Consider the following 144,179-nt stretch of genomic DNA (forward strand, 5'->3'; position numbering starts at 1 on the left):
AGCCGACTCACAGGTGAAGTGTCGCCTCACCTGGAAGGACTGTTTGGGGCCCTGAATGGTCTCTGTCCGCCAGAGAAAGCAGGATCTCCCAGTGGCCTCACATTTTAATTCCACATCCCATTTCCATTCTGACATGTCATCCACGGCCTCCTCTACTGTAAAGATGAAGCCACACTCAGGTTGGAGGAACAACACCTTAAATTCTGTCTGGGTAGCCTCCAACCTGATGGAATGGACATCGACTTCTCTAACTTCCGCTAATGCCCCACCTCCCCCTCGTACCTCATCTGTTATTTATTTTTATACACACATTCTTTCTCTCACTCTGCTTTTTCTCCCTCTGTCCCTCTGACTATACCCCTTACCCATCCTCTGGTTCCCCCTACCCTTTGTCTTTCTCCCCGGACCTCCTGTCCCATGATCCTCTCGTATCCTCTTTGCCAATCATCTGTCCAGCTCTTGGCTCCATCCCTCCCCCTCCTGTCTTCTCTTATCATCTTGGATCTCCCCCTCCCCCTCCCACTTTCAAATCTCTTACTAACTCTTCCTTCAGTTAGTCCTGACGAAGGGTCTCGGCCTGAAACATCGACCGTACCTCTTCCTAGAGATGCTGCCTGGCCTGCTGCGTTCACCAGCAACTTTGATGTGTGTTGCTTGAATTTCCAGCATCTGCAGAATTCCTGTTGTTTGCGTCCATAAACTCCTTCTCTTATGCAGTGTTAGGCTCCTCCCAACTGTTAAATTGAAACATTTCTCACAGGCTATTGTCAGAATCCATTGGATAGAAAGCCATCTTGCCTGGAGCCTAACTTATATTTGGTTCCAGTGTCTCAATCTGCCCTCATTTTGAGTCGTGGAAATTGCCCAGTACCCAATTACTGGCTTCATGAAGGCCTCTGTGTATCCCGAAGATCCTGAGGAAAGTAGCTGTGCCAGATTACTGGATTATCAGAGGAGGCATAGAAACTGGGAAGCCAACTTCAACAATATTGTTAGCAAAGGAATATCACTTCCCTGGTGCAAAGATGAAAGGATTTATTTCTGGACTCAGAGATAAGTGATTTAGACAAAGCATGATGCACAATTTATATTTTTACACGATTTGACTGTAAAATAATAATGCAAATTTAATGATGAAGCAAAGTAAGTTTGGCTTGTGATCAAAGTCCCACTGTTAAACTGACTAATTGGTGTCACAGACAAGACCTGATTTTACCTTCTCTGTGCTGCAGAGCATGATTCAAGATCACATTTAAACTCTTAGCTTTATCCTTCATTTGAAGATCTATTGCCTGGTTTCACTAAACACTATCAGACAGACTTCCTTCAGACTCCTTGGTTCACTCAGCTGTCCCCATCCATCCCTCCAATTCCCCAGGCACTTTTCCCTGTGACTGAAGGAGATGCAACACCTGTCTCTATTCCTCCTCCCTACCATCCAGTGCCCTAAACCACGTGAGGCATACACTCACATATATTTCCTCTGTATTGCATCTAGTGTTCCCGATGTGGTCTTCTCTCTATTGGTAAGAATGGATGCAAACTGGGTGACTGCTTTGTTAAGCGCCTGCGTCCATCCACTGTGGCCTCCTGGAGCTTCCAGCTGATGGCCATTTTAATTCCCCTCCCTATTCCCACACCAATCTGCTTGCTTCCATTACCTCTATAGCCAGGATGAGGCTAAACAAAACCAGATGAACAGCACCTCATGTTCTGCCTGGATAGTCTACAGTCAGACAGCATGAACATTTCTGGTAAACTGCTCCCTCGCCATCCCGTTCCCTTCTCGTCCTGATCTACCACTTCATCCTACACTCACCCAGCACGCTATCACCCTGTTTCTTTCTTCGCCTGCACCCATTCCATGTCTATCACCCGCACACTGGCCCCCATCTGCCCACCACATCCTTTACTTGATTCCATGCTCCACCTTCCTCTCCTGTCAGAGTCCATTACCTGCAGCCCTTTGTTGCCTCCACCAATCAGCTCCCAGCTTCTGTTGATATTACTGCTCTTCGCTCCTCCATCTGCCTATCACCCAATCTCACCTGGATCCACCTATCAGTGGCCAGCTCTTGCTACTTGCTCTTTATACTGGCCGTCTCCCCTCTGTCCTTCAGACCAGATGGAGGGTCCTGATCTGAGATGACAACTATCCATTTCCCTCCAAAGACCTCTTAACTTCCTCGACATTTTGCTTGTTGATCCATTAGCTCGATAAAGGTCCCACTGTATCTTCCCAGTTTATTCAATGTTCTACAAATCAATCATTAGATTTCCTTTGCTATCTCATTTATTCATTTTGATAATTTCATTTAACCTGATAAGACTAGGAATCAGAGGAAGTGCTTCAGATGTGGCTAATGAGCTCAGGAATGAGGGGATGCTACTTGGTTTTTATAAAAACAGGAAATAGAAACCAGGATTCAACAGAAAAAAAAGCTCCGAGAAAAGTTAAGGTGAAGGTCAGTACGATGACACAGCAGTTAGTGCTGCCACCTCACAGTTCCAAAGATCCAGGTTCAATCCTAGTGTATGGAGTTTACATGTTCTCCTTGTATCTACATGGATTTCTGATGGATGCTAAGGTTTCTTCCCAAATTACAAAAACTTGCTGGTTTGTAGATTAATTGATGACAGTAAATTATGTCTAGTCATAGAGATGAAAGAACACTACAGGCCTTTCAGTCCATCTAGTCTGTTCCAAACTATTAATTTGTAGAGTTCAATCAACCTGCACCTGGGCCATAGCCCTCCATATCCTGCCCATCCATGTACATATCCAAATTTCTCTTAAATGTGCACCACAGCAACACAATGGTTAGTGTGAAGCTATTGCAGCTCGGGGCATTCTAGAGCTCAGGGCTCAATTCTGGCTCCATCCTGTAAGGAGTCTCTCTCTATATCCTTCCCATGGAATGTGTGGGTTTCCCCAGTTGCTCTGGTTTTCCCCCCCCCACCCCCCCACCCCCCCACAGTCCAATGACGTGACAGGTAGGTTAATGGGTCATTGTAAATGGACCTGTGATAAAGTTAGGGTTAATTGGGGATGTGGAATTGCTGGGATAGCATGGCTCAGAGGGCCAGAAGGGCCTACTCCATGCTATCACTAGGTCAATAAATTTAAAAAATGTTGATATTGAATCCACATTCACCTCTTCTGCTGGCAGCTCCTTCTGCACTGTTGCTACCCTCCAAGTGAAGAAATTCCCCCACATGCTCCCCTTAAACATTTCACCTTTCACTTCTTATTGTAGTCTCACCCAGCTTCAGTGGAAAATTCCTGCTTTCATTTACCCTATTTATATCCCTCATAATTTCTACGCCTTTATCAAATCTCCCCTCATTCTCCTACACTCTGGGGAATAAAATCCTAACCTACTCAGCCTTTCCCGATAACTCAGTCCCTCAAGTCCTGGCAACATCTGTGAAAATCTTCACTGTAGTCTTTCAGTTTTGATATCTTTCCTGCATGTAGGTGACCGGAACTGCATACAATACTCCAAACTAGGCCTCACTAACATCTAATACAACTTTAACATAACAACTCCTGGACTCAATATTCTGATGTATGAAGAAAGCTCTCTTTATAACCCTACCTACCTGTGATACCACCTTCAAGGAATTATGGATCTGAATTCCCATATCCCTCTGTTCTACCACACTCTTCAGTGCCCTACCATTCACTGTGTAAGTCCTACACTGGTTTGTCCTCTCAAAGTACACCTTACACTTGTCTGCATCAAATTCCATCTGTCAATTTTCAGCCCATTTTTCCAGCTGGTCCAGATCCCACTGCAAGCTTTGATTGTCTTCCTCACTGTCCACGACTCCCCCAACCTTGGTGTCATCTGCAAACTTGCTGATCCTGTTTATCACATTATTATCAAGGTCATTAATATACATGTCTTTCAAAATATTCACTCTCCTTGGAAGTTTTCATGTTTTATTGGTTTACAACATTGAATCACAGTGGACTTAATTTGACTTTTTGACACTGATCAACAGAAAAGTCTCTTTTGTGTCAAAGTGAAAACCAATTTCTACAAATCGGTTTAAATTATTAAACACAAAATGATTGATTGCATACTCACTCTCTTCAAGTCAGTATTTAGTAGATGCATCTTTGGCAGCAATTACAGTCTTGAGTCTGTGTGGACAGCTTTGCACATCTGGACACTGCAATTTTTCACCATTCTTCTTCATAAAACTCTGCTCTGTCAGATTGCATGGGGATCGTGAGTGAACAACCCTTTTCAAGTCCAGCCACAAATTCTCAATTGGGTTGAAATCTGAACTCTGACTTGGCTACTCCAGGACATTAACTTTATTATTTTTAAGCCATTCCTGTGTAGCTTTGGCTTTATGCTTGGGTTCATTGTCTTACTGGAAAACAATTCTTCCCCCAAGTCACAACTCTCTTGCAGACTGCATCATGTTTTCCTCTAGGATTTCCCTGTATTTTGCTGTAGTCATTTTACCCTCTACCTTCACAATCCTTCCAGGGCCTGCTGCAGTGAAGTATCCCCACAGCATGATGCAGCCACCACCATGCTTCACAGTAGGGATGGTGTGCTTTTGGTGGTGTGTGTCGTTTGGCCTGTGCCAAACATAACATTTAGCCTAATGGCCAAAAAGCTCAATTTTGGCTTAATCAACCCATAGAACCTTTTTCCAGCTGACTTCAAAGTCTCCCACATGCCTCTAGCAAACTCTAGCTGAGATTTCATGTGAGTTATTTTTCCCAATGGTGGCTTTCTCTTTGCCACTCTCCCATAAGGCTGCAACTGGTGAAGCACCCAGGCAACAATTGTTGTATACACAGTCTCTCCCATCTCAGCCACTGAAGCTTCTAACTCCTCCAGAAGTCTCTTGGTGGCCTCCCTCACTAGTCCCCTTCTTGCACAGTCACTCAGTTTTTGAGGACAGCCTGCTCTAGGCAGATTTACAGCTGTGCCATATTCTTGACTTAACTGTATTCCAAGGAATATTCAGTGACTTGGAAATTTTCCTGTATCCATTGCTTGACTTGTGCTTTTATAAAACCTTTTCACAGAGTTGCTTGGAATGTTCTTTTGTCTTCATGGTGTAGTTTTTGCCAGGATACTGACTCACCAGCAGTTAGACCTTCCAGATACAGGTGTATTTTTACTACAGTCAATTGAAACACCTTGACTGCACACAGGTGATCTCCATTTAACTAATGATGTGACTTCTAAAACCAAATGGCTACACCAGTGATGATTTGGTGTTTCATATTAAAGGGTTGAATATTTATGCAATCAATTATCTTGTGTTTTATATTTGTAATTAATTTATATCACTTTATAGAGACCTTTTTTCACTTTGACACAAGAGTCTTTTTCTGTTGATCAGTGTCAAAAAAGCCAAATTAAATCCATTGTGATTCAATGTTGCAAGACAATAAAACATGAAAACTTCCTGGGGGGGTGGGGGGGGGAATGAATACTTTTTATAGGCACTGCAGATGAGAAATAACAACTACACAGCACCACTCTCTGTGGCACACAACTAGTCGCAGGCCTCCAGTCAGTGAGCCAACCATTCATTACCACACTCTGTCTTCCTCACGAATCTAATAATGAATCCAGTTTACTACCTCAACCCAAATGTCAAGTGACTGAACCATCTGAATTTTTTTCTACAGTTGCTCATTGGGACACTCCATATGCCACAGATCGTTTGGAGCCAATAGACAATAGACAATAGGTGCAGGAGTAGGCCATTCAGCCCTTTGAGCCAGCACCACCATTCACTGTGATCATGGCTGATCATCCACAATCAGTACCCTGTTCCTGCCTTCTCCCCATATCCCTTCACTCCGCTATCTATAAGAGCTCTAACTCTTTTTTGAAAGAATCCAGAGAATTGGCCTTTAGAGCATTCCACAACCACAACCCTCTGTGTGAAAAAACCCTCTGAGCCATTGGATTGTGTTTAGTGAGAGTGTCATTTGAAAAAAAAGAATGGATAGATGGGACAATCAGTGTGACACAGATTGCTTGGAACTGTTGTGCCTAGTGGGAGTGAGATTTGAAATAAGCGAGTGGGGCCAGTTGGCATATTCTGTGTGCTATGAAATTGGGCACTTGGCATTCTTTCATTAAAAAGAAGTTAGGTTTAAGCGGAATGGCCTTTGTTAGAGTGAGCCAGTTTTAGAGTGGGGAGCTTAAGGCTTTGGCTTAAAGAGGCTTCAGTGAGGAGAGGTAGAGGTTGGAGGTAATTGTAAGGAAAACATGAGAAACATGAAAATAGTGCAACTTTCTCCAATGATAGACATTGATTTAGTATGTTCAAAATAAATTTAAATACCATTTGTCTGTTTTTGGTTATAATTTACTTAAGAATCAAAGCAGATACAACATAAGAACGGAAGGATCCTTCTGAGCCGGTTGATCACTGACACACTGATGACTGAAATGTCTTGATCTATGCGCTCCATAATCCAAGAACTTTCACACCTGGTGAGCTATCCAGAAGGAAGTTAAGGAATCCCATACTCTGTTTAACCACTCAGAATTGGTTTGTTAACAAAAATAAATTATGATGTGTCTCAAAGAAAAGTTAATGACCTCAGGACACAACCAGGAGATCAATATGACTCAGTCCAAATGCAAGTAAAAGCCTCTGCAAAATCTTGTGGCATTCCATCAGTTACAGCTAATCAGAAAATCACCCACAGTATTTATTCTCACTTGTTGTTTTCAGTCCATTAACCAAAATGTTATTGTGTTAATATATTATCCCTATTTAGATGATCCCTTTTTCTTTATATCAGGCTTTCAAATACTTCCTGAGAATCCAGATATATAACATTGGGTGGCTTGCCCTGATTCACCTGTTAGCTACACCTTCAAAATCTGTACTGGGATTGTCAAAAGTATTTTCCTTGCACAAAACACGCTGAACCATTCTAATTATGCTGTATTTCCCAACATCTGATACTGTGTCATTTAATTAATTTTAACTTTTTCCCATCACTCACTATCAGCTAACTAATTTATGGTTCCATTTACTCTGTCCATTTTTTTGGGGCAGCAAAGCTAAACACTCTAGTACTGAATATGTTACTGTGGAGGTGGACAGAAATCTGTCACTGTGTAACACTTGGTTATAGGACAGTTGGGGCAGGGGATTATATAACAGCGGTATAACGGGGTATAATGCCTTCACAGGACAACTATAGGACGGGGCTGATGGCTGTACAAGACTGGAGTACAGTGCTGATGAGTACATTTCTGGAGAGCATTGGTTTTAGGGAACCTGGTGTTGCTAGATTGAAGGTTAAAGTACATTGTTGAGCAGTATTACTATGGTAAGAAAACTGTTTTCCCAATAGATCTTATACTGAAACAATAAACAACCTGTAACATGAATACTCCAGCTAAAAGTATAGTTTCAAATTTTATGTTAATTGAGGGTGAGCTGTAGCCCATTTTAGCGTGGTTGCCATGGAAATTGTTGTCAAGCACCCTCCTTTGTGAAATATGCATCATTTCTGGAGGAAGTGTGAACAATACTGTTATCATACTCTGTTTGAGACTCGTTCCTCAAATAAGATGTGATGGGAAACAAAAAGTCTCATTTTCTTTACCAGTCTGTAAAGACTATTAAACATCTGCGCAGAATTAGGCATTCGGCATATTGAGCCTGCTCTGCTATTTGATTATGGCCGATTTTTTTTTTGCCTTCTCAACCCCATTCTCGTCTTCTCCCCTTAACTTTTCACGCCCTTACTAATCATGAACAGATCAAACTCTGCTTTAAATATACCCAGTGGCTTGGCCTCCACAGCCATTTGTGGCAATGAATTCCACAGATTCACCACTCTATGGCTAAATAAATTCTTCCTTACCTCTGTTCTAAAGGAACATCCTTCTAGTCTGAGGTTATGCCCTTTGGCCATAGACTCCTCCTCCATGTCCACTCTATACATGCATTTCAATATTCAGTAAGTTTCAATGAGTTCTACCCTTATTCTCTGAACTCTAGTAAGTATAGATCCAGAACCATCAAACACTCCTCATATGTTAACTCTTTCATTCCTGGGATTATCCTCATAAACAACCTCTGGACCTTCTCCAATGTCAGAACATCTTCACTTAGATATGTGGCCCGAATAATGATGATTTAGTGATATCCATAAGATGTGAGAATCCATCTTTAAAAATCCATCGGCCCCGTACTGAGCAGAATAGTTAACATTGGCATTATACTTCCTTCATCCTTGTTTCATTGGGAAAGGAAATGGTATAAAGAACACAATAATAAAATAAAAACAGTAAATGCATGAGATAGCTTATACTGTACACATAGATTTATTTTATGTACATAAAGTGACACTAGTTTCAGGAATGCCTGTAGATAAGGTGATTCTGACAGGAAATGATAATGTGGTGGATGGGGGTTGTGGTGGGGTGGGTTATTGGGTGCAGGTGTTGATCAGTCTCCCCTCCCCTCCTCCGACCTTTCAAATCTACTCCTCAGCTTTTTTTCTACATTCCGCCTGAAACATCGACTGTTTACTCTTTTCCATAGATGCTGCCTGGCCTGCTGAGTTCCTCCAGCATTTTGTTTGTGTTGCTCGGATTTCCAGCATCTGCAGATTTTCTCTTGTTTGTGTTGATCTGTCTTACTGCTCGGAGATTGTAACTCTTTTTGAGTCTGCTGGGTCTGGTGTGGATGCTACATAGCCTCCTCCCTGATGGGAATGGGACAAACAGTCCATGAGCAGCAGACTGGGTAGATCCTTCAGGATATTGCTTGCATTTTTCTGGCACCTTTCTGTATGTACTGTATGTCCTTGATGGCAGGTAGGCTGGTGTCAGTGACGCGTTGGGCAATTTTGACTACCAATTTTAGAGCCTTCCTGTTCGCCACAGTGCATTTTCTGTACCGTGCAGTGATGCAGCTTGTCAGGATGCCCTCTACTGTGCACCTGTAGAAAGATGTGAGTATTGATGTGCAGAATGTAGAGGCATTGGTGAGCTTTCTGACTGTGTAGGTTGTGCAAGATGTTTGCTCCCAGGAGTTTACATCTGCTCGCAGTTTCCACTGCTGTGCTGCTGATGTAGAGAGGAGTGTGAAAGGTGCTAGCTTTCCTGAAGTTGATAACAATCTTCTTTGTCTTGTAGACAAATGAATCAATTGTTTTAAAGTTATAGTTTGGATATAAAAGGACGCAGCCTGTTTCCCAATGGTTGGGAGTCTAAAACTAGAGGGCACAGGTTTAAGGTGAGAGGGGGAAAGATTTGAAAGGGACTTGGGGTGCAACTTTTTCACACATAGGGTGGTGGATGTATGGAATGAGCTACCAAAGGAAGCTATTGAGATGATACAATACATTTAGATAAGTACCTGGATAGGAAAGGTTCAGAGAAAAATGGGCCCAACGTAGGCAAGTGGGACTAGCTTGGATGGACAGCTTGGTTGGCATGGACGAGTTGGGCTGAGGGTCTGTTTCTGTGCTGTGTAATTTTTATTTACTTCCTGTTCTCCCGCTGGCATCTGGGGCAGCAATGAAGGTCCTCCATCACTAGCGGTGTTCGGGCTTCCTTCATCACACCAGTAGCATCCTCTCATTTTTTACCACTGTCAGTCATGCAAGTCCTGGGTAGAGACTCAGGAATACTGTTACACTCAGATGTAGAAGGATTCTTCATTGCTGTTTCCTTAACAATTTGTTTTACCAGTCAGGATTGTTAGTACTGAGCTGGATGTGCTGTGTAAATCTATAAATTTAATGAGGCCACTGAGATACTTATTTTGTTTTCTTTCTACAGTTTTTCCCCCATCTGGTCACAAGAGCAGGTTAAGGTTGTTAACAAGACGGCAGTATCAATGGTCAGACTCCTGGATTATGAAAGACAGGGTTAAATTTGAGCCTGCGTTCTAAATCCAGCTCTTCGACCATGGGTGGCATCCCAACAGCACTGAGTCATGTTGTTCAGGAACAAATATGCTTGGAGCTTTTGCTTGTGAGAAGATTGTTGCATCACTGTTACCATGGTAACTGGGAGGCGGCGCAGTCTTCCATAACCACAGAGGCAGGAGAGACTGGTGATTGGATGGAACTGGCATGACGGCATGGTGCAATGTATTGGTACCTCCAGCAGGTGGTGTTGGCCACTGTGGTTCCAGATGTGCTGTTTATATTTTCCAGCCTGTAACTAAGACAGGAGTATTTGTGGTTTGTGATCATTTTGTGATGTGTCGGGTATTTCAGGTGCCAGTGTGGGAAAACTGGCCCGAATCTTACCCTGAAAGTGGCAGGTAATATTCTGTGTTACTCTTTGTGGTCTGGCCTCTATGTTTCTGGTGTTCATTGTCTGAGTTAGTCTTTTACTTGTCATCTAATCATGGACTATGTGTTTATGCTGAGGAAGCTGATGATCAAAGCTGTCATTCCACCATGATGTCAGATAGTTTCTAATCGATCATTACACAAGCAAAGACCATGCAGGAACAGTGAGCAACACACAAACTTAACAGACACAGAAAGCTCCAGTGGAGGAAAGGCAGAGGGGATTCCAAATGGAGGACAATTAGATATGAAATAATTATTGAACGCGGCTGTTATTGAAGACAATAATAAACATCAAAAGGATTTTGATTGCTACTCAGAAAGGAATTATGTGAAAATAAATGTTTAATGACCGGGAAATGAAGCTGAAGTGGAAATCTAAATGATCCTCGGAACAGCTTATCCTTGTCATGCTCAATGGGCTAGGTGCCTTCCTTTGTGCAGTATGATTGTTTGAAAGTAAGGAGCATCATGTCCATCACACAGACAGAGTACTAATTAGTAAATCTTCCTTTACTGCTGCCTGCTTGGATTATAGCTGGTTTATAGAACTTGCCCTTTGTCTAATCACTGACTTGCATAGACGACCCCGCCGATGAGACCGTTTGTGCAGGGCACATCCCATTGAGCTGAGGAAAACAAAACACCTCTCTCCTACCTCCTCACCCCAACATCTCCTACTCCCACCATCGTAATGAAAAACCAGTAAAATCCAAATGATTTTCTCTCAGTTTATTGACTATGACTGGGAATTAAACTGAGAAGTGCATCAGCCATTGTCAATCAGTTTAATTCCCATTCAGGGAGTGTCAGTGGGACTGATTGCCATGAGCAGAAATGGAATTAATCACGGATGGGTACATGATTAATCAAAGCCGGGAATGGGTTAACTATGGATGGTATTGTGATTGTTTGCAGTTGGAAGTGAATTAATTAAACACAGTTGGGAATAGAATTAACCAAGGCTGTGATTGGAATAGGAATCACCATGCCACGGACTGGGATTGACTACGTCTGAGAATGGGATGATTATCGCTACTTATGGGTTTGGTTATGGCTGAGAATTGGTTATGACTGGAAACTGAATGATTGATTGTGGTCTTGAATAGGATTGACTATGCTATGAATATGACTTTTAACCATAACTGGGAATGGCATATTTTGGTCATACATGGCAATAGGGTTGACCATGACAGTGATGAGCTGATTGGCCAAGCTTTGGAAGGGGCAGTGTGATATGGGTTGGTTTCAGTTCAATGACTGCTGGCTCCTGTGTATAGAAATAGTCAAAAATTGTTTGCACTCAACATTAAATCATCTGACCTTCAGTTTAATATTTTATGATGTGTCTTATATCTAAAGGTCTCCCACTTTTACTCCACTCCTTGAAATTCCCCGCTCTTTCCATTTCAGGCTGTTAATGGCGAGCTGGTCGAATGACAGCCGGGACTGTAGTCATCACTGGAGGAATATTGGCTACGATTATCCTTCTCTGTATAATAATCGTGTTGTGTTATTGCCGCCTGCAGGTCAGTGTCAGAGAAACTTACTAAGCCAAAGTACAGCCATAAGACCATAAGATATAGGAGCAGAATTAGACCATTCAGCCCATCAAGTCTGCTCTGCCATTCCATCATGGCTGATCCTGGATCCCACTCAACCCCATACCAATGCCTTCTCGCTATATCCTTTGATGCCCTGACCAGTCAGTAAACTATCAACTTCCGCTTTAAATATACCCATGAACTTGGCCTTCATAGTCTGCGGCAGAGCATTCCACAGATTCACTACTCTCTAGCTAAAATAAATTCCTCCTTACCTCTGTTCTAAAAGGTTGCCATCTTAAAAGTGTTTTTGATTTAGGGTAAATGTCAGGCGAAGTTTACCCTCTGCAAGGAGCAGTGTTTATGGGAATGATACACACACTGGAAAATCTGGAACTGTAACTTAAAATGTTTTCCTAAGTGTGAGTAAATCCTGCCCCTAAGAATCTTCTCCAGGAATTTCCTACCACTAAGGCTCACTGCTCTCTGATTTCCTTGTCCCCATCGCTGGTCCAACTGATCCATGTCATCAGAGAAGAGTTGCAGCAGTCAAAAGGAAAAAGAATATACTCAATCTCTTCCCTGCACCCCACCTTGTTAAGCATTCAGTGCTCTGTAAATTTTACTGTTTGTGTTTTTATTTAGTATTATTGCTGTAAGCGAGAGGAATGGGATGGAGATGAGGAGGAGCCTGATTTTGCAGTCCACCCACATTTGCCGGCTGCCTACTACAACTACAGTGCTGGAAATGGATTTCACTTTGGCTCTGTAGCTTACCCCCAAGATCACTTCCAGTCCAGACCTTTCTGTTCCAACTGCAAGCCACTCTTCTATGTACATCAGATTGAAGAGATTCGGAATGGGGGTGAGAACATGAGCTACACCTCTGTCAGTGAGGAGGATTTAGAAATGCTGACGAATCCCCAGGAACTGCCCTTAGGCAGGGCCAAGATGGCCAGAGACATTTTTAGTAGAAGTCGGAGTATCAGCACTGATGTGTAAAGAGGTTTGTTATTTATGGTTTTTCTACCACAGCTGCTTTATAGAACAAAATTAGACCATTAGTTTGTACATTTCATGAGAAAATGGATGGAAACAATGAATGCAACTCCAAAAGTATCAGTAAGATTCTTGCAATCCCAAACAAGAAAGAACCAATTACTCACATTACAAAAAGAATCATCCAGATATAAAAAAATGTAATTTAAACAAAAAGTTATTGATGTATTTATATATTTATTTTCTAATGAAGGAGATTCATTTGATGAAGTGTGAATTTTGAAACTGATAAATGGACTGGATAAATTGCGGTGATTTTTCTTATTACTTTTGATGGCTGCTAATCTTGTTATATGTTATTCAGTACGTCTGATCTAATTATGTGACAGGAGGTAGTACATGGCTGATGATGTATTTGTGACACTGATTAATTCAACATTGTATAGGAACATTATTGTTCAAGGCACATAAATAAACCAGAAAATTTGTAAATCAAAAGTACATTACCATTCAGCACTTTATCAGTGATAGATTCATAATAAATTCACTTGTTCTCTTAGTTTACAATCTCTCTGCAGGAATTTGAAAGAAATTTTGTTGGGGAAATCTGGAAAAGGAGCAGTAATAGCAAGAAGGCATTCTGCAAAATAACAAGAAAATTACTGTCTAGTTCAAATTTAAACTTATTTTTATTTATATGTACACCTGAAATAATTTGGCCACTCAGGGTTCTCTTCACACTAGTGCAAGGAAATTATAGACATTCAGCTGCCTCTGTCAATCTAAGTTTCAGTGCCCAAAGGGAATATTTCCACTGGTGTTGAGTGGTTTTAGTATATATTGCAATAGAAGCTGGAACATTGGAACCTGATGTCCATGTGTGTTAAAATGGATTTTTCCACTGAGTCACAGTATACTGCTATAAGCAATGTGTAAGAAGGTAGGAACTGTGTTCCATGATATTTTATTCAGGATATTAGCTGGACCTGCCACTGCCTAGGCATCATATGTGTGCATGCCATTCTGCGTCCTCCTCTCAGCTCTTGTGTGTAAATCATGTGGCTGTCTAAATTCCACTATTATATTTGCTTCCATCACACACACAAAACCATGCTGACTATTCCTGATCAGGTCCTGACTATCCAAGTGATGGTAGATCTTGTCCCTCAGGATTCCTTCTAGTAACTTCACTGCAACTGAAGTCAGGATCATCGACCTGTAATTCCCTTCCTGTCTTTTTTTGAACACTAGTCACCCTCCACTCTTCTGGAACTTTGCCAGTGGCTAATATTGAAGCAACCATCTATACTAGAGCTTCTGTTCTCTGGCTTTCCATAAGGTGTAGGGATGCACTTGGTCAGGCACTGGAGATTTGCCCACTTTAAAGCCCTTCAAGGCTGCAAATACTTTCTTTCTCATAATTCTATGCTCTAAGACTTCACTACCTAGTACTCTCCTTTCTTCAACATCCTTGATAATCTCAGTAAATACAGGAGAAATAGATATTAAAAACCTCAATCATCTCCTGTGGCTCTACACACAAGTGGTCCTGATGGTCTTTAAGAGGACCTAATCTCTCCATAGACATCTTTTTACTCTTAATTGAATTTAAGAACCTCTTGGGATTATTGTTAAACCTGCCAGTCAAATCCATATCATACCCTCTTTTTGTCATCCTGATTTCTCTCATAAGCAGGGTCTAAATCTTCTATATTAATTGAAGGATTCATTCCTACCCAACTGCCAAAATGTGATGTATGTTTCCTTTTTTTTTTCCCTTACTAGAGCCTCAATACTGTATCTCTCATTAGCCAGGGTTCCCTGAACTTGGTGCTACCCTTCACCCGAACAGGAATATGCTCCCTTGGACTCTTGATATGGCCCTCCAACTTGCTGTTCCTTTTCCTTTAAATAGAGTCTCCTACTTGACTCCAGATGGATCCTGCCTAATGCCTTCAAAGTTGGCCCTGTCCAGCTCAGGACTGTGGACTTAGGGTCATAGAGCACTTCTAGTCCATGCCAAACTATTATTCTGCCTAGACCATCAACCTGCATCTGGAACATAGCCTTCCATACCCCTCCCATCCATGTACTTATCCAAATTTCTCTTAACTGTTGAAATCAAACTTGTACCTGGCTCTTTTGCTGGCAGCTCCATCTTTTCCCTAACTATTTTAAAACTAATAGATTCATGGTCATTGGACCCAAAGTGATGCTCCCTCAACTGCCATTTCAATTACTTAGCCCACATTGTTCCCCAAAAGGAGGCCCAGTATCCTCTGGCGCCAGATATAATGTATGTATGTGCCTGAGGAAGGGAAATGCATTTGTTTGGGAAAAACCCTAATCCTCAAGCAATTGATATGGGCATGCAATATGAAGTGTACGCCATGTGGGACAGCTATCAAGAAGAGAATCTGATGCTTTCAATGATCTCAACAATGTATTGAGGGCACTAAACTTAATATGGGAAGTACACCTATATCTCCAGGGTTTCAATCCTAGCATTAATCTCCATTACAACCTCCTCTGTTAACTAACTTGGATCTAGGGAACTTGACTACAATGAGATGACCTCTCTCCTCCTTATCTACCAAAGAGTCCAGCTGTGATGAAAAAGGATGACCTCCCTTTTAACTTGTTCTGAACTTAATAAACATGTGAAATTGTGAAAAGAGCATTTATCTTTAAGAGGTGCAGTACTACTTTGATTTGAACTACTGCTAGCCACTTATAGAATTGCACCTTGTGGATACATGCTAACTATAGTTTGTAATGGGTAGATGCTGAAATCAGGATAACGAGGTGAGAGAATAAATCTTATATGCTTTCTGCACCGAGTTAAGCAGGTTTGGGTAAATGCATTGTAATTCCTGCAAACATTTTCCAAACTTCTCTTCAACATGACCAAGTTGGAACAATGCAATATTCATATTGCCATGAATACCAGGCAATAAGTGATAGAGGAAAGGCAGGAGCGATGATTTTATTTCTGACTTTTGTAGTGTCTTAGTTGAAAGTATTTATTCTGAAATGATAATGACTGCAAGGTGTCTAAAATATCGCAGAAATTTAAAATTTTTACCCTATGGTCAAAGGAGCCATCTTTTACCCTAGGGTTAAGATACTTATGCTCAAACTATTTTTGGCAAAGAGGGTCATTGATTCCTAATAGAAATTATTAACAGCAATTATACTCTACCATCTACAAAAAGCAAGTCTTAATTAATGAAGGTGTGCAGGTTAGAATGTTCTGATTACTTCCATAAAATGTTGCATCAAAGTACATATAACTCATAATTATAGATGATCAGAATTGCATTAGAGCAAATCTTATTGTTAGCATTTTTGAGCTTAATGAATCAATTCAATACAATAGTGTGCATGTATATAAGGAAGAAGAAAAGAGATAATGGAATTGATAAAGAGTCAAGAGGTTCAGATATAGGAAGAGAGGTTTTCTCATGGCAGAAAAATGAATGAATGAGAATACAGTTGGGTGTTGTCAATGCACATAAAAATTGCTCACCCATGGCAAAAAGGAAAAATTATGCATTTTTCACAATCTCAGGGACACCCCTTGGAAGACAATTTAGTCACTTTAGAAACTAGGTTTAAGTCAACAAAATCTTCACATTAAATTAATAGTTTTGAATTTTGTACAGATTTCTTTAGAACTTCTAGCACTGTAGATTTATGTTATTCTGGTAAAATGTTTGTCATTAAGCAACACAGAAACTTTTCAACTCTGATAATGGAGGATCACTGAAATACCTGAAAATAAACCACTGTGCCAACAGAACGACCTTGGCTTCTACCCTATCAAAGATTTGTTCTCTCCATCCCTCCTTGGAGTTTAAAAAAATGTGTTTTCTTACTTTTCCAGTTTTGAAGGATCTTAGACCTGAAATGTAAACTGTCTTTCTCCACAGTCAGTGTCTGATTTGCCAAGTATTTCCAGCATGTGCAGTGTCTATAATGCTTTCAATCAAGAGTGCAGTAATTTGGTTTGAGATTCGGAAAGTTTATACCAACGAATTTTCTAAAGGACAAAAATGAGGGCACTGATTTACAAGGCAATGGAGGTGTGGATAAAGTTTCATTAGTAGAGAAACTGAAGGTGGGTAAGGCTGGTTGGACAATAAAGACAAAGAATACGATCTTGGTAATTGTCTTGTAAGGGAGTGGGAAGTTTGTGGCTGCACATCATAACAAGCTGTGCAAACAGCACATGAAATTGATTGAATGGGATGGAGGTGGAGTGGGGCCATGTAAACTGAATAGATCTTTTGCATTTTTGATGTCGGGGAAGCAATACTTACTGACAGAATCAACCTGGAGCCAAGGGTGGAGAAGGAGCAGAGTTTGGTCAGCAGGTCAGGCAGCATTTACGGAAATGATTAGATAGTTGACGTTTTGGGCTGAGACTCTTCCTCAGGACTAAAAAAAGATCTCGGCCCAAAATGTCGACTGTTTATTCATTTCCACAGATGCTGCCTGACCTGCTAAGTTCTTCCAGCATTTTATGTGTGTTGCTTTGGATCTCCAGCATCTGAAGCCTTTGTGTTTGGAGTTTGGTTTTGTCAACATGTTTCTTTGGCTGGATTTGAATGTGACTTCTGTTCAAAATGTATGCAGGCCAAACATTATTTCAATCCAATTGGACTATTTACCAATTCATGGCCCAATTTTCAGATTTCCAGGAATCTTCATAAATTCAAAGACTGTGATTCTATCTCAGGGATAGGTGACTTTTAGTGGATATTATATATCTGTTTCTGGATACTGTTAAATCAGTTCAAAACAGAGAGATATCCATACCTCATCTCTGAATTATAATAGAAATTGTAGGAAATGAATGATAAAACACTTAATAGACAAAACATTTTATTTTATTATTACATTTCATGATGTACTGGTTTTAAAATATATACACTGTACATACAATATCGCAATTTTCTTTTTTCCAGTTTCCCTAACTCCAAGTGGCCCGGATAAATATTTTGCACTGGGTTAAAACTTAAGTCTTTAACAGTGTATCTGATTCATAAAATGCATCTGGGAAAAAAGGAAATCACTTCGTCATTAATAATAATTATAAAATTACAGATTACAAGCTATTAAATATAAGCATACTTGCAACAGTCAGCCTGGGTTTTCTGGCACAGGAATACGAGTTAAAACAGTAAAAGAATATTATTTTCTTTATAAAAAGATGTTTGCACAATATCAGTAATAAGAAAATGAAAATGAAACAACTGGGAACTTTCAGGTGATAAATCAAGATATATTTTGTTACCTATAATCACAAGGAGGAAGGGGACACCTTGGAATATTTACTTTTGCATGCATGTTGACAGCAAAATATTTTCTAGATGATTTTTACTGCCATAATCTATACCTCACATGACAATCTGTACCTGGCAGTTATACTGGGTTCCTTATAAAAAGTATTTTGTAGGTTTTAGAACACTTCATCTGTGAAAAGTAAGAGGAACTAAATAAATAGGTATCCGTTAGTCTCGTGAGACCATGGATTTGCGCCTTGGAAGGTTTCCAGGGCGCAGGCCTGGGCAAGGTTGTATGGAAGACCGGCAGTTGCCCATGCTGCAAGTCTCCCCTCTCCATGCCACCGATGTTGTCCAAGGGAAGGGCACTAAGGCCGATACAGCTTGGCACTGGTGTCGTCGCAGAGCAATGTGTGGTTAAGTGCCTTGCTCAAGGACACACACGCTGCCTCAGCTGAGGCTCAAACTAGCGACCTTCAAATCACTAGACCAACGCCTTAACCACTTGGCCACGTGCCAACGTAAATATTATTACTAAAGATCGTAAAACAGGTGTGGTAGCTGGACAAACAAGTTCATTCTATTTTTGATTGAAAGTTTATACAATATCAGGGGTGAAAGTTCTGAGAACAGCATCAGCAGTTTCACGAGTTGCTGAAATGTTAAGTGCTGCTACAACACAGATATTTATGGTACTGCCTCGAATCTAAAACTCATTGACAACAGTGGATATCAAAAGGATTCCAGAAAGAAGCAGAAACCTAAGTATTGAATTAACAGTAATCCCGAAGACTGAATGTTACAGGTGGTATAGGGAAAAGTTGACTAAAGCTGAGGGGCTGAACTGACTGAGGCAAAGGCAATGCATTGAGGATAGGAGTACCTTAGTGATCGGCACCTCTGATACTGGATGCCTTGTCTGTCCTTTTGGGAGCTATGCTCCATTACTATGTGAAAAATATTTGTAATCAGCGTATTAAAGACACATACTGTATGAAAATATCAAGGTTAAAACATTATCTATTCTATCATTTAGCATGTAATACAGAATCACATTAAATTAATAAGGAATTATCATTGTGCTAGCTCATCTTGCATGATAACTTGCAGAGCTAATACCATTGTTCCACAACCATGTCTTGGTGTTCAATAGCACGAGTTGGAATGGCCTTGTATTATAATAATTTATAAGATACTGTGAATGGATAATGCTAGCTTTATCATTTTACTGATACGTAGATATATATGGTGGTGTGGACTTTGGGGACTATCTGCTTTATGTATCCAGGAAACCTGACAGTTTCACAGAGTTCTTGTGCAGCTTGATGGCATTGCAATAATCAAGTAAGGGCTCCTGATAGAAAAAGAACACTAAATCCTTGTAATATAACTAATTTCACCAGACACATCATTCTTTTGTTCACATGTTGAAAGATACAATTATTCTGGCGTCTGTACTATGAATTAGCAGTTCTACAAGACCTGCAGCATGCCTTACTGTAATACCAGTGAGAGCACAGATTGACTTTTATTGCCAGCACACAGTTAGTCCCAAGTTGATCTTGACAACTGTCATCTGTGGAACAATAATTGTGATAGTCAGTATCTTAAGGAGCTGTCAACTTGTCTTAAGTGAAATAAAAATAATACAGTTTTAATCCTTGTGCTGGTGTGTTGAAATCCGATCTTTTGGTCATCAACCTGAAGGGTCAAATTCAGAGCCCAGTTCTGAGACTAAGATTGCACAAACTGCCAGTCAAGATGCTGATGGATTCACAATACTGAACAGAAATAACACAGGAAACAACAAGATCACTAAAGATGGTTTAGTCATATTTTTGGTGGCATGCAACAACACAACAACTCAAGGTTATTTTGATGACACCACTCTCTCCCAAGCCTAAGCATTAAGCAGTACAAGAGCACCATTACCTTCAAATTCCCCTCCAAGAGACACAGCAATGTGACTAAAACAAAATTCACTATAGCTCGATCTATTGGGTTATTTTCGAGCAAAATACACAAAATGCTGAAGGAACGTTGACTGTTTATTCCTCTCCTTAAATGCCGCTCAACCTGCTGAGTTCTTTCAGTATTTTGTGTGTGTTGCTCTGGACTTCCAACATCTGCAGAATCTCCTGTGTTTATGGATTAATCTCAAACAGTTTACATGACATCCCTGTAGAACTATTTTAAAACTCAGGAACTATAGGCATAATCTGCTATCAGCTTCTCAGAAATTAAAGATGTACAATTCAAGTGACTCTGTTATTGCGGACAATTTGAGAATAAATTAAGACAAGCATTTTGCATTGCTATACAATAAAGGGCTGTAGATAATGAAAGTTACTGTCATGAAGCCACATTGTGAATAAGACGATATGTAGGAATGAGAATTAAAAAGCAGATTGCCACACCAATGTATATTCCCAAATTCAGTTGGTATGTGAGCATGAGTCTAATTTGAGGTAATTATTATAAATGTTCTTCTGGGTGTAAGAGGTCAGGAGAATGTTTCCCTATAGTGCTATGGACTGGACAAGTTGCTGACACCCATTGCATTGAAGGTACAAGTGAGCATGTGGATAAATACATGGCTGTAGTGTGGACATGAGCACTGCACTGAGCTTGTTGATCTGATGCTATTGCTATTAGCAGCCCATATCTTGGCCTGGTACTGAGGGAATGCTGCATAACATTGGCACATTTGGGGGCATGATGAATTAACAGGTCCCCAGTAGTTCTATCCCCCAGCTTTTCCCAATTTGCAATGGTGCATCTTACCTCCAACGGGCTCCCCACTGTAATGGAGCAAATCTACAGGACATCTAAGAAACTGTTTAACCTGTGTTACCTCCTCTTCAGAATCAGTCATTTGAATTTCAGTCACTGAGCTACAGTACACAGACAATACTCACGTATGCTTGTTTTCAACTTTGAAGTCAGGTTTTAAATGTAAACATACAATACAAATTAATTGTTAAATGTGTCAAAAGCACAGCACAATAGAATTTACTGTATGCACTATTACCTGGGGGCTGGGTAGGACAGGGCTGGAGATCACAGCTTTGTTGTGCAACTGGTTTCAAAAGAGGATCACATCCTCGGACAATTTCTTTTCCCTGATAACATTTTACATCGCGCATTCTAATTCCAACACCGCAGGTTTTAGTGCACTGTAGAAAAGTGACAAAATATATTGTTAAATAAACGAGTGCAGCAAGAAATCTAAAATCAAAGTTTATGACATATTTTAGATACCTATGTACCTACATTATTTAGCAAGTAATTAAGAACATGAAAAATAAGAAATGTAGTCAACTAATTTTGACAAAAGGCTGAACCAAATCAATATAAAGGACTCAAGATCCTGGTGGGGAAATAGCTTACAAATCTCCTGAAAGTAGTGATAGAACACAAGAACATAAGAAAGCAGGAAAAGGAGAAAGAAGACCACTTGGCCCCTCAAGGCTGCCTCAGCATTCAATATAAGTGTAGCTCATGCCTCATCTCCTCTGTGTCAATTCCTCAGAGCTCTCAATTCCCTGATCTATCAGAGATGTTCTACTTTCTCTAGAAATATCCTCAATGATTTAGCCACAGACCTCTAGATAACAAAATTCCAGAAATTAACCACCTTCTAGAAGATTTCCTATTTACTTCAGTTTTAAAAGATCCCCTTAATCTTCTATGTCCATTAGTAGAAACAGAACATAGAATGACAAAAGAGAGCATTACCTATCTCAGAATATTAAATGTTTCAATAAGATTAGCCCTCTTCAAAACCCAATGATAACTTTTCAGCTGCTCATGATGGGAATGCTATAAGAATTTACAAATCAGGATAGTAAGGAGCAGAAGCAGATGGAGGATGTTGAAATATTAGTGAACTAAGAAAAGTAAAAGTTATAAAAAGAGGACTAAAAACAGTTTAGATGTTCAGGACCAGATAACTTCCGTTCTAAGGTATTAAAGGAACCGATCGGGAAATGTGCTGGAAAATTGTCCCTTCAGACTGGAAAATTTCAGCCTCTGATCTGGGCCGACATTTACGTGCCGGGTGGCACCTAATTAATTAGCATATTTATTTTGGCTTTTTTCTTAAAGATGTGCCAAGTGCGTCCTGGCTACCGCTGCATTCTCTGCGGCAATGTATCGGTCCGCGGCCCGGGGGTTGGGGTGGTGGGACACTGGGGTGTCATCTCATCGTTGTCTGTTTCCATCAGGGCAGGCGGGTCATCTTCTATGTCTGCCTGCCTCAATGTCAAAGGTTAAGGTTTGTCATCTGCTGTGGCTGATGTGGAAGGCTTGAAAGATGACAGTATGCTTGACTGCTTAGCCTTGCGCATTTTTCTATCATACAGTTCTTTGTAAGCACTCAAACCATCCTGAAAATATGCCCTAAAACGACGTACCCTTTCAAAATTAAAGTCATACTTTTCTGTAATAATTGCAGCGAAAATCTTACGCAGTTCCTTCACGTTCAGTTCCTGGACGACTTCATTTTCAGTCCGTTCACTACTGCATTCGGTTTCGATTGTTATCCTTTCCTCTTCCAATTGCATCAGCTCTTCATCTGTCAGTTCTTGGTCATGGGATGCCAAAACCTCTTCAACATCATCTTCGTCACCTTCCACAACCCAAACTCACTTTGTCCTTGCTTTGTTTACCACGATCGAAACGCTTAATTATGTTTAGTTTTACACTAAGTGTAACATCCTTAGCTCTTTAGGCTTTTCCGATACCTTAGAACTCATCTTGCTAACGGCTGCTCACAGGCACGTGTTTAAGCAATGCTGGCTAGAATGCAGTTCCGGGGGAGGAGCTTGGCTGCTCGGGGTGCACACTGCCCTTTTTCATAACAGTGAAAACACCTTCTGTTGGCGAAAACAGGTAACTAATGTAGGTCTTTCGTAACAGCAAGGTTTCGTAAAGCAAACGTTCGAAAAGCGGGGGACACCTGTATTTGTAATTAACCTTGGCAGGGACCTCTGGTTTTGCTAAAATGGAAGACCGTATTGCCAACTTTTAACATTCAGGTTTGATTCATTATATAAATGTGAGCAAGAGGTAACAAAGAGATAGATAGAAATGAGCGGGCAATACACAGGTCAGTGGAGTTCAATGCAGAAAATTTGAGATAATTAACCTTGGGTTTAAGGGTGTCAAAAAGTGCTTTTAATGATCTGATAGTAGGATATGGGAGCGAAAAGGGTCCTAGTACAAAAAAAATCACTAAAAGCTAGAAGATAGGAACAGAATAAATAAAAGGTACGTTGAGGGAAAGTTGAGCTTTAGATGCAATCAGGAAGGATATACAGTCTAAGTTCAATGGAATTCTTGGAGTTAAGATAAACTGTGAGGAACTGAACTTTTATTCCCTTGAGTTTAATGAACTTTTCCTTGAAGTTAATTAGTCTACAGGTAATCCAATTGATGTTTTAAAGTAATAAAAAGTCATTTGGTAAAGGTGAGAAATCCAGAACAAAGGCTACAATCACATGATGAGAGCTCAGCAATATACACATAAAATTAGGAAGCACTTCTTTACATAAATATTCATGTCATTCTGGAATTATCTTTACTTCAAAGGCTGAAAGTTTTGAAACTGCTTTCAAATTTGGTTGTTAAATCACATTATTTAAGGAAAACAAAAAGATGATAAGAGTTGAAATACTATCAGGTGTGAGCTATTTGAATGGTATCTTAAAAAATACATCAATTTCAGTGATAATGTTCTTGGATACTATTTCTGACTTTTGCACTTTCCCCCCCATGAAAGTGATGGTTTCCTGCACTCTGCTTCAGTTTCCTCTCACATTCTCAAGATATGCTGTTGGTTAATTTGCCAGTAAAGGAGCTAAAGAAATGTTGATGGGTATGCAAGAGAAACAAGAATTGAAGGGGGACTGAAGAGATTGTTTCACTGGGAGCCAGCATGGACATAATGCCCTGAATGGTTTTCTTTGCATTGTTATATATAAATAAGTAACATTTAATGTGAATGATAATTTAAAAGGTGTACTTGCTCATCAAAATTCTCTTTTATAGAAAATAAATTATTTTCTGGAATTTCTTAAAACTTCTTAATTTCTTTTTGAACACGGGCATCCTGAAATCAAGCTTTTCTGCTTGCTTTGCAACTTCAATTAACTTGCTTCAATTAGCAAACATTTCAGCGCAACTCCAAAGAAAACAGAAAAAGTTCAACAGGATTCCCAACCTAGAAACATAATTTCCCAGGGGCCAGTCTGTTTCAAAGGCTGATTAAAGCTGCACTGATCATGTTGTATAGCATTCCGCTTAGCTGACACCAGACTGAGTGACAGAAGCATTCAAATTATTTTGGCCTGAGGAGGGAAAACCCATAAACATAGTTTCTGGTCACTATCCAACCTTAATTAAGGCAGATCAGGCTCATTTGTGAAGTACTAATGGATGAATTATTTGAGTAAGCTGTGTACATACATCTATTGATGCTTCTAGACACATCTTCAGTGATGTTCCTGGAATCATCGGGTGTTTCGGGTCTTTCAACATCATACAACCTCCTCCAGGTGACCCAGCCAGGGCTGATCAGACCCCAGCTTGTGTCCAGATGGCTAGCTACTTATGACTCCATGGCTCCCCTCTTTTGAGCCACAGCCATCTTGAGGCCCTCTCTGCCGCATCGGTGGTACCGCGGATGGCTCTCCTCTTCCTCTCTCCCTCGATGCCCAAAATGCTGAAGGCTCTAACTAAAGAATGGGCTATGAATCCCCTACAACCAACCTCCACTGAGAGACACCTCACTCTCCATCCAGCCTGCTGAAGTTGCCGACCAGTCCTGCGTACTTGGAGAGCTTCCTTTCAAAGGCCTCCTCCAAGCTATCTTCCCATGGGACTGTCAGCTCCAGCAGCACCACTTGCTTAGTCGACTCAGACACTAGGACAATGTCTGGTCGCAGGTTGGTGGCTGCGATATGGTTGGGGAACTTCAGCTGCCCTTTGAGGTCCACCAACAGCTGCCAGTCCATTGCAGAGGTCAGAATGCCTGCAGATGTCCTTTTGGCAGGTATTGGCTGCTTCCCAGCTCTGACAAAGGCAATGGTCTGCTTGGAGGGTCGGGACCACTTCGCCCACTCAACTCCTGCACTGACGGCTTCAGCAATGGTCTTCAGGACCTGGTCATGCCTCCACCTGTACCGTCCCTCACCAAGTGCCCTTGCACAGCCGCTGAGGATGTGCTCCAGGGTTCCTCGCTTGGAGCACAGTGGGCACGCAGATGACTCTGCCTTGCCCCATGTGTGCAGGTTTGATGGGCTTTGAAGCACATCGTACACTGCCTGGATGAGATGCTCAAACAAAGCATTATCACTTCAACAAATCATCAGGCAGTGTTAGTCATGGGGCAAGAGGACAATGTTATCATAAAAGATAATATAAATAAAAGAGAGTTAAGAATGGATATAGGACTGCTAGAAAATTAGGCAGGAGAAATAATAACTGGGGGGGGGGGAACAAGATGGCAGATGAAGTAAATTAGCATTTAGCATCAGTCTTCGCTGTGGAAGACACTAACAGTGTGCCAGCTGTTGAAGGGTATGAGGGAAGAGAAGTGAGTGCAGTTACTATTACAAGGGGGGAGCTCAGAAAGCTAAAGACCTCAGGGTACACAAGTCACCCGGGCCAGATGAACTGCACCCTAGGGTTCTGAAAGAGGTAGCGGTGGAGATTGTGGAGGCATTAGTAATGATCTTTCAAAAATCACTGGTCTCTGCACAGAGGAATGGAAAATTGCAAATATCACTCCACTCTTTAAGAAAGGAGGAAGGAAGCAGAAAGGAAATTATAGACCAGTTAGCCTGACATCAGCGGTTGGGAAGATGTTGGATTCAATTGTTGAGGATGAGATTATGGAGTACTTTGTGACGTAGGACAAGATAGGACAAAGTCAGCATGGTTTCCTTAAAGGAAAGTCTTGCCTCACAAACCTGTTGGAATTGTTTGAAGAGATTACGTGTAGGATAGATAAAGGGGGTGCAGTGGAAGTTGTATATTTGGACTTTCAGAAGGCCTTTGACAAGGTGCCACACATGAGGCTGCTTACCAAGTTAAGAGTACATGGTGTTACAGGAAAGTTACTAATATGGTTAGAGCATTGGCTTATTGGTAGGAGGCAGCGAGTGAGAATGAAAGGATCCTTTTTCTGATTAGCTGCCAGTGACTAGTGGTGATCCACAGGGGTTGGTGTTGGGACCACTTCTTTTTATGCTGTACATCAATGATTTAGATGATGGAATAGATGGCTTGTTGCTAAGTTTGCAAATGATACCAAGATTGGAGGAGCAGGTAACGTTGAGGAAACAGGTAGGCTGCAGAAGGACTTAAGACAGATTGGGAAAATGGGCAAGAAAATGGCAAATGAAATATAATTTTGGAAAATGCATGGTCATGCATTTTGTTAGAAGTAGTAAATGTGCAGACTATTTTCTAAATGGGGAGAAAATCCAAAAATCTGAGATGCAAAGGGTGTGCATTACACCCTAAATGTTAACTTGCAGGTAGAGTCAGTGGTGAGGAAGGCAAATGCAACGTTAGCATTCATTTCAAGAGGTCTAGGATATAAGAGTAGGGATGTGAAGCTGAGGCTTTTTAAAGTCAGGTCAAGTCACTTTTTATTGTCATTTCGACCATAACTGCTTTGTGGATGTAGCGTGTGGTGTAAATGTCTGTACTGGAGGGCAGAGAGACCCCGATGGCACTGGTGAGGCCTCACCTTGTGTATTGTGATAGTTCTGGGCTGCTCATCCTAGAAAAGATGTGCTGGCATTGGAGAGGATTCAGAGGAGGTTCATAAGGATGACTCTGGGAATGAAAGAGTTATCATACAAAGAACGTTTTATAGCTCTGGGTCTGTACTTGCTAGAATTTAGAAGGGTGAGGGGGATCTCACTGAAACGTTTTGAATGTTGAAAGGCCTAGACAGAGTAGATGTAGAAAGGATGCTTCCCATGGTAGGGGAGTCTAGGACAAAAGGACACGGCCTCAGGACAGAGGGACATCCATTTAAAACAGAGATGCGGAGAAATTTCTTTAGCCAGAGGGTGGTGAAATTGTGGAATTTGTTACTACAGGCAGCTGTGGAGGCCAGGTCATTGGGTGTATTTAAGGCAGAGCTTGATAGGTTCTTGATTGGACACAGTATCAAAGGTTACAGGGAGAAGGCTGGGGAGTGAGGCTGAGGAAGGGGAAAAAGAAGGATCAACCATGATTAAATGGCAGAGCAGACTCAATGGGCCAAACGACCTAATTCTACTCCTATGTTTTATGGTCCTTATCATGAAAACAACAATATTTTAACTTGAGAATTTGTCATAAGAGTAAAAGTTTGCGTTAAATATTTTATAAATGTATCATTTCTGGAAGCTGCTTCCTGTTAAAATGTTGCTGAAATGCTTTGACTTGATTTGGATCTAAAGCTTACACTGATTACCTCAGACCATGAAGTTGTAAACCATTTGAAACATGGTCGCTCAAAGCACGTTGTTTCTTCAACTAACTTCTGAGCTGGATCACATTCCTCAGAATTGAAAGTTGTAACTTTTCCATTCACAATTCCCACACACAAAACAACTCTCTTTTTTGTCCCTCGGCCACATGTTGTATTACACTGTTGGAAGAAGATCAGATTGAAATCTTAATAGGTTTCAATAGATATATTTAACATCAGAGAAATGTATAGAATATACATCCTGAAGTTCTCTATCTTTGTAGGCATCCACAAAAACAGAGGAGTGCCCCAAAGAATGAATGTCAATTAAAATGTTAAAACCCCAAAGCCTGACATGCACCTGGCATTTCAGGAGTTAGATCTGTGCAATGATCATAGAATTGCTTCAATAATTTTCCAGACTGACTCCAGCTCAGGACACCAAAAAAGAACCATCAATTTATCGTTTTCATTGTGATTTCTAGCACAGTTCAACTGAGCTAAAGAATCAGTTGTACAGTGCTGAAATGGGCCTTATAGTTCTCAATGTTCATGCTGACCTTTATCCCCCCATTATACTAATCCTGTTTGCTTGTATTAGGTCTGTACCCTTTTATGGGCAGAGGCTGGAGGGGTGGTAGGTGAGGACAAGAGGAACCCTATCCCTGGTAGGGTACATGAGGATGGGGTGAGAGCAGACATACGTGAAATGGAAGAGATGCGGTTAAGGGCAGCATTGATGGTGGAGGAAGGGAGGCCCCTTTCTTTGAAAAAGGAGGACATCCCCTTCATTCTGTAATGAAAAGCCTCATCCTGAGAGCAGATACAGTGGAGACAGAAGAATTGAGAGAAGGGGGGATGGCATTTTTACAAGTAAGAAGGTGGGAAGAGGTATAGTCCGGGTAGCTGTGAGAGTCAGTGGGTTTATACTAGACATCAGTGAATAAGCTGTCTCTGGAAATAGAGACAGTGAGATCGAGAAAGGGGAGGGAGGTGTCAGGAATGGACCAGGTAAATCTGAGGGCAGGATGGAAGTTGGAGACAAAGTGGAGGAAGTTGACGAGTTCAACATGGGTGCAGGAAGCAGCAACAATGCAATTGTCGATATAGTGTAGGAGAAGTGTGGATGGTCACCAGTGTAGGCTTGGAACATAGACTGTTTCACCAGCTGACAAACAGGCAGGCATAGCTGGGACTCATGAAAGTGCCCATGGCTACATCATTTGTTTGAAGGAAGTGGGAGGAGCCAAAGGAGAATTATTTGGTGCAAGGGCAAGTTCCGCTAGGTGGAGGAGAGTGGTGGTGGAGGGGAAGTGGTTAGGTCTGGTGCTCAGAAAAAAAAATATGGAGATCTCTGAGGCTTTCCAGATGGGGGATGGAGTGTATAGGGACTAGACAACCATAGTAAAAATAAGATGATGGGGGCCAAGGAACCTGAAATCATTGAAAAGATCCAGAGCATATGAAGTGTCACGGATGTAGGTAGGAAGGGACTGAACAAGGGGGGATACAACAGAGTCAAAGTATGCAGATATGAATTCAGTGGGACAGGAACAAGCTGAAACAACGTGTCTACCTGGACAAGCGGGTTTATGGTTCTTGGGTAGGAAGTAGAAATGGGAGGCGCGGGGTGCGGGAACTATGAGGTTGGTGGCGCTGGATGGCAGATCCCCAGAATCAATAAGGTTGGTGATGATGTGGGAGACAATAGCCTGGTGTTTGTTAGTGGGGTCCTGTTTGAGGGGTAAGTAAGAGTAGGTGTCAGAGTTGGTGCTGGGCCTCAGCAAGGTAGAAGTCAGTATACCAGACTACTACAGCATCTCCCTTATCTGCGGGTATGATGGTGAAGTTATAGGGTTCATGTAGAGGGAGTGGAGAGTCGAGCATTCAGAAGGAGTGAGGTTGGAATTGGAGAGAGGAGTGTTGAAGTCTAGACGGTTGATGTTCCATCGGCAGTTGGCAATGAAGAGGTCCAGAGCAGGCAGAAGGCCAGGGTGAGGTGCCCAGGAAGAGGAGGAGGGTTGAAAATGGGAGGGGTCATTGGTGCGGGGTGGAGAGTCTTTGCCAAAGAAACAGGCTTGGAGACGGAGGTGGTGGAAGAAGAGGTCAGTGTCGTGGCAGGTGCCGAACTCACTGAGGTGTGGGCGCAGAGGTACAAAGGTGAGGGCCTTACTGAGAACAGAACGTTCTGCCTCAGAGGCGGGAAGGTGAAAACCTGGCATGGATGAGAGCTGGGATCGGCAGGGGGAAGAGGGTTTGTTGTGTCTGAGGAGAAGGGAGGTTTGGGGTATTCATGGATGGTGGGGTGAGAGGAAGATGGAGTGGGATCTGAGAGACACGGGATTGAAGAGTGGTGGTGGGGGAAGGAGAGATGGGGGTTCCAGCGGCAGCACGTGAAGACCCTCCCTGGAGATCAAGGCTGGAGTCAGAGGTGGAGGTTGTGCAATTGGCACTTTGGAGGTGTCCGAGATCATTGGAACCTGCCTTGATGGCGGTGGAGTCTGGATTTAGAATCTACTCTGGATCGTTAGAGCCGTTGAGGTCAGCAGCAAGGATCAAGGTCTGGAGATGTCTGCGCCTGCCAGCATTGGAGTCAGCAGGTTCTGTGCTTGCTAGACAGGATGATCCTTACAGGACGTGAGAAAGTCAAAGAACCTGTGATTGAAAGCATGGATCTGGCGGATGATAAAGTAGCGCAAGGTCCATTATAGTTGGTGGAGAGAGAATCCCAGAGTTGTGGAAGCGACTGGGATAGGGACACCAGTCAATAGAATGAGAGTACCTGGGGTCCTCAGAGGGTCAAAATTGAGAAGCTTGAAAACGAATCTGGAAACCGTGTGGTACATGCCGGTGGTGAAGACATGTTCCCAGAAAGGATACATGGCTGTAGTAAGGGGTCTAGGTAAGCACGTGGTGGAAGAGACGGACAGCAGCAGGGTTCACAGAGGGGGAGCAGTGAGAGAGGGTTTCAATGAACTCCCGAAGGGAAAATTTAAACTTCTTCAGGGCAGGCATCCCTGGAAGTAATCCAAAATCACAAACAAGAGAATATCTGCAGATTCTGGAAATCTGAGCAACACACACAAAATGCTGGAGGAACTCAGCAGGCCACGCTACATCTGTGGAAAAGAGTACAGTTGACATTTTGGGCCGAAACCCTTCAGCAGGACTGGAGAAAAAAAAAGCTGAGTAGATTTAAGAGGTGTGAGGAGAGGAGAAAGAAACAAGGTGGTAGATGAAACCTGAAGGGGGAGGGATGAAGTAAAGAGCTGGGAAGATGATTGGTGAAAGAGACAGAAGACCATGGAAGAAAGAAAAGGGGAGAGAAGCACTGGAGTTAGGTGATGAGCAGGCAAGGAGATAAGGTGAGAGGGAAGGGGGGGGTGGGAAATGGTGAAAGGGGTGGGGGGCATTACAGGAAGTTTGAGAAGTTGATGTTCATGCCATCAGGCTGGAGGCTACCCAAACAGAATACAAGGTGTTATTCATCCAACCTAAGTGTGGCATCATCACGACAGTGGAGGAGGCCATGGCTGGACATATTGGAATGGGTATGGGAAGTGGAATTAAAATGGATGGCCACCGTGAGATCCTGCTTTTTCTGGTAGGTGCTTGGAGAAGTGGTGTCCCAATCCTGATGCTCCTCCTCCCTTTTCTTTTTTCCATGGTCTTCTGTCTCTTTTGCCATCAACTGCCCAGTTCTTTACTTCATCCCTCCCCCTCCCAGTTTCATCTACCACCTTGTGTTTCTCTCTCTCTCCCCCCCATCTTTAAATCTACTCCTCAGCTTTTTTTCTCCAGTTGTGCCAAAAGGTATTGGCTGAAACATTGAAGGTACTCATTGCCATAGATGCTGCCTGGCCTGCTGAGTTCCTCCAGCATTTTGTGTGCGTTGCTCAGATTTCCAGCATCTACAGATTTTCTCTTGCTTGTGATTGAATTTGTAGAATTCTCTGCCCAGAGAAGCAATAGAGGTCAACTTATTAAATATACTTAAGACACAGATTTTTGCATAACAGGGGAATTAATGGTTATGGGGAAAAGGTGGAGCTGAGTCCACGGCTATATCAGCCATTATCTTATTGAATGGTGGAGCAAGGTTTGATGGCTTTCTCCTGCTCCTATTTCTTTAATTCTTATGTAAAAAGATTCTGACTATATACCCTATGTACACCTCTTATAATTTTATATATTTCTTTCTGGTCCTGCTCATCCTCCTTCACTCCTGAAAAATAAAATAACCATCATCTCCCCATATCTAAAGTCTGCCAATTCAAGCAACGTTTTGGTGAAACTTTTCTCCAGCAAAGCCACATCCTTCCTACATCTCAAAGGTTATTTCAGTGGATATAAAGCACTATAGCATTTACAGAAGTAGTGAAAGACCCTTTACTACGGCATTTGGATACCCATTACAATTCTTCACAATAGACACAAATGGCAATTTAATGGTTCCGAAAGAAATTACTATTGCACTCAAATAACATCTTTTTACAAGAAAGCAAAAGATTCGCTCGAAGTGAAAACCTGTTGTGAATTTATTTAATGATTGTAATTAGTGCATATTAAAACAATGTTTCATTAAAATAATTTATTCAATAATTTAACATTTCACATGTGGTCTATTGTCCTCTCCTTATCAGACTCCTTCTTCAGCCCTTTTATCTCTTCCACCTATCACTTTCTAACTTCTCACATCACTCCTTTTCATACCCCTCCCCTACCCACCTCCTTGCCCCTGTAACCTGGTTAGAGCACAGTTCTTGGCATGACCTCAAAATAAAGTACTAGTACATTTCTAAGTCCCAAATAGTGCAACAGTGCCTCAACTTCAGGTTAACAGTGAATTCCCAGCAACCAAGGTGGTCATTGGCTGTTGTTGAGCCTTTCAAATACACCTATTAGCTTGGACATCATTGATAAGAAATTGTTTACCAATGCTGCAATATGTCTGGAATTGGAACCCAGCAGTTAGTGACTGCATCTCTAGAATGAAGGCTAACTATTTCAGAGTCAGTTTTAACCTCAATCACCCAATTTATATTTCATGAATTCAACAACAGTACACAACCAAACCCTCTAATAACAATACCAACATATACAGTAATTCTACTAACTTGGTATCATGAAAATACACAGTAGAAAAAAATTGAAAATCATAGAAATTTAAATAAGAGACTTGTTTACACATGTTAAACAGAATGATAGCTTACACATAGAAAGGTAATGCAAACTATTTTTAAACTCACCCGTTCCCAATCCTGGGCCAGCCAATGCGGAGAGCAATCTTTGGCTCCACAGGGATGTATTGCATGTGGTTTTAACTGAGGGCTGCACTGAGATTCAGGCATGACTCTGCCTTCTGTGTTTCTGCAGTACACATGTCTTATCATTCTTCCCTGCCCACAAGGACCAGAGCACTGAATACATAGGAAAGAAATGATCAAAGCAACATCAATATACAGACTTCAAATGCCAAGTATGACTTCAAACTTGCACTTGAGAGCTAAACTGCACTGTTATAATTTCACAGGTAAGTACAGGTAATAAATCATAGCCTGTATTGTTAACATTAAAGTATCCTAAAGAATTTCATAATGTTAAATTGGCAAATAGACTGAAAAGCACGGTGGAACAGATACTGAAGCCACAAATTAAAGATCAGTTAAAAAGGCTAGCCAAAAAATTGGACGTGTTTACTTCAGAGCTGTGTGTCTCAGTAGTCATCCCAGAGTGGAACATGATTTCAGACACAGAATTGGACCATCCAAAAAGTTTGATCATAAACACAAGAGATTCTGCAGATGCTGTAAATCTTGAGCAACAGACAAAATGCTGGAGGAGCACAGCAATTCAGGCAGCATCTGTGGAGGGAACAAACAGGCGATGATTTGAAACAAAACACTTCATTATTATTGCCAGAATAAAAATGGAGGGGAGGAGATGAAGGGTCCTGTGTCCTGATAATGGGTCTTAGTACGAAATGCCAACTGTTTATTCCCCTCCATAGATGCTGCCTGAGTTGCTGAGATCCTACAACACTGTATGTTGGTATAGAAAATTGATCAACAACCTTTGTGCAAAACTTCCACATCAAATGATTTCATCCACCATGTTGTTACCTTTTTGGATATCTTACCAGCAAAATCTGTTCACTTTGTCTTTGATTCTCCAGGAGCAAACGTGCTTTCATAGTTTTAGACTGGGATCCTGCACAGTTGACTCCCATTACTTAAAGAATCTGCTGATAAAAGACTAAATACCCATTGCCTCACCACTGCTAACCCCAACCTGGATCAGTACAGGTTCTGATAGAAGAAAGGGATAGAAGCAGGAATAAGTTATTTGGCCTCATGTGCCTGCTCCACCATTCAATAAGAACTGAATGATTGAGAACAGATTTAATGTGCTGAAGGGTTGTTTCTGCACAGTGTCATTTTATAACCTGAAGTTCAGAGCAAAAACCCCAGAACCATAATTGTTGGGGAAATGTTTAACACCCTACCTGTACCTTTTAGGATATACAATTCTTAGATCTGAAAACCAGAGAAGTTAATCCTGCCACATTTTAGGGGAATTAATTTAATGGGAAAAAAATAATATACTAAACAAGGTGTCTTTGTCCCTTCTCATAATCAACATTTCCCCTTAACTAATTTTCTAAACATTTCAAATGAGAAACATAGGAACATCGAAAACCTACAGCATAATACAGGCCTTTTGGCCCACAAAGATGTGCCGAACATGTCCTTACCCTACAACTAACTAGGCCTACCCATAGCCCTCTATTTTTCTAAGCTCCATGTACCCATCCAGGAGTCTCTTAAAAGACCCTATCGTTTCCGCCTCCACCACCGCCACCCCATTCCATGCACTCACCACTCTCTGCGTAAAAAACTTACCCCTGACATCTCCTCTGTACCTGCTTCCAAGCACCTTAAAACCATGTCCTCTCATGTTAGCCATTTCAGCCTGGGAAAAAGCTTCTAACTATCCACAAGATCAATGCCTCTCATTATCTCGTACACCTTGATCATGTCGCCTCTCATCCTCCGTCACTCGAAGGAGAAAAGGCTGAGTTCATACAACCTGTTCTCATAAGGCATGTTCCTCAATCCAGGCAACATCCTTGTAAATCTCCTCTGCACCCTTTCTATGGTTTCCACGTCCTTCCTGTAGTGAGGCGACCAGAATTGAGCACAGTACTCCAAGTGGGGTCTGACCAGGGTCCTACATAGCTGCAACATTACCTCTCGGCTCTTAAACTCAATCCCACGGTTGATGAAGGCCAATGCACCATACGCCTCCTTAACTACAGAGTCAACCCGAGTAGCAGCTTTGAGTGTCCTATGGACTCGGACCCCAAGATTCCTCTGATCCTCCACACTGCCAAGAGTCTTACCATTAATGCTATATTCTGCTATCATATTTGACCTACCAAAATGAACTACCTCACACTTATCTGGGTTGAACTCCATCTGCCACTTCTCAGCCCAGTTTGGCATCCTATCAATGTCCCGATGTAACCTCTGCCAGCCCTCTACACTATCCACAACACCCACAACCTTTGTGTAATCAGCAAATTTACTAACCCATCCCTCCACTTCCTCATCCAGGTCATTTATAAAAATCATGAAGAGTAGGGGTCCCAGAACAGATCCCTGAGGCACACCACTGGTGACTGACCTCCATGCAGAATATGACCTGTCTACAACCACACAATCTTCTGTGGGCAAGCCAGTTCTGGATCCACAAAGCAATGTCCCCTTGGATCCCATGCCTCCTTACTTCTTACATTCTCAATAAGCCTTGCATGGGGTACCTTGTCAAATGCCTTGCTGAATTCCATATACACTACATTTACCGTTCTACCATCATCAATGTGTTTAGTCACATCCTCAAAAAATTGAATCAGGCTTGTAAGGCACGACCTGCCTTTGACAAAGCCATGCTGACTATTCCTAATCATATTATGCCTCTCCAAATGTTCATAAATCCTGCCTCTCAGGATCTTCTCCATCAACTTACCAACCACTGAAGTAAGACTCACTAGTCTATAATTTTCTGGGCTATCTCTATTCCCTTTCTTGAATAATGGAACAATATCCGCAACCCTCCAATCCTCGGGAACCTCTCCCGTCCTCATTGATGATGCAAAGGTCATCGCCAGAGGCTCAGCAATCTCTCTCGCTTCCCACAGTAGCCTGGGGTAAATCCCGTCTGGTCCCGGTGACTTATTCAACGATGCTTTCCAAAAGCTCCAGCACATCCTCTTCCTTAATATCTACATGCTCATGCTTTTCAGTCATCCCTACAATCTGTAAGTCATCCCTACAATCACCAAGATCCTTTTCCATAGTGAATACTGAAGCAAAGTATTCACTAAGTACCTCTGCTATCTCCTCAGGTTCCATACACACTTTTCCACTGTCACACTTGATTGGTCCTATTCTCTTGGGTCTTATCCTCCTGCTCTTCACATAACCCTCAAAAGTGCATGTGAAAGAACAGATGGTACTATTTTGAAGAAGAGCAGAGAATTATATCTATCATTCTTGTTAAAAATGTGTCCTTCAAAATCAGAGGCTCTTTCTTCATTATCACATTGCTGTTTGTGGGAGCTTGCAGTGTGCAAATTTGTTTATTTTATGAATTGTCACTACATCTCAAAAGTACTTCAGTGGATATAAAGTACTATGGCATTTACAGAGGTTGTGAAAGACCCTCTATCTCTTCTGGATATCCATTACAATTCTTCACAACAGCTGTAAATAGCAATTTAATGTTTCAGAAAGAAATTGCTATTGCACTCAAATTATAAGAAAGCAAAAGGATCACTTGAAATGAAAACCTATTGTGAACTTATTTAAGAATTAAAATAGATTGTTTTAATGCACACCTGTTACAATGTTGCATTAAAATAATTTATTCAATAATTTAACATTTCACACCTGGTCTATTGTCCTCTCCTTCTTCAGTCCTTTTAACTCTTCCACCTATCACTTTCTACTGCTTACATCATTCCCTTTCATACCCCTCCATCACCCACCTACTTTCCTCCTTAACTGGTCTCACATTTCACTTGCCAGCTTGTGCTCTGGCTCCTCCTTCTCAATTCTGGCTTCTGCTCCACTTCTTTCCAGTCCTGATAAAGGGCCTTGGCCTGAAATGTCAAGTGTTCATTTCCTTCTATGGATGATGCCCGATCTGATTGCAACACATATGTCCTTACAGCAATATTGTTGCCAACATGAATATGATTATTACTTACGTCATCACTGATGGATGAAATGGCTAGCATCTTGAAGGTACACTAAATGGACTACTTTTTTGTTGCCAACAGAATATCAGATGGATTCAATGAGCTGGAGTTCCAGAAAAAAATAAGTTATTTGTATTTCCTGCTTGTAAACTGATCAGTTCTCCTGGTTAAGTGGTCAGAACAGTTATTTCTTCTCCTGTTACAACCTGTACTCTTCATTTCTGCAGTTGGAAATATCTTTTATGTATCAAGATAAAATAAAGGAGCCCAAAAGTAAAAGTCGAAATTCTGCTGGATATAAAGTATAATCTACAGATCAAACCTGTTATGGAGTTGGACTTACTGGGCCCCAATCTGAAACAGTCCACTGTCGATCACAAGGGGGTCCAACACATTCTTTCTGTGCTGGTGGCTTTGTTTTTTCATCACACAACCATTCTTCATTTGAACATCTCACTTCTCTGGTCACAGCAATCCGTTCTGCACACTTTGCTGTACACTGAGAAAGAAAATACACTAGTTGTTTTAACCACAGTTTAGATATTTAATCGTTTCTTGCAACTGCTTTTCTATCTTGAGCTGTAACATCAAAAAGTAAAGGACTAAGTTGAAGCATCGATCCATTTTCTCTGTCAGAAAGTACTTTTTTTGCCATAGGAATGGGGAATCATCTCTCTACATTTGCCAGAGTCCAGGACCATAAACACCTTTGGCTGAAGGGAGGTTTCCTAGCTGAGTAATTAGGAATATAATAAGAATATTTTAGATTATTTTGCTATTTTCCGTTAAATATGTATGATATGCTGTCAAAAGAAAAATGCAGATATCTTACTCTCTACTTATAACAGCACATTAGCAAAAGTCACGGCTGATGAAAATGTCTCTACAATCTTTGGCATAAATAATGGAATCAGAGCAAGGACATGGATTCATACCATTACTGTTCAGTAATCTACGCTCAATGATGTCATCTTCCAAAATGACAACCTTACTATTCCAATTCAGTTTTGCACAAAGTACATTTTTGATTATCAGTAATGAAACTCAAAAACTGCAGAGCCCAGCTGTCTAAGACATCTTTTTAGACATATGAAGATATACAAAAAAACTATACTTTTTTTTGCAGGAGCTGTGCTATGGGGACATATTAACCACCAGTCTGAAGGAAACAGAAGGTTTCAGTTTGAATTTCAAGACTAATGATCATAATCAGTAATTAGTTGACAAGTTTGTACTCAAGGAAGTGTCCTTCATCACATTGTTATTTTGCTCTTTCAAAGATCAAAAGTTCAAAGTCAAAATAAATTTATTATCGAAGTACATATATGTCACCATATATAGAGCCCTGAGATTAATTTTCTTGTGGGCATTCACAGTAAACGCAAAGAAACACCATAGAGTCAACGAAAAAGCACACAAGACAAACAGCCAATATACAAAAGGCAACAAGCTATGCAAATACAAAATAAAAATAAATAAACATTGAGAGTATGAGATTAAGAATCCTAGAAAATGAGTCCATAGATTGTGGCAGCAGTTCAGTGCTGGGATGAATGAAACTTAATTAAGTTATCCCCTCTAGTTCAAGAGCCTGATGGCTGAAGGGTAATAACTGTTCCTGAACCTCCTTTCTGATGGCAGCAGTGAGAAGAGAGCATAACCTTTTATGTGCGCATGCGCCAGTCGTGCATGCAGCCTGTTACAGCCATTCCGATCAGTATTCTTACTTTTTTCTTCTAACTTTTTAACTTACGTTTTCTTTTTTCCCCCATGGTAACACATCAAAGCTGCACCCTCTCTAACATGCTGGTAGAGAGTGTTTTATTTGGGTTTTTAGCGCTGGAAATAGTTACATCCCGACATGTCTCATTAGCAGGACAGAAGCATGGTCGCATTGTTTATTCCAGGGACCAGCTGCTTGAGCTTATGCCAGCCGGTTTAGCAAGCAGTGCAGCGGACACCCCTGCTGAAATCTGAAGGAAAACACACAGAGGATGCAGAGGGGGATCACAAAGGCGAGGAAAGAGGACTGGGTCAAGACAACACAGACTTTTGGAGAAGAGGAGTTCAGTGGGTAATAAAATGGACGAGTTCACGGCGCTAGCCAGGTGTCACAGAACATTTCGGGAGTGCAGTGTTACGTGTTTCACTGGAACGGAGCTGCACGAGGACATACTCGATCAAAACTTTTCCATGGACGACTTCCAGACCGTTCGGGCTGACCGGAAGTGCACTGAGAGTGGTAAGCGTAAAGGAGTTGGGGACTTGCTGTTCTGGTTAACAGATAGTGCCATCTGGGTCATATTACGATCGAGGAATGTGTTTGTAGACCGGATATTGAACTTTTTACTGTTGGACTTCGGCCATATTCCATCAAGATACAACACTGGGCGGTACGGGAGGTCAATCCTGCCTGTGGCCATCGAACTTGCAGCTCCTCCCATGGAGGGTCAGACACCCTGAGCCAATAGACTGGTCCTGGACTTATTTTCCATCTGGCATAGTTTGCATTTTGTTGTTTGATTGTTTATGGTTTTTGTATTGCTATATTTATGCTCTATTCTTGGTTGGTGCGACTGTAATGAAACCCAATTTCCCTCGGGATCAATAAAGTATATCTATCTATCTATGACCTGGATGGTGGGGGTCCTTGATGATGCATCCTTCTTTCCTGTGACACTATTCCTTGTAGATGTGCTCAATAGTGGGGCCAGATTTAACTAAGAAATTAGGGGCATTGCCGTGCTTTTTTTGTAATGGTACTCATGTGCTGGGCCCAGAACAGATCCTCTAAAATGATAACATAGTTATAGTCATACTTTATTGATCCCAGGGGGAAATTGGTTTTCGTTACAGTTGCACCATAAATAATAAATAGTAATAGAACCATAAATAGTTAAATAGTAATATGTAAATTATGCCAGTAAATTATGAAATAAGTCCAGGACCAGCCTACTGGCTCAGGGTGTCTGACCCTCCAAGGGAGGAGTTGTAAAGTTTGATGGCCACAGGCAGGAATGACTTCCTATGATGCCCTGTGCTGCATCTTGGAGCAATGAGTCTCTGGCTGAATGTACTCCTGTGCCCACCCAGTACGTTATGTAGTGGATGGGAGACATTGACCAACACAGCATGCAACTTAGACAGCATCCTCTTTTCAGACACTGCCGTGAGAGTCCAGTTTCATCCCCACAACATCATTGGCCTTACGAATGAGTTTGTTGATTCTGTTGGTGTCTGCTACCCTCAGCCTGCTGCCCCAGCACACAACAGCAAACATGATCGCACTGGCCACCACAGACTCGTAGAACATCCTCAGCATCGTCCGGCGGATGTTAAAAGGACCTCAGTCTCCTCAGGAAATAGAGATGGCTCTGACCCTTCTTGTAGACAGCCTCAGTGTTCTTTGACCAGTCCAGTTTATTGTCAATTCGTATCCCCAGGTATTTGTAATCCTCCACCATGTCCACACTGACCCCCTGGATGGAAACAGGGGTCACCGGTACCTTAGCTCTCCTCAGCTCTACCACCAGCTCCTTAGTCTTTTTCACATTAAGCTGCAGATAATTCTGCTCACACCATGTGACAAAGTTTCCTACCATAGCCCTGTACTCAATCTCATCTCCCTTGCTGATGCATCCAACTATGGCAGAGTCATCCGAAAACTTCTGAAGATGACAAGACTCTGTGCAGTAGTTGAAGTCCGAGGTGTAAATGGTGAAGAGAAAGGGAGACATGACAGTTCCCTGTGGAGCCCCAGTGCTGCTGATCACTCTGTCGGACACATAGTGTTGCAAGCACACATACTGTGGTCTGCCAGTCAGGTAATCAAGAATCCATGATACCAGGGAAGCATCCACCTGCATCGCTGTCAGCTTCTCCCCCAGCAGAGCAGAGCGGATGGTGTTGAACGCACTGGAGAAGTCAAAAAACATGACCCTCACAGTGCTCGCTGGCTTGTCCATATGGGCGTAGACACGGTTTAGCAGGTAGACGATGGCATCCTCAACCCCTAGTCGGGGCTGGTAGGCGAAATGGAGGGGATCTAAGTGTGGCCTGACCATAGGCCGGAGCAGCACCAGAACAAGTCTCTCCAGGGTCTTCATGATGTGGGAGGTCAATGCCACCGGTCTGTAGTCATTGAGGCCGCTGGGGCGCGGCGTCTTCGGCCGAGGAATTTAAAGTTGCTGACTCTCTCCACCTTTGATGCCCATTGAGGACTGGCTCGTGGACTCTGGTTTCCTCCTCCTGTGGTCAATGATCAGCTCCTTAGTCTTGCTGACATTGAATAAGAGGTTGTTGTTGTGGCACCATTCAACCAGATTTTCAATCTCCCTCTTATTTGCCGATTCATCATCACCTTTGATTCAGTCAACAGTCGTGTTGTCAGCAAACTTCAATATGGGTTGCAACTGTGCTTAGCCTCACAGTTATAAATATAAAGCAAGTGTTTTGATAGTGATTGCAGAGGAGATATTGTTGCCACCAGAGCTGACTGAGGTCTGTAAGTGAGGAAATCAAGGATCCAATTGCAGAAGGAGGTATTGAGGCCTAGGTCTTAGAACTTATTGATTAGCTTTGAGGGGATGATAATGTTGAATGCAGAGCTGTAGTAAATGAAGAACATCTTGTGTATGCATATTAAGAGGCTAGATGTTTCAGGGTTGAGTGAAGAACCAATGAAATGGCATCTGCTATTGATCTGTTGTGACGGTAGGTAGATCCAGGCAGGAGTTGATATGTTTCATCACCAAGCTCTCAAAGCTTTTCATCACAGAGGGTGTAAGTGCTACTGGATAATAGTCACTGAGGAAGGCTACCATGTTCTTCTTGGGCACCAGTATAATTGAATCTGGTATAATTAATGCTCACTTTTCCAATGCCAATTACATTTTGGGGTATTTGACCAACTAAACCTGAGATGAAAGTGGAGAACTTTTGATTTCTATAGCCATGTCATACTGCTCTGTGAGCAGCTCTGGATATGTAACAAAATAATTTCTATAAATATCTGCAGCACTTTCCTTATTGGAACTCTCTTGGAATATCTGCAATAAGATGTTCCACATGTAGCTAAATTTAATTTTGACAGCGTTAATCAGTATTTCAGGCTAGAATTGTTTCATCATACTTTAATGGCATTAAAATAACACCGAGTCTACTGCTAACATTGTTTATAACGGTATCAACAGTGTGATTAAGATCATCTCTCATTTTTCTAACTCAAGGGAGCTTTGGTCCAACCTGTTCAATGTTTATATTGCCATTTTTTCATCCCAGGAATCGACCATGTGAATTTTCCCTGCACTAGATCCAATACAAGAATGACTTTCCTTAAACATGTAGATTATGCAGTACTCGTGCTGCAATGTTACCTAAGCTTTTCTAATTTTACACTCTACACCCCTTACAACAAGGGCTAACATTCCACTGGCCTCCCTATTGACTTGCCGCACCTGCACGCCAACTTTTTATGCTGCATGCAGTAGGACCGCCCACAACCTTGTGTTGAAACATTTTGTGGTCTCATTCCACTTAAATAATAATTTGATTTCTCATTCTTCCAAAATGAAGGACTGCAAAGGGCAGGTGCCAATTTTACTTTTACCAGCATTTCAGGACACTAATGTAGTCCCCATTAATATGTAATCGTGCATTTGTTTATGAAGTTATAAGCCAACGTATGAATTACTTCCCATTTGTCAACATCTATCCTAGATACATGATCAGTTTTAATCTTTTTCTGATTTTATTCTGCTCAGGATTTCTACATGGGAAAAGAAATCTCCCTTGATGTTGTCCATAATGCTTTCTATTTCAGTACCTAGCATATTATGGCTTGTGATGGGATACAGTATTATAATTGCCACAAAAAAGAGACGTATTCATACTTAAATAAGGGACCATCATGTTAACAAAGTTTAATATCTGCAGTTAATTTTACCTGTAAATCAGGTACAAAGATGTGACAAGTTAGTTGACTTTATCCATATACATGGTTAATAGTGATAAGAGTTATTTTATTTTACTTGGAGAAACAGCATAGTAATAGGTCCTACCAGCCCAATGAGCCTGCTCCACTCAGTTACCGGCTGTGATTGGGTGGTACAGACTCAATTGGCACCAATTAAGCTGTATGTCTTTGGAATGTGGGAGGAAACCGGAGCGCCCAGAGGAAATGTATCTGGTCACAGGGAAAACATACAAATTCCTTACAGTCAGTGGCGGAAATGAATCCGGGTAACTGGCACTATACCACCTTCAAATGCTTTCGAGATGAAACTTCAGATCAGTGTATGGTAAATCTAAAAAAAATTACTTTGTTTAACTGCATTTGCAAAATGATTCTATTGTTCTGAAGGGATAAATTAATACACATTAAGATTGTAATTTTATTTTTAGATCTAACTACTGAAATAAATACTGTCACCTATAAAATAAAATTCCTTAAATTAAAAGTTAATAATATCAACATATTTAAATAAGCCTTAAATTTCATCATTTTACATGATTGAAACAATTGTCACAATATTTGTAACTCTGGATAACAACTATAGCTCTGACAGTTGTGATCATGAACAATGAAGCTAATCTAAGATCAAAATGGGGTTTGGTTAAACGGGCCAGAGCCAATCAGACTCAGGCTTATTATCAAAGACATACAGTATGTTGTAAAACCAGATGTAGTTGAATTCAGATAAATCCAGTGTTTCGCATTTTAAAAGACATTTGGACAGGTATATGGAAATGGTTTTGTGGGCCTAATTGAACTATCTCAGTTAGACAACTTGGTTGGCATGGACAAATTGGGCTGAAAAGTGTGTTTCCATGTTGTATAGCTCTGTGACCATGTTAGATATTTGTTTAGAAAGAGCTGGTCCAACTCTATTGAAACTGACAAAAACTATTTATTTCAATCCCTGCTCTATCCAAACTTAATATATTCAAATCCCACTACTGTTGGTTCCAATACCCTAGCTCTATTTCTAAATCCTTTTCCTCTCCCATGCAGCTAGTCTTGTGTGGCTTGTGTCCTTCATTAATTGCTGCACAGCAAAGAATTGCCAGCTGCATTCAATTGACGTCTGTCCCATTTTAGAACTTCTTTTTGAGCGTAAACTAACCAAATGTTGCATCAACTGAGTGATTATTTAAGGGGACCTGATGTAACATCAGCCACGTAATGTAAGTTGCCGTAGACCTGTTACCCTTCTCTAGTGGAGGGACAGTCAACATGGAGTTGTCTAGCTTCATTTGTAGTGAGAACTAGGCCTTAAGCCTTGGGTTTACCTACTGCTGCACACCAGGTGAGAGGTGCGAAAGCACTATAGCGTGGTTGAGCACAGCTGAGGCGTGGCCTTGCCCGTTGGTGCTGCCCTCCCATATTTGAGCAGTGGAATGACAGGCTGGATTACGTGCACTTGTACACTGCCAGGAGACTGTACTATTGATTGCTGGACATTTTTGCTCAGGGTCTTGGGCTATACATGTTTTTTTTACATTTAGCAGTCAGTCCACACACATAAATAGATCCAGACCCATTTGTACTTTTGTTTCCTTTTCTGGTGTAATATGCTTCTTTGCTCGATATTTTGAATGTTGTTACTTGCTATTTTCGAATGTTTGTTTGCTATTTTGAATGTTTTGCACCTTGGTCCCCAGAGGAATGCTGTCTCATTCAGCAATACCTATGTATAGTTTGAATGATAATTAAACTTGATTTGATGGATCAAAAATAGGTTGAATTAAATTACTGGCATTGAATTGAGGGGGAAAAAAAATCAAGAAACTCAGGCTGATAGTCTCTTAAGAACCCTTGGAGATAATCTATGGTGTACATATAGTAAGTGGACTTCATCTAAGTAGATGAATTTAGAAGGATGAACGAGTTATATGTAAAAGCCTGAAGGAATTCCTACCTCTGACCATTCTGACATCTCCCACTGCGGGCCACAAGCTGGATTTTTGCAGATTTTACGTTCTGATGGCCTGAAGAGATCAGCAGATTCACACATTTCATTGTACACTGAGCTGTCAAATCCTGCAGAAATAATCTTCCAGCAACGGACTATTCGAAATTGGTATCCTTCTCCACAGGTTCGTGAACATTCACTCCAACTACTTGTCTCCCATCTGTAACAAGTTAATTATCAAAAGGAGAAACCATTATAAATATTCACAGCATTTACTCAGCTTAAAAAAACAATAGGGAGCAAAACATTATAGTATTGAAGACTTTAGAAGGTTAGCCATATAAAAACAAATCTTTGCATAACATCACAATCTCAAGCAGTATGTGGTTAAAAGATGGAATGAAAATGACAAGTCAGATATAATTCTTGAAATACTTGTACAGCATTACACAGAAGACAACTAAGGCCAATAATATCAGTATTTCAAAGAGAGATAGGCATTTAGAGATTTTTATTGAATAGTAAATATTTTTTTTAAAAACTCAAAGACCAATCAGTTTATTCAAATGTTCCTAAACTTCAACTTATAAAGTCAATATAATGAATGTGGCTTTTCATTACTATGGTTTTCTTCCACAATCACAAGATTCTCCTTTTGCATTCATTAAACAGGTTTGCCTTAATTTTTTTTTCTCCAGCAAATTGCTGGAGACCCAAGCATCACTCTTATTGATTCTTGGACTTGCTTTTGGTGTTACTTCTCATTTAACAGTCAGTCCAGACACATAAATAGATCTAGACTCACTTGTAATTTTGTTTCCTTTCCTGAAGTGTAATTGTTGAAGTGAGAGCATTAAACATGCTGAATTCCGAGTTCTCCAACTGAAGCTAAAGGCCTAGAAATTCTAAGCTTTGTATGTTTTTGCACATTGAAGACCTTGTTACATGTACATAATGCAATGGTAGCAAATAACCAGCACTTTATTCTGGCTCCTTCATTAATATTGATGCACATGTGCAATGGAGAGCCCAGGGCACACATCAGTAATGTTAAAACGCTAAGAAATACAGTACATCTTTTGATGAGTAGCCAGAATGATATTATACTTACAAGGCCTACTCTACTGAAACAGATCTTAACTGAAATGTTAAAGCTGAATTCAGTGTTTGAAAAGGGTGGGAGGAAAGTGGAGGATTCATCTTTACTGGCGTGCTGTCAAATCTGAACATCAACCTTATTCCACATCAGTTCTCATTTTAGTGTTCTTTTATAGTGATAATTCCTACCACTCCTGTCCCCTTATTGTAGAAGTCCTTGAGTGACTGCTAACCAACCACTGCAAGATCTTTTCTGAACCTCTGCATTTCTCTCCTGTAATTGTCAATCCAGTGATCCCCTTTTACGCCAGATCTTCTTCCCTTTCCATCAACTTTCTCCTGCTTTCACTCCTAAATGATTTCTACAATGAGCTTCTTTCCTGAATGGTAGAAGCTAGTGGACAATAGATCTTGAGTGGAAATTCAACATGTGAGACCTTTCATGTCATAAGCAACACCCGAGGTACTGTGTAGACTGAACTACTGCTGCCAGAGGAACTAATTATGTGGATCAAGATGCTCACACAACACTGATTTAATCAGGTCGAAGAACATGACAATTTCTGATTACCGTCCTTTGCAGCATTCATAAATGACGAATAAGAAAGTGAAAGGGTGGCTTAATTATTTTGCAGGTGACATGAAGGTTGGTGATGTTGTGGACAGTGTAGAAGAAAGTTGTGAGGGTTACAATGGGACATTGAGAGAACGCAGAGCTGGACTGACAAGTGGCTTATGAAGTTCAGGTCAGAAAGAGTTAATGGCAAGATTTTTTAGCTATGTGGAGGAACGGAGGGATCTTTGGGTTCACGTACCTAGATCCCTCAAAGTTTCTATGCAAGTTTGATAGGGTTATTAAGAAGTTGTATAGTGTGTTGGTCTTCATTAGCTGGGGATTAAGTTCAAGAGCCACAAGATAATGTTGCAGCTCTATAAAACCCTGGTTAGACCACACTTGGAATACTGTGTTCAATTTTAGTCACCTCATTTGAGGAAGCATGTGGAATCTTCAGGGAGGGTGCAGAGGAAATATACCATAATGCTGCTTGGATTGGAGAATAAGTCTTATGAGGATAGCCTGAGTGAGCTGGGGCTCTTCTCTTTTGAGAAAAGATGGATGACAGAAGACTTGATAGAACTGTATGTACAGGGTCTTTCTTTTGTTACATTTAAAATGGCGATTTTGTTATGTTAATCTGGGGAATGCGGATTTGTTGTGCTTTAACGCTGAAGAGAGTTTGCGCTAACAGTTTGTTTTATTTTAAAATGAGATAACAGGGTTCTATTAGCCAATGGGTGGTTATGTATCGTTTTGTTTTCGGATGCTATGCTGTATGATATGACTGTGGACTGAGTTTTGGCGGGGAGTCGGAGGACAGACGAGGAGGACGGCGGACGTGCAGAGAGGCTCCGGTCGATCACTCAGGGTGGTCCTGAGCCGTGAGTCGACGGAATTCGGGTGGTCGTCTGACGTCGAATTGAGCTCCAACGGTAGCGCGCGAAGAACTTGGACTTTGATTAGTGTTGGTGCCTTTTTTTTCCATTAATTTCCTCTCTGTATCAAATGCATATTAATGTCATAGAATTAGTAATATCTATAAAGTGTATGTGTTAAAATTTACTGGGTGTGCTGGCTGATGATTGATGTTTGTGATTGACTCGGGCGGCGACTGACCCTGAGGGGAGTGTTGAAGCAGGTGCTGGGCGGGATTTCCCCTAGACATACACGAGCCCATATAACGGAACGTTACAAGTGGGGGCTACCGTCCTGGATTTGGACTTTTCGGGCAAGTTGTACTTGTCGTTGCGGTAAGTGGTGTGAAGATGGATCAAGATAAGATTGTAAGGTGGTGTGAATTGGAGGAGGTACCGGTGAATCATGCGTGTGTGGTAAGCCGGGTTCATTATCGCATTTCGGTAGAGGTACTGGTACGAGGGTTGAGTTTGATTAAAGGTATCGGGCAGGTAGAACTTGTAGCTAGAAGGGGTGGGAAAGAACTGGAGGCTAGCTGGATGTTGATGCGGACGAGTGCCGACGTCATGACTTTAGAATTACCAGCGACAGTCCACGTCTAGGGGGAGGCGGGGCTGTGGGGTCTCCATACCCTCCCCGAGGACGCAAGTGGGGAGGTGCCGGAGGAGGAGGAGCTAGATGAGGCCCCCGGCCGGGTGCCCGTAGCAAGAGGTAGAGGTGTGGAGTGGGAAGGTTTGGCCAGGCCCCGCCCCCATGGGCTTGAGGAGACTGCCGAGTTAACGGCTGCCATTACCTCCCTGGCGAGAAGGGTTGAGGGGCCCCACCCGAAGCTGAGAATTTTCTCGGGAGCCAAGCCCCCCCCCGGGAAGGGGAGGATGACTATGATACCTGGGTTGAAGATACATCCCAATTGTTAGAGGTGTGGCCAGTTTCGGATGAGGAAAAGAGACAGCGATTGGTGGAAAGCTTAAGGGGCGGGGCAGCCCAGGTGGTCCGCGATCTGAGAGCCGCACGCCCCTTGGCTTCCCTATCGGAGTGTTTGGACGCTTTGGAGGAAGTGTTTGGACTGTCAGGGTGCATTTAGCGGAGTTTCAACGGATGGGGCAGAGAAGAGGGGAAAAGCTCTCAGACTATGCTTTCAGGCTGGAAGGAAAGCTTACAGGGTTGCTGCGACGAGGGATAGTGAGGGAGGACGAAGTGGCGGAGTTAAGGATGAGCCAGATATGTAGCGGTTCCCGGAAGGATAACAGGGTAGCTTGGAGTGTACGGCAGTCATTTAAGCGGAGCTCCCCTCCATCATTCGGACAATTGATCCGAGAGGTACGGGCTGAGGAGTGTGCTTTGGGCTGACCAGGGGGCTTGGACCCTCAGGGATGGTCTTCAGCGGTTCAGAAGGTGGTAGCCGGGGTGAGACTAGAGAAATCCAAGGGGTCCCCGGGGGCTCGTATCGGGAGGAGAGAGACGGCGAGTAGTGGGTGCTATAACAGTGGGAGAGAGGGGCATTTCCGTCGGGAATGTGAGTGGCTGGGGGCGTGCTACCGCTGTGGGGAAGCTGGCCACTTGTGGAAGGATTGTGAGAGACGAGATGCGCCGAGGGGGGAGGGCCCCCGGGCCACCAAGAAGGGAGAGGTGTCGGGAAACTTAGGAGAGGCTCAGTGAGGGAACGGATTGGAGTCTCGGGAGGAACACGTTCCCAGAAAACCGCTATGGGACCCCAGAAAGAACAAGCCCAAATTCCTGATGGACTGGTGGGACCCCGTTCCAGCGTGTCCCTACGGATAGAGGGAATCTTTGCGAAAGCCATCCTTGACACTGGGTCGCAGATTACCTTACTGTACCGGTCGTTCTACAACAAATATCTGAAGCATTTGGCAGTAACTCCGTTTAATGCATTGGAGATTTGGGGCATAAGTGATGGTGATTACCCGTACGATGGATACTTGTCAGTGAGATTGGAATTTTCAGAGGGAGATGTGGGAGTATCGGAAGCCTTTGAGACGCTGGTGTTGGTTTGTCCAGACCCGGTGGAGACCGGCGGTGCTGCCCTGTTGGTGGGGACTAACTCCCCTCTGGTGCGACGGCTCTTGGGAGCCTGTAAGAAGAAGGGGGGGGGGGGAAGAGAACTTTCTGGAAACCCTCTCGGTCCACCCCGTGTTCCGAGCAGTGTACGAAGGAGTGGGTGACCCCCAGGGGCTGGATCCTGAGTGCAAACGAGGGACGGTGTGGTGCACTCACCCAAGGCCTAAGGTGATACGGCCAGGGGAGGCGACATTAGTGATGGGGACCCCCAGATTCCCCGGATTACCGCCGGGCGAGGCCCTGCTAGTAGACGCCCCCGACGACCTGGAAAGGGAGTCCCGGTTCCCGGCTGGGGCGCTGGTGAGACCTGAATTGCAGAGGCCCTCAGCTGTACAGGCACGGTGGATGGGGGTGATGGTAAGGAACATAACGGAGAGGGAGATCACTTTTAAGTGTGGGATGCCCCTCGCGCACTTGTTCCCAGTGATGGTGATGTCCAGCGCCCCCGTGAAGCCCACTGGAGGAGAACTATTGGGAAACGGGGGGCAGCTGACCGAGGAGGCCTTTAATTTTGAAAACTCCCCTGTACCGCCGGCGTATAAGAGCAGGCTGGTGGAGAAGATGCTGAAGTTAGGGCATGTCTTTTCTCAGGGCGAGTTTGATGTAGGATGTTCCAAGAGCACTCGGCACACTATTCGGGTGACAAATGACACCCCGTTTAGGGAGAGGTCGCGGCGGTTGACCCCAGCAGATGTGGAAGATGTGCGGCAGTTGAAAGACGCAGGGATTATTGCGGAGTCCTGAAGCCCCTATGCATCCCCCATAGTGGTGGCAAGGAAGAAAAATGGGAAGGTACGCATGTGCGTGGACTATAGGACCCTGAACTGCCGCACTGTTCCCGACCAATATACGGTCTCGAGGGTGGAAGATGCCTTGGCCTGTCTGAGTGGTGCACAGTGGCTCAGTGTTTTGGATTTGCGGAGTGGGTATTACCAGATTCCGATGAGCGAGACTGATAAGGAGAAGACAGCCTTTATCTGCCCCCTGGGGTTTTTCCAGTTCGAACGAATGCCCCAAGGCATCTCGGGGGCCCCAGCCACCTTCCAGCGGCTCATGGAGCGGACAGTGGGGGACATGAACCTGCTGGAGGTATTGGTGTACCTGGATGACCTGATAGTGTTTGGATCTACGTTGGAGGAACATGAGGAGCGGCTGCTGAAGGTGCTGAGTCGGCTGAAGGAGGAAGGATTAAAACTTTCCCTGGATAAATGTCAGTTCTGCAAGACGTGAGTCAGTTAATCTCGCGAAATGGAGTGGCCACCGATCCGGATAAGATAGCCGCAGTCACCACCTGGCCGAGACCTCAGAAGGTGAGCGCCTTACGCTCGTTTTTGGGGTTTTGCAGATATTACTGGCGGTTCGTGAAAGGATATGCGAAAATGAGTCATCCATTGAACCAGCTGCTGTGTGGCTATCCACCTGCGGGGAGGAGGAGGAAGGGAGACCATGGGTCGGAGGTAGGAGGATACTTGTACTCGGGGGAGCCTTTTGGATTGAGGTGAGATGCTCAATGTGAGGAGGCGTTCCAATCTCTAAAAAGGGCGCTGATGCAGGCCCCAGTGTTGGCATTTGCTGATCCCCGGAAGCCATATGTTCTACACACTGATGCCAATCACGACGGTCTGGGGGCTGTTCTATACCAGGAACAGGGAAACGGCTTGAGGCCGGTAGCGTTTGTCAGTCGGAGTTTGTCGCCATCTGAGAGAAACTATCCCACTCACAAGCTGGAGTTCTTGGCGTTGAAATGGGCGGTGGCGGACAAGTTGAGTGACTACCTATATGGGGCCCAGTTTGAGGTGAGAACTGGTAACAACCCCCTCACTTATATCCTGACCTCGGCGAAGCTTATCGCTACTGGGCACCGGTGGTTAGCAGCCTTGTCTACCTATGAGTTCAGCCTGAAGTACCGCCCGGGGAGTCGGAACATCGATGCAGATGCCCTGTCTCGTCGGGCGCACGACGAGTCGGGCACGGCAGAGGAGTGGAAGAGTGTCCCTGCCCAGGGAGTAAAGGCCATGTGTCAAGTTGGGAGCGACGGGGAAGTAGGAGCACAGATGGGAACGGATCGGGCAGTAGATCAACTGGGGGCTGACGATGACGCGCTACCCACTGTTTACTGTAATGTGACTGCTCTGAGGAACAGGCAGCTGCCGGCGTTGAGTCCCCAGGAAGTAGAGGCGGCTCAGCGTGATGACCCAAGCATTGGCACTATCTGGTACGCGGTTAGCCAGGGTGATATGGGGCAGGTGGAGAAGGCGAAACATGCCTCCGTTCCTCTACTACTGAAGGAGTGGCCCCGGTTGAAGCTGAAGAACCACGTCCTGTACCGGGTCACGTCGCCTCCGGACCACCCCCGGCGCTGGCAGCTGGTCATGCCTGAGAAGTATCGGAAGGCTGTGCTCCAGGCTCTACATGATGATTCCGGGAACTTAGGGGTAGAGAAGACCTATGGATTAGTCAAGGACCGGTTTTACTGGCCCCGGATGAGGGGGGAGGTGGAAGAATACTGTAAGACCTGTAGCTGTTGCGTCAGGAGGAAGACCTTGCCTGTGCAGGCGGCTCCGTTATCCCACTTGCAGAGTGCGGGACCCATGGACCTGGTGTGTATGGATTTCCTGTCTATTGAGCCAGACACCAGCAATACCGCGAATGTCTTGGTCCTCACGGATCACTACACTAGATATGCGCAGGCTTTTCCTACTAAGGATCAGAAAGCGACTACAGTGGCGAAAGTGTTATGGGAGAAGTACTTCGGTCATTATGGCCTTCCCGGGCGGATCCACAGTGATCAGGGACGGGACTTCGACAGCAGGCTTATACATGAATTGCTGGACATGCTCGGCACCTTGGAGATTGGACAGAAGAGTAAGTGGAGTCAGCACATTGCCCATTTGGTTCATTGTTACAATTGTACTCGCAATGATGCTACGGGGTACTCGCCCTACTATCTGATGTTCGGATGGGAAGCGAGGTTGCCCATTGGTCTGTGTTTTGGGACTGAAGCGGGGCAAATACCTTCGAAGCCATGTCTGAAGTACGTGTCCGATATGAGGAGAGAGTTGAAAAGGGCGTACGAGTTGGCTGAGGTGGCAGCCACCAAGCAGAACCAGCGGAATAAAAGGAGGTATGATCAGAAGGTAAAGTTTGTCCAGCTATTGCCGGGAGACCGAGTCCTTATTCGGAATTTAGGACTACAGGGTAAGCACAAGTTGGCGGACCGTTGGGCAGCCACCCCCTATGTGGTGGAGAGTCAGATGCCGAACATCCCGGTTTACCGGGTGAGACCTGAGGACGGGCAGGGGCCTGTCAAGGTACTCCATCGGAAACAGCTGTTGCCTCTGGGTCGAGAGGTGAAGATGGACCCAGAGCCCAAATGGGAGTTTACTCCTATTACGAGGACTCTGCGAGGGCGCAGGGCGCGGGAAGAGCCCGCTGCAAAGAAAACGGGCCGGTCCCCACCTCGAGAAGGGATACGTCATCGGAAGATGATGAGTCGGACGTTTGGTACCTGCTTCCGTTCGCTGATTCCCCGGTGCCGGGAGAACAGACTCCTGGCCCTTCCATCACTGAGTCAGGGGAACCGAGGGAGGGTGTTGCAGAGCCGCTTGTATTACAGCCGGGATTGGGGGAGGAGAGGGTGGAGGCAGAACCCGAGCCAGAGGGCTCACAGGGGCAGAGGGATCCCGGTGAAGGGGAAGGTCCGACAGATAGGCCCGAGGGGTCAACTGGGGTGTCTGAACAGGGAGAGTCAGCAGAGGAAGTACAGAGGCCTCAGAGGAGTAGGCATCCCCCGGAAAGACCCACTTATATAGCGCCGGGAGAGCAGAGGGGTGATCTCTACTGCCCTGCAAAGTTATGTCACTGCTTTATGCGCCTGGGTTGGGTTTTGTGTTTTACAAGGAGCACTGGTGAACTCTGTTAACGTCATGAGGGCATGACTTTTTGTGGTGGGGGGAGAGTGTGCGGGGTCTTTCTTTTGTTACATTTAAAATGGCGATTTTGTTATGTTAATCTGGGGAATGCGGCTTTGTTGTGCTTTAACGCTGAAGAGAGTTTGCGCTAACAGTTAGTTTTATTTTAAAATGAGATAACAGGGTTCTATTAGCCAATGGGTGGTTATGTATCGTTTTGTTTTTGGATGCCATGCTGTATGATATGACTGTGGACTGAGTTTTGGCGGGGAGTCCGAGGACAGACGAGGAGGACGGCGGACATGCGGAGAGGCTCCGGTCGATCACTCAGGGTGGTCCCGAGCCGTGAGTCGACGGAATTCGGGTGGTCGTCTGACGTCGAATTGAGCTCCAACGGTAGCGCGCGAAGAACTTGGACTTTGATAAGTGTCGGCGCCTTTTTTTTCCATTACTTTCCTCTCTGTATCAAATGCATATTAATGTCATAGAATTAGTAATATCTATAAAGTGTATTTGTTAAAATTTACCGGGTGTGCTGGCTGATGATTGATGTTTGTGATTGATTCGGGCGGCGACTGACCCTGAGGGGAGTGTTGAAGCAGGTGCTGGGCGGGATTTCCCCTAGACATACACAAGCCCATATAACGGAACGTTACATGTACATAGTGACCAAAGGCATAGATTAAGTGGACAGCCAGAGATTTTTTCTCATGGCAAAATTGGCAAATACAAGGTGGCATAATTTTAAGGTGATTGGAGAAGTGGGATGTCAAAGGTAAAGTGTTTTTTCCCCTCACAGAGTGGTGAGTACATGGACATCTAAGAGACAGTTAAATAGGCATAAGGATGATAGAAAAGTAGAGTGCCAGGTCGGAGGGAAGGGTTAGATTGGTACTAGAGCAGGTTAAAAGGTTGGCATACCATCATGGGCTGAAGAGTCTGTTCTGTACTGTAAATGTTTTATGTTTTAATCCAGCTACCTTAAGTTTTAGGTTTTTCTCCCATATTGTAACGTAACTTTTCTTCTCAAATCACTGGCATGGTTTTTCTATGTGGGGCCCTTTGCCTAATTTTCCCCCAAACTTATCTTTTCCAACTTCAGAAGGCCAATCTTGTTGATTCTAGACAAGCAGCAATTGGTATCAAATGACATAATCAGAGACTGTGGGCAGGTCAGAACAGTCCAACCTATGAATCTCCTCTGGAAAACTTGGACAGCAAAACCAAGTTTGCAAAAGTTTGCATATTTGTCAAAGCTGTCAATGATTGTCAGTACTTCTGGATGTTACAGATATTCAAAAATCATTAGAAGTATTCTAATTCTTTTTAATAAAAAGTAAATCAAACAAAAACAGTTTGAGTGATTAGGGATATTAAACCAAACACCAATAATTAGATATAAACTACCTTATCCTTCACAGCCATAAGACCATCATTCAAATGAATGTGCTTGATGATCTTATGCCAGGTCTAACTGGCACAGGATCTGAGAGCATATTTTCCCGGGTGTGTGCTGGAGAATCTCAGCAAGCTCCTGCAACTGGTCTCTGAAGTTGAGCAACTAAATACAATGGGAAATTGCCAATATTGTTTGGTTAATTAAGTTTGAGACTTCTGCATTTGCTCAGGATTTCTAAAACTTGCCAGCACCTACTCTGAGAAATGACATACAAAGCTGCCAGCCAAAATCAGGGAATAATTGAATCTCTGCATTAACTTGCTAAGACATTCCATAGCCTAGTAAACATCTGAGACAACGCTTCTTAATTTTCCGTCAAAATGTTTCAGTTCTACTCTCCCTATATCCAAATCAGTTATAAATGCGAGACAAAATCTGCAGATGCTGGAAATCCAAGCAACACACAAAAAATGAAGGTGAAATTCAGTAGGTCAGGCAGCATCTATGGAAGAGAGTAAACAAAGTCCTGATGGAGGGTCTCGGCCTGAAATGTCAACTGTTTACTCTTTTCCATAGATACCGCCAGCATTTTGTGTGTGTTGCTCAGTTATAAATGCACCTGGAAAAAGGTTCTATCAAAGAGCCCCAAAACTGAATAAAGATCCAAATCTTATCAATCTAAAAACCATTTAGTCTCCTGTTTTGCCCTCCTGCTATCTGCCATTCTCTTTAATTGTATGCACTGTTAATTTTTCCATTGAGGCAGTATTTGATGCCTTTCAGCTTTAACCATATTTTGAGAATTTTTTTTCAATAACGGAATGTAGATGAATAACACAAAAAGAGAACAGATTTCTTACCTTGGTTGACATTCCCTTCCTACACAAAACTCATGAATTGGCTCCGGTCGAGTTGCAGAATCACAGAATGAATCTTCAACCTCAACACCATCGTAACGAATGCACACTGCAAATGAAGTGGTGACTCCTGCATACAACAGACAGAGTTTAAAAAGGAGCACAATATATATTTTATTTCAGCTCCATAGACAGGACTGCAAGCAGAGTAATTTGGTAGCAGATGATAATAATATTAGCCTCAGGCATCTGATGATTGCAAGCTAAATTAATTATACTATGTTTTGCTGCTCTTCTGAAGAATTAAATGAAACTAACATTATAAAATTATCAAAAAATAGAATCTGACATACAACGCTACGTCTGACTTCTCCATGTTGCTTCTCTCTGGCAATCCTGAATGAGATCACACTACTAAATTTGCTTTCCCAACCCTGCCCTCACATCCTGAAATAATTAGTTATCAAAAACTCAAAAGCTCAGCAGCCTTACAGGAAGTAGTTCACAGCTGCTGACCAAATGTCAATCCAGCAGAGCAATTGAAGACACAATGGTCAGAAATCTTAGCTTCCAATAAAAATTAGTTTGATTCTAACAACTCAGGTGGTGGGTTGACATCATTTGGTGATCCTTGGGACATCTAAATAGCTTACATAAAAATGGAAAATGGCAGATAATCTCAAATGTGAATGCTGTGTAAGAAATTTTAACAATCCACCACACTGTGCACAATTAATCTTTCCACTAGTATACTGCTAATGTGCATGAAGCAATACCAGCAGCAATGAAATGACTCTCATTACACAGAATATAAGAAAACAGATTACATTAGAAATGCAAGGAGAAAGCAAAAAAACTATTAAAATCAGTTGAGTCTAGATCTAAAGTGTCAAATACTTCAGTGCACACACTGAGAGGGTAGTTTCAGAAAGTGCTTAGGAGAAGATTATTTTCAACTTTGCAACCAACCCAATTGCTCCAAGAACTAACCAGCATACTGTACAAACATAAGTGCCCGCATTGCTCTTCAGGTCAAAGATGGGTCACTTCAGTCTCAGAAACCTTGCCTCATTATTCTTGTAGGGCATCTCTGCTGTCATGTACCATCTATAATACTTCATTGCATGGTGCTGCACTACGGAAAATCTCTTTTGGCAAACTACTAGTATTCACACGTCGAGTGGACATTTCAATGTATTACAAGGCTCCTAAAAGTGTTGGTGTTCATAGGAGGCATTCTCCGTCAATTTCTGCCATGAGTGCTATTCCTATTGTTAGATGATTCTCCTTTTTTAAATTAGAAGATCTCGTTTCTCATCTTATGAACATAACTTCTGTTCTGATCAACACACAGACACTTCTCTGATTGTAGGATTTTTACTGGCAATTAATTGTGATGGGGTGTGCTGAAACCATGAGGAGTGTGTTATGAGGGATCCCGATCTGAGTCTGTCTTCCTGAAATAAGTTTGACAGAGGATTGTGCAATGCGTTGCACTGCTTACAGGAAGCAATGGCACAAGGCATGATTCACACCGATGCTGTTAAAAATCTCACCAGAAATGAACTATGGGCATTGATCAATTGTTGCTGACAGTCAAAAACACACCTCTAAGATATGTGGAGTTAACACTGAAGAAGTAAATGTTTTAATAATGATTGATAATCTCAGAAATATGCATTAATATAATTTTTATACGTTCAATGGCAATTTTTTTCATATATTATGCAGATGAATGTGCGTCAGTTCAGGCAGTTTAAGATTGAAGGTGAAACATGGAAACTAATCATACCTATGGAAAATATCTCTGCCTGTAGAAATTTCATCAAGTGGTAGTTAGTAAATATCAAAAAGCAGCACGAGTAAAATAATTTGGATAATCACCATGTGAAAATACCTATATCTTGCTTCTTGTGTGCATGTACATTCAGCAGCCACTTTCTTAGGAACATCCTGCACCTGAAAAAATGGCCACTGAGTGTATCTTTGTGGTCTTTTGCTGCTGTAGCCCATCCACTTCAAGGTTCAATGTGTTGTGCATTTAGAGGTATTCTTCTGCAAGAGCACAATTGTAAAGTGTGGTCATTTAAAATACTGTCATTTTCCTGTCAGCTTGAACAAGCCTGGCCATTCTGCTCTGACCCTTCTCATTAGCAAGGCTAAGAACAACTGCTCATTGGATGCTTTATTTTTTGCATCATTCTCTGTAAACTTGAGACTGTTGTGCATCAAAATCCTAGGAGATCAGCAATTTCTGAGATACTCAAACCACCTTATCTGGCATGAGCAAGCGTTCCATGCGTGGTCAAAGTCATTTAGATCACATTTCTTTCCCATTTTGAAGTTTGATCATGTCTGCATGTTTTTATGCCTTGAGCTGCTTATTAGATATTTGCATTAACGAATGGTTATAAGTGTACCTAATAAACTGCCCACCAAAGTGTCTTTGTTAAGATGGTACTAAACAGCGACTCCTTTGCTTGCATCTTCGAAAACAGCTCTATTTCCATCTTTAATATCTTTATTTTTCCCTTTCAAGGTTCTTTTGAAGACCTAGACCTGGGGTTACACGCTAACTTCGGTTCTTTGCGGGAATGGGATCTGCTCTCAGAGTTTCACACCTGGCCATTATCTGACATGCCAAAGATGCGGTCCAAGAGCTTATCTAGTCTTTGGAGGCCAGGGATCTCATGGCTCCGGACATGGGCGGATCGAAGGTTGGTGTCCTGGCAGGAAAGCGACGCATTGGACTTTTAACATCATAAACCAGCAAATTGTTTGTTATGTCTCCCCTCTTGCTGTGAAACAGAGACATCTCTTTCTCCCTTATTAGGGAGAGAGAGAGAGAGCCTGTGTCATGTTGAATACCGGGTGAACGAGTAGTCTTTGGGGTACTACAAGTCTGTGTCTTTGCTGTATGCTTGAGTGCTTGGTGGTGGATGCTGATGCTTTTTTTTGTTGGTGGGGGGAGGGGGATCACTGCTTTGCTGCTGCTTATGCTTGGGAGGGAGGGGAGCTGGGGGGATCTTTGGGGTTCTAACATTTAACTGTCATTCATTCTTTGGGAGCACTCTGTTTTTGTGGATGGTTGCAAAGAAAAAGCATTTCAGGATGTATATTGTAAACATTTCTCTGACAAGTATACACAATTAATTTACATCTAGCAAGATCCTAAAAGCAGCAAGTTGTACTTTATTTTAGTAGTTAGTTGTGCTTCTTCCTTTAGTTCAATGTTCCAAAGAGCTACAAGTACATTAATGAAAATTTATCTTCCATATTAAGCACTGTTGAGATGAAAACTATTACAATCTAAAAACACATCAGAATGAGGTTAACTACATAGGATGCCTAACAGTCCATGAGATTTTTGAATAATTTTCAGATGTTCAGTATACACTCAATGGCCACTTTATTAAGTGTACTTATACACCTGCTGATTAATGCAAGTATCTAATCAACTAATCATGTAGCAGCAAATCAATGCATAAAAGCAGGCAGATATGGTCAAAAGGTTCTGTTTTGTTTAGACCAAACACAGAATGGAGAATAAATATGATCCAAGTGGCCTTGACTGTGGAATAATTGTGGAATAAGGTGTGGTTTGAGTTAAACTGGAGGTGGGGCAAAGTCAAGATGGTGCTAAACGGCGACTCCTTTGCTTGCATCTTCGGAAACAGCTCTATTTCCATCTTTAATATCTCTTTTTTCTTTTTAAGGATCTTTCGAAGACCCTGATCTGGAATTACACTCTCAGGGCCTCATAACCAGCCACTTTTTGATATCCCAAGGATGCAGCCTGAAGACGAGCACGCCTTCAGGGTTCTGGATTTTCGTGGCTCTGGAGACGGGCTGATTCTAGGCCGGTGCCCCTGACTGAAGCGCCATAGGAGAACACAGAACATCGGGAGCAGCAAGTTAGCTGCCTGGGGTTGTGTCCAGAGAGCTGTGCCCTTTTGGTGCTTACTGTTTGAGCGCAGACCTCGGAAAAAACAATGCAACAGACTTTTAACATCATAAATCAGCGAATTGTTTGTTATATCTCCCCTCTCGCTGTGAAATGGGGACATCACTTTTCCCCTTATTAGGAAGGGAGAGCCTGTGGTATGTTGAATTGTGCGGGGCCTATCAGTGGCGGCAACTAAGCTCGACGAACTAAATAAAAGTACCGAAGGGCTATGCGGAGCAGCCATTGTCGGGATGGCGAGTTGTCAGGTGTAGGCCAGTGGTGAGAGTAGAAGCAACAGGCTTTGGCTCATTCAGGCTTCGGCAAGGTAAGTGGGTAAGTGGACTTTGTTTTTTGTTTTTCTCTTTGCACTTTTTTTTTTTGGAGAGATAGAGAGCACGTCGGTAGGGTTAGTATTTTGCTCTGGGTGTTGGATGTGGGAGTCCTGGGAATCTTCCAGTCTCCCAGATAGCCACATCTGTGCCAGGTGCACTGAGATGCAGCTCCTGAGAGATTGTTTTAGGGATTTGGAGCTGCAGCTCGATGATCTACAGCTTATTAGGGAGAGTAACAGAAGATAGAGAGGAGCTACAGGGAATTAGTCACCCTGAGGCTACAGGAGTCAGATAAGTGGGTGACAGTCAGGGAAGCGAGGGAAAAAGCTCAGATGGTAGAGAGCACCCTTGTGGCCATCCCCCTCAGTAATCGTTATCTTGCTTTAGATACGGTTGAGGGGGATGACCTGACAGAGGACGACCACAGCGATTGGGTCTCTGGTACCGAGCCTGGTTCCCTAGTGCAGAAGGGAAAGAGGAAGATGAGGAATGTGGTAGTCATAGGGGATTCCATAGTGAAGGGAACAGACAGGAGACTCTGTCAGCCTGATAGAGATACCCGCATGGTGTGTTGCCTCCCAGGTGCCAGGGTATGGGATGTCTCGGATCAGGCGCAGAGTATTCTGAAGGGAGAGGGTGACCAGTCAGAAGTCTTGGTACACGTTGGTACCAATGACATAGGTAGAAAAAGGGAAGAGGTCTAGAAGAGAGAATTCAGTGAGTTAGGTAGGAAGCTTAAAAGCAGGACCACTAGGGTAGTACAAAAAGGATGGGTTACACCTGAACCCAAAGGAGTCCAAAATCAAGCGGGCATATTTAATTAAGCTGTTAGGAAGGGTTTAAATTGATTTGGCAGGGTGATGGGAACCGGAGTGACAGGGCTGAGGAAGAGGAAAACTGAAATAAATCAAAGATAGCATGCAAAGAGATTATAGAAAGAACAGGCAGAAGATGAGGCTTAATCAAAGCATGTGGCATGAGTTACAGGGCAATAGAGACGCGGTGCAGTTAAAACAGAAAGCAACAAATACTGGACTGAGAGTGTTGTATTTGAATGCATGTAACATAAGAAATAAAATGGATAATCTTGAAATTCAGCTACAAATTGGCAAGGATGACGTTGAAACTTGGCTAAACAATAGCTGCCATTGGGAGCTGAACGTCCAAGGATATACAGTGTATCAGAAAGATAGGTTAGTTGGCAGAGGGGGTGGTGTGGTTCTGTGTATAAGAAATAATATTAAATCATTAGAAAGATGACATAGGATTAGAAGGTGTATAGTCTCTATGAGTTGAGTTAAGAAATGGCAAGGGTAAAAGGACCCAAATGGCAGTTGTATATAGGCCTCCAAACAGCAGTCAGGATGTGAATTATAAATTACAGCGGGAGATAGAAAAGGCATTTCAGAAAGGCAATGTCATGATAATCGGTGGGGATTTTAACATGAAAGTGGATTGGGAAAACCAGTCCAGTACTGGACCTCAAGAGAGAGAATTTGTAGAATGTCTAAGGGATGGCTTTTTAGAACAGTTGAGCCCACTAGAGGATCAGCTGTGCTGGATTGGGTGATAAAAGAGCTTAAGGTTAAGGAACCCTTAGGGAACAGTGATCACAATATGATCAAGTTCACTTTGAAATTTGAGAGGGAAAAAAATAAAATCTAATGTGTCAGTATTTCAGTGAAATAAAGGAAATTACAAATGGCAAGAGAAGGGAACTGGCTGAAGTTGACTGGAAAGGGAAATTTGCAGGAAGGACAGCAGAGCAGCAATGGCTGGAGTTTCTGCGAAAAATGAGGGAAGTACAAGACAGATATACAGCTGACAAGTGAAGTCAGAGCCAAAGTAAAAGCAAAAGAGAGGGCATACAAGGAAGTCAGAGGTGGTGGGAAGATAGAGGATTGGGAAGCTTTTAAAAACTTGCAGAAGGAAACTAAGAAGGTCATTCGGAAGGAAAAGGTGAATTATGCGAGGAAGCTGGCGACTAATATCAAAGAAGATACTAAAAACTTCTTTAAGTATATAAAGGGTAAAACAGAGTCGAGGGTAGATATAGGACCAATACTAACCTGGGGATATTGTAACAGAAGATGCAGAGATGGCAGAGGAACTGAATGCATATTTTGCAATAGTCTTCACAGTGGAAGACGTCTGCAGAATACCAGACATTCAAGAGTATCAGGGAAGTGAGGTTTGCGCAGTGAAAATTACGACTGAGGTGGTGCTCAGGAAGCTTAATGGTCTGGGTTGGATAAATCTCTGGGACCTGATGGAAAGCACCCTCAGGTTCTGAAGGAAGTAGCTGGAGAGATCGCGGAGGCATTAACAATGATCTTTCAAGAATCGATAGATTCTGGCATTGTACCAAATGATTGGAAAATTGCAAATGTTACTCCGCCATTTAAGAAGGCTGGGAGGCAACAGAAAGGAAACTATAGACCTGTTAGCCTGACATCAGTGGTTGGGAAGTTGTTGGAATTGATTGTTAGGGATGAGATTACAGCGTACCTGGAGGCACATGACAAGATAGGCCAAAGCCAGCATGGTTTCCTGAAAGGAAGATCCTGCCTGACAAACCTACTGCGATTCTTTGTGGAAATTACAAGCAAGGTAGACAAAGGAAATGCAGTAGACGTGGTGTACTTGGATTTTCAGAAGGCCTTTGACAAGATGCTGCATATGAGGCTGCTTAGCGAGGTACGAGCCCATGGAATTACAGGGAAGTTACTAGCATGGGTGGAGCGTTAGCTGGTCGGCAGAAAACAGAAAGTGGGAATAAAGGGATCCTCTTCTGGCTGGCTGCCAGTTACCAGTGGAGTTCCACAGGGGTCAGTATTGGGACCGTTACTTTTTATGATGTATGTCAATGATTTGGACTACAGTATTAAGGGATTTGTGGCTAAATTTGCCGATGATACAAAGATAGGTGGAGGAGTGGGTAGTATTGAGGAAACAGAGCCTGTAGAGAGACTTAGATAGTTTAGGGGAATGGGCAAAGAAGTGGCAAATGAAATACAATGTTGGAAAGTGTACGGTCATGCACTTTGGTGGAAGAAATAAACGAGCAGACTATTATTTAGATGGGGAGAGAATTCAAAATGCAGAGATGCAAAGAGATTTGGGAGTCCTTGTGCAAAATACCTTAAAGGTTAACCTGCAGGTTGAGTCGGTTGTGAAGAAGGCAAATGCAATGTTGGCATTCATTTCTAGAGGTACAGAATATAAGAGCTGGGATGTGATGTTGAGGCTCTATAAAGCACTCATGAGACAACACTTGGAGTATCGTGTGCAGTTTTGGGCTCCTTCTTTTAGAAAGGATATACTGACATTGGAGAGGGTTCAGAGAAGATTTGTGAGAATGATTCCAGGAATGAGAGGGTTACCGTATGAAGAACGTCTGGCAGCTCTTGGGCTGTATACCCTGGAGTTCAGGAGAATGAGGGGGGATCTCAGAAACATTCCAAATGTTAAAAGGCCTGAACAGATTAGATATGGCAAAGTTATTTCCCATAGTAGGGCATTCTAGGACAAGGGGGCACAACTTCAGGATTGAGGGACATCCTTTTAGAACTCAGATGCGGAGAAATTACTTTAGTCAGAGGGTGGTAAATCTGTGGAAATTGTTGCCATGAGCGGCTGTGGAGGCCAAGACATTGGGTGTATTTAAGGCAGAGATAGACAAGTTCTTGATTAGCCAGAGCATCAAAGGGTATGGGGTGAAAGCAGGGGAGTGGGGATGACTGGATGAAGTGGATCAGCCCATGACTGAATGGCAGAGCAGACTCGATTGGCTGAATGGCCTACTTCTGCTCCTAATTCTGATAGAATTACAGGGGTGAACAAGTAGTTTTTGGGGTACTGCAAGTCTGTGTTTTATTAATGCTTTGCTGCACGCTTGAGTGCTTGGTGGAGGGTGCCGATGCTTTCTTTGCTGGTGGGGTCATTGATTTGCTGCTGCTTGTGCGTGGGAGGGGGAAGCTGGGGGCTTTGGGGTTTTAACATTTTAACTGTCATTCATTCCTTGGGGCATTACTTTGTTTTCAAGGATGTTTGGGAAGAAAAAGAATTTCTGGACCTATATTGTATACGTATCTGACATTAAATGTACCTATTGATTTTAGAAACTGCTGATCTCCTGGGATTATCACACATAAGAGTCTCTAGAGTTTACAGAGAATGGTGCAAAAAAAAAAACCCAAAAAACATCCAGTGAGTGGTAGTTCTGTGGGTGAAAATGCCTTGTTAATGAGAGAGGTCAGAGGAGAATGACCAGACAGGTTCAAGCTGACAGGAAAGTGACAGTAACTCAAACAGCTACACGTAACAAGAATGATGCGCAGAAGAACATCACTGAATGCACAACATGTTGAACCTTGAAGCGGGTAGGTTATAGCAGCAGAAGACCATGAACATTAGGAGATACCTAATAAAGTGGCCACTGAGTGCACAGTATATAAATGTAAATTATTCACAAATAACAATTCCTCATTACAATTATGCTGGTGTTTCAATACATCCAACATCATAATGACACTGAATGCAAATAGGCCACAATAATCTTATTACGAACAAACCCATTTTCAACACTGAGTAAAATTATGCAAAGATTTGATTTGACTTAATTGAAAGTTCCCTTCAGAACACAACTCATTGTGGAAATGTTGTTCCATTCAAACTGATCCAGCACATTGAGTAGTATATGAAGCTGGTGTGATAGAAAAGGGCTAAATTTTCTTTCTTTGGGGGTTTCACTGGTTAGATTTCAGAGTTTCACCTAAATTACCAGAACCTGTCAAATATTGGTTCATGCAAATAAAATGAATAAAGATTTCCATTTATATGCAACACACACAAAATGCTGCAGGAACTCAGCAGAGCAGGCAGAATCTATGGAGATGAATAAACAGTTGATGTTTCGGCCAAGATCCTTCTTTAGGACTTTCCATTTATAAGGTGCCTTTCATGACTTTAGAACATTCCAAACAACTCACAGCTACAAATTTCCTTTTTAGTTTCCTTGGATGGCCACCACTATTTTGACTGAACTCCCACTAAAAATCAAGCTTCCTCTGCTCACTGGAAAAATCTGTTGATTCCCAATTCCTAATTATGTACTTGAGATTGAACTGCAACTGGCTGACTCAAGAACTTCTCATGCTAAGTCTGGCACCAAGTGGTGAAATACTGAGACTCAGTGGAGTTTCTGAACAATGATCAACTACAGTGCTTGAATTTTCAGATTCAGTTGGTTGCTCACAATACCTTGTAAATGGGTATACTTCATACTTGTCCTTTTTACAACAGGCACTACTTTAAACCAGCATTTGAAGCTTTCTTTCACTAGATATATTGCCCCGTGATTTTTTTAAAATAACACTACAAATTGTAGTTTTAGGACATGAATAATGAGCATACATGATACCTGTTGTACAAGTAGAACTGCAAGGTTCATGAGATGACAACTTCCATCGGTACATGTCTGCAGGGCTCACTCCCAAGCCCTTTCTTAGCTGCTTGAGTCTGTTTCTAAAAGAAAACAATGGAGAAATAAATTAGACCTGAAGCAAAATAAAGCGAAGGAAGCACTGCACAAACATTGAGTTACAAACCTACCTGTCCTGCTGTTCAAGAAGATTTCCAAGACTCGTTACAAGCAGAGCTTCAGCTGGCTAGAAACAGAGAGAATGTAATAAAAATACCCAGCTTTAAAGAAACAAAAAGACCATTTAAATATAAGACAGAGGCACTGTTTTACATCATGCTATGACTGATATTCCAATATTAATATACCGGCCCAACAGATGACTAATTTAACTGGGATACTTTAACTGCAAAATTGTTTCTGACCATGATGCTGAAGCATTCAGATTACAATATTTTGGTTATATATCATAATGCACCTATTAATATATATACCTTTACAGGTTTCTACTTCAAACAATTTGATATAGCTGTAAATTATTTAAATATGTGCATAATATAAAAGCAATTTTATTACTGCACATATTTCCATAGACAATCTCTAGACAGCAGAAGCTCTGACATGAACGAATAACAAGGAAAAGCACTGATTCCAGGAACATCACTAATGCATTGCAGCATGAAACTTACATGTCCTCAGGAATGGTTCACTATCTATGCACAGAGCTTCTTGTACAAATTCCTAAGAGCATTGCTGTTACTTAAGTTTTCTAAACTAAGACTAATGTGGAGTTTGGTGCAGCAATAAAAAATGTTCCTGCCCTTTTTACTTGGGTCATGACTTCCCACAACCTTGCCATGAGCATAGGTCCAGGTACAGATCTGACTAAGACTTCCAGTAGTATGCACAAACCTGACTTTCCTAAGCCAATCACAGAGCTATATAAAATTGCTATTCACATCCAATTTACATGGATTCCTTCGCAGAGTTCAGTCAGCTTCACATCTATTTAAACAATGAAAGTTGGGAGCGGAATATGTAAAATAGATGGCTTACTGCTGAAAGTGCTTGGATTAACTACTGTACAGAGATTAGCTTTTGTTAAAATAGCATAATTATGGCAATAAAAATCTACATTTTTTCCCCTAAAAGATTTGGATACCAAGTGGAGAGGTGCAGAGTTTGTTTAATCTTTATTAAATTGCATCTTAGAGGCCACATTGGGAGCACGCAAGTTTATCTTTGCTGTGGAGTGGACCCTTGAGGCATCCAACAACCCAACAACTTCAAACTCACAATGCTTCTCCGATAAGTATCTTTGTATAAATGAGTCTACTTAAATTGGATTCCTTAGGAAAGCTTATCAAGAATCTCTCAGTCACTTGAAATGCATGGTGTTCTTTATAATGAGAGTCTTTTCCAAATATATATTCTGGCTAACAGTACATCCCAGGGAGAGGCAGCAAGAAAATGCTGCTGAATTATAGCCACCCTATTTTAAGACTGCTACTGGTGAAGGCACACACAATAAGGAAAAATGAATTTTCAGGGTTAATATATTGGATAGACTTGTGGTTCCTTGTGTGTGCCTTGTTTTACTGGATTTCACTAATCTGTTTACATAGTCACTATCAAGGTCCACATTTTGGTATTTACTCTAATAAAAGACCAGATCTCTCAAAATTTCAAAAATAGGCTATACAGTTTACCTAATAAATATCTTTTTCAAGTTTTCATATTGTTGAATGATACTTATCAGTGTGATTACAAGATCAAGAGCCAAATGTTGTAAAGCATTGTAGATTAGATATAATTTAGAGTGACAGCTTTTCACACTACCTTTCTTTGCAAGACAGCAGTAATAAAGGAGCAGGTTTCTATTTGATTACATGAAGGTCACTGAACAATAGCAGCCAAAGGATATGTGGCCTTTAGCAGGAAATAATCCATGTAATATTTGGCAAGAAAATGTGCAATTTTAATTGTTTCAAAACATAATAAACAAAATTTCAGAGCTGCAATAGACAAAACTGTGCTAAAACAACTCGGCCCAATTATTTTAACTTACCGTAATTTCTGTGTTCGGTTTGCTTGTTGAATAATGTGCATAAGTGTTTCATTGGAGAAGGGAATCTCTGCAGACGTGTTAAAACCTTTGCCAAAAGTCAGTTCCAAAAAAGTATCATTAATTCTCTGGCTCCCCAGGTTTTCATTTTTGTCATAATTAATCCGTAAACTGGCGGCAGTAGATTCTGCAGCATAAAGTAGGATTCCTTCTGTGATTTCAGTCACATTTGCACCACTTTCAGTTTGCCCCATTGTATCAGAAGTACGTCCATTAGCAAGTCTATCTGTCAACTGAATCTCTGACATGTATATATACCCTTGTGGGGTCAACTTTGAGACAAAGTCTATTGCTGTATTTTCAATGTCTTCAACACTGTTAGGTTGAGTGTTATTTTTAATATCTGTTGCAAAATAGGAAAATAAGTTAGGCCAACTAAAAATTGTGCACAGAAGCAGTGGAAACTAAAAATAATTAAGCAATATTAAACACCGATTTCCATGTAGAAAATTTTTTTAAAGAAGTATTGGTGTCATCAAAATCTTGATCATAGAATTAGGTTTTTTCTGGTTGTTGAAATAAGGGAGAAAGAAGGGAAATAACTGCACAACATGACCTCTAAAAGCTGAAGAATCAAACAGCAAAGGTGGATTCAAAGGAACATGCACAGTATTCATATGTGTACTGTAGGAGATTGCAAAAAGGAAGAAGTTATTTAAATATGAACATAAGATCTTTAAGTGATTCTGAAACAGTGTCAATTCACAAGGACAGGGTTGATAGCTGAGCCGGGTGGATGTAGGATACAACATGGGAAGGTTTCTGGGTCTTAAGAAATTTGAGAAGAAGAAAGGACCGAATACAGTCAGGAGAGAAGATGTGACAGAAGTCAAATGAGGATTTCAGCATAAGGTGGGCCTGTATTGTAACTGAGGCAGGTAGTAGAAGTGTGTAAACTAAGCTTAGGATCCAATAGGCTGGTGGTTTTTGCAAATATAATTTCAAAGGTAATAGAATTTAAGTGGCTAAAATACAAACAGAGAATGAATGATAAATAAGGTTCCCTTTAATTTTTATGGGAGAGAAAAAAGTTTACCCAAATTAGATCATGAAACAAACATTTTATTTCAGAGAAATAATCGAGGTCGCAAGAGGTTTCTTGGGCTAAAAGCAGGCTACCAGAGGAACTCGGTGGTCAGAGAGCAGAGACAGAGGGATGGTCAGTGTTTTAGGTCAAGACCCTGTTACAGAATCCTGAAATGTCAACCATCCCTTTGCCTCTGCTGCCTGACCATGGAGTTCTTCCAGCAGTTTATTTTTAATCTCAGGATTACAGTGTCTGCAGTCTATTGTGTGTCCAAGAGATTTCTTGCAATTGGCTAGCTAAATCTGTGTTGTATATTCAAAATTAATATAACTGGAAAAGCAGCAAGAATAGGTCTTTGTTATTAACTACAATGTAGATTTGAGCAAGGGTGTAGGTAGAAGTGTCATATTGTAAGTTAATGATAATAAAAATGAAAGAAATAAATTATATTACTCTATAGGGTTTTATAGTTAGAAATACAAACATATTATAATCCAATATAATTTGCAAATAATGGAGAATTACTAATGTGAACCAACTGATTCTTTCGAAGTACGAAGAATGAGTCCTTGTAACTTATGAAACTGCCACATCTATTCCCAGTCTTGTGCCACTGGAGAGAAGATATAGAGCAAGAATTCTGAGATGGAATACTATAGAACATAAAAAGTGAGAGTGTAGCTATGCAACTAGAATTTGGCATGCATGTGTACTATGAATAATGTCTTCATTAAGGCAAGACAGCAGTTAAATCTTGGATTCTTTTTTATTTTTATTATTTGGCCTTATTGCTGATTATTAATGATTGGCAGAGGGTTGAGCTCCCGAATGTAGCTAAAGGCTAATCCCAGAACAGAAATAATATCAATTTGAGGCATTCTTCCAGATGTTAACAAATGAATTATGTATTTTACTTTCATATTATAAATAAAATCTGATAACCAAAAGAGTTTACTACATTGATTTTTCAGTCCGAATTTCACTACTAATTTTCGAGTAACCAGATAGATTTACAACACAGAGGAATTCTGTGTGGCCCATCATCTCTATTCCAGCACAAATGGTCTTCAAGTTAATCCCATTTCACAGATCTTGGCTCACATCACGACAATTATAGCTCTTCAAGTACTATTCCAGGTATTTTTTTCACAAATATGATTATATTTTTTGTCTCTACCATCTTTTAGTGCTGAGTCACAGGCTTCTACCATTCCAAAAGTGAGTTGTTTTCCCCTTAACCCTTCTAGATCTTGTTTGTCTAAATTATCTTGCGCTTCTCCAGACTGAATTCTATTTATCACTTTTATGTCTACCTGACCAGTCATCTCATCCTTTCCGGAAGGCTATAAGTTCCCCTTGACTATTTCAAACTTCTTCATTGTCCAAGTCTTATCAATAAAAACAAAGACCTGTGTTTTAGCCCTTGAGTAATCTCATTACATTATGCTCCTCATTTACAGATTTCCATGGATCATTACCTTTTACTGTCCTTCACTGAAAAAAATTTTGGATTGAACATTGCACTCTCTCGGGACCCAGGGGATAAGTATTTTCTTGATCAGTCTGCCACGTGAGATTTTGCAAAACATCTCGAAGAAGTGCTTTTTATATTACATCAAATAATCTATCCTTGGTGACATTCCTTGTTACCTGACTGAAAAATTCAGTGAATTAACAAGAAATTATCTTACTTTTGACTAATCCTTGCTGACCATCCTTAATTAACTTCTCATCCTTTAAAAGGTACAATTTATCCACAGATGTATCAATACTGAATCAGGAATAAATAGATGCCCCGAGGTTACTGTAACAATTCCTCCACCCCCCCCCCCCAGAGTATTTCATGCATGGGTAGATCTAGGTTTGTTTCCTCAATCTAAATATATTTAGAGTTTGCCTAGAAGCTCCTCACTTAAAAAATGCTGTATAATGTGGAAGATTCACAGATAATTAAAGCAAAAGAGAAAAAGTGAAAGAATTAAAATATTTCATGCTTATAAACTGTTTCCTGAAAGTTTCAGTAATCTATTCCTTCATTTTTGATTTAAATTCTTACCTTCCAACTCAGGGTTCGAACCTTCCCTATTATAGATGGTGTTGGTCATATCATATTCAGGTAGATTTTGCCCTGTTCTTAACATCTGGTTTTGTGTTCTAGTAACTTCTTTCGATAGCTTCTCACTGTAACTTGCATTGGTATAAAGAATATCCACATGCTCATCTCTGTCTGAGTAAGTCTGTTCATCATTTTCTCTGCCTTGAGAATCCGATCCAGGTACATAATATGAATCAAAGGAAGGTCGTAGACGCTTGAAGTGTACAATCCGTGGTATTGTGTACTCATAAGTAATGTAAGGATTCTTGCCACTTTGAATTAACAACTGTGAATGCAATAAAATCCATTATAACAGATGTGGGAAACACAGAAGCAGCAGCAAACTTTGCAGTATGTTCCACAATAATGGCAAAAATAGCACTTGAATATCAAGAATATCTTATTTACCTTTAAAATTACCCAGTCACTAATATAGCAAATAAACCAGTTGCAACTTTTAGCATGGACAACCTGTCCCTAACTAGAAGGCTTGTTGCAGCTCTATGACATATTTTCTATCAATTTAAATATCACTAATTCTAAGAAAATAACCTGATTTTAGAGAAAGGATAATGACAAGAAAAGCTGGAATAAAATTGTACAGAAGGAATCGTACATTCAATAGAACAAAAAACAGGACAGAGGTAGAACCACAAATAATTTCCCAAGATATAACAGACATTTATAAGGCATGACAGTTGAGGAAATTAAAAATAAATGAAGACGTTTAAGATAAAGAAAGATGGAGATTATTGATGGTTGTGCATAAAACCAAAAAAGAAACACCAGGAGCATATGCCATTTTGATTGATGCCATTCAGTATTATCAAAACCTGCATTTTGGTAATTCAGATGAGAAAGGACATACAAACATTCTATAAATCACAGCACTATTATATTATACATATTCAATTGTTACTTAAAAGGTGTGAATTTTTATTTGAAAGTATTTAAGTTATACCAGAATATTAACTCCCAGATTGGTCGGTCCTTGAGCCACAATATATTCAAGTCCAGTTTCATAAACATCCATTGGCCTTCTGTATTTAAAAATTGTGCCTGCAAGTTGGATGTTTCTTGGACCTTCTACTTTTAGACCACCATTCACGAAGAAGTTTCCAAACTCATCAGCAACAGCTGCAAAATAAATAAAAGCACAAAGTAAAACCCATTCTTTCTACAGAATGTCACCACCACAATTCTAGATTTTACTGCAAGATGTAAAATACTGAATTTGTAATGGCACTGGAGTGCATGCTGTTCCATACAGATTAATTAGGCTATACTTCAGAAGGCTCTGATAAATGGTCAATGACTTTAAACATTCTCTTTGTTTCTATGGATGTTGTCTGACCTGTTGAGTATTTCGAGTATTTTATATATTTATTTCAAACATTATAAGTGGTGGTTAATTGCAAATGCTTGTAAGTCAAACCAATACCAGTGTTGTTCTAAGAAAGTTTGTGTTGGGCACGTGGCCAAGTGGTTAAGGCATTCGTCTAGTGATCTGAAGGTCGCTAGTTTGAGCCTCAGCTGTGTTCAGCATGGCACTTAACCACACATAGTTCTAGTGTCTGTGTGAGGAGTGGCGCCCCACACAGACTTCCAATCTGCGCCTTGTAAGGCATGAAAATGCCCGACGCAGGTCTCTCATGGTCTGGGTTGATGTTCCCTCTCCTCCTGTAAGAAAGTGGGCTTTGACTGTTAATCTTTAACAGAAAGTTGACTTAATTAAAGATGGCACCAGAGAGTGCAAATTCTGTGCGCAACTCCCAAGGGAACCATCCAGTATTTTCAGTTAGGACTACAGTCACAGTCTTAGCTAAGTCAGTAAGCAACATGTTTCAAGACTTAAAAAAAAAATCTATCAATTTTCAAAATCAACAGACTGTAGATTGCAGACCACCAAGGTGGAGAATGCAGTTTCCCATTAAGAAAGTGAGGCTGGTGGGCTGGACTGCAGGTAAAGCTGAAACACAGGGCTCTGAGGCCTCCCCCACACTCCCTACCATCCTCCTAGCTAATGTACAATCGCTGTAAAGGAAAACTGAAGGCCTCGGAGCTGGATAGCAGTACCACAGGGGTAGCAGGGACTGCTGTGTACTTTGCTTCACAGAGACATGGATCACTCTAGATCACAGTGTTTCAGCTTGCACATTTCACTTTCCACTGCATGGGCCGGACAGTGACGTCAGGTAAAGACAGATGGCGACATTTACTTCAAGATTAATACACTGTGGCGCACAGACATGGCAGTTCTGTCTCAGTCCTACTCTCCTGACCTGGAAGATCTGGCGGTCAAGTGTCATCCATTCTATCTGCTGAGAGAGCTTTTGCCATCATCCTGGTTGCAGTGTACGCCCACCGCCCACCCCCCCCCCCCCCACCACCCACATCCTGGCCAACGTCAGATTGGCACTGAGGAACTGAGCACTGTGATCAGTAGCTATGAGACAGCGCAACCCTGATGCTTTCCCAAACACTGCATGGGGAACTTCAGAGCCCGCTTGAAGAAGTCTCTGAACGACTACCATCAATATGTTAATTATGGGACCAGAGAAGCCAACACACTTAACCACTGTTATACCACCATTAAAAACACTTACTGCGTCATATCCTGCCTCAAGTCCAATAACCTGGCTGTACTCCTACTCCCTGCATACAGGCAGACATAGGAACGCAGCACCAGTGAAGAGGACGGTCAAGCAAGGCAGAAGAGCGCATACAGAACCGCCTTTAAATCGGTAGACTGGAACATATTCAAGGATTCATCTTCAGATTTGTATATGTTACTGACTTCATTATGGATGAGTGTATGCCTTTGAGAACATACCAGACATGCCCAGACCAGAAAATTCGCAGTCTGAGGACCAGATCTGTAGCATTCAACATCAGTGATCCAGAACTCTACAAGAAATCCAGGTACAACTTACAGAAGGCTATCTTAAGAATGAAAACGCATTCCAAGTGAAATTAGAGACAAAATCAGATGCATGTTAGCTAAGGCAGGGTTTGCAGGCTATTGTTTCCTACAAGGTGAAACCTAACATCATAAATGGCTGTGATGCTTCACTCTCCACTGAGCTGATGCCTTTTATGGATGCTTTTAAAGGAAGAATAAAATATAGCTGTGTGAACCCCTGCAGCATCTGGCAATCCTGTGATATCTATCTCAAAAGCAGATGTCAGAACATCTTTCAAGAGGGTGAACCTCAAGGCCCTAATGGTGTACCTGACAGGGCATAGAAAACCTGTGCCAACCAACTGGCTGAAGTGTTCAAGGACGTCTTCTATCTCTCATTGTTGCAGCTGAAGGTTCCAACCTGCTTCAAAAGGACATTAATCATTCTGGTGCCCAAGAAAAGTAAGGTGAATTGCCTCAATGACCATCCCCAGAAGGAATCACATCTACTGTGATGAAGTACATTGAGAAATTGGGACCTGGACTCACTGCAATTTGTCAATCATAATGGAAGTTCTACAGTGGATGCAATTTCACTGGCTCTCCACTCAGCCTTTGGCCACTAGGACAGTGGCAATACCAACATTAGGGCTAATATTTATCTATTTCAGCTCAGCATTCCTTCAGTACTAATCAACAAACTTCAAAAACCTGGGCTTCTGTAGCTCTCTCAGCAGCTGAATACTTGACTTCCTAATCGAGAGACCACATTCAGTGCAGATTGGAAATAACATCTCTTTGGGTGACAATCAACTCGGGTGCACCTGAAGGATACATGTTTATCTCACTGCTCTCATCTCTCTACACTCATGACAGTCTGACTATGCACAGCTAAAATGCTATCTATAAATTTGGGAATGATACAACTGTTGTGAGGCATAATCTGAGAAAGTGATGAGGAGGTATTCAGGAGTGAGATAATTCTGTTGGTTAAGTGGTGTCACAATAACCTTGCACTCAATGTTAGTCAGGCTAAGGAACTTGATTCTGAACTTCAGGAAGACGAATTCAGGAGAATACACAGCAGTTCTCAACAAGGGGTCAGCAGTGAAAAGAGTGAGCAGCTTCAAGGTCTTGGTGTTAATATCTTTGAAGATCTAATCATGGGTCCAACATATTGATGCAATTATGAAGAAACCACACCTGCAGCTGTATTTCTTTAGAAGTTTGAGGAAATTATGTCACCAAAAACTCTTGTAAATTTTGATATACTGTGGAGAGCATACTGATGGATGCATCACCATCTGGTATGGACGTACTAATGCACAGGATCAGAGAAAACTGCAGAGGCTTGCAAGCTCAGCCAACTCCATCATAGATACTAGCCTTCTCACCATCGAAGACAGCGTTAAAAAGGTGATGCCTCATGAAGGCAGCATCTATCACGAAGGGCCCTCACCATCCAGGGTATACCCTCCTTTCATTACTATCACTGGGGAGGAGGTACAGACGCCTGAAGACACACTCCATCTGGTATGGACGTACCAATTCTTCTTCTCCTTCATCAGATTTCTGAATGGTCACAATTAAGACTACCTCACAACTTTGTTCTCTCTTAAGTGCTACTTATTTAATTTTTATGTTTTTATTATAATTTATAGTAATTGTTTAGGTATTGCTACTGCAAAACAAATTTCACAACATACTGTATGTCATTGATTATAAACCTGATTCTGATCCTAATCCACTTCCTATATACCTACTGAGGTAAAGGAAGAAGCAATAACAATGAAGCAAAGAAATGAAATTGATCATCATTGATTACAATACAGTGTTTGCATAATGAATTAAATCTCACTATTCTGAAAATTTCACTGGGCACGTTAGATTTTTAGATTATGAAGACACGCAGTCCTCTTTTATTGTCATTTAGTAATGCATGCATTAAGAAATGATACAATATTTCCTCCGGTGTGGTATCACAAAACACAGGACAAACCAAGACTGAAAAAACTAACAAAACTACATAATTATAACATATAGTTACAACAGTGCAACAATACCATAACTTGATGAAGAACAAGGCTGTAATTTGTCCCTGCTCACTTTTATTAAGGAAAATTGGACAGTTCAACGATATCTTAAGTTCGAGACACTGTCAACCTGTGGCAAGCTCTGAATCTCTACACATAATTAATAGTGGTCTCTAGCAGGTGTGGAAAACCTATGGCACGTGTGCTCAAGATGGAATGCACAAACATTTTGTTGGCATGTGGCATGCGGCATGCTGTACTGCCCTGATTCTTTAAATCCCACTCATAATAAAAAGGTGATTATCTTTACTGCCAAATGATTTTTTGCAACTGAAAAGCACTTACAAACTGCCGCCTCGACAACTGCAAGATCATGTGATGTTGGATGACATGTTTTGAAATCCTTCAGACCTGGTATATGCATCAGAATTTGGATAATAAACGGTTGGACCAGTTGGCACTGGCTTTGCTCCGCTTATTTTTTTTACTTCTGTCAATTGAGTGAACACTGGGTATTCAATGATACGAATGATAAATATTGTATGTAGTTTATAACCTCCATGAATTTTTTTAAAACAATAAATAGCTTTACTAATATAAATAAAACATTATTTAAGTTTATTGGTGGAATATTTTTAAATTTCAGCTTGTTCAGAATGCTAGTTGCACTAGCAAAGAACCAAGAACGTTCAAATGATCAGAGAAGTAGCAGAGATTTACGAGTGGTGGAGTAAAAATTTTGGCATGATTAAAAATGGTGATAAAGAATTATGCGTCTGCAGGACTTCCTCCATAAAATGCATAATGAAACTGTTCATAAATGGCTTTGCGATAAAAGTGGGCAAAAACAAAAAGAACACATTGAGAAATCAGCAACAAGAAATGCAACCATATTTTGTTGACATTTATTTCAGATAATTCCAACTTAGTTGCTGCTAGCTTTGAGGTTTCAGAGAATATTGCTCAACATGGAAAACTACTGAATGTTGGGAATATGTTAAATAACAATGACTAGAGTGTGCTCCTTTCTCTTTTGCTGGTTTTCTGGAAAAACAAAAAAAAAAAGAAACCTTAAGAATTTGTCTCTTTAGATGCTGAGAAAGCCTTTGACAGAGTTGAATGGCCTTATTTATTTAATGTTCTTGAGAAATTTAATTTTAATTTGACATTTATATCTTGGATTAAATTGTTATATTACTCCCTGGTAGCCTCGGTTTGTACAAATAATTATAGATCTTTTTTTCGTCTTTTTCGTGGCACTAGGCAAGGTTGCCCTCTTAGTCCTTTACTATTCAATATTGCTCTTGAACCTTTAGCAATTGCTATTCATGACTCACCAACTATTGTTGGTATTACCCGTGGAAACGAAATACATAAATTATCATTATATGCAGATGATTTGTTATTATACATTTCTAACCCGGAGAAGTCGATTCCTGCTATCTTAGATCTATTAGCTCAATTTAGTAACTTCTCTGGTTACAAATTGAATCTTAATAAGAGTGAATAATTCCCTTTAAATAAGCATGTACCTACTTATGGACGTTTACCATTTAAACTGGTTACTGATTCATTTATATATTTAGGGATAACAATTACGAAGAGATATAAAGATTTATTTAAAGCTAATTTTTTACCTTTAATTGATCAGATTAAACTTTTATTTACCAAATGGTCGCCAATCTCTTTGTCTTTGATTGGTCGGATTAATGCTATTAAGATGATCATTTTGCCCAAATTTTTGTATATATTCCAATCGGTTCCAATTTTCATCCCAAAATCTTTTTTTGATAACGTAGCTTCAAAAATTTCCTCATATATTTGGCACAATAAAAATTCTAGGTTAGGTAAAAGGTATTTACAGAAATCTAAAAAGGAGGGAGGGGCTCGCCCTCCCGAATTTTAGATTTTATTACTGGGCAACTAATATTCGATAGTTAAAATTTTGGTTACGAGATTTGGACGTATCTTTAAACCCTCATTGGGTAAATCTTGAATCTAATTCATTACAAGGGTTTTCCTTGGGTTCGGTTTTAGGAACTTCACTTCCTTTTACTTCTTTTAAATTATATAAACAAATGAATAACCCAATAGTTAAGCATACTTTACGTATATGGTTTCAATTCCGAAGATTTTTTGGGTTTAATCAATTTATTCCAGCAAGTCCAATTATATCAAATTTTCTTTTTCAACCTTCCATGATGGATCAAGTTTACTTTGATTGGAAAACCAAAGGTATAATATCTTTTCGTGATTTATTTTTGGATAATTGTTTTATGTCTTTTGATCAACTCTCTAATAAATATAACTTACCCAGAACTCACTTTTTTAGATATTTACAGATTAGAAACTTTTAAATTACTGTTTCCCCTAATTTTCCACACCCATATCCAATGGACATTTTGGAAAAAATCTTAGATTTAAATCTCTCTCAGAAAAGTGTAGCAGCAATTATATATAATATAATTATGAATTTATGTCCTGATGCTTCTAATAAAATTAAAGCTGACTGGGAAAGAGAACTTGAGATTAATATACCGACTGAAAAATGGGAAAAAATTCTTCAGTTGGTGAATTCATCCTCTATATGTGCTAAGCATAGGTTGATACAGTTTAAAGTAGTGCACAGGGCTCATATGTCCAAAGATAAACTATCTCGTTATTACTCTTATATTAATCCAATATGTGACAGATGTTATTTCGAGATAGCTTCTTTAACCCACATGTTTTGGTCATGTCTCTTGTTGGAGAAATATTGGAAAGATATTTTTGATATTATTTCAACAGTCCGAAACATAGATCCAATTACTGCTATCTTTGGACTACCAATGATAGACTTAAATAATTTAACCTCTTCATCACGAAGGATGATTGCATTTCTTACTTTAATGGCTAGAAGGTTCATTTTGTTGAATTGGAAAGAGATTAACCCTCCTAAGGTATTTCAATGGTTTTCACAAACCATGGTGTGTTTGAATTTGGAGAAAATTAGAAGTGCAGTTTATGACCCTTCCATTAAGTTTGAAAAAACTTGGAGGCCATTCATTCAGTATTTTCATTTGATGTAATTTGATCACTTCCAAACTTGCTTTATCTCTCTGTACTGCTGTTGGAGGGGAATGGAGTCGTCAACACTAAGGTTTTCTTCTTTTCCATTTTTAAGTTGTTAGTTTTGCCCAAGTCTTTTAGTTTAGTTGATTAATTTTGTTTTTCTTTGGGGATGGGGTTTTTTTTTTTGGTTTTGTTTTTTTTTCTTTTTCATGATTTTTTTCCAGTTTTTTTTTGATTTGTATTATCCGTTGTCAGTTCTACATGATTGGGAGCTTTGTTAACTTACACTATTTGATTTTACAATTACTTTTCCTAAGTGTAACAATATATCTCCTACTATTTGTATTATTGCTATGTTTTGTTTCTATATTTCGAAATTAATAAAAAGATTGAAAAAGAAAGAAAGAATGTCAGGAAGCAGTAAAATAATAAGATAAAATATTAATAGGAAGGAACATAACAGAGTAACTAGCAAATGATCACACACACACACACACACACACACACACACACACACAATGTTGGAGGAACTCAGCAGGTGCCTCCAGCATTTTTTTTTGGGTATTGCTCCAGATTTCCAACATCTGCAGAATCCTTTATTAACAAAAGATGCTAGTTCATGTAAATTTCTTTACATTTATCTTAATGGGAACATTGATATTACATCATCAGACAGGCTAGATATTACTGCTTGATTTAGAGGGGTGATGAATATGCAAAGAACTCCAGAAAAAACAGGCATGCAGAGAATTCCAAGATAACCTTTGAGCATCATTGATTCAACTACTGAACAATTTTCTTTAAGATACTAAGTTCATATAATTTGAAGAAACTAGAAAATTCATGAAGTATACAGACACAAAGTGTGCAACATTAGACAAATCAAATTTTGAAATATTGCAGTGGATTAATTCAGATGATTTTGAAATGCAATTGAACGATTTCCAAAGCAGCTTAATTTGGAGGCAAAATTATTGATTTAAGAGCTGAACTAAAAAATATTGAAAGACGTAGGTAGTGACTGGATCAAAGCATAAAAATCTAGGTGAACAGGATTTGAAACTCTGGAATTCCTGAAACATTTAACTGCCTGAAAATCTTGCAGCGGCAATACTAACAGTATTTCCATGAACATGTTCACGAGCTTTTTTTCCCTCTCAGTAATGAACTTTGTCATTAGAATAGATTTGATAGTGAAGCTAGTGTTACACTCATAGCTCTCCAAACAACCAAATACAAGCTGGATATAAAATGTGTTATTGTCAATGCAGCAACAAAAGTTCCACAAAGAGTAAAGTGTTTATTTCTCTTTCCTTGACCCTTTATGAATAAGTACCAAAGCTTATAATCATGTTCACATTTCTTGTGTATACGAGATACAATAATAATACCATTTAGAAATATTGTTTTTGCAATTGTATTTTATAAGATTGATATTCGTAACTTTTAACAGGTTGAAATAAAAGCATTTTAGAAAATCTATCTGTTATACTTTTATTAATAGTAAAACAATGAACACATGTATGTAGGGTTTCTTCTTTTATGTTACTGTCAAGGCTAATAAAAATGGTTTGTTATGTTAGAATAAAATGGCTTCTTTGTTATGTTAACTGCTGAGGAAGTGCTTCTCTCTAGCAGCTTGTTTGGGTTATAATTACTGATAACGAGAATTGTATTCATTTGCTAACCAATTGGGATAGATATTATTCTTTCTTGTCTGTCTGTAAGCTACTGTTTTCGCGTGCTTTGGGGCAGAAGGCGCAATGGGGACAGAGAGAGAAGCGATGCTGTAAGCTGGGCGACGGAACTGACCCTGAGCGCGAGTCCGAGGCCCAGGGTCTTCAGCGACGAGAGGAGAAGACGACAGACTTGAAGGACCGTCTGGTCGACCACCATGGTTGGTCCCAGGCAGTGGGTTGAGGAGGTCGGAGGGGATCGAATGGTGGAAAGAAGACTCCGTTAATTGAGCTCCAAAGGTTATGCACGAAGTAGTTGAACTCTGGTAAATTTGGCACCTTTTACTTTCCCTTTTATATTGTATCTCTATTAATTACATAGTTCCAGTAAGATTTATAAAGTGGAATCATTTAATCGCATATGGTGTACGGTCTGTTATTTGGCATGGTGGGGTACATCACACAGCACCTACACAAACTGATTACCCTGTTTGGCGGGGCCGAAGGCTGCTCCCCCTAGACAAAAGTGAGCTGAGCGAGCCTGAGGCTTACCAGGGGGCTACATTGTGGGGTTACTCATCCGGAATATGGATTTTTGTAGGAAGCTGTGTGATCACCCTCTTTAAATTATGCATGCTGCTGGAACAGAAAGCTGGTGTGCCTCTTTGGGATTGCTGGTTATTACTGCATGCGTGTTGGGTGGGTAAATAAGCAAGAAGACTCAGCCTTTAAATGCCATAATTATTATTACTAATTCATTTATCAATGATAAATGAGAATGCAGAGGAAATTTACAAGTATGTTCCCTGGATTGGAGAGCATGCCCTATGAGAACAGGTTGAGCAAACTTGGCCTTTTCTCCTTGGAGCGACAGAGGATGGGTAGATAGATGATCTAATAGATGTGTGTAAGATAATGAGAGGCATTGATCGTGTGGATAGCCAGATGCATGGCTGAAATGGCGAACATGAAATGTGAAATGGCATAGTCTTAAGGTGATTGGAAGTAGGCACGGGGGGGGGGGGGGGGGGAGTCAAAGGTAAGTTTTTCCACACAGAGAGTGGTGGGTCCGTGGAATGCACTGCCAAAGAAGGTGGTAGAGGCAGACACAATAGGGTATTTTAAGAGACTCTTAGATAGGTACATGGAGCTTAGAAAAATAGTGCTATGCGGTAGGGAAATTCTAGGCAGTTTCTAGAGCAGGTTACATCGTCGGCATAACATTGTGGGTCAAAGGGCCAGTAATGTGCTGTAGATTTCAATGTTCTATGATATCTCTGTCCAACCAGGGAGAGTTCACTGCCAAGAAGGCCCACCAGCGCCTTTACTTCCTGAGAAAGCTAAAGAAATTTAGCCTGTCCCTTAAAACCCTCACAAATTTTAATAGATGCACCATAGAAAGCATTCTTCTAGGGTGCTTCACAACCTGGTATGGAAGTTGTCCTGTCCAAGACCGGAAGAAGCTGCAGAAGATTGTGAACACGGCGAAGCACATCACACAAATCAATCTTCCGTCCTTGGACTCACTTTACACCGCACACTGTCGGAGCAGTGCTGCCAGGATAATCAAGGACACGACCCAACCAGCCAACACACTTTTCATCCCTCTTCCTTCTGGGAGAAGGCTCAGGAGCTTGAAGACTCGTACGGCCAGGTTTGGGAACAGCTTCCTTGCAACTGTGATAAGACTGCTGAACGGATCCTGACCCGGATCTAGGCCGTACCCTCCAAATATCCAGACCTGCATCTCGGTTTTTTTGCACTACCTTACTTCCCATTTTTCTATTTCCTATTTATGATTTATAATTTAAGTTTTTAATATTTACTATCGATTTGTAATCCAGGGAGCGGGAAGCGCAGAATCAAATATCGCTGTGATGATTGTACGTTCTAGTATCAATTGTTTGGCGACAATAAAATATAAGTATAAAATTACCATGACGTACAATTTTTCAAAAAATATAAGATTATCACCAATTTGTACACACACTATCAAAACCATTTGCAACACTTGCTGTAGAGTATACCATATTACTAAGCTTTAACTATAATGCTGCATAAAATATTCAATAAAGGACACATTAGGATTGATTAAATGAGATTGTTTGACCTTAGCAACAATACACCACATAAATTAATGTTAAAACGTGTTTGTTATTCCATATGTACTAATAAGCAAGCTAATATGAACTGGTGAAAACAAACTGCTCAGGCATACAAAGATAAAGAATATAAAAAGCTCAACTGTTTTTAAAAATACATACCTAGAACATCATCTGATTTCTTTCTTTCAATTATCTGTATGTCTGTTGCACCGATTGGGATATGTGTTATAAGGGAGTAACCTAGAAAATATGACAGACTTTAAGTTCAAAATCCATGATAATCAAATCTATAAGAACTTTAGGAAAACTTATACGAACACTGTTGGAAAAATACATACAAAGACATACAGGAGCTGAGAATAGAACAGTAGGTATCTGATGATCCTCTTCAGTGGAAAAGTGGTGGGTGGATCTGGTACAGAATTATGTACAGGGTTATCAATACCCAAATTTATACCCTGACAAGTAATTAGCCACACCAACCTCAAAGTAACTGAATGTGTATTAATGAGAGAGCTTTATAGATAAGTAGCTTTCTCCTTTTGGTGGTTTTAATTTTGTTTTACCCCATCATTCCTTACTTCCACTTCATTCCTTTCGACATTTAACCTTTCTTTCCCATTTAATGGATTTTCATAGTTTGCCACAGCAGAACATATAACAATAAACCATGCCTGTTACCACTGGGAATTATAAAACAAGATAGTGTATAATTACATACAACATCAGTGTGGCAGATTGTCATCATGATATACAGCAAAGAAAATAGGCGCTAGAATCAAAAGGTGACAAGAAGTCCCACGTTTGTAAACAAGATATAAAAGATTTTGTCCAGAAGTACGCAGCATAATGTTGTAGTACGTACATATATCTAAGCTTCTAGTAAATATTTAGCTGGATGCTTTATTAAACAACAATACATACAAATTACACTGGATTCCAGTCAATTGGTACACATCAGGATCAATACACTTTGGCCAAAGTTGTATAGAAATAGTTAAATATGTACAAAAGAAGCCAAACTACCATTTAAACACAAAATAATCTGCAGATGCTGGGATCAAAGCACCACTCACAACATGCTGGAGGAACTCAGCAGGTTGGGCAGCATCAGTGGAGATGAGATGGAGATCATGGAGATCTCCGCTGATGCTGCCCGACCTGCTGAGTTCCTTCAGCGTGTTGTGAGTGTCAAACTACCATTTAACTGAATAACAAATTATGTAATTAAATACAGAACAAATTAGAATATGAGCAATATTACTAGAGTATTATAAAGCAGTATTGGTTCCTAATAGTCATCCACAGAAAAATTCATCCTGTCTGCACTACCGCATTCTTTTGATTGAATGTAAATGAACAAGATCAGCGCAGACACCTGGTTGGTTGTGTGTCGCATCCAAAAATGGCAGGACACCTGTGCGAGAGAGCTTTAAAAGTGGAAAATCTGTTGCACTGGAGCAGTTTCACTCTCTTGAATTCGTAAGTCCAAGTCTAATGGTACGAGTAGTCACCAAGTAGTGGGAACTTCCTTGGACATCTACTGCAACCATGACTTCTTCTGTGCGTTGTCATGCCCTACACTCTCCTGGAAGTGGTGCGGAATCACATTCCTGGTCATTGGATCTCACTGCTGATCGCATCCGCCCAGTTTACTGGATTTGACTTCACATGCTAGGACTTGCAGATCACTATCCCACTGAGGTACGAGGCCCACCGGCTACCCTCACTTGGTTTATTCCGCCTGCAAAGGCAGTGTACTGGAGTATGGCTGCTATTGCATGCAAACAGCTACTTGGAGCCACAGGTGAGAGCTGAGAGTCTGGTGGGGACCAAAGGCGAGTGAACTGTGCCAGGATGGATATGACAAGCCCCTTCAGAGGTGCTACCCCTTCCTGGACTGATAATGGACTGCCTTCATACAACAGATTTGATGCTTGCATCCTCCAAATCCTCATTTTAACACTCAGTATGACTGCCAATACCTTCAAATTGTTCGTAGTTCCCAACTTGAAGAACTGAAACAATTTCATTTTCACTCCCAGCATTTCTGGCATCCTCATGTCTGTATACTTGAAACTGCACTGAGTAACAGTTATGAGTTGTCTTACTGCTTATTTCTCACCAACTACAAGTAAATCACTTGCTTTTTGAACATTAACACATGAAACTGACACTTTAAAAACTATTTGCTCTAAGTTTTTCAGTCTTGTTTTGTCATGTGTCTCTGTGATATCATTCTGGAAAAAAAGTATCATTTCTTAATGCATGCATTACTAAATGACAATAAAAGAGGACTGCGTGTCCTCATAATCTAAAGGGTAAAAAGTATACTGTAGTTTAATAGCTACACAAATGCATGCAACTGACACTATTTAGAAACTGTTCTGCAACAGTCTCCTGTTCCAATTAAGCAGCATAGTGCCCCAAATAAACAAAGGGAGTCCTTGCAATTTTCTTGATTAGTTTTTGTTCTTGAAGAGTTGCCCCAAATGAGCAGCCACTCGATTAATCGATGGCCCAACTAACCAGAATTCAGTGTAATTGCATTTAAAAACACATTGGTTAACAGTGAACAGAACAAACCAATTGGTCAGCTACTATATGGCACTCACTGCTTCAGTACCATCCACCAGCATGCATTTTTCAGCTTCAATCATTTATTAAAATTTCATTAATTCTACCCAAATTTCAGTTTCTGACAAAGCACTATGCTCAAACATCTTTAACAACATTTCTCCAAAACCATCAATTACCATCAGGAGCCAGAGGTTATTATAAAGTGTAAAGCAAGAATACAGGCAGCAGTGAAGATTCAAAAGCTGTGCCAGAGGCTTCCAGACAGAAGGTATATACACAAGACAAGCACCAGCATTATTATTTGAAATGAGTCCTTCGCTCTTTGACGCTCTTACACTGTTGCCACATGATGGAACCCTAATGAAGTGACATGCTTCAGGAAGCCTGCCATGTGCATTTAATTATTTCAGTCCCTTCTCTATGCAGATCACAATAAATACCAACTTCACCATTTAATTATTGCTCATTATCCACATTAAAATTTAAAAAACAGAAAACATCACACAATCAAGGGAATTTTTCCTCTAACCAACGATTAACTTACACCCGACTCTTGTCTCTATGTTCATTCATGAAGTGATAATCAATGATTTGACACATTTTTTCCCTCTCCTGGAAGAGGGTGAGGTGCCTTTCATCCATCTTGAACCTGAACTTGCTATGACTTGCAGAAGGGTGTGATGGACAAGTGGGTGATGGATATTGCTTCTGAGCACCTGCAGTTGTAAATTTGAAAAGTCAGCAGCAGGACATGTGGAAAACACAAGTGGCAGAGAGTGATGAAGCCACCAGAAGCTTAGGGGCCACAACTGGCTTGAAGGATTTGGGAATCAAGAACATGTAAACGAGCTTACATTCAATGTCAGCAAGTTCAAAGAATTGATTGTGGACTTCAGGAAAGGGAAGCTGAGAAAATACACCAATCCTCATCAAGGGATCAGCAGTAGAAAGGATGAACAGTTTCAAGTTCTTGGGTGTCACAAAGTCTCTGAAGATCCAATCTAGGTCCAATATATTGATGCAATTACAAGGCTACATGTCATTAGGAGCTTGAAGAGATTTGGTATATCACTAAAGACACTCAAATTTCTACAAGTGTACTGTGGAGAGCATTCCAACTGGTTGCATCACCATCTGGTATGGGGGCGCACTGCACAAGATTGGAAAAAGCTGCAAAAACTCAGACAGCTCCATCATGGGCACTAGCCTCCCCAGCATTGAGGACACCCTCAAGAGCAATGCCTCAAGGCATCATCCATCATTAAGGAGTCCCATCACTCAGGACATGCCCTCTTCTCATTGCAACTATCAAGGAGGAGGTACAAGAGCCTGAAGAAACACATCTAATGTTTCAGGAACAGCTTCTTACCCTATATCATCAGATTTTTGAATGGACAATGAACCTATGAATACTACCCCACACATTTTGCACTACTTTAGTTTATATACATCTTAATGTTATTGTCATCTATTGTTTTTAATTATGTATTGCAATGTACTGGTGCCAAAATACAACAAATTTCATGACATACGCCAGTGATATTAAGCCCGATTCTGATTCTGCAAGAAAATTATAAACACCATCTAAGTTCCATGTACTGTACTTTGCTCTGCCTCTGATCATAGAGTTTTCCCTTCCCTTCTCAGTCAAGAATTCAGGGTGAGTGATTTCATTAAATATGGTTGATTACTGCTGCCCAGATCCTACTCCCATCTGTTGCATGCTATTTCCTCTTGAAAGAAAAAACTATGACTTGTCAAACCCCATGTTAAATCCCTTGGTGTGATATTTGATTCCACCTTTAAGTTTGACAACCAAGTTAATGCAGTAGTAAAAGCCAGTTTTTTCCAGCTTCATACTATTGCCAAAATCAAGCAGTTTCTCTCTTTCAAAGATCTTGAGAAAGTCATCCACGCCCTTACATCCTCCTGCTTGGACTACTCCAACTCTCTGTATACTGGGGTTAGTCAGTCGTTCCTGTCCTGTCTGCAATTGGTCCAGAACACCGCAGCCAGGCTCCTGACAGGTGCCGGGAAGAGGGACCATATTACTCCTACCCTGGCCTCCCTGCACCAGCTGCCAGTACGGTTCAGAGTTGATTTTAAGATTCTCCTGTTTGTTTATAAAGCCCTAAATGGGCTGCTGCTCCCCCACCCCAAAATATCACAGACCTTCTAACCCCTTATTCTACTTCCAGGTCCCTCAGGCTGGCTGACTTGGGGCTCCTGGCTGTCCCGCAATCTGATCTTATGCTCAGAGGTGACCGTGCCTTTGCTATTGTAGCCCCTAGACTGTGGAACAGCATACCCCTCCCTATCAGATCTGCTCCCTCCATCGACTCTTAAATCCAGACTCAAAACTTACTTTTATTCACTAGCGTTTGAATCCTTCTGATGTGGCTGATTTTTGGTTTGTGCCTAGGCCCTTGTGTTGTTTCTTTTGTGCCTATAAGCTGTTTGCCTTGTTGGTTATGTCTGTGTTTCTTGTATTTGTGATTGCTCTGATCTGTATAGCACTTTGGTCAATGTGGGTTGTTTTTAAATGTGCTATATAAATAAATTTGACTTGACTAAGTGTTGATATTTGTGGAATGCCTCAAATATGTAAAGAACTACAATTTTTGTTCAAATTATGTGTACCATCTGTGAAGGATGTAGTAATTTAGAACCTATGACTGTAAATATGCAGAGAAACTCTAATAATCTACTATATGATTATTCTGAAATTGTGATGGTTCTGCATTTGGCCTACTGGATGTTGATTATTGAGCTCCTTTTAACACACTGGTGTTGGTTCTTGTACTCATTTTAAATACATTGGGGGTCTGATTCCAGTTTTGCCTTCAAACTTACTTGATTATACTTCCAATTCTCCCTCAAAACTTGAAAGTCACCTATTTCTATTTGCTATTCTCTCTGAAAGCTTGGAGCTTTGTTTCTCTGAATTCCCTTCAATCTTTCCAGGTTCACTGCAAAATATTCTACTGTGCAACATCTAAAAAGTTAACAATATGCTTGTTGTAGAATCCAACCAGTTCCTTGCATGCTTTCCATCTGTGCTGGGTTGAGTGCCACACTAGCAACTCGAACCTCAAAAAAATACAAACGAAAAAGTGCTAAAAAAACGGCAAGGTTGCTACCTGATGTGCCACAAGGCGCAGAAAGGAACAACAAAAGTTTTAAGTAGTAATGGCAATAGCATCTAATAGTTGGGAAAAATCTGTAAATCACTACAGATGCCTGAATTTAAGTGTTTTACTGTACATTTTTAGAAAATGAATTAAGCTTGTTGAAGTTCTAATGCTGTTAGTGGTACAGTTGTTAGGAATCTAAACTTAGGAACTTATGATGGCCACTCAAAAAACTATCACATGTAATTCCTGTGCTCATGTTTTTTTCCACTGTGTTCATATCCTTGAGAACTGACGTCCTTATGAACCAATTTCCTATCAATCTTCAATTTCCTAATGCACCACAGACCTGAATTTTATTTTAAAACTATAAACTTAAATTGGGCACTTTCAAACCTCAAAGCACACAATTAATATTTAAACTGGTCTGAAAAAGTTACCAATTGATTCCTTGGCTATTTACTTTCTGGCCCTTGTTCCCCAACAGCATAGGATATAGTTTTCAAAGAGTTCAGTGATGTCCTTTGAAAATTTCACAGGTTAAGAACATGATCAACCTTTGATGCTATGCTTTTTGTGGTACAGTTGTTGTAACAGTACATCATTTAATTACACAGATGAAGAACAGTCATGAAAGTATACTCCAGTAAGGGTCATGGAAGAAAAATGGAGGAAAAGAAATTTATTTTTTCTTAGCATCTTCACTGGAGCAGTAAGAATGGAGTCTCCATCCTCTGGCGTATTAAATTCAATGTAGCACATATCTCTCATGAGGCTAAAGGACACATTTGTTATGTGCTGTTTCCATAATATGAAAAACACCAATAAATGAATTAATACTCCTCTAGAACTAAACAGCTCATGCATGGTCGTGCTCTTACCCATGTGAGATCCTCCTTTCCTATAGTTGCCAGTAACTCGTATGCAGCTGCTTCCATTGCCCTGGCAAATACCACATTTGTCTAGGGTTAAGGTGGAAAAAAGTACTCCATCACATCCAATAGGCTGTAGAATACAAAGTGAATTTGAAAAAGGAGTCAAAATGGTTGTTGCAACTTTTGGAATTTTAACATTTATTTCTTCATGTTATGTTAACAACCTCACACCCTCCAGCTATACAGACTCCTCTGTATTCCCCGTATTTACAAGATGTTCCATCCCGTGCTGGGACCATCAGTTGCCTCTGTCCATCTGCTGTAGTACACTGAAGATCACAAGGCTTGCTTGAAATATGCACATAATCATCTACAAGAAATGAACAAGAACAAATTATTTTATGTCTCATACTACATAAAGCATTTAAAAATAAAGCAATTGGAAATGCAGTTTTTTTTTCCCCGCACAAGTGATGGCTAAGAATGGTATTAACACCTGCAGAATCTACTGCTGATCTTTCAAAGCCATTGGTTGACGAACACAAATGAAATATTGCAGTCAGCATCTTAGTTAAACATTATTCACATATCTTTGTTGACCATCAGAGGGTGAAAAGGAGAAGCCCCCTTTCTTTACACATCTTTTTCATTACCATTTTCATACTTTCTGTCAAGATACATTAATCAGCACTCTGCTTCGTGTTGTTGGCCCATGGAAACTATAAAAATAATTTTCAAATGATAATGGAACTTCTCAGAAGTTTCCAGGAATTTCTCAGCAACAAATATTTAAAGCAAGATTGATAACGAAGATACTCCTTTCAATAAAAAGCACCAATAGACACAATGATTTTTTTTTAAAAAACTGCAAATTTTATAGGAAATCAGAAGGTACAATGGCTAACTGCCTTCGTTGCCAGCACTTGCATTTACTAAATGCAAGAGCTGGCAATGAAGGGTCCAGCTTTCTGGATCATTTCCCTCCTAGATGTCTCCCTCATCACAAATCCCCGGTGAGAAATGACAGCAGATTTAGGATAATGAGGGCAAGGCTCAAAAAGCTCCCCTTCTCCACAAAATAAGGCCTTATATACTTACTTTAGATGGCCTCAATGTGCATTAATATTTTTAAAGTTAAAATGTATTTCACAGATTCTATATTCAAAACTGTCATTCCAAAGTGCTGACAAACTGTGCTCTAGAACTGAAGAGAAGAAGTTGGATTTAAGTTTAACTGGCCTATCACATTTCAGCATTTTTGTTGTGGCGTGTTGCTAAGTGTAGATGTGATGTTCCAAATATGAAACAGGAAAATTTGGATGAACATTCAGACTAACGTAGAAGCAACCCAAACAAAATCCATACAGCAAGCCATGGAAATGATGCATATTTACTTGTGTTTGAATAGATTTCCAGTATTAAGGAAATCTTTTAAATTGTCACATATTTTCCAGAACCAAAAAAGTTGTATTCAGGTTACACTAGGCATTGCATTGTCATTTTTTTAAAAAAAATACAATGAGTAAGCAAAACAGATTTGCTCTTTGTTCCTCCATATGCATAGAAAGCATTGTTCACTGACCAGAAGACAGAGAGAAAACTGATTTTACACTGATACGTTTCTAATCTTTAAAATTTCAAAACATTTTAATAATGTTATCATAAATAATACAAGAATAAGTTCACAATTTGCACTCTAGTTAATACATTTCAACCAAATCACAAGCATACTCTACTGCTCATAAGATATAGGAGCAGAATTAGGCCTGTCAGCTCATTGAGACTGGTCCACCATTCCATCATGGCCCATTCTCCTGCCTTTTCCCTGTAACCTTTGATACCCTTATTAATCAAGAACTTATCATCTCTGCTTTAAATATACCCAATGACTTGGCCTCCGTGACTGTCCGTGGCAATGAATTCCAGATTCACCACCCCCTATCTAAAGAAATTCCTTCTCATCTGTTGTAAAGGGGTGTCCTTCCATTCTGAGGCAGTGCCCTCTAGACCTTGATTCCTCCACTGTAGGAAGCATCCACACTATCTAGACCTTTCAATATTTAATAGGTTTCAGATCCCACATTACTCTAAAATTCAGTGAGTATAGCCCTAGAAACAGCAAACAATCACTATTTAAACAATGGATGGATCAAATCAGAAAGTGCAATGATTTTCTTCACCTGGATACAATGGCTTCCATTTGTAAGTTCTTCCATTATAAGTACGAGAGTTAAAAGAAGAGCACTGCTCATCACGGAAGCTCCTCCCATTAGCTGGGCAGTCCTGCAAGGGTTAAAGATATGCTTGTTTAAAATAAGTACCTGAATAGTCATGCTACATCCATTTTATGTTGTTAAACCATGCCAACATGGATTGGTATTGTTCAGACACAGGATTTGTTTGTGATCTGTGTGAAAAGGTCAAAATGAATTTTAAATGCTGCCTTTAAAAAGAGTGCACAGTATTTACTAGTTCCTCAATACTCCTAAACAAATTGACTTTGGTGCACAAATCTTTAAAGTGCATCACTGGAAACAAATTCAAAGTCTAATTAAGGAATCTACCATCTAGAACATGTCCTCTTCTCATTTTTACCATAAGGGAGGAGGTACTGGAGCTGGAGGATCCACAATTAACATTTTAGGAACAGCTTCTTCCCCTACGCCAGATTTCTGAAAGCTCCATGAACACTAACTCACTATTCATTTTTGCACTATTTATTTATTATTGTAACTTGTAGTAAATTTTATGTCTTGCACTGTGCTGCTGCAATAAAACAAATTTCACAACATGTGTCAGCGATTCTGTGGATGTTCTGTATAAGAGTGAGGGTGCCCCTACTTTACAACTTCTGACCTCGGTCTTAGTTGATGAAGTAACAGGAGGGATGGTTTCACTGCTAAGAGTTCTAGGCTTACACCATGAGTTGATATGAAATGGGAGATGGCCACAGAAATCACTTCCAGGAATGTCCTCAGTGACATTCATGAGATTCTATATATACTCAGCAGCCACCTTATTAGGCACAACTGTGCAACCTGCTCATCAATGCAAATATCTAATCAGCCAATCATGTGGCAACATTTAAATGTATAAAAGCATGCAGACATGGTCAAGGGGTTTATTTGCTGTTCAAGCCAAACATCAGAGTGGGGAAGAAAAGTAATCCAAGTAACTAACTAGTGCCAGACAGGGTGGCAGATTTCAGAAACTGCTGATCTCCTGGAATTTTTACATAAGTATAAGGAAATACCTGTCAGGAAGGATGAATGAGAGAGCTTCTTTCCTCTGAAAGGAATAAAAAGCCCAAGTTTTTTTTTTTAAATTCTGTAAGATTTTGATAGACTAGGCACAGAAATTGTGCTCCTACTTGTCAGTGAATAGAAAATAAATATTGAAATCTATAGAGAACCCTTAATCAATCTGCTGATTCCTTTCCACTGTACTTAATTTTCTTTGCCCATTCTGGTGCAATTCTAATTACTCTGTTCCTGTGTAACTTCTCAGACACTGTATACTTCCATTTCTTATTCTCATTTTTATTCTCTATTTAGCACACTATAAGTAATCATCAATTATTGTGTGGCATGTTCCTAAACATTGTTTTACAGTGCCAACTACAGACCCCAACCAACACCTTTCAGTCATTGTTCTTTCTGTGTAGTCTGAGGATCAACAATAATGACAAGTGCACTACCAGACATTGGGGTCAAATGCTAAACAAGTGGAATCATTGGCTACCTCTCATTCACCATATTTGATATTCAGTTTTGTTGAATGCAAAGAGAATGCACATTGGCAAGAGAATAAGGGACAATGTATTTAGTACTGCCAAAATAAATTTCTGCTCTTTTGTCTGTTGCTCTTTTCACATTCTCAAAAACAGTCAGTCCCTTGTGCAAAATACACCCAACCCTCAACTGTTTTTATGTACTGCACTTCCGTCCAGAAGTGTTTTCTTGTATTTTGTCTTTATCCCAATACCCAAGTTATATTACAAGTAGATGGTTTTACTGACCTGCAGGTTGCACAGCTGATATCTTTTAGAAGTGCCTGTACAGGTCTGGTTATCAGTTGTCATCACTGCTATCCTTCTGCTACATAAACCATGCAGAAAAAAAATATTAACACACAAAAGAAAATCTGTAGATGCTGTTTTCCAGGTGAGTTTATAATTGAGCAACACACACACACACACACACACACACACACACACAAAATGCTGGAGGAACTCAATAGGGCAGGCAGAATCTATGGAAAGGAGTAAACAGTCGACGTTTCAGGCTGAGATAAGGTTGCGTGTGCTGCTCAGAAAAAATATTGTCCATTTTGTAGTCGGATTGTTATCGTACCTCTGTTGCAATTGTATTAAAATCTCTCTCCAAATAAACTGAAGAAATTTTCATTAAATTTACAGAAAGATAATACAAGTGCATAATTTGCACTTACTACAAAATCATTTTCATAGAAGTTACCAATTTACATGGAAAGTACAACAAAGAACAAAGCCAATCCGCCATTAGCATTTATGTATCATGGTAGTCTGTAACCAAAATGTCTCATTCCCTTCTCCAATTCTCTGGATTGACCCAGAGAATTCTACCCAGCTTGCCCTTAAATGCATCTATACTATTTACTTTATCATTAGGAGTTGAACTGCATAATACCACCCACTCTGCCTAATTAACTTTATTTTGAATTCCCCATTTGATTTTATTTTGCTGTTTAAGTGTTTTACATTAAGAGCTTCTAGTTTCCCCCCCTTTCACAAGATGTTGCCCAAACTGGAAAACTTTAGCTAAGAGGCAAGATTGGCTAAGATGGGGTAGCTTTATTTGTATAGATGAAGGTGAATGAAGTCTTAAATTGTCTCTATAAAATTATGGGGTACCTAGACAGTGAACAGGAAGGGCTTACTTCACTCACCTAGTGCTTAGAAAATAGAGGTATAGATTTAAAGTAAGTGGAAGAATTATTAAATGTAATTTTTTCCACAGATTAATGAACTGGAATTCAGTGTCTGAAGCGGTGGTAGAAGCAAGACTACAACAGGAGTTTTCACCTGTGGAGCTATGGATTAACTGCTAGAAAGTGAGATTAGGTTGGGAAGCCTATTAAGGAAAAAATAGACCAAATGGCCTCCTTTGTCATAAATTTTCTATGATCATAAGTGGAGACACTGGGACTGTATCTACTCTATCAATGTTTCATTGTTTTAAAGATTCTAATTTACTCTTGGCTCAAAAATATTAAGTATTTTATTTATAGGGAAGTTGACCAGTTTATTCACCCATTAGAGGTAGCTCTATCCTGTTCAATCCAACTGGTTAATTCTTAGATTAGACTGTTTAGTTGTTATTTTCTTTGTAATTTAACAATTAATGATCTGCTTGATTTTCAAGTAGTTCATATATGCAAGACGTAGTTTAATAAACCTGCAGTGACTTAAAGTATAATTCTGGAATGCTTGAAGTTTCTTTGTTCTGCATTATTCGAGTAAGCACTTTCTCATTGGTTAACTTGGTTCTGCAATATTGAAAAATAGATTTTTAGTTGGTCATTTCTTATCTAAAGACTTGAATGTAATTTTTCCTTATCTGTGGTATAGACCTAGCTTTTCTATGCTAGACATCACCTTAATCTTAGGCCTCTCTTCACTGGTAGACCCCTATCACTGTCTGTTCAATTTTCCTCTGTTTTATCAACTCTTAATAAAATGTTCATTTCCCAAATTCTGAAAGAACCTTGGATCAAAAATATTAGAACGCAAAAATCCTAACACTTCTAGCAACATATTTGAACTAAATGAATTTTACGGCACTTTTGATTCTTAGTCATTATTTTTAAAAAGTAGTTTTATTAGATTTTACACCATTAATGATATTGAAATCCCATTGCTACCAAAGTGAGATGTCAAATTGCATTCCTGAACTACAAGGTCTTTGAGTTGTTAATTCTGTGTTTCTAGGTTCCAGACTCCTTTTGTAAAGGCAAAAGCTGTATTTAATTAGGTGGAAAAAAAGAGCAGAATGCATTTTTATAAAGGTACTACAAGACTACGGGGAAGCAGAAGGGAAATGGAATGAGTTACATAGGTCTTTCAAAGGCACAAGGAACAGGAAAACACCTAATAACTTGTATCAATAATACTGATAAACTAATTTGGAAAGGGAAATATAATAGGAGAAAAGATAGATTAGCTGAAAAGCAACAACAAACTTACATATTGAGATATACATTTGTGAGAGCAATAACAATTTTTCTTAGAACAAAAAAAAATTATTTGTGTTGACAATGCCTCAGGTGGGGGGGTTGGGGTGGATGAAATCATTTGTATGGATTGAAATTGACTGTTGGATCCTAAAACTGATTAAGATAGAGCATTCTAGTAATCTAAGGTAGTGTATTATATTACCATGGATGTATTTAATATTATGATGTTGCTCAAAATGTACTTATGAAATGGTTAAACTTTCAGGAGGAGGCATAAACTACTCTAAACTATCCTTTCATTTCATTTAGGGCTGTGCTACCAATAACAGAGGTTATGCTATCACAGAACTAGCACCAAATCTTTGAAATATAAATAACAAACAATACAAGATTATTTTTACAAATCAGTTATAATTTGTTTTTAGATACTTGTTTCCACTAATATAATAAAGACAGCAGATACGTCATCTTTGCCAAGTCTAAAGAAAAAAAAAACTTTGTACATATGTTTGTTTTTCACCTTTGCTTCAAACAGTGCCTTTCTTGTGTCTTGATGCCTCCCCCACAGGTCCGAGTGCATCCTGTCCATTTAGCCCATTCACCCCACCAATAGGCAGTATTATCCAGACCTTCTTCTAGACTATTATATGGTTGAGCTACTGGCTAGAAGAAATAAGAGAAATCATATTTATTTTGTGACAGTTTTGTTTACTAGAGTATGATGAACACTATATAAAAGCACATTTGAAGGTTTGCTATTAGCTGAATGCGAACAATTTCCTCACAGGCAACACTGTGCCACAATAAGATAATGAAAATAGTTTTGGATTACGTTTAGGTTAGATCCTGTACATCTCTCTACAGGTAACAAGGGAAACCTTAAGTGTCAGTTTATATAATTATAAACATTGAATAAAAATTCTTCTATAATAGCTTCACCTTCTAACTTTACTACTAACTTGTCCCCCTTTTCCCCAGTCTGAAAACCCAAGGACCATGGAAAGCCAGAGGAACAAAAAAAAAGACACACCCCAAAACATTCAATCATACCCATTAATGTATAGCTCTTTCTCAGTAGAAGTGCTTTATGCCATGACCTAATAAATGTAACTAATCAAAATGACATTATTCCAATGTGAATAGTTTCAAGACACTTTTTTTACTGTCTGGTTGGTGTGCAATGATGTACTGAGGTACTTCCATTCAATGAAATTTGTTATTACAAAGCAAGAAAGAAGCTAGTTTTTAAAAAAAAAAATCTAGTCGTATAACCTGGTTATTTATTTGTTTGATACACAGGATCACTCGGCCAACATGTTCTTCATCAGCAAGAATATATTTTACACCAAAGCTATTTTCCTGATTTTAGTTTCAGAAAAATTCACTTGGCTGAAATCCTGGGTTAAAGTTTCTTACTTTTGGATCCATCTCCTCTTCCTTCTCCTCAAAGCTTAAATCCAAAACCTTAGCTCATTTCATGTTTCTTCAGGTAATCTTTTTCATTATGACTGTGTATACATTATTTTTACTCAGTTCTACAATCACTTCTCACATTTTGTTTTGCTTTGATTTCTGTCTACTCTAGTACTGAGACTGTAGTGGTCAAAGTAATTGAGAATTGAATTTTTTCTGTTCGTGCCTCCTCTCAGTATGCTAAAACAGTTGGCTAAAGTATTTTACCTCATCTTCCATTGTAAGACTAGCCACACTTTTTAATGAACCTGCAAAGTTCAACAGATACAGCAAGTATAGGGACAAAGATTGGGGTACTTGGCTAAACTAGAGGGATCTATTGTAAAAGCAACACAATCAAATGGGTGAATGGCTTCATTCAATGCCGAAAGTGATGGCTTGTATTTCCTCTTTTGCAGAATCATCAAGAATTCCATTCAAAGATCTTAAACATCTCATTTCTACATTTGTGCACTCAGCATGTTTGTTGTCAAATCTTACTTCACTATTACCCTTAATGGAAACACAGCCATGTGATCAGGTTATCTTTTCCTTCGAGGGATATAACATTTTTGGCTGATCTGAGATAACTTTTACATGGGCAAGAACCTGATAAATGCAGTTACCAACATACCTTTTTGTACAGTGTGTAACAAACCAAACTTATGCAGATCTGTTTGTTTCTCACTTTTAGTATGGGCACTTTTTTTCCTTTTCAGGAGATATGAAGATAACCCACCACTCCACCATCATTAGAGATTAAGAAGAGTGCACACATCCATTTACCTTATTTCATAGTTATAAAGTAATGAGCATTTCATACTATATTCTTTCAGGATGAAGTGAATATTCTGAAGAGAAAATACTTTATTTCCTTTCCCTTCAATATTCATCTGTGAATGGCATTACTGTTATGCAAAAGTATAATACATTAAACTCACAAACGTCAGTAAGATTACTTGTCTAGACGACTGTGTCTGAATTGCATTAAATTAACTAGTAAAAATTGTTTAAACATTAGTTTGAACAGATCAACAGAAACATCACTATGCCTTGCCCTGCAGTGCACAGCAGGGTTTAGGCAATGTTCCCAGGATGGATGCAAAATTGTTTTATTTCCAGCAGACACTTAAATAGTTCTCTTTATAATTGTAGACAAACCCTATACAAATACTGGTTTCAAAAAACTTTCAGACTCATAGTTAAATGCTACATTTGCCAGAGTTTGTTTGAGCCCAAAATAGTAAACTGCTGTGACCTGCACAGGCCGAAAGTTAGAGTATCTTGGCAGGTAAGATGTAATATTCTGTCTCCAGGGATGTGTTCTGGCACTATCAGTGGGCCACTCACAGCTTCAAAACTTGTACAAGAGCAACAGAAGAATGCTATACAATAAAAGCTTCTTCCACTGAAAATACATACTTTCAAATTCCTATATTATACTACAAAATACATCGTTTCTTTAATCCCCACGCTCCAGATCCTGAATCCAAACAATTGTTGAAGAAAGGGGATTTTCACAAGAATTTCAACACTAGTCAGGAAAAACAGGTATCCTGTTTTAAGGGCAATAAAACAACAACATTGTGTTTCAAAGAAAAATAATCAGCACATTACAATTATTACAGATCACATTTGTACAATCTGCTAAGCAATGTAGCAAACAAAACTGCTGTTAAACAACACAGATCAGTCATCAGCTGTACTAAGTATTTTCACATGGACAACAACTGTTGTTTTGGTCATGTTGAGCAATTTTGCCCAAATAGGGGACTCACTTTACACTGCACACTGTCGGAGCAGTGCTGCCAAGATAATCAAGGACACGACCCACCCAGCCAACACACTTTTCGTCCCTCTTCCCTCCGGGAGAAGGCTCAGGAGCTTGAAGACTCATACGGCCAGATTTGGGAACAGCTTCTTTCCAACTGTGATAAGACTGCTGAACGGATCCTGACCTGGATCTGGGCCGTACCCTCCAAATATCCGGACCTGCCTCTCAGTTTTTTTGCACTACCTTACTTTCCATTTTTCTATTTTCTATTTATGATTTCTAATTTAAACTTTTAATATTTACCATTGATTTGTAATCCAGGGAGCGGGAAGCGCAAAATCAGATATCGCTGTGTTTGGCGACAATAAAGTATAAAGTAAAATAAGTAAAAATTAAATAGTAGTAGTCCATACTACAAAGGACCATAGAAAGCATGTTACTTACTTGAATTCCTAGAGCAGCAATATTTTCAATAAATAATGCAGCACCAATCAGACAGTACGTAGAGAATATTGCACTCCAACAAGTACTTTTGGAATTGCATTTTAAGAGCTTCATACTGCAAGAAAGTGGACATAGAAATTTTAATGCATTTGCTAACAAGGTGAAGGGAAATAACATATTAAACAAGGAACAAATAAAAACTGCAGATAGAATATACAACTTATTGTAATATATAGTATTTTTAATGTATTGCACTGCTGCAAAGCAACAGATTTCACAACATACTCAACGGCCCCTTTATTTGATGCACATATACACCTGCTCACTAATGCAAATATCTAATCAGCCAATCATGTGGCAGCATCTCAATGCATAAAAGCACACAGATATGGTCAAGGGGTTTAGTTGTTGTTCAGACCAAATATCAGAATGGAAACGATATGTGATCATGAAATGATTCGTGGGTTGAGTATCTCAAAAACTACTAATCTCAGTCTCTAGTTTACAGATAATGGTGCAGAAACAAAAAACATACAGTGAGCAGCAGTTCTATGGGCCTTGTTAATGGGAAAGATCAGAGGAGAACAGCCAGACTGGATCAAGCTGACTGGAAGTCAAGTGTAACTCAAGTAACCATGTGTTACAATATTTGTGTGCAGAGAGCATCGCTGAACACACAACACATCAAACCTTGAAGTGAATGGGATACAGTAGCAGAAGACCACGAACATAATAAAGCTGTCACTGATTATATGTCAGTGATATTAAACCTGATTCTGACTACTAGAAATCTGACATAAAACAAAACAGAAAATGCTGAAAGTAATTAGCAGCCAACTAGCATGTATATATAGTTCGCATTTCAGGTAATAAAGGTTAGAACAAGGGAACACAAACCAATTCTCAGAGGGATCAGGAGTGGAGAGAGTGAGCAATTTCAAGTTCCTGGGTGTCAGTACCTCTGAGGATCTAACCTGGTTGCAGCATATTGATGTAGCTAAGAAGGCAAGACAGTGGCTATATTTCATTAGGAGTTTGAGGAGATTTGGTTTGTCATCCAAAATACTTGAAAACTTCTACAGATGCACTGTGGAGAGCATTCTGACTGGCTGCATCACCAAATGGTATGGGGGTTGGGGTACAGCACAGGAACGAACTAAGTTGCAGAAAATTGTAAGATTAGACATCTCCATCATGGGTACTAGCCACTGTAGTATCCAAGATATCTTCCAGGAGCGGTGCCTCAGGAAGGCGGTGTCCATCATTAAGGAGCCCCACCATCCATGACATGCTCTCTTCTCATTGTTACTGTCAGGAAGGAAGTACAGAAGCCTGAAGGCATACACTCAGCGATTCAAGGACAGCTTCTGCCCCTCTGCCATCCCATTTCAAAATGGACATTGAACCCAAGAACGCCACTTCTCTACTTTTTAAAAAAAATTAATTCTGTTTTTGCACTACTTATTAGTGTATAAGTATACTAAGTGTATACATATGTATATTAAATATACATATGTATACACTTAGAGCAATTTAGTTTTTTCTATATTTACCATGTATTGCATTGTACTGCTGCTGCAAAGTTAACAAATTTCACAATATATGCTGGTGATATTAAACCTGATTCTGATTGTAATAACCTGATGAAAGGTTATCGGCCTGAAACATGCCGTCCGTTCCTTTCTGGGCACGCTGTCTCTCCTTTGCTGTTCCCTATACACAATGTCCATCAAGACCCTGATGCCTTTTGTGACAATGCTTGTGTAAATCAGGAATAATTGCATTGTTTGATTTGATGTTTCCCTCAGTTTTTTAATCTGTATTATCAATTTTATTGCTTATGCCCTTTTCAAAATTTCCCTTAACACATTTATGATAATTTGACTGAACAAGTTGGATGAGGATTTATTAATAATCAGATTATTACAAAGATTAGATCATTCCCTCAGCCTAAGTTTGTTCCCACCTGATACTAAATGTTAAAAAAAGATACTCTCAGACTAGAATGATCCGAATAATCAAGCAGCATGGTGGTTATCAGTATTTTATGCACTTTGAAAAAAAAATGTGCAGACTATTTTCTAAATGGGGAGAAAATCCAAAACTCTGAGATGCAAAGGGACTTGGGAGTACTTGTGCAAACACCCTAAAGGTTAACTTGCAGGCTGAGTCTGTGGTGAGGAAGGCAAATGCAATGTTCGCAATTATTTCAAGAGGTCTTGAGTACAAGAGCAAGAATGTAATGCTGAGGCTTTATAACACACTGGTGAGACTGCACCTTGAGAATTGTGAACAGTTTTGGACTCCCCATCGAAGAAAAGATGTGCTGGGATTGGAGAGGGTCCAGAGGCAGTTCACAAGGATGATTCCGGGAATAAAAGGGTTATCATACGAGGAATGTTTGGCAACTCTGTATTCGCTGGAACTTAGGATGGGGAAGATGGGAATCTCATTGAAACCTTTTTAATATTAAAAGGCCTAGACAAAGTAGATGTGGATAGGTTGTTTCCCATGGTGGGGGGTGTCTAGGACCAGAGGGCACAGCCTCAGGATAGAGGGGATCCATTTAAAACAGACATGTGGAGAAATTTCTTTAGCCAGAGGATGGTGAGTTTGTGGAATTTGTTACCACAGGCAGCTATGGAGGCCAGGCCATTGGGTGTATTTAAGGCAGAGATTGATAGGTTCTTGATTGGAAACGGCATCAAAGGTAACGGAGAGAAGGCTGGGGAATGGGGTTGAGGAGGGGTAAAATAAAGAATCAGCCATAATTGAATCATGGAGCAGACTCAGTGGAACAAATGGCTTAATACTGCTCTTTTGTCTTAAGGTCCTTATGCAAGACAAATACATGGTTTTATTTGCTTCAACTCCATCTTCACATTGGTACTTCCTAACTGTCCCTAAACTGTTACAGTTTATTTGGATTTTAGTAATAAGAGATTTTGGTACCCAGTTATGTTATGTATTTTACAGAAATACAAATTCTAATTAAAAAAAAACTTTCCAGTGAAATAGCAACTAATGTCTCATTCATTCAATTTAATGTACTGACTTTAGCCAGGTCAGGGGACATGTGGAAAGGTAAAGGTGGCTTGCAGTAACAGTTAGAACTGTCAGGATCTTGCAGCTATTCGCAAGATTTATAGCAGAGTCACCATTAATAAAACAAGAACCAGTCTCCACACTGTTTTCAAATGTAACCTATAAAGAGTAATCAATTCTGATGTTACAAGAAAAGCTGTATGAATAGACATCACTGTCATGGGAATCAGCTGTCAGCACACATTGGGAGGCCACTTAAAAGTATTTAGGAAACTAATATGACCTTCTGACTCTGTCTTATTCAAAATGTACAGACAACAGGGAGATGTCAATTAGTGTAAAGATTATTCCATTCTTCTTTTCTGTGTCTGTTGCAATTGCTCTAGTGCTAAGATATTCTGGACAGGTGCTTCTGAATTGTCTTTTTCTTTCCTGAGCTGTGGATTGCCTTTGAACATATCTCAACTATTTCTGACACATCTGCTCTCTCCTCAATAAACCAGGAACTCTTGATCCCTACCTTCCACCCTAAATTTTCTTTGTAATTTCCTCCAGCTCCAATGAGATTCCATCACCAGATGCGTACACCTTTCAGCATTTTCAAATGATTCACACCTTTTATGAATCCCTGGTCTGCCATTCTGTCCCCTACCACTCCAAGTTACGGCACCTTTCTAGTTAACCACATGACATGCAGCACTTGTCCTTTACATTTCTTTCAGTCTAGTGTATTGTAATTAGCATTCACAATGCAGCAGGGCAGGCGTGACACTAGGCTTCTAGTTGCCTGCCACTTTAAAGTTTTAGTTCACCATCCCACTCCCACTCTGGGTGAATTCTCCAACTTTAGGTAACACACTAGTTCTTTCTGTGCATATTAGATCTGGCCATTTCTGCTTGCCATAATTTTGGACTATTACATTTATATATAGTCTGGCTTGAAGGGCATGTACCATAATCTTACTGTCATATTACACAGTCATAAAAAATGATCTTAAGAGCTACTTAGCTGCCATATTTGGTCTCACACTATCAGTGGCATTTCACTTTCTTTTCTCACCCACCCATTTTGTTACTGCAAACTTGTTTTTAATCTCTCAGTTCTAATGCAGGGTCGCATCTTGAAAATATCAAATGTTTCACCTTCTACAGAAGCTGTCTGACTTGCTCAGTGATTCTATCATTTTTGGGTTATTTTTTTGAAGATTTTACAGGACCTAAAGTGGGTTTTATCTTTACCCAATATACTGATCTGCTATTTGTTATGTATTCTCCTCTTACATTGGGAAGAACAAACACAAACACAGAAGAGCTGACTACTTTGCCAACCACATCTATTTAGTCCACACACCTATCCTGAGCTTCTGCTCTCTTGAAACTTTAATTCTGCATTCCACTTCCATAGACCTTTCTGCCCTTGGCCTCGCCGACTATTCCAATGAGCCTCAAGGGAAGGCATTTAGTTTTTCCAGCCAGACGGCTTTTCCAACTTAACATTCAGTTCAGATTTCAGATCGATGCATATCAGCATGTTTTGTTTTTATTTCCAATTTCAAACATCCACAGTATTTTCTTTCCAGATAATTCTGTCTTACATACAACTTGGCCAAACTTTTGTTTCATTTCCATTCTCTTTCGCTTTCTGTCATTTAATCTTTTCAGCCTTTTACAGAATTGCCTCTTATTCCCCCGCCTTTATCTGCATTTTTAAAACTACTCTCTTTGCCAAGTTCTAACAAAAGTTACCTACTTCAAAAGTTACCTCTTTCTCTCCCTAGTTCTGCCTGACCTAATGATTACAGCATTTCTGTTTTCATCCATTTCATTCAGATTTTTCTTGCATTTGTTGTGGCAGGAGTCCACCTATACCAGAAACAAAGGATGACTATGCTTCTAATATGGTTTCCTCTACCACAGTAACCCTGTGCTAATGTATCAATGCAAAAGAGTAGCTTGTTTGCTCCATACTAATAAACATTCCTGTTGATTTTATGAAAGTATCCTGCAGTACAAATGGATTAAATTTAACACATTTTTACAAACTGTTCCATACTGATGTTTCATAATCAACAGATTTCATTATTCCATCTCAGCACTAGAGTATTAATGGAATAAATCTACCAAGCACACATTTCTGTACTGAACAGTTGCGACTTATTGGCACTCAGGAGCAGGTGGTTAAACACTACAGAATCACCTGCCATTTATTAAATTCAGACATCCTGAAAACAAATCATAAAAATGATCCATAAATTAAATCAAAGATTCTTATCCAAAATAACTTTTAATAACATTGCTTCCAGGGGTGTTGAATCCTACTCAAATAATCACATTAACAACTGGAGTTGTCCAGACACTTAAAATTAACTAAATATTAACATTATCATAATGAATCTCTGTATATTTTGTTGCTTTCTAAAGGTGTAATATGTTTTTTTAAATATATGTTTGAGAATTCCTTTCCTTTCATATGCTAAAATACATCCCCAAATCAACGCGTTACAGACAGAGGAATTCAAAGTAAAACAGAAAATGCTGCAAATTCTCATCATTCAAAGCGTCTGTGGAGAGATAATATTACAGGTCAGTGACCCTTCATCTGTGGAAAAAGAAAAAGAGTGGTCATTCATGTCCATGAAAGACCATTGATCCGAAATGTTAAGTGTTTTTCTCTCGCTAGAAATGTCCTCTAGCCTGATAAGCACTTGCCATTTACATAAACTTACACATAGGCTGAGCTACTTGTAAAAATTAGGAATCAGAATCATTCGAAACATAAAGTGTTTCAGTTTACATAGCATTGCAATGGAAAACCTACCTTTATTCGAGCTTTATGTCCAAATCAGCAAGAGCGAAATGACACTGTAAACCAGCGCGCTGCCACAGCACAATCCCTAATGACACTGCCTGGCCCTAGCTCCCAGTGCCCTATCCTTGAGTGATGGCGATGCCCTGTCCCCCCTCAGTTTTCGATCCCCACCCGGTGCCTGAGCTTCTTTCCCGATAGCAGATCTCCCCCGCTCCCGGTCACTGCGCGCTGCCACTGCCTAGCCCCCTAATGCCAGCGCCGGGTCGGAGCCACGCACACTACCCGTGCCCAACCGCCTGTGCTGCCAGAGACACGCTTGGCTTCGGCTGGCCGCGTCGCTCTCGCTGCCCGAAGCACCCGACCCCTTCACCATTCAGCGGCACTGCGTGGCGGGACCCTGTGCAAAATGCCCCGAACCTCTTCCACTCGTAGCTCTTTGAATAGTCCTCACCGTTCATTTGACAAGCCTTTTATACCTGACACCCGCGTACCCTGCCTCTCCCACTCAACCCGCTTGCCCGCCTCCGGCCGTAGTACGCTTGCGCCAAGTTCAGCCTCGCCTGCCTTGCGATCGCGCCGGTGCGCGTGCGTTGCTGATGCCGCGGGTCCTGTCTCCCGCCTCCGGAGCCACGTGATAGGCACGAGCCTCTTCTCGGAAAGCCGCCACGGAAACGGCTTTTAACGACCGCCAGGCGTCGAGGGCTCTCGTCGGGTCACGGTGCAGGAACCCCAGCCCCATACCTGCTTTTTCTTTGTTCATAGAATAAGCCTGCGGCTGGTGAGACAATGGTGACGAGCCACCTTTGTGATTTACAGAGCGATACAGCTCGAAAACGGGGCCTTCGGACCATCGAGTCGGCGCCCATCATCAACCAGCCATCGCCGGGCCAGCAATCGGCTCTGCCCCTATCATCACACACCCTCTCTTTATACTGGCTAACTGCCCTTTTTCCACTCTCTGTTCTGATGCACCATCCCACCCACAGTTGCTGATAGATCTTCAGTTCATTTAGGTCTCTTCAAAACACCAATCTCAATTTATTCTCCCATGTCTAGTACCTCCCAGATTCGTCCCTCACCTACACACTACAGGCATCTTACTGTGGTCAATTGACCTACTGACCCACATATCTCTGGGAGGCGAAACAGTTGGGGGACGCCCACACATTCACACGGAGAATGTGAAAACTTCACACAAGCAGTACCATCAGTCAGGACTGAATCCAGGTCACTGGAGCTGGTAGGCAACTGCTGCATTAGCATGAAGTAATTAATTCTCCTATTCATCTTAAAAATATTTTGGAGTTTATGTTATTAAGGGCTGATAAAGTATATACCCCATCAACTTAAATATGGACACTGTTAGGGTGATTATTCAATAAAATGAAAATATAGCATGGGCATTATAGAACACTGCAGCACAGTGCAGGCCTTTTAGCCCATGATGTTGTTCCAAACTTCTAACCCACACCAAGATCAATGTAACCCTTCCACTCCCACAACACCCTTTATTTTGCTTTCATCCAGGTATCAAGAATCTCTTAATGCCCTTAATGAATCTGCCTCTACCACCACTGCTAACAGTGTATTCCATTCACCCATCACTCTTTGTGTGAAAAAAACCCAGCTCTGACACTCCCCGATTCTTTCCTCCAATCATCGTTGAAAGTATGCGGGCTTGTATTAGCTACTTACCCCTGGAAAAATCCTGAATCTATGCAGCCAAGTTTCTCTGGATCTCCTGAATTTCTCAATGAGCCTACCATGGAGATCCTTGCCAAACCCCTTAATAAAATCGATATACACTACATCGAATGCTTTTGTCACTTTATCAAGCAATTCAAGGAGGTTCGTGTGGCATGACATGCCCCTCACAAAGCCATGCTGACTATCCCTAATCAAACTATGCTTCTCTAAGTGCTCATAAGTCCTGCTTCTAAGAATTCTCTCCAAAAGTTTGCCCACTACTGTCGCAAGACTCACTGGTCTATAATTCACCGGATTATCCCTATTGCCTTAACAAAGAAATAACATTTTCCACTCTCCAATCTTCTGGTACTACTCCTGTGGCCGGTGAGGTTGCAAGGATAATTGCCAAAGGATCAGCAATCTCTTGTCTCACCTCCTACAGTAACCTGGAGTCAACATTTTGGGCCGAGACGAAGGGTACTGTACTTTTATTGTACTGTACATCAACTGTACTTTTTTCCATAGATGCTGCCTGGCCTGCAGATTTCCTCCAGCATTTTGTGTGTGTTGCCACTCATTTTTATATGTCTCTTTACACTGCTTTATTTCTCTGTCTCTCACCACTATCTCATTTTTCTGATCACCTCTGATTTGCTGCCTCTGCATCTTAATCTTTGGTCTTCCATCTCCCAGTCTTTGCCTCTGTCATTCTGTTTTGGCTCACTTGCTCACTCTTTGGTCTCTGTTTTTGTCTCCATGCCACATTTGTTTTATATTAGAGCCTAAATAATCATGTACTTCAGGTGGCTCAGTGGAAACTCAATGGGAAAAGTGTTAGAATGCTCCAAGATACCTGCTGCTTTTGAATAAGACCTCTTTTTTATTCTTGCTTATTTGTAATAAAGCCATTGTTATTGAGAAGCTGACAATGAAGCAGTTGTTACTAGAGTAACTAGTAATGCAAACAAAAGTAAAAATTACAAATATGGAGGTACAAAATAAAAACAAAATTCTCAAGACAGCATCTGTGGAGAAAGTGTTAACATTTCAAATAAATGAGCTATCATCAGAGCTAAGAAATATGCCAAGTTGTGATGATGAGTGAAGGGTGCAGAACATGGAGGCAAGGAGAGAGCACATGATATAGATGTTATTAATGCCAATATGAAAGGGTGGTGAAGTGCTGTTAATTGGTGCTGATCTATTGGTAGAGAATGTATTTAGATAAGATGAATGAGAATGGAAGTAAGATAAGGAAACTGCTGGAATTGGAAATCTGAGATAAAAGAGAATTCTAAAAATGCTCAACAGGTTTGGCAGCATCCAAGGAAAGAAGAACATTAACATTTGCGGTTGCTGATGCTTCATCAGAACTGATACAAGTAGAGGTTGGTTATTTAAAATAGTTGAATTCATTGTTGAGTCTTAAGAACTGTAACGTATCTAGTCAAAAGATAAGATACTCCTTATTGTTGGTGTTGGAACAGTGTCAGAGGGGAAATTAAAGAGATCAGGATGCAAATTAAAGTGGGAAGCAATGGAAAACCCAGAGAGCCATATTTGCCTACTGAATGGAGGTGTTCTTCAAAATTGTAACCTAATCAGTGACCTTCAATGTAAAGAGACCACATTGTAAGTGTCATATGCAGGGCACAGCTTTATCTGGAAGGAGTATTTATGTGTCCAGATGTTAGGAAACAATTAAAAGAGTATTGCATTTCCTACGGTTACATGGTAAGGTATTGGTGGAAACAGAAACATGATTCACAGAGTCAGAAATGCTAATGGGAGCTGAGAGTTGCATATGGTAATGGCATCCCATTGAAGGTCGCAAAAATTACTGAAGAAAATCCAATGAACAAGAATGGGTGAGTGTTTAGGACAATGGGAACCCTACCCTTCCTGTGGATGGAAATGAAAGATATAGGAATAGAAGTGGTTTTCATGAACAGAATCGACTGAGACAATTTTCTTGTATCTACTTTGCAGTTATAGAAGAGTGCAAGTAAATATCATCAAAGACGTGTTGTTGGATTTCATATTATTGGCTTTTGATATCACATAGGCTGAATTGAATTGGTTGAAAGGCAGTGTTTCTGAATTTTCCATTTTTTTGTTTCAGATACTGTAACCAGCTTCTGCATTTTTTTTTGCTTCAGTGAATTCTTCAGTGTTGTCTTTGAACTGGTACCTTCATTTCTACCATCATTTATGATGAGATGTTTACAGAGCCCCCATCATTTCTTTGTTTTGGTACCCACCACCATTCATGACAGGGTGTGGCTGGGCTGTCGAACTCTTTGATCTGATTCATTGCTGGATTGCCTGCCAGTGTCAATAGCATGCTGCCTCTGAACCTTAGGTTGCATGTAGTCCTCTGTTGTTGCTTCTCTTGGCTGATATTATAAGGCCATAAGATATAGGAGCAGAATTAGGCTATTTTGCCCATTGAGCCTGCTCCACCATTTCATCATGGCTGACCCAGTTTTCCTCTCAGCCCCAATCTCCTGCCTTCCCCCTATACAGTATACCTTCATGCCCTGACCAGTCAAAAACCTATCAACCTCTGCCTTAAATATACATAAAGACTTGGCCTCCACAGCTGCTTGTGGCAACAAGTTCCACAGGTTCACTGCCCTCTGGCTAAAGAAATTTCTCCTCCTCTCTGTCCTAAAAGGACACTCCTCTATCCTGAGGATGTGTCCTCTGGTCTTCGACACTCCCGCTATAGGAAACATCCTTTCCACATCCATCAAGGCCTTTCACCATTCGATAGGTTTCAATTAGGTCACCCCTCATTCTTCCAAATTCCAGTGAATACAGACCCAGAGCCATCAAACATTCTTCATATGACAAGCCGTTTAATACTGGAATCATTTTCGTGAACCTCTTTTGAACCCTCTCCAGTTTTAGCACACCTTTTCGAAGACAACGGGCCCAAAACTGCATACAATACTCTAAGTGAGGCCTCACCAGTGCTTTATAAAATCTCAACATTACATTCTTGCTTTTATATTCTCGTCCTCTTGAAATGAACACTAACATTGCATTTGCCTTCTTCACCACTGACTCAACCTGTAAATTAACCTTTAGGGAATCCTGCACAAGGACTCCTAAATCCCTTTGCGTCTCAGATTTTTGTACTTTCTCTGCATTTAGAAAATAGTCAACTATTTCATTTTTTCTACCGAAGTATATAACCATACAGTTCCCAACTGTATTCCATCTGCTACTTTTTTGCCAATTCTCATAATCTGTCTAAGTCCTTCTGTAGCGTCCCTATTTCTTCAAAACTACCTGCCCCTCCTCCACCTATCTCTATATGGTCTGCTAACTGCAACACAGCCATCAACTCTATCATCCAAATCATTAACATATAACGTAAAAAGAATTGGTCCCATCATAGAACCCTGTGGAACACCATGAGTCACTGGCAGCCTACCAGAAAAGGCTCCATTTATTCCCACTCTTTGCCTCCTGCCAATCAGCCACTGCTTTATCCATGTTAGAAACTTTCCTGTAACACCATGGGCTCTTAACTTGTTAAGCAGCCTCATGTGTGGTACCTTGTCAAAGGCCTTCTGAAAATTCAAGTGCACAACATCAACCAATTCTCCTGCTTGTTATTTCTTCAAGAAAATCCAACAGATTTGTCAGGCAAGATTTTCCCTTGAGGAAACCACACTGACCGTGGCCTATTTTATCATGAACCCCGAATCCACATCTTTAACAATTTACTCCAACATCTTCCCAACCACTGGGGTTAGACTAACTGGCCTATAATTTCCTTTCTTCTGCCCCTCTCCCTTCTTGAAGAGTGGAGAGACATTTGCAATTTTCAAGTTTTCCAGAACCATTCCAGAATCTTGTGATTCTTGAAAGATCTTCAGCCACCTCTTTCAGAAACCTGGCATGTGTACCATCTGGTCTAGGTGACTTATCTACCTTCAGACCTTTCAGTTTCCCAAGAACCATCTCTCTAGTAATGGTGACTTCACACACTTAATGACCCCTGACACTTAGAACATCCACCATACTGCTAGTGTCTGCCACAGTGAAAAGACTGATGCAAAATACTTATTCAGTTCATCCTCCATTTCCTTGTCCCCCATTACTACCTCTCCAGCATTGTTTTCCAGCGGTCTGATATCCACTGTTGCCTCTCTTTTACACTTTATTTATCTGAAGAAAGTTTTGGTATCCTCTTTAATATTATTGGCTAGCTTAATTCATATTCTATCTTCACCTTCTTAATTACTTTTTTAGTAGCCTTCTGTTGGAATTTAAAAGCTTCCTGATCCCCTAATTTATCGATTAATTTTTGCTCTATTATATGCCCTCTCTATGGCTTTTATGTTAGCTTTGACTTCCCTTGTTAGCCATGGTTGTGTCATCTTGCCTTTAGAATACTTCTCCATCTTTGGGATGCATATATCCTGTGTCTTCCGAATAGCTTCCAGAAGTTCCAGCCATTGCTGCTCTGCGGTATTCCCTTCTTTTCCAATCGATTCTGGCCAACTCCTCTCTGATGCCTCTGTAATTCCCTTTATTCCATTGTAATACTGATACATCTGACTTTAGCTTCTCTTTCTTAAATCTCGGGGTGAATTCAATCATATTATGATCACTTACCCGTAAGGGTTCTTTTATCTTAAGCTCTCTATCAATTTTGGTTCATTGCACAGCATTCAGAATAGCTGATCCTCTCATGGATTCAACCATGAGCTGCTCTTTCTATCTCCTGTTGTAACTTGCAGACCACATCCTTACTACTGTTTGGGGGTCTGTATATTACTCCCTTCAGGGTCTTTTTACCCTTGAAGTTCCTTAGCTCTATCCACAATGATTCAACCCCCTTTGACCCTATGTCACCTCTTTCTAATGATTTAATTTTATTTTTATCAATAGAGCCTCGCCACCCCTCTGCCTTCCTGCCTAGCCTTTTGATACAATGTGTATCCTTAGACATTAATTTTCTTTCAGCCATGATTCAGTGATGCCTACAATATCATATTTGCTAATCTGTAACTCTGCTACAAATTCATCTACTTTATTCCGTATACTGCACGCATTCAAATATAACACCGTTAATCCTGTATTCACCTTTTTCAATTTTGGTTGATAACATTATTTAGTACTTGAGTAGATGTCTATAGATGAGAGGAAATTGGATACTGTATATAGTATTATACTGTTAGTAAAGCAATGGTTTTGAAGTGTTCTCAGTGGTTCATATTGGAGTGTCAAACAATTGTATTAGATATTTAAAGGGTTAATTTGGAGTAATGGTATTAGAGTTACTAACATTTTTTAAATTAGTATTAAACTCTGGCCCACATCCTTGAGCCGTGGTTCAGGCCACACTGTTACCCACATTCCCAGTCTTCCCAAAGCTCTGTTCAGATCTGACTCCTGGTAACATCTGACTGATGATAGCCAAGGTGGAGAAAAAGCATTCAAGAGCTTACATGGTGAACACACAGAAGACCTGTATAAGTGACAGAATTACCTAAACTAAACCCTTGACTGTCCTACTACCCACGGCCTCTTCCACTGTGGAAGATTACAGTTCCTAGTTTGGCCTCATTAGACAGCTCAGAAATCACAAAACTGAACAGAAAACAAGGCATCTTTGATCCCCAAGAGGACTGTCTTCGAGATGTGTTTGAGTAATTAATGTTAGACAGGGTTGATATTCTGCTGAGTGGCATTGGAGAAGCTGCTATATATGTTTGGGGTTGCAATTTTTTAATGCTTCAGTGATTAATATTGGAGAAGGATAAGGAAAAATTAAGAAAAATGATGTAAAATTGAAATAAAACAGAAAAATTTGTAAACTCTTAGCGGGACAGATCATACTTGTGGTGGAAGAAGAAGGTTAATGTTTCAATTAGATGTCTTTTTGTCTATAGTAGTATAGTGTTTGGTATGGAGTAGAAGTGGTTGGTATTAGACAAGATGGTATTGGAGTGGTTGGCAATGAATTGGTGGCATTTTACTAGTTAGCCTTGTGATGAATAGTATTGGAGTGTTAATACTTAACATAATAACATAGTGGTTATTACCTGATTAGTAAAGAAGTTTTAGATTTTTAAGAAACATACACTATGATGCTTAGTGTAAAAGCATTTGGTGTGGTGAAAGCCTGGAAATACATTTGCTGGTATTTATTCTTGTGAACTGCTGTTTGGTATGAGTACCAACCAACTGCAGACAGTTGCTGTTCCAGACAGGTGCTATTCTGAAATGCACTCTTGTGATCATAACTCCCATGAGCTCTTTTAGTGCGTTACATTATTCCTGATTCATCTTTACACAAGAAATCATAATCAATGTTAACTTTTATTGGTGACTTATTTCAAATCTCTTTCTAGGTCAGTTAAAAAATCTTAGATAAATTTAAGAAAGAATTTATGATGTCAAAACTGCTTCCATTATGCAATCCTGTTTGGAAAGTAGATTTGATTTAATTTTAGATTTTCACATAAAATGTTGTTATTTTTATTGTTACCAAGACATATTATGCTTTAGAAACCGCATTACCATGGAGTTCTCTGTTAGCACCATGTTAGGGTCTGAATCTTAATGTAGCAGATGCTCAGTGGGATTAAAAACAATGACAAATGTTCTGATGTTTCCAATAAATGAGCCATTGGTTCTCTGGTCCATTTACAGGAGACTTGGTGAGCTGCAGCTGTTAGGCTTCAATGATGTGTTAGAAGGAACTAAGTGCTGGACTTTTAAATTTTAAAGGTCTCCCAGCAGCTGCTTTATAACATTTAGCAACCAGCAGGATAGGGTACGTCTCAACCTATTTGTGCTCAAGAAACTACAACCTTTTAATGATGTATGCTTGCTTTTAATTCTTGATCCTCTTTGGATGTTTAGATGGGAGCTGCGATTGCCAAACTTCTGCTTCCAACTATCAGCAGTCTGGTCTTCCTCCCAATCATTACAATTGCAGCGAAGCGGAGATTCCATATGGAGGCAATGGTTTACTTCTTCACAATGTTTTTCATTGCGGTGAGAAGATATAATTTTTTTTTCATTTTTTGTACTTACCCTTAGGGTTTTTCTATTAAAAAGTGTTGAATTGTTCCCAAAACTAATAGGCTCACTTTCAAAGTCTCTTCATCTCATGTTCTCGATATTTATTGTTTTTGTTCTTCTGTATTGGCACAGTTTGGTGTCTTTTGCACATTGGTTGTTTGTCCTGTTGAGTGTGGTCTTTCACTGATTTTATTGTGTTTCTCAGATTTAGTGTGGATGTCTGCAAGAAAATTAATCTCAGAGTTATATATGGTGACATAAATGTACTTTGATAAGAAATTTACTTTGCACTTTGAACTTCGCAGTCCTGTTGCCACTAACAGTTGTGTGCCGCAAGTGAATTTTTCTCTGTTTTCTTGACTCTGAGTTGTGAAGGTATGACCAAATGAACATTCAACTTTATTTGACGTCTGGATTTCCCCTCCTGAGCGTTACTTTGTAATTTTTATCCATTCTTTTTCTGGAATGAATCTAACTCCTTCATCTCTTTTATTTAATGCTTATTATGTATTAAATATGTATCTCTTTCACCTATATAGTTTTTCCACGCTTGTGAAGGTCCTGGGCTGACAATTTTATGTATCATGCGGCATGACATTCTGCAGTATTTCAGCATTTATGGCACAGCCTTATCCATGTGGGTCACTTTATTAGGTATGTGTTATTTGCAAACTCCACCTATAAGAGAATAGACAAAGTAAATGGCTGTCTTGTCTTAACAGGAGTTCCCCAGCACACACTGTGGCATTGGATAGCAAATACAAAGATACAAATGACTTCACTTTTCCATGAATCTCAATACTGAACAGATCCTGAAGCAAAAACATCTCTGCATATTCAGAAATATTTAAATGAAATCATTGAACTGTATAAGAAAAGATTTCTGTATCCCTGAATGCAGTTTGTATGTACATGTGATGAATATTTCTGAAGTGAGTTCCTGTATCGTTCTTGTATGCTCCTGGTGTGAGTCTGTGTAGATGTGATGAAGGCAGTTTAAGGATAGATAGATATAGCAAATATGTTCTTGAGGAAGTTTGTGTGTTGATATGGAAATGATTCATCAGCGAGTCTTGAGTTTATATTGTGAATTTGTTTCTAAAAGGAATTGGTATTTCAACATAATCGTGATGCTGAAGGGAGAGTGTGAATAGAAGTATTGAAGAGTGTTTGTGAGCATATCTGTCTATACACCTGAAAAAATTTTTGAAGAGGCCTTGTGTAGAAATGATGAAGAAGTTTCTGAAGGAAGATTATCAAGTACATATGCTAGACATGTTTCTTTATAGAGTGTGTGCAGGTATGTACAGTAAATATGCTTTTGAGTGGTGTTTGTGTGAAGTTATGCTGAATGTATTTTTGAAGGAAGTTCTTGTGTAGATTTCAAACAAGAGAAAGTCTGCAGATGCTGAAAATCCAAGCAACACACACTAAGTGCTGGAGGAACTCAGCAGGTCAGGCAGCATCAATGGAAAAAAGTATAGTCGAAGTCTTGGCCTGAAGCGTCGACTGTACTTTTTTCCATTGATGCTGCCTGGACTGCTGGGTTCCTCCAGCATTTGTGCCCTGTATAGATTTGATAGTTTCTGGAGAAAATCTCTGCATAGACATTGACTAAAGTTCAGGATTTTTTTGGTGAATAAATAATTGAATAGTTATATGAATATATAATCTCAAGTACTGTACTGGGTTTGAAAATGAATTTACTTTTTATTCTTAAGTGGGAGTACTGACGCTGAAGTGCGTTCTTATTAAAACTGATTAGCAGTATTTAGCAGCTTACATGATAAAGATGTCATCAGATATATTAGCCAGAACTGCAGATTTTACGTTGCTTATAACATTTAGTGTATCATTATTGATGAATGGTCTCTGGGGCAAATATTGTACTGATTGCCCAGTATTTTCTAGTGTCTTTATATTTCAGTCTTTCCTCTCAAAAAAATTGCCTGTTTTAAATTGATAACAATCATAATACCTACTTCTTTTTAAATTATAGGTTAGATAATACAACCAGGTTAGATAATACAACCAGATTAGGTTAGGTAATAAAGACTATATTTAAAAAAATCTAAATTCAGTTTCTATTCAATGGTGGACTAACTATCATAGCATTTTTGGTGCTGGCTTAACTCTTGCTAGTTAGCTTAATTGTTTTTTCTAGGGAAAGCAAACACATTGCTTAGTCCTAGTAGTAAGGCTTATGGAATGCCTACTTTTATTAATCGTGCTATTGAGTTCAAAAGTAAGGAGGTGATGTTGGAAATTTATAAAACTCTGGTTAGGCCACATCTGGAGTATTGTGTACATTTCTGGCCTCCCCATGGTAGAAAGGATGTTGAAGCTTTGGGGAGGGTGCAGAAGAGGTTCAGCAGGATGCTGCCTGGTTTAGAGGGCATGTGCTATCACAAGAGGCTGGATAAATTTAGGTTGTTTTCTCTGGAGCTGAGGAGAGATCTGATAGAGGTTTACAAGATTTTGAGAGGCATAGATAGAATGGACAGAGAGTATCTGTTTCCCAGGATTAGAATGTCTAATACCAGAGGCAATCATTGCAAAGTGAGGAGGGCTAGGTTTAAGGGGGATGTGAGGGGTAAGTTTTTTACTCAGAGAGTTGTGTATGCCTGGAATGCATTTCCTGGTGTGGTGGTAGAGGCAAATACAGTAGAGGCTTTTAAGAGATGTTTGGATTGGCACATCGATATAAGGAGGATGGAGGGATATGGACATGGTGTAGGTAGGAGGGATTAGTGCTAGGGTGTTTTTGATTTGCTTTTAGCTGGTTCGTCACAACATTGTGGGCTGAATGGCCTGGTCCTCTGCTGTACACCTCTATATTCAATGTTCTGATAGTGTTTTCTGACTTCCTAGCTAGAAAGTGTATCTAATTATTTAATTAAAATTTAATTCAATTAGCACATGGTACTTCTTATTTTACATTAAATCACTTTACAGCACAAAGGAAGGCTATTCAGCTCAAGGAAACACAATCAAGAATAATCCCACGTGAAGAATGGCCCCCAAGCATGACACAATACATTAGATAATGACCACTTCAGTGGTAGAGCTAGAAAAGCAGCAAGTAGTTGAAGATATAGTGATATAGTGATGTTTTGCAACTTCATACTTAGGCATTTAGATGGGTACTTGAACAGGAAAGGAGCAGAGAATATGGGCCTAATCCAGGCAAATGGGATTAGTATTAGTAGGGATCACAGTGAGCAAGGACAAATTGGGACAAAAGACCCATTTCTGTATATACCACAGTGCAATAAAAGTTCTTTTGTAAAGTTTTTTAGGTGATTGGGTGGTTGGTTATATGTGTACTTTTCTCGTTCCAAATAATTCAAAATTGATTCTTCATGGGTGGACAGAGCATATAGAGGGATTAAAATTTCCCAGACACACTGGGTATTTCTCACATAATAGAAAATCTATCAGCTGGTTACCAAGACGTATACGGAAGATTACCTAAAGTATTAATCTTATTATAGTTTAATGATTCTGTGATGCATAATTACCAGTAGTTTTTTCCACTTAACTGCAATTTGTGTGAACCACTAAATAATTATAAAATTTGAAATATTTCTTTTTTTTCTTTGCTATTTAGCATTAGCTGAATTTGAGGAACCAAAAAGGTCTACTTTGATTATATTTGGAGTGCTGACAATGTCCGTGCGCATCTATCAAGATCGATGGGGCTATGGAGTTTATTCTGGACCGATTGGAACAGCTGTCTTTATAATAACTATCAAATTTGTATGTAGAATTTATTTTTTTTACGAGTCTTTGTGGCTGTTTCCTTGTTCAGATTTTTCCCCTATATTATGCTTCACTAGTTTCATAGGCAGCTCAGAAGCAAGATAATAAAGCAATTATTTTTCTGGCCTTTGGATCCCAGGCTGGCTCTCTTTTTTCTTGGAGAAAAAGTATTGAGGATGACCAGTACAAGATCTTGAAAAGAGTCAGGACTAGTAATTCTACTAATGTGGAAGACCCAGAAGGAAAGGCTATTAAATTGAAATAATCATTAAAAAATAAAATGAGGAACAAAAATTAGAAAATGGTGGAAATAGCACCTGCTGAAAGAAAAATAGTGTTTGCAGTTCTTGCGGAGGACATTTTACGTGAACTGAGAAAGGGAGAAAAATGTTATTTTTAAGTTGAAGGGAAGGTAGGGGAGGCATGTGTTAGATAAAAGGAATATATGTGGAGATGGGTTGATTATGGGCAGTCAGGATAACAGAGATGTGTGATGTGTTGCAAATAACAAGTCAAGGTGTACTAATGGAGAAGGAAGAAGAAAACAAACCCATATCACAGATAGATTATTTACAGCAAAAATGGCCATTTGTGATATAGACAGGGGAAGCAAGTTATTGGAAGTGTTGAATTCAGCAGTGTCAAGAAGTCTGCAATATGCCTAGATGATAGACGATCTGCTGGTCCTCAAGTTCATTATAACAGTGCAAGAGGCCACAGACAGAATGGTCTGGAGAATTAAAGTGGAAAGCATGGGAAGCTCAGGGTTCCTGTGTCAGTCAGTTTTGATTTTCAAATAAATGAAAATATTTCTGGAAATTCTTATAACTTAAGTAAAAATTGCTATCTTTAAATGTTACTTTCTTCATGTCCCATTACAGTAAGAGATCTCAGCTCCCTTACAATTATTGTTTATTAATTGGTTAGGTTACCTGAATTTCTCCCAATGTTTTTCATGGTAGAAAGTAAGTGAGATTGCATTCAATTATGCTCTGACACTTGCTATCTTGGTTAAGGTGCTTAGGAGACCCCCATAGGAAGCTCATTACTGTGATGAATTCAATAAGTAGAGAAATATGAAGAGAATTACATCCACTTGGTGGCGCGTTAACATTTCTAGTGCTTATAGTCAGCAGCTTCTTATGAAATAGGGTGAAAGAAAATCTTAACTACAAACTTTATCTTTTATTAAGTAATCCCTGTCACATTGCTAATGATCACAAGTGATTATTTGTAAATTTAATCAAGTGTTGCAATTTGGCTACAATTTGATGAAAAAAATTAAATCACACATTATGGTGGTAAAAAAAGGTGTAGTGGTACAAATACACTAGTCACTAAAATTAGCTAAACATAAAAGGAAAGCAAATCATGTGCTAAAAGGGAGAAGCAAAACGTAGACCAGTTGCACTAAATTTGCATCATCCCTTAGTTACACCATATTTGGAGCAACCTGTACAGGTCTGATTCGCCAAATAATAAAATGGATATAGAGACAGATTTATGACACCAAAATTGGTAGATTATAGCAATCAGTAATGAACAGACTAGATCTCTAGTTGAAGAAAAAAATTAAGGGCAATTTAATCAAAATTCTTAAAGTTACACAGGAATTGAGATAGACTAGGCACAGTTATTCTGCTTGTGTCAAAGAGCAAAAGGGAAGGCACCCAACTGAGAAGTTACCAAGAAATAAAATGAGGAACTCTGCAGACTTTTTGAACAGAAAAATGTGGGTGTCACTACTATAGGACATTCTTGATGCAAATAGTAAAGATGTGTTTAAGGAGGGTCCTAGATAACATATAAGGGAAAATTAATTGAAAATGTGCATATAAAATGATTAAAAATGTATATATCTCTAGTGAAGCGTAAATGTCAGATAACTGATTGGCTTGTATGTCATGTTTTTGTGCTGCATATTCTATGAAATTCTATATAACTTCTTGCATATTTTCAAAACTACTCAGAAAGTGAGCAAGAATGTGTTGTTATCACCATTCCAAAAGTAGTGATAGTGGCTGTGAAATGATCATGCTAAGTACAAAGAGTTTGGTGGAAGGATGACACATTTTAATTATTTTACTAAAAGTGCTTGGTTTAAAGGACTTAAATGTGAATTAGGTTGGTGAATGACTGCAGCTTTTACTTTCAGTTGAAGAAAATGAAAGACAAAAAAGGCCTGTACCCAGATAAAAGCATCTACACGCAACAAATCGGCCCTGGCTTCTGCTTTGGTGCACTTGCTTTGATGCTCCGATTCTTCTTTGAGGTATAAGGGACACATTTTAATTTTCAGCTAAAACAAGTTAAACAGGAAAAGCTCTGTAATCAGGCACAAGCTGGTTTGTCAAATATATTGATTAAACTAGAGGTATATTACCCAAAAATGTTTTGAATTAAAAATTCCATGATAAGAAACGTAAAATACATGAAAACTCTAAGAGTGCTAGTACTATGAGCATCTACTAGAGGAACCAAAATGATATTGTATGTCATATGTCTCTAGTATAGAAACCTTCACTGGAGAATTATGAGATTTCTAGAATGCCAGTTATTCAAGTTTGATGAATCGTGAAATGCTGTATATTGAGCTTTTAGGAAAAAGCCTTTTCACTTTCTTCTGATTGATTTCAGATTTGTCTTTTGTTCATTTACTGACAACTTCCCAGTGAATCAATGTGATTAACTCTCATATCAATAGCTTTCTATTAATCAAATAATTGCAAAAAAAGTCTGATTGTTCTTGAATATGCCTTCCCCAATTATTCAACATTCTATATTTGAAAGGACAATCAAGATGTATTATGTTTGAAACATTTAATAATGTTGTACAAGGTTTAAGAGTGAATTCTGAAATGGATAAAATGAGTTGAATTATGGTTAAAAATATTTTATTAGTTAGGCTAAAGAAAAACAAGGTTCCAGAGTCAAAGGGATTTGTTCTAGAATCCAGCACCCATTACTTGACGAATAAATATTTCTTGAAACTGAATAGCATCAAGTTTGAAGCTATCGTCCTTGGTCTCTGCACAAACCATGTTCCTAAGCCAAGCATGTTTCTCTCCCTGGTAATGGTCTGAAGCTGAGCCAGAGCTTTTGGTATGATGTTTGACTTTAAAATGAGCTTTTAACAACTTGTGCGCAGTATTAATAAGACTTACATTTTTTAACTTTGGAATATCCATCCAATTCCATCCTGCCTTGTCCCATTTACTGAAACCTTTAATCACAGCTTTGTATTAACTTTCTGTGAGTTGATACTTCGATGCATCTTATTGGCCTCCCAGTTCCCCCTGCATAAATGGAGTCAACCAAACTTGCATTGCAAGTATCCAAATTTGCATCATCCAACTTGATCGACATTGGTTAACAATTAAATATTTGCTTGATTTGAACATTCTTCTCCTTGCCTTCAATATCTGTCATGGCCTCACCTATCTTCTTCTACCTCCTTTGGTCTACGGAGCTCTGGGAAATCCAATCTACTTCAATTCTAACCTTCTTTGCATTCCTGATTTTAATTATTCCACCTTTAGATTCCCTCTCTAAATCTCTATATTTTGAGATATGCCTTTCTTCCATTAACTTACTTCTTTGATGAGGCTGAAACAGAAGCAGAAAATGCTGCTCAACAGGTCAGGCGGCATCTATGGAAACAAAGAAGCTGAATTAATATTTCAAATTGATGACCTGACATCGACCAACTCTCCATAGCTGAGTATTTCCACCATTTTCCATTTTATTTCTGATTTCCATATCTGCATTTTTTTGGCTTCTCTGTGACTAAACGCTGCTTGTTTGCCATAATATCTCCTTTCGTTTCTCAGTATCAAATTTTTTTGCTTTTGTGATCTGTCTTGGTATGTAAACTGTCATGAAATGTTTCAATATGCTGAAGGCAGTAAATTAAATATTGTAACTGAGAAGCTCCTCATTTTGGAGTTCTCACATGCGTACAATGATTAATGCATTTAGAAAGAGCGAATCATGAATTGGATCCAGCTGCTCCATATAGACATCTGTGGTGCAAATTAATGGTGGGAAACAACTCCCCCATCAGGTCTGGAGTCAGGCAGGATTGCCACTTGCTCATGACTTGTTTGTGTGTTAAAGCTATCAGGAGTGACGAGAGAATAAGAGGGATGATGTTGCGAGCAGTGGAGGGTCCCATCATCCTTTGCACAGATCCGAGGTCAGGTTGCAGATTCATCAGCATCTGCGACCACTTTGAGTTGGCATTAGAGGCCATAGTTAACCTCATTAAGAATGAGGCCATACTGTTCAGTATCTGGTCTGATTGATCTAGTGTCCCTTTCACTGCCAGGTCTGATTACCTGAAGATGCTGGGGATCTGGTTTAGAGGTGCCGAGCTGTGCAACAGGATTTGGCTTGAGCGGAATGGGAACATAAAACAGAAATTGTGACTATGGGGAGTTTGCTCCTTCTCAATAACTGAGAAGAACCTGGTCATTAGGTAGGAGGTGCTCTTGGGACTGCAGTATTTGGCACAGATGTGTCCCATGCCCCACTCCTCCAGCTTGGAAATCACCTGGGCTGTCTTTCAGTTCATCTGGGAATCCAAGATGGAGTGAATCAGATGAGTCATAATGCACAAGTCCTGGACAACAGGTGGAAAAATGTATGCAATGTCATCCTCACCCTGATGACCATGTTCCTGTGTGGCTGCAACAGGCTGTGTGTGAAACCTATGAACCAAGTACAACTACATGCCAGGTGTACCAGGTGTTGTGAATGATAGGTCTGGCTCCATTGGCGCAACACCCCAGTCAGCTATTCTTCCTGGAAAAGTTCTTCGGGACCAATATCTATAATTTAAAAATTTCTAAAATATGAAACAAATGAGAGAATACTACTTTTCGTTAGAATTCAATTGAGGGAAAAGGAGTTGTCTGGGCTTTCATTTTAAGATCCTGGTGGGAGGTAGTTGATATAGTATTAGAACTGGAACTGGTTTGATGAGAATAATAATGAGATCCAGGAGCCAATTAACTGAAAATGCATGGCATTCATAGATCGGACGTTCCAGAGTGCCTTAGGGGAAGAGAAACAGCTCCATGGACACCTTAAGGCAGACATTCAACAGAAAATTTTATCTAAAGAACAGGGGATAGTTGGAAAGAATGCAGAAAGCCCAGTAATTTGCTGACTGTCATATATGCTCAGAATTTTCAACACAGTCAAGGTCATCCATCATTCAGACACCCAAGGTCCCAGTGCATGGACAGAATAGAACCAAGAATCAAAGACAGAAAGGCACACAGTGACTACTGAAAGGAATACCTTAAAGACCTGATCATTTGGGACTCTGCCGTTGATATTCATGTCTTTGAACCCATCTCACAGCAGTCTATTTGATCCAATTTTGCCATCACTTCTGGTCAACAAGAAGCTGAAAAGGCCTTATGCTAACTGAAAAGCAATAAGTTCTGAGGAACATACAGTATAGTATCACTGTTGAAGTTCTAAAGCTTACTAATAAGAATTTTTTGTCGCAGTTCAATAAACTTATTGCCTATATCTAGTGTAATGATCTGGGAAAAGTTTCATTGCTAATGTAATGGTTTCTGTGTAGTGCAGTATTTGAGTTATGACTAGAGATAACGGAGGCTTTGGAATGTGCATTGGCCAATGAGGAGAGGTGTTTTTTCTTATGTGTCTGAGAGAAGGTTTTGCGGTCTTTTGTTCAACGACACCCGGGTGGGGGGGGGGCGCAGAATCCATGGAGAATGTTCTCCCATTATCGACTCCCGAACCCATTCCAAGTCCATTCCATCCTGCAGTCTAGGGCCCTGTTCTGGCATCTTCACTCTCTACCTTCTGCTGAACAAATAGCAAACAATTAAACAATTGAGCTTTATAATTCTTTATTTGCCTATAGGGTTAGTAAACAAAACAAAAAAGAAAAAGGGCCCATTTTCATGAAACAGTCTAATGCACATGTTGGAGCTCACTGTTTTCCCATCTGTTCATTCTCTATCGATTTACCCCGGGCATCATCAATTCCCAACCCCATTCCAAGTCCACTCCATCCTACAGTCTACGACTTCCCTGTTCTGTTATCTTCTCTCTCCATCTTTTGCCGAACAAAAGACTGTGAAGCCTTCCCTCGGGCATACAAGAAAGAAAAACACCTCCCCTCATTGGCCAGCGCATATTCCAAAGCCCCCGTTATCTCTAGTCATAACCCAAACACTGCGCTACAGAGAAACCATTACATTAGCAGTGAAACCTTTCCCAGGTCGTTACACTAGGAAGTGGGGGGGGGTGCGGGGGGGAGGCAAAGAGCTGTTGTAATCCTAAATTTCTTAGGGAACAGAGATAAAGCCAACTGCGGTGATTACAGGGTGATCTCCCTACTATCTTACACAGGGAAAGTCATTAGTAGGGTCTTTCTAAACTATTCTACCAATAGTAAAGAAGCTCCTCTAATATTAATATATTCCATACATCTAGTAACACTGGGGATGGGATCTTCACTATGTAACTACTTCAGGCCAAACATGGAGAACAGACCATGATCTTCTTTGATCTATTTAAAGTCTTTGGCTTTGGAGGGACTGCTCAACTTTTGGCTGCTTGCAGATATTTATCTTGCTCTTATGTTTGTTTCATCGTAGTGTAGAAGGCTTGATAGATAGATAGATAGATAGATATATTGATCCCGAGGGAAATTGGGTTTCGTTACAGCCGCACCAACCAAGAATAGAGCATAAATATAGCAATACAAACACCACAAACAATCAAACAACAAAATGCAAACTATGCCAGATGGAAATAAGCCCACGACCAGCCTATTGGCTCAGGGTGTCTGACCCTCCACGGGAGGAGCTGCAAAGTTCAATGGCCACAGGCAGGGACAACCTCCCGTGACGCCCAGTGTTGTATCTCGGTGGAATATGTCCGGAGTCCAACAACAATGGCTGGATCCTAACTAATTCTAACCAAACAGAGCCAAATTCAATGAAGACCAGTGTTAAGCAAGGTTACATCAATCGATTTTTAAAATCTTTTTTGCCTCTCTGTTGAATCTAGATTTCAACAAGCTTCTTGCTGAAGTATAGCCAATCCACAGGACTGACTGGAAACTCTTAAATTTCTGTTGCCCATATTCCAGAAACAAGATCCAAACTCAGTAGATGAGCTGCAGTACGCAAATAATAATTAAGTTTGTGTACGAGGGGGCTAAGATTCAAGTCATCTTCGCTTTGTTCAACCAAGCACATGAGGGGATGGGCCTTATGTTTACACTCATGTTGATCTTTGTCACCACTCCTACATTGTGGCCCCGATGCTCCACTTGATGATTCCGGAGTGATTTCACTCGTTTTACAATCACGACTGCAAATGTTGTTGCTCTCAAGCTCTCTGAATTCTGGCAGGAACATGCTGCTGTGTGGTTCGCCCAGGCAGAGACCCAGTTCACAGTGCGGGGAATCTCACAAGATGACATGAAATATTACTATGCCATCGCAGCGTTAGACAGCTCTATGGTGACCATAGCGATAAGCATCCTACACACCCTCTGGAAGTTGGCAGGTATGAAACTCTTAAGCAACTCTTTCTAGAAATTTTCAAACTTTCCAAGTCTGTGTGCGTCTGTTGGCTCCTCTCACTGCTCAGCTTAGGCGACTCCAAGCTGCCAGAGTTGATGGACCACATGTTGTCCCTCCTTGGTGGACATCAGCTGTGTTTCATCTTCAGAGAGCTTTTTCTGTAAGAACTATCAGGCGAGGTGCAGTCGGCTGTGGCTGGATTTCTCCTCAAAGGAGAGAGGCTGACAAGGTGTTTTCACTCATCAAGAGGGCCTGTGTGACCATGCAGCTGGACAACTTCGCCGCCTCGCCACCACCTGAATATGCAACAGTCGCTCCAGCTCAACAGTGGTCTCCTGCCCTGTATTTCTACCGTGTGAGGTTTGGGCCAAGAGCTAAGAGGTGCTGCCCACCCTGTGGGTTCAAGGAATCGGGAAACGGAACAGCCGGCGCCCAGTTAGCTGCTATGGGCATCAGCAGGTCAGGCAGTTTGTTGTTCATTACAGATTCTCTTTCCGGGTGCCATTTCCTCTATGACACGGACGCTCAGGTGAACATACTGCCTGCGTCCAAATTGGACATACGAGCAAGGGAATATGGACCATCTCTCAAAGCTGCGAATGGCAGCGCCATCTGGACTTTTGGTAAGTGAGAGATGGCATTGTGCTTTGGCAGGCAGAAGTTCCACTGGAATTTTGTGTAGGCAGCGGTGTCTACACTCTTGCTGGGGGCTGACTTCCTCTGCACCAACGGCCTTCTCATTGATGTCCAGAACTGGTGCCTCGTCAACGCAAAGATATTCTATTCCCTCTCTGACACACTCAGCTCCACTGTCACTTCAAAGTTGTCCAGTACTCTTTCTGCTTCCGATGACTTCCTCCACCTTCTTACTGAGTTCCCGGACCTGACCAAGCTCATCTTCACTTCCTCCGCCACTGAACACAGGGTGGAGTGCCACATTCTCACCACCGGCTCACCCATTCATGCCAGTGCCAGGCGCTTCGACCCGGAGAAGCTAGCCGTCACCAAGGCTGGGTTTGATGCCATGGTGTGCCCTGACATCATCAAGTGGCCCGGCAGTCCACGGGCTTCCCCTCTTTACATGGTGCAAAAGCTTGGGGGCGGGTGGTGTCCATGCGATGATTACCACTGCCTCAACGACGCCACAACCCCTGACTGATACCTGATCCTGCACATCCAGGATTTCTCTGCCCGCCTGGCAGGGAAAATTATTTTCTTGAAGGTGGACCTCACTCGTGGTTATCACCAGGTTCCTGTCCTCCCTAGTAACATTCCTAAAACTGCTGTTAATACACCATTTGGTTTGTCTGAGTTCCTTTGAATGCCATTCGGGGTGAAGAATGCGGCCCAGACCTTTCAGTGCCTGATGGACAGTGTTCTCAGGGATATGCCATTCCTGTTTGTTTACCTAGATGATATTTTGGTGACCAGCTGTTCCAGAGATGAACATCCCTTACACTTGAGAACCCTTTTTGAATGCCTTAGTCAAAACGACTTATCGTGGACGGTCCTATCGTCAACCCGGTGAAATGCCAGTTCAGACTGACCATGGTTGATTTCCTCAGACACTGCGTCAATACAGCAGGGGCAGTTCTCCGCCAGCTAAAGTTGAGGCTGTTAACCGCTTTCCTCAGCCAGTCACCGTTAAGGTCTTGCAGCAGTTTTTGGGCATGGTGAACTTATATCACCATTTTGTTGTCAAAGTGGCTCAGCTCATGCGTTCCCTTTACGAGGCTCTTAAGGGCAAAGTGGCTGAGTACATCATGGACTGGACGGAGGAAAGGTCCAAGGCATTCTCAGACTCCAAGCAGGCATTGTCTAATGCAATGCTGCTAGCGCACCCTCTCCGAGATGTGCCAATTGCTCTCACCACGGACGGATTGGATTGCGCAGTCAGCGCAGTGCATGAGCAGTTAGTCAATGGTATTTGGCAGCCTCTCGCTTTTTTTAACCATCAGTTTTACCCCTGTGAGCGCAAGTACAGCACGTTTGACTGTTAGCTTCTGTTCTTGACAGTGCGGCATTTTCATTTACTCCAAAAGGGCCATCTGTTTACAGCTTTTGTGGATCATAAACCTCTACCATTCGCCATGACTAAGGTCTCTGAACCTTGGTCTGCTCGACAGCAATGCCATCTTTCTTATATTTCACAGTTCAGTACGGATATCCAGCATGTTGTGGGGAAGCGTAACCTTGTGGCTGACTGCCTTTCCCGGTTCTTCACTGGTGCTGTCCATTTGAGCGTGGACTACGCTCAGATGGCAGCAGGCCAGGTTTCAGATTCGAACATGCAGGCGCTGCCTTCGACAGATACAGGGTTGAAGTTGGTGGACATTAATTTCAGTGACAGTGGCATTTCACTACTGTGTGATGTGTCAACAGAGCAACCCAGGCCAGTTGTGCTAGTGAGTTTACTCAGCTGGGCCAGAGGGTGTCACAGAAATTGGTGACAGAAAAGTTTGTGACTTGGGCTTAAGAAAGATGTCAGGGACTGCACTAGTGTTTGTTTGGCATGTCAACGTGCAAAGTTGCATCAACACAGCAAGGCTCCTTTGGCTCCTTTGGTGGCCCTTGAGTGGCATTTTGACCACATGAATGTGGATTTGTTGGCCCGTTGCTCCCATCCCGTAAGTTTACTCACCTCCTTACCATCAATGAGAGGATGACACATTGGACAGAGGCAGTGCCACTGTCATCCATTTCAGCATTCATTGGCTTGTGGATCGCTTGATTTGGCGTCCTTTTGGATATCTCTTCAGATCGAGGGATGCAGTTTAGGTCCGAGCTTTGGTGTGTGGTTGCCTGTGATTTGGGTGTCAGACTTCACCAGACCACGGCTTATCACCCTCAGGCCAATGGTCTGGGCAAGTGGTTCCACCGTTCAATGAAAGCTACTCTCCATGCATGCTCCAGTGCTGGTTGCTGTCTAGACAGTCTGCCATGGGTCATCTTGGGCCTGAACCTTCAATCCTGTTCTGCAGAACTCATTTTTGGGCAACCCCTGCGGGTGTCAGGGCAGCTTCTCCCGACATCCACGGTCCCACGGTCTGCTTCACAGCAGCAGTCAGCTTTTATAGACAGCGTCAAAACCTTAGCTCCAGTGCCCACAACACAGCATGGCTTGCCATGGTTGCACCTATTGCTGGGTCTGCGGGAGGTGAAATATGTGTTTATGTGTCATGATGGACACTGGGGTCCCCTGCGGCTACATTATGAAGGCCCATTCCACGTGTTGAAAGTGGAGGATAAATTTCTTATGCTGGATTTTGGAGATACCCACACAGTGTTTCTGTAGATCATCTATGGCTGGTCCATAGACTGTCCAGTGGAAGTGGCACAGCCCGCATGGAGGGGCCGGCCTCCCACCTCTAGACCTTCTGACATAGACTGTTCTTACTCCCCGGCACCTGTCCATGAAGGCAGAAGTAGGTTCAGCTGAGTTTTGTGGGCCCCTGCTCACTTGACTTTGTCTGCTAAGGTGAATTCTGGGGGAGGGGGACATGTGTAGGGACTCCTTAATTTCATTAGACTGTTAGACTGAATTGACCCAGACTGTTAAGAGTTAAATTCACCATGTGTGTTATGTGTTACGTTTTAAATCTTTACATTTTGGGGGTGGGTTTTTCCTTTTATATATATATGTTGTTCATCCTTTGTAGTCGAAGATGACTATGGCTTCAAAGTCAAATGGGAGATTGGTGGCTGTAGGTCCGGAGGTGACTGATGAGGCCAGTCTGGGCCCTGAAGGCTCGCCCACATGTGGGACACAAGTGGGTGGGTGCTGTCGTGGCAGTGGATGCTGCTCGGGCCTTGCGCACAGCACGCTTTTGTTGCACCTCGATGATGCGCCTGACTTCAGCTGCACGGGCTCCTGTGGTGATCTTGCGGCGCCAAGCTGGACGGTCGAGGGCAAGCGTCTCCCACGTGTTGATGTCGACACCCAGGCCTTTGAGGGACGTTTTGAGGCAGTCTTTGTAACGTTTCTTCTGCCCCCCGACTGAGCGCTTGCCCTGACACAGTTCTCTGTACAGCAGCTGCTTAGGCAATCGGCTGTCTGGCATTCTGACCACATGTCCAGCCCACCTGGCTTGGGCTTTCAGCAGGAGGGTGTAAACGCTGCAGAGCCCAGCTCGTTCCAGGATTTCCGTGTCGGGGACTTTGTCCTGCCACCTGACGTGGAGGAGTCTGCGGAGACACACACATACACACACATGATGTTGCCATTTGTTGGCGGGGTTCAGTAAAGTGTACGTTAGACTACACTCGTGTCGATCTTTGTCGCCACTCTTATAACGGACCACTTCTCATATCTCAGGAGTTACCTGTTAGTGAAGGCAGACATCCATGATGAAATTCACTGTCACCTTCAGTGTGCGAGCATGGCACGTACCATAGTAGCATAGCAGCTAGTGTGACACTATTACAGTTTGGGGTGTTGGTGTTCGGAGTTCAATTCCAACATCATCTGTAAGAAGTCTGTATGTCCTCTCCATGGTATGTGTAGGGTTTTCTGGGTCCTCTGGTTTCCTCCCACAGTTGAAAGATGTACTGGTTAGTAGGTTAATTGGTCTTTGCAAATTGTCCTGTGATTAGGCTAGAGTAAAAGCAGGTGTTTGTGGGCACTGTGGCTCAAAGGGCCAGAGGGTCATACACTGTCTAAATAAAATAAAAATAAAAATAAAAGTTGAGGAAATGTGCATTTGAAAGTCAAGACCTCATATTTGGCTCAAGGTATATGGTTTGCTGGACAGCAGTGATCCCTATCTGATAGACCCAATAGATGAGCATATTAAGTTAGTGTGGTGTGTGTCTCACGTTGAGCACTGCAGACTGCAGTCTAGTAACAAACATAGGGAATCTGCTACAGGTGCTTACCATAAGGCCGTGACTAGCACATCTGCACTACCTCAGAGACTTCGATAAAAATCATGATTGTGATGCTGTTTTGTGACAATGTTCATATGGATGAACAATGACATGGTTAATTGCTGTCAGGCCACCTTCATTGAAGATATGGAGAATGGAGCAGTTCAGCTCCAAGTCCTGCTGGAAGTTTGTGTAGAGCTACGCCATGATTTTCACCCTGAACATTATACATACTTACTTTTTAACTGAGGGATTTGCTTCAGTCTCATCACTTAATGAATACTGGTTTCAGGTGACACATCTCCTTTTGAGGTACAGGCAAAGTCCACACCAAGTCTTCCTATGTCTATACAGTCTCACATTGATCTCTGCCAGTGAGAAGGGGACTCAAGTGAATACAGATCCGCCTTCCAACAGCCAGATTGCAAATACAGAGGGACTCAGCAATGCACCACTGGAATACTGAAATGCACATACAAGATGTGAAATGCGAAAAGCATTCAGGTTCAGACACAAATGTTATGATTTTGTATTATTTAGCAATGTTGTAATTGGAGATTAATATGAACACACTGGCACTATTCAATGATTCCTTATTTGAGAGAAGTGGCGTTCCTCATCATATGAAGATAACTGTCATATTAACATATTGTTTCACCTAAAAAGCTTATTAATAGAATGTTGCTAGACAGTTGTTGAGTAAGATTTTCAGCATCCAAATATTGGAGCAAAAACACCATATTTGTTTTAGCACATTCTGGAAGATGTTTGTACAACCTGCTTTGAGTAAAGTTGCCCAATCAGGATATCCCTTGAAATAATAGTAAAAGCAACAAAGTGGGACAATGTGTTCCTGTTCCACAACAAACATACATAGCACTTTTAAGCTGCAGTTTACAGTGGTATATGAGGAAATGGGTGTAACATTAATAGTCACACCATTAGGAGAATACCTGATGCTACAAAAATGTCAGATGTGCTAATATTACAAGTATGGGAATTGCCTTGTTTTACGTTGAATGTTATTTCACAAGGAAATCATCACTAAATCAATTTTTGTGCAGGTTAGCACACAGCTGAAGACATGGAACTTAACCATTTATTTGCCACCGGCAGAATTCAACCCCTTTGATAATTCAGTTGCATATGAAGGTATGCTTGTGGTGTGGACACTACTTGAAGCACCCAAAAGCTGTATATTGTGGAAAGTAATTTCTCACTTACAATTTGCACTCAGTGGCCACTTTATTAGGTACCTCTTGTACCTAATAAAGTATCCACTGAGTGTATATTTTGATCTTCTGCTGCTGCAGCTCATCCAGTTCAAGGTTTGACACGTTCTGCATTCAGAGATGCTCTTCTGCACATCACTGTTATAACATGTGGTTACTTGAGTTACTGTCTGTCAGCTTGAACCAGTCTGGCTACTCTGGCCATTCTCCTCTAACCTCTCTCAATTAACAAGGCTTTTTCACCCACTACCACTCATTGGGTGTTTTTTCTTGTTTTTTGCACCATTGTCTGTAAACACAAGAGACTGTGGTGCATGAAAGTCCCAGGAGATCAACAATTTCTGAGATACTCGAACCACCCCATCTGGCACCATCAAACATTCCATGGTCAAAGTTACTGAGATCATATTTCTTCCCTATTCTGATGCTTGCTCTGAACAACAACTGAACCTCTTGATCATGTTTGCATGATTTTATGCATTGAGTTGTTACCACATGACTGACCGATTATTTATTTGCATTAATGTGCAGGTGTGGAGATGCACCCAATAAAGTGGCCACTAGGTGTATAGTGGTTATACTCTGTCAATTATGCACTTAGGCTTACAGTACATCATTTAAAAATGGTGAAAGACAAGAATCGTAGAAATGTGGTAAACCGAAAGGAAGATTTACAATGCAGTCAGTTGACCAGACAAAGGCATAAAAACTAATACTGTACAGTGAAATAGTAAAGTATGATTTGGTAAGGAAAACAAGAAATGGAAGACAAAATAAATGATACAAATTTGAAAGAGTTTCAAAGCAGGAAAGTTACGCTAAACCTTCATGAAGTTGTACAGGAGCCCAGTTGGAGCACTCTGTTTCATTCTGCATACCAACCTTCATAAAACATGTCAGGACAGGGGAGGTGAATGAGAGTGGAACTAAGTATGATTATCTTAATTTATATGAATAAAATGGAAAGGCTAGAGTTGTTCTCCCTGGATCAGCAGAGGATTTTTGATATAAATCTTAAGGTTATTGAATTGTCTTAATAGAGTAAATTAAAAGCCATTGTCAACTGGTAGAAGCATCGGTAACGTGAGAACATAAGTTTGTGGTGATTGGCAAGGGAACCAAAGGTGACATGAGGAAATGTATTTCAGACAGTAAGTTACTATACTTTTTAAATGCTCTGAAAAGGTAATAAAAATAGTTTCAACAGTAATTTTGAAAGGATTATTGGATAAATATTTAAACAGCTATTTGCAGGGCTACAGTGAAAGTTCAGAAGTATGGAACTAACTGAATAGCTCTATCAAAGATCCAGCTCATGTATAATGCACCAAATGTTACCTTTATGCATTGAATAATTCAAAGAACGGTCTTAATAAATGCAACTTCTGATAAATAGAGCTAAATTAATTAGTGTTTGCTGATTTTGTATGACATTGGAAAGCATTTCCCCAGGGTAATTGACGCAGACTTCCTCTTTTCTCTTCATAGGAGTGGGATTACAGTTATGTACACAGCTTCTACCATTGTAGCCTGGCTGCTTCTTTTATTTTACTTCTCCCGAAGATGAACTCTCAAGCAGGAAATGCAGGAAATCCGGTAAAACTGAGTTGCTGCACTCTCTGCTGTGTTTGAAAATGGTAAAGATCCTGTCTCCCATCATAGTATTATATTTCTATGCTGCATTCCTTTTTTTTTGGAATTCCTCAGTAAATGCACTAGTGATACAAATATGAATTCTGCTTCATAGCTCCAAATAGATTTGAAACGTCCAAAATATATCTTATGAAATCATTCATTATATGGCAATATCAACTGAACTTGTTATTCAAATGAATAATTATAAAAATATAGTGGTATAAATTGAAGTTTAAAAATAACATGATCAATCATGGGAAAGGGAAAACAGAAGGAAAGCAATAAATATGTGAAAGAGTGAACTTTCTTCTTTCCAAAACTATTATGTTACCGTGAGCATATCTCAAATCTTCCCTAAGAAGTTCTCCACAGGTCCAGTTGGTACTTGTACCATTTGATTTGATGAAAAAGTTCAACCCCTGTTCTCTGCCAGGTAGAAATAAGCATTAGGGAAGGAGATGTTGAACTATTTCGTGCTCAAATTATCTATCCATTGATGCACTGCTGAAAGGGACTTAGGTAATTGGATGTTGACATTAATACAATTGGCTGTGTTGGGTTAGGGAGGGGAACACTGGTCTGAGTTCATAATCATCATCTTATTAGCGATATGTGGATGGATAAATTCAGGATTGGGATTGACTTCTGTGGTTTCCATTTTTGAAATGGAATAGTCTCCTAAGAGTCACTGTCTAGACATATTGATGGCCTATTAGACTGGATTTATTGTGCAGAAACAGGTTATTCAATCAGGTGATCTATGGAGAATTTTTGTTCCTGCCACAAACCACATTTGATCCTATCAGGATTTTCTTTTCTTTCTCCCTCATATACAATATTTTGTCTTAATCTGTATATTCACCTGGAATAAAGGAGAAATAATAGATGGAATAAAAATTAAGTTCCAATCTATAGAATAAATCCTTGATTAGTTTGGCATAGAGTTGGAAGTATACATAACAAGTTAGAATAAACTCAAAACTAAAAACTATTGGCAACCACCTAGTAAATAAAACTGCACATATGAAGGTTTTTGATTGTTTAATAGTATGGTACATCTTGGTGTTGTATATCCTGACTTGGAGACATGTTTAGTTTATACCATTGAAGATTTCGGAGTTCTTGTGGATTTTAGATTTGATCCTCAAACATGGATCTACTTGCACACGAGTGAATATAAGAATGTTTTCTGTCAATGCTTTACTTTAAAGTTAATTCCCTAACTCAGGAGATCAATGTTGAAGGGCAATTTTATGTGAACTATTTTGTTTATTGAGCATATCTTTTGAGGCAATCATATTCCTTATCTTTTGATGGACATTAAATTAGTTGGGAACCTACTTTGCAATCATTCTTTGATGACGCTCTCATTGGCTGTCCTTTGGGCACTCACATTGAGTTCAATCATTAACTGGTTCAGGTGCCACCCACATTAAACTTGACCTTTGATGGACGTACACATAATTCCTTTTGGAATGGTTTCATTCAATCATCTTCAAAACATCTGGCAAAAGATTAGCAAAGCACAAGGTAGAGAGGTGGGACATTCCTTGAAATTATGACAGTATCAGAAGAATGCCACAAAAACTCTCTATGATGTTTTTCAGCACAAGGTTCACTTAGATTTGCATTGTAATATTTTATGATTTTATAATCCTGTGTTCTTTTGATTTTTGTGACTGAACAAGAATATAGTTGAGATTTTCATTACTTCAGATCTCTTTTAACCTGTTTTGTAGCTCTGCTCGTTATTAAATCTTCCTTTTCTGTCAATACATTGTAATTTGTACTTAATGGGGCTTGAATTTCATTTGCCAAATTTCTACCCACTTGCAATAATCTATCATCACTGACATAATGGAACAAATTAGATGAAAAAAATCAAGCCTATTCTGAACAGCCACTTTCTGTCTGTATAGTGCTATTGTACATCAGTATATCCAATTTGCTGTTTTAAGGTGCAGCTGCAGTAGCTCTTGTATTGGTGGCATAAACATGCAGTCAGTCATGATCTGGAGAGATTGTACAGCCAGATCCCTGATGCTGGAGAGAGAGAACTTTGGCATTGAACATCTCATTCTCACCTAGTCTTGGTCTGCATGGATTTTGTGGTGCTGAGTCCAGGAACAGAAGATGTGCTGTTTCTTTTGCCTGTCAAACTTCACCACCAAGAGAAAACTCTGAGCAACAATGAAAAATCCTGACAATATGGCTATTTGTATGTTCTCTCTACTACCTCAAGCCAAATGTGTCCAACATGAATCAGATGAGATATTAAGCTACTTAGCTGAATATTTTTGTAGTTGAAGGTATGTGGTGTAATCATGGAAATGTGTGGTCTAAATCATCCATCTCTACATTCACATAAATTAAAGTCAATAGAAGTACTGAACAAAGAAATCATGTTGAAGACATTAATCTCAATAATCTGAATTACAATTCATTCTTATAATATTTTAAGTTGTTGTCCTAAGAGCACAGCTGTATTTTAGATCTGCTCATTGAACTGTGTTTTAGCATAGGGCCGAAGAAAATGGAGATAGTGGAAGAGAGGAGGACGTAGGGGCACACTTTTAAGTAAGGATGAAGAAAGGAGAATGTTATGGATAGAGTGAATTGGGAAGCAGTATGAGGAGGGAGTGGGGGAGGAATGCAGAAGTAAGCATTTTCCATCCCCTCAACATGTTTTTGCTAATTTTTGAGATGCATTGTCAGATCTGCTGTTAGGCAGCAGATTGGGCCATCAACTCCCATGAAATGTGAACAAAGAGTTTTGGTACTTCTAGAAACTTTTTCCAGAGGTCAATGTACCAGTTCCTGTCAGTGACTGAAGTCACTGCTGTAATTATCTGAAATAAATGGTAAAAACTACATGAAAATAAGATGCAATTTAAAATGACCTAAATACTGTCCAAGATTGCATACTACTCTCTTGCCTGACAGCCACTATGGAACTCTTTATGCACACCATTTCAATTCATTCATCACCGTTGTCTTTTGTTGGCAATACACTGAAGAGTCAGTAGCATGGAAGCCCGTTGGTATCAGCAGCAAATTGGGAGATCTCTAATTAGTACAAAAGTGACTTGATAAGTGATCAGATCATCATCAGAGTTAGATCATCCTTTCTACTTCACATTCCACATCTAATTAGTTGGTGTACTATATCTAAATGAAGAGGAAGGGTCTTAGCACTGGTCCCTTGGTACATAGCTGATCATAAGTTTCCAATCACAAAGAAAAGCCACAACCACTGCTCTGTCTCTCCTGTACCAAACCACTTTTGCATCCAGATTATTTAGCTTGTATTGGATTCAATGGGCTCTAACCTTTTGGACCACTCTTCCACATGGAATAACGCCAAGGGACTTACTGAAGTCAGCATACACTGTATGCAGCAGTAATAGCAAGTACTTTGAAATTATGTGTTATGTAGGTGATGAAGTGAGCTTCAGTCCAATCAAAATCCTCAATAATTTGCTCTCTGTGTGTAGCTTATTGTAAACCCATCTGGGTAATATATTTCAGTTAAAACTTGATCTCTCAGCTTCTAAAGTTTCTTAGCTTCTGATTTTTCCCCTATGTGAAACCACAAGTTTGGCGAGACCATTAACATGTTTAACATTGAACTCATGATTTTATTTTGAAACATCTGAGTGAAATATCAGTGGAATGCTTTATCATTAAGCAGAGATGCCAGCACAGACTGAAGTGTGATGAATAGTAACATTCTTTATTTAATGTACTTCATAAAATAACTGATGCAACATACCACAGCACAGTATATACATTTGCAAGTAATGCAAAACTATTGAATGGAAGACTCTACAGCACAACAGAATAAGCTATAGGGTTTCAATATATTTGGAAATTGGGCAAATAGTTGGCAGATGAACTTTTAAAATTAAAAACATCAGAAGGCACAGTAATATTAGGACAGGAAAAACAGAGGGAAGAATATTGCTTAAATTAAAATGAAATAATTTGCATAGAAAATAAAAGAAATTTGGTGATTTTGGTTAATAATCACTGGAAAGTATTACAACCATGTCTAAAATGGGAAGAATTAGAAGACTGATTAAAACTAGTAAAAGAGAAAGTAATAGGGTTGAAAGTGTAAAAGTCCCAAAGACATGATGTATTCCATCCCAGATTTTAAAAGGGCAAGAAACTGTTGATGATATTTTTTAGCTCTCAATTCAGAATTGTCCCTGGGATTGTAAATGTGAAACTTTCACTTTGTAGTTTAAAAAAGATTACCTCAGGCTGATCCAAAGTACATTGCAGCCAATAAGATATTTTTGAAGTGCAGTTATTGCTATATGCTTAATGGAGTTTAGAAAGGAAATAAACCAGGAATTTTTTAATCCTTTCATCTAAAATGCACTGAACAGAATACTAGGGATGAAATGACTGACCTTGCTGATCATTTCATATTTATCCAAGTCTTCAAACAGTGATTTTTAATAGATAAGTCAAAATCCTAGAGTATAGAAGGAGATAATTTGTTCATTTTGCCTTTGTCTCTTTAAGTAATTCAGTGTAGACATATCTAGTGACTTATCATGATTTGACATTGTCTCCATGCCTTTGAACTCTGTGCCTCTGTTTATAAAGCCAAGGGTACCATTTTGTTGAAACCCTTTTTCAAATTATTCCATTCAATTCATTTTATTATGCTAAATTGTGCTGGCTCTAATATTCAAACAATCAAATTGAAGTCAAGGAGTCATACTGTATAGAAATAAGCTGTTGTTCCATGTTGACCATCAACTAACCTATACTAAATATGTTTACCAACACTTAATCCAGTATTTTCTATGCTGTGGTAATTCAAGTGCTTATCTGGCTACATCTTAAATGTTGTGTGAGTTTTCACCTCCACCACACACCCAGGCAGTCTGCTCCAGATTCCAACAGGGTGAAAATGTTCTTTCTTACAGCCTCTCTAACTTTGACTCTTTTCACTAAACATATGCCATACAGTTTTGGATTTCTTCGCTATAAGTTGCCTACTATCTATCTTATCTGTGCCCTTTATAATTTTGTATAGTAAAGAATCAACTCTGCTTTTCCACTACAAGTTGAACAAACCCAATCTACCCAATCACTTCTCGACCTGAAACATTCTGTTCCAGGTAACATCCTCTCCAGTGCAATCACATCCTTCCATAGTATGGTGACCATAACTGTACACAGTACTGCAGCTGTGGTCTAACTTCCGTTTTCCTGTGCTCTATGCTCTGTCTAATGAAGGTATACAGTCCAAATGCCTTCTTCATCCTTCCAGAAGTGTGATCTTCAGAGATCCCTAGATTTTTGCACGATGGTCATTTTGTTCCTCAATGCACCTTAGGGACCTATGATTCATTGTGTATATCCTACCCTTGTTACTCCTCTCAAGGTGAGGCACCTCATACTTATCAGGACCAAAGTCCATCTGTTCATTTTACTAACAGATCAATAGAATACTGCAGCCTACAGTATTTCTCTTCTCTGCATCAACTACACTCTTGATTGTGTCATCTGCAAACTTACTAATCATATAATCAATATTCCTCTTCAAATTATTAATATACAGGTTTGTATATAATAAACAGTTGTGTCCTGGGACTGCTTCCACTAATAGACCACTGGTTATAAGCTTCTGTTCAGAAAATCAGCTCTCCATCTTCACCATCTCTTAATACCTAGCCACATTTCAATCCAGTTTGTCAATTGCCTGGATCTCATGAATTCCATTGTTTTTCCATCAAAGGCTTTATTGAAGCCCATGTAGATTTTATCAAGTGCTTTGTCCTTATCAATACACTTTCAAAATATCAATCAAATACTCATTACATTAATAGCTACCTTTGCAAGTACAGATTTATTTTATCTCTCGGAGTTTTATTCTAAATACTTTCCCATCATTAAAGAAATATCCGTGATTTACCTGCAAGCTCTGAGTCCAGGAACTACCAACAGATTCAGAGGGTGAATTTGAAAGTTTTATCTGTCTCCAGATAGATAGATTGAACTCTAAGGAAGTTCAATAAGATGGGCCCAACCTTGCTGAGAGTCATTCACCAGTCTAATTGTGTGCCCTTCTAATTGCAATGGAAATTTTATATCTGCAGTTCAGAAGGCAAAGATGGTTAACATTTTAACATTATTTTACCTGCCAAACATCTAAAACCTATTAAAATCAGTTTCAGCTTTGAAGGCAGTCTGTCTCCAGCTTTTATTTCAATCTAAGACTTTCAAAGATATTTCACAGGGAGTGCCTCTGTACTCCAGTGTGAACAATCCTTAATAAAATGGATGAAATAAAAGTTAATGTCCAGAATGGAAAATATTGCTATCACGTCATTTTAATGTCACAGGATGAAATAAACACTTGAAGGTTGAAGACAACTCAGAGGCAATGCCAAATGTCTGAAGACTCACATATTCAAAAATGAATCTTCCATTGGTGTAGTGCACTCTTGCAAGATGATATCACATCACTTTTCTCCTCCTTAATTAATTAAGTTGTAAAATAGTGATCCAGACAACAGATCTAATTCAACATTGATAATGATAATGTCCTTAGATGTCTGATTAATATTGATAATGTGACCATCTGGTAACAATTTTGCTCCTTAATTCTATTTCATTGTTGCAGCCCATGGACCAGAGTTGTACTACTATGTTTAAGACTTACTAACTGCAGCACATAATAAAACATGTCATTTCAGAGTCAAACCGCAATGAGAAATTCACCACTTGGGAAATTTGAAACAAGTTCAACATCAGGATAGCCATCTCTTGGGATAATATAATCCATACTACAGTGAATGGTTTATGGAGGAAATAATGGTCATAATGTGTGCACAACTATCCTAGGTTTACGAACCAGAAAAATCTAAAAGGTATTATGTTGGCAAATGAGGCAGGGTTTGATGAAATATGACATGAAAGAATTATTGGAATTTCATATTGAAAAGCTTCTAAATGAAGAGCTATTAGCATTTGATCAACAGAGGTCACAAAAGGAAACAGAAGCCACCGGCATGGAACCACATCCTCAAAAAAGCGTACTATGAAAAAGCCTTTGGAAGTGTGCAAATGCCATAGCCATCATCAAATACGCCAATCCCAATATGAAGTGCTGTATTAAATGTGGGTGCTTGATGGAATATGCTGTTCTTTGTTATAAGTACATCAGGTGGAATGAAGAGTCCAGATTTCCACTGCCATCTTCTTTAAACTTTGTTCATCAGTCACCCAGCAACACACACAGGAGGAATTTTCATTGTCAAAGTTACAAACTCTGTTAAGCTCAGTTGCATGAGCACTACTAGAATCCAAGCACTAGTGACATCTCTCACTTATTTCACTGTTCATTAGCTCCATGTGTGGGTATGATTTAGTTATCTTTGCCCTAGATCCAGCTCTGCCATTCAAAAAAATTATGGCTGATCAGTTCAGAACCTCAGCTAGGCATTCCTGCCAATCCTTGGCAACGTTTCAACCCTTGATTATCAATAGTCTATCTCAAAAAATATTATGCTTTTGTTGGCCTTTGAGAAAGAGAGTTCTGAAGACTCACAAATTTCTAAGAGAAAGAAAAGCTTTTACTCTTTTTGCCTAAGATAAGTAAACCCCTATTTTGAGTCAGTGATCTTTCTCACACAAGAGTATGTCAAGACCTATCAGAATCACTTGATGCATTTCCTGAAAGGAAACTTCATGTTTTTATTATCTTAACTTGAGATTTAATTGGTGATAGAATAATATTTTATTATTTCAGATACTTGTGTTGATGAAATTTTAAGTTTTTATGTTGTTTTGACTGAGGTTCTTGAGCCCTGGTGTGCAACCGGAAATTTACATCGAAACTAATGGAAAACACCTTTTGAGTCATGAAGTTTTGCCTAGCAAAACATTCTGCTGGAACACAACCTTTTAGTAAAATTGAGGAATACCTGCACTGAAATAATCATAATGCATTTCTGTCAATTTTTGTTTGATTTATGAAGTTTCACTTAAAATATTTACCGGAAATTGATCCCTTCAATAAAATAAAGAATTATTGTAAAGATCAGTTGCATCAAAATTCTCTGCTACTTTCTTAATTCTAGGTTTCAGTATTTTACTCTGTACAGGTGTGTACAGTAATGGGTTTTTAATTTCCTAATTTCTCACTATCCCTCTTCTAACCAGTGGAGTCATTTTCTTAATTTTGTAGTCAAAATGGGTAATTACTAAATAAATAGTGCATTGGAGGATTATAACTAAAGCATGTGCAATTTCTTCACTACTTGCCTTAAAACTCTGAAGTAGCGTTAGTCTTTTCCTAATATTGTTTACAGGCTTACTTCAACTTCTGTGAGTTTTTAATTTGTTTGCTGAAACTGTTTGGGGACAGCTTCTTTCACGTGTGAGGTCAGGTAGTTGTTTCAGGGCGATGCCTGGTCCCTGTGATGGCAGGCCCTGGAACCTTGATTCTATATTTCCTTATTTTTCAATTATTTGACAGATTTCTATCCTTATATACAACACAGCATTGCTGACATTTCAACAGTATTTAATACTGTTTATATATGTCATCACAAATAGTTCTTTCAAGTACTTTTGAAGCAATTTGATTTAGGTATCCATGACAAATTATTCTAGAAAATACAACTTACAGGAAGCAAATTATATGGACTTGTGATCTTCAGGAGCTAGTTTAAATATTGACTTAATTGAATAAAGGCAAATTGCTGGCTATGTGAGCAAAACTTAATTTTATGATTTAATGACAGTTTTACCCAGACTATGACAGATTCTAATATTCAGGCGGAACAGCACAAGACATTCCTCAGTCAGGAGGCTGCCCAGGTTATTGTTGAAGTATCACGTAGCACCTAAACATCTGGAAGAAATTTGAAGTTCAGCTTCTTCCAATGTGTTGTAGACATTCTAACTGTGGAATTTGCTAAATAATAAACCTTTAAACAAACTGGTAGCAGTGGCCAAGTGCTCCTTTACTGAACTGTGAGCAATATAATATTTCTACTAATGGCCAAAGAGAGGATTTGGTATTTGTGTAGCCAGCTCGTTCACTCTGCAACCTGCACAATATCCCCCAGTAATGAATTTATTTAGTGATAAGGCGTGGTACTGGCCCTTCTGGCTCAAAGAGCTGCACCATGCATCAACCCACCTATTTAACCCTAGCCTAATCACAGGGCAATTTACAATGAGCAATTACCCTATTAATTTTGGTTAGTGATTCTGTTTGGTGGCATGGTAGAGTAGTGGTTAGCTCGATGCTATTACAGCTTGGGGTATCGGATTTGGAGTTCAGTTTTGGTGTCCTCTGTAAGGAGTTTGTATATCCTCCCTGTGAACATATGGATTTCCTCCAGGTACTTTGGTTTCCTTGCACAATCCAAAGACGTACTAGGTAGTATTAGGTTACTCGGTTATTGTAAATTGTTCTCCGATTAGGCTAGCGTTAGATCGGTGGGTTGCTGGGTGGTGCAGCTTGTTGGGCCAGAAGGGCCTGATCCATTCTGTATCTCTAAATAAATAAAAATATTAAAAAATTGCAACTGATCTTCATGCAATGGACTATGACAAGACTTGCCATCAAACTACACAATTTACAGCATGTCAATAATCCTAAATTACTGAGAAATTCAGACCACTTCTGGGGAAAGTGGTACTTCAGCAAGCCGAATAGTTTCCATCTGAACAGGTGTGGGAAGGTGGGTGTTGCTACAGCTGTTGGTGAAATATAAACAAGTTTAGCCAATTTTGAAGGTAGAGTCAGAAAGGAGAAAAGTCAAACGAAATATAGAGCATAATGGTTCAAGTTAAAGGATGCTTAGGAAGACAAAGAGAAAACAAAAGCCTATAGTCCAGGCAATGATAAGGGTACTGCAACAAGAGTGTATTGGGAAAGGACATAAAATAAAAAAATTAAGAGTGCACCAGCAAACTGAGTCATGAATAGGGAAAATTGATCAGACTAATATAAAGGCTGAATGCATTTTTAATAGGGTAGATGGCTTGATGGCGTACCAGATTAGAGGTGTGAGTAGTGCTGCTGCCTCCCAATCCAGCAACCCAGATGTTGATCTTGTAAAAATATTCTTTTATACCACAATAATTTGTATTTCATTCCTTTAAATAATAATTTGCTCTACTATTCTTCTCTATGAGGTGTTCAACCTCAACTTTTCCCACAGCATTCTTCATCCACTAAATTTTGCCGATATATCTATTTCCTTAGAACTTGAGAACCTACCTATCTTTGCCTATCAGGAAATTTGGCTTCAGTACACTCCACTACTTCATTCAAGTTATTAATTATAAGTAGTTCAGGCCCAAGCACTAATTTGTGTGACACCACATTAGTTGCTGATTGATAGTGGGAAGATCAACTATTTCTCCAACTTTTGTTTTTCCATCTCCCTGATTTTTTGTTCTAGGATCTCAGTAGAATCCAGAATTTTGGCCTCCATTTCCTCTAAGATGGGTTACAAACTATTTTGTTTAAGGGTCTTTTTGGCCTCCATCCCTATTTTGCCTGATATTTCCAGTAAGAGTTTTCTTTTCCTTCTGATTATACTATTGCAATGTTTGTTGTTTCTTAAGCAATAATTATCTAGAACGTTTTACCATTTCTCTACTTTCTAATACCTCATCTATGCTGACTGTGATGGATGGATAGACAGATAGATACTTCATTGACCCCAAAGGAAATTACTGTGTCACAGTAGTTTTACAAGTGCACAGATATCCAAATATACAATATTAGAAGAGAAGTAAGAAAGAATAAACAGGAGGATGTCATCACTGCACTGGCTATAGGTTGATTCACTATAGAGCCTAATAGCCGAGGGTAAGAATGACCTCATACAGTGCTCTTTGGAGCAGTGCAGTTATCTTAGTGTGTTACTAAAAGTGCTCTTCTGTTCAGCCAAGGTAGCTTGCGGAGGGTGAGAAACATAGTCCGGAATGTTCAGGATTTCCTGTGGGGTCCTTCGTTCTGCCACAGTGTCCAGTGTGTCCAGTTTGACTCCTGTAATAGAGCCAGCCTTTCTAATCAGTTTATTGAGCCTGTTGGCATCACCCATATTGATGCCATTGCCCCAGCACACCAATGCATAGAAGATTGTACTGACGACCATGTGAAGGAGGGGCCTGCATACTCCAAAGGACCTCAGTCTCCTCAGGAAGTAGAGGTGACTCTGGCCCTTCTTGTACACAGCCTCTGTGTTGGTGCTCCACTCAAGTCCAGGTGCACCTCCAGGTATTTGTAGGTCCGCACCACATCAACGTCCTCACCATCAATAGTACAGGGAGCAGTGCAGGCTTAGTCTTCCTAAAGTCCATCACCATCTCCTTTGTCTTACTGATGTTGAGCTGCAGATGCTTCAGCTTGCATCATTTGATAATGTTGTCCACCAGGGCTCAGTATTCATCCTCCCATCTTCCCTTTATACACCCTCCTATTGCTGAGTCATCAGAGAACTTCTGCAGGAGACATGACTCAGTGTTGTATCTAAAGCCCAAGGTATACAGGGTAAACAGGGAGGGAGCCAATATAGTCCCCTATGGGGCCCCAGTGCTGCTTATAGCCCTGTCCGACACACAGCTCTGAAGCCACACAATCTGTGGTCTGCCCGTCAGGTAGTCCAATATCTAGGATACAATGGTTATCTATGCTAAAACCCATTTACCTGCATTAGATC

General features: G+C 40.4%; 3 protein-coding genes across 5 annotated transcripts; 2 read left to right on the forward strand and 1 right to left on the reverse strand.

The window, feature by feature from the left end:
- The first annotated feature begins 10,243 nt into the window (after positions 1-10,243).
- On the forward strand, positions 10,244-13,049 carry LOC140186163 (protein FAM163B-like). Its single transcript, XM_072240096.1, has 3 exons — positions 10,244-10,293; positions 11,738-11,853; positions 12,514-13,049. Exons 2-3 carry the CDS (start codon positions 11,761-11,763, stop codon positions 12,868-12,870), a joined length of 450 nt encoding a protein of 149 aa, XP_072096197.1. The 5' UTR covers positions 10,244-10,293; positions 11,738-11,760; the 3' UTR covers positions 12,871-13,049.
- A 4,739-nt stretch (positions 13,050-17,788) lies between these two features.
- On the reverse strand, positions 17,789-105,154 carry adamtsl2 (ADAMTS-like 2). 3 transcript variants are annotated; one of them, XM_072240498.1, is made up of 19 exons: positions 104,667-105,154; positions 98,804-98,918; positions 95,654-95,796; positions 92,939-93,014; positions 91,101-91,203; positions 89,145-89,290; positions 88,927-89,050; positions 82,494-82,574; positions 71,529-71,704; positions 70,529-70,853; positions 67,389-67,788; positions 65,321-65,424; positions 55,624-55,750; positions 44,809-45,022; positions 37,233-37,388; positions 32,877-33,047; positions 27,631-27,807; positions 21,187-21,331; positions 17,789-19,731 (listed from the first exon to the last, which is right to left on the reverse strand). In XM_072240498.1, exons 2-19 carry the CDS (start codon positions 98,915-98,917, stop codon positions 19,613-19,615), a joined length of 2,901 nt encoding a protein of 966 aa, XP_072096599.1. In that variant the 5' UTR covers position 98,918; positions 104,667-105,154; the 3' UTR covers positions 17,789-19,612. The 3 variants fall into 3 exon arrangements, with proteins under 3 accessions (XP_072096599.1, XP_072096598.1, XP_072096600.1); XM_072240497.1 differs by having other exon boundaries at positions 92,939-93,017; XM_072240499.1 differs by lacking the exon at positions 82,494-82,574 and having other exon boundaries at positions 92,939-93,017.
- Positions 105,155-113,234: 8,080 nt separating this feature from the next.
- Positions 113,235-132,465, forward strand: mymk (myomaker, myoblast fusion factor). Its single transcript, XM_072240696.1, has 5 exons — positions 113,235-113,369; positions 113,936-114,050; positions 117,007-117,155; positions 119,314-119,430; positions 132,322-132,465. Exons 1-5 carry the CDS (start codon positions 113,235-113,237, stop codon positions 132,463-132,465), a joined length of 660 nt encoding a protein of 219 aa, XP_072096797.1.
- Positions 132,466-144,179: the final 11,714 nt, after the last annotated feature.

This window comes from Mobula birostris, chromosome 22 (assembly GCF_030028105.1).
Source record: "Mobula birostris isolate sMobBir1 chromosome 22, sMobBir1.hap1, whole genome shotgun sequence".
Classification (NCBI taxonomy): domain Eukaryota; kingdom Metazoa; phylum Chordata; class Chondrichthyes; order Myliobatiformes; family Myliobatidae; genus Mobula; species Mobula birostris.

Bases quoted from the DNA above. Each gene is read 5' to 3' on its own strand.
- LOC140186163 (XM_072240096.1), top strand. From the start codon at position 11,761: ATGACAGCCGGGACTGTAGTCATCACTGGAGGAATATTGGCTACGATT. The intron at 11,854-12,513 runs GTCAGTGTCAGA...GTTTTTATTTAG, and splicing joins TGTGTTATTGCCGCCTGCAG to TATTATTGCTGTAAGCGAGA.
- adamtsl2 (XM_072240497.1), bottom strand. From the start codon at position 98,917: ATGAAGCTCTTAAAATGCAATTCCAAAAGTACTTGTTGGAGTGCAATA. The intron at 70,854-71,528 runs GTATAACTTAAA...TTGCATTCACAG, and splicing joins ATCTGGGAGTTAATATTCTG to TTGTTAATTCAAAGTGGCAA. The intron at 55,751-65,320 runs GTATCATGTATG...TGTTGTATGCAG, and splicing joins CAGTTCTACTTGTACAACAG to GAGTCACCACTTCATTTGCA.
- mymk (XM_072240696.1), top strand. From the start codon at position 113,235: ATGGGAGCTGCGATTGCCAAACTTCTGCTTCCAACTATCAGCAGTCTG. The intron at 114,051-117,006 runs GTATGTGTTATT...TTTGCTATTTAG, and splicing joins CATGTGGGTCACTTTATTAG to CATTAGCTGAATTTGAGGAA. The intron at 117,156-119,313 runs GTATGTAGAATT...TTTTACTTTCAG, and splicing joins TTATAATAACTATCAAATTT to TTGAAGAAAATGAAAGACAA.